The 144,179-nt window shown below is 38.9% G+C and overlaps 3 protein-coding genes across 4 annotated transcripts; 2 read left to right on the top strand and 1 right to left on the bottom strand.

The window, feature by feature from the left end:
- Positions 1-76,531: 76,531 nt before the first annotated feature.
- On the bottom strand, positions 76,532-137,432 carry brf1b (BRF1 general transcription factor IIIB subunit b). The gene is made up of 19 exons (XM_081378754.1): positions 137,028-137,432; positions 136,255-136,455; positions 131,231-131,311; positions 127,806-127,979; positions 124,300-124,331; positions 121,929-122,001; positions 112,365-112,514; positions 109,183-109,276; positions 108,710-108,836; positions 107,938-107,977; positions 107,486-107,581; positions 107,033-107,320; positions 96,589-96,653; positions 96,054-96,135; positions 95,606-95,658; positions 94,723-94,994; positions 80,175-80,229; positions 77,678-77,861; positions 76,532-77,316 (listed from the first exon to the last, which is right to left on the bottom strand). The coding sequence occupies exons 2-19, from the start codon at positions 136,433-136,435 to the stop codon at positions 77,279-77,281; spliced, it is 2,085 nt and encodes a 694-aa protein (XP_081234880.1). The 5' UTR covers positions 136,436-136,455; positions 137,028-137,432; the 3' UTR covers positions 76,532-77,278.
- btbd6b (BTB (POZ) domain containing 6b) lies at positions 115,947-121,006 on the top strand. 2 transcript variants are annotated; one of them, XM_081379218.1, is made up of 5 exons: positions 115,947-116,170; positions 117,981-118,278; positions 118,366-118,456; positions 118,555-118,673; positions 119,395-121,006. In XM_081379218.1, the coding sequence occupies exons 2-5, from the start codon at positions 118,070-118,072 to the stop codon at positions 120,425-120,427; spliced, it is 1,452 nt and encodes a 483-aa protein (XP_081235344.1). In that variant the 5' UTR covers positions 115,947-116,170; positions 117,981-118,069; the 3' UTR covers positions 120,428-121,006. The 2 variants fall into 2 exon arrangements, with proteins under 2 accessions (XP_081235344.1, XP_081235345.1); XM_081379219.1 differs by lacking the exon at positions 115,947-116,170 and having other exon boundaries at positions 117,516-118,278.
- Positions 137,431-141,156, top strand: xrcc3 (X-ray repair complementing defective repair in Chinese hamster cells 3). The gene is made up of 7 exons (XM_081378755.1): positions 137,431-137,834; positions 137,925-138,062; positions 138,137-138,349; positions 138,760-138,914; positions 138,991-139,203; positions 139,338-139,384; positions 140,377-141,156. Exons 1-7 carry the CDS (start codon positions 137,780-137,782, stop codon positions 140,606-140,608), a joined length of 1,053 nt encoding a protein of 350 aa, XP_081234881.1. The 5' UTR covers positions 137,431-137,779; the 3' UTR covers positions 140,609-141,156.
- The last annotated feature ends 3,023 nt before the right edge of the window (positions 141,157-144,179 follow it).

Here is a 144,179-nt window from a genome sequence, read left to right as displayed (position 1 = left end):
TTGAAGCAGTCTAGAACACTGTCCTGTATAGACTTTATAACTGAAATAAACCCAAATGAATAGAATCTAGTCAAACTGAATCAAAATTGGAATCAAATCAAATGTCAAACCTATTAAATGCATTAAAAACAACAACAACATCATTAACTAGATGTACCGCATGGCGGTACAAAATATGACCGCCGCTCAGGCCTGCACTGGCTTTCCACAAAAATAAATGACGTGGAGCAATTTGGCTGTATTGCGTGTTTATAAGTTGTATATTTTAAAAGACTGTCTGGAGTATTCCTGTGGATCATGGATAATTTAGAGTTTTGTAATTATTTGCATTACTATTTAAGTTTTATATCAAAAGTCATTAGTTTAGACACTTAACATCCATAATGTGAAAACGTCACATCCATAACAGTGGTTTTCCCTACATAATGTATTACAAAAATGAGTTTCAAAAACACACTTATTGTGTTCAAGCAAGTCTTTTTCATGCTACATCGGCAGTTTGTTTAATAATTCACAGACAATTTCTACAAACCTCTACCAAACGGTTGAGGTGCCTGTTGATGGTAAAAGTCAGTTATCTGACTTTGGCATGGGTTTGTTGTGTTTTACTGAAATAAAAAACATTTTTTCCCCAAAAAAAGTGGTTTTATCTTGTAGCCCTAGTCCCAGAGTTTTAAAAAAACAATGTTAACAAAATTAAACTCATTCCCACTGTACCTAGTAGACCACTTAAGTAAATGTCCCATTGAAATTAATGGGATTTTATGGATTTAGGTGAAGAAATTAATGGGATTTTATGGATTTAGGTGAAGAAAGTGTACACATAATACATTTTGGTCTGTACCATGAAGAGAAAACTGATTCAACTATATAAACTATATATTTTCTGAAAGCGTAGACTCTCAGGATGTGATCTAACATGGCATGAAACATGTCCCACCCACCTCATTAGTATACTGCCCAAGCATAACACATTGGGTATTGGTAAATCGGGTATATGGCTGATACCTAAAAAAAGTAGTAGTATGTGCATGTCTGTCTGTGTGTGTGTGTATGTGTGTGTGTTTGTGTATGTGTGTGTCTGTCTGTGTGTGTCTGTGCGTGTATGTATGCGTGCGTACATGTGTGTGCGCGTGTGTGTGTGTCTGTGCATGTGGATTTGTATGTGTGTGTATGGGTGTGTGTCTGTGCGTGTGGATGTCAGTGTGTGTGCATGCTTGCGTTTGTTTGTATTCCTGCATGTGTGTGTGTGTGTGTGTGACAGTATCATCCTAAACCAGCAACCCTTCGCTCAACAGCACCATCTACAGGCCGATGAGTGTACAGTCACTAAATGTGCACATAAATGAATTTATTTTATACCCCCCCATGGATGAAATTCTACGAAACTTAGCAGAGGATACCCCCAGAGGATGTCAAGTTAATCATACACATGAAATATGGTGCAGTTCTGAACATCTCCACTGAAGATAGGGGCGATTAAAGCAGAATAATATTGCATTTTAATTTTTTATGGGAAGGGGCGCAAATCACAAATGAGTGATTATGGGCTAGGTTGATGTGGGCCCTTAAGACCAACATACCATAAAAATGTCTTCATCCTCGGTGCCACGGTTCAGGTAGTTATTTAGGAAAAACTGCATTTTTTGGGTTTGGGGGGGCCCAGTGCGGGGGGGGAGTGGCCCCCGGGGACCAAACGAAATTTTTCCGTAAAAATCTAGTGGGGCTACATGCCCACCAAATTTCATGTTCCCCGGTGTTTCGGTGTCCCTGGTATCGTTGACGAAAAATTCAGTAGATGACGAAAAAAAAAAAAAAAAAAAACTTTGACAATCCCTATATGACCGCTTTTGCTAGCTATGCTAGCGGCGGTCATAATAATTTAATATTTAATTAACGGCATGTGTTAAGATTATTTTTGACAAGGCATATTGTATGAACTTGTATGAAAAATCATGACCAAACAGTCGTTAGACCCACAGGCTCCTGTATTCGTATGGTTCACTTTATACAATAACACATTATAACGCAGCATCCAGCTGTACTTCTTCATATATTCACATAAATTATGTAAACTGACTCAGGAAAATGTTTTTGGCATATAGATACTTGGTAAAGCACCCCGATCACATATCAGTGGATACAGGCGGCAGGAAGACAGAGCCAGTGTGAAGGAGGGAATGCTGAAGGAAACTCATAATCCCTCTCAGTGTGGTGACAGGGAAAGGTGGTTTGAAGGTTTCCGCTCGGAAAACAAATTGAGTTTGCTGCCGTCTCCCTGAGCCCGTATTTATGAGTCTGTCAAAGACGGCTGCGCTGCACTGGGCCGTCTGTCTGTCTGCGAAGATGTGTGGGCAAAACAGAGATGAGATACCCACCCAAATGCAAACATTCACTACAGCACTACAAGGGCATGCACATCACACACATGAAATACAACTTCGCTGGGTAAGCGCTCTACACACTCATAAATAGTCTGGACTGAAAAAACACCCAGACAAGAGTAAAATATTAAATGCATACATCACAGTCAGGTTGTAGCTATTTATCAGTACCTTGTGCTTTGCAATATACACAACCTATCACACAAAAATGCAGTCCGCTGCCACGGAGGTCTCTGCAGCACGTCGAACCAAGACGTTTATCTGGAACTGATTGATCCGCTCTGCTGAGCTTTCCGTTGGGTTACCCTGCAGAACAGTCACTGGTGGACAAACTCTCATGACAGAATGGCACATAAGTAGCCTGACATTTGTAAGGGAAATTTTACATTTGAACATGTATTTGTACTCGTGAAGCAGTTAAAGAAATATAATCATATAAGCTAAAAATACATTATTGAAGATATGTAACCAAGTTTTTAGAAATGCATAAGTGAAGACAAGCTTGCGGGAACAAAATGTTCTGGGTTAGAAGACTAAGTAACAAAGAGACAATGTGCACTTCAAGTGACCTATTGTACTTGAAGTGTGAAAAGCATGTGCGTAGATTTGAGCAGCTTCGATCAAAATAGCGATAGGCAGAATGTGTGAAAACCAAGTAGCTTAAAAACAGGAACTTTTGCAGACGTAGGTATTGTGCTGTCTAGATAAATTTATGTGAGACAGGGGGGGTCTTGAACCAAGATGTTTCCTTTTAAGGTAAACAAGACTGGATGCAACGGACCCAGGATGTGTTAAGGGTATATAATGATGCCAACTGGAAGTAGCTTTGCTCTTCTCATGACAGACATTCTCTGTATGTGAACTGCCAATTTCTTGCAAGAAATAAAAGATCTTGATACTTTGACTTTTCAAAGGTTTTTGTATTTGTCTCCTTCCTCCTCACTTTTCGAATAGAATTATTTCCACAACAAATGGCGACGAGGATGATGGGATAACCGTGAACCAACCGATCGCCGTGATAGAGGGACAATTGAATTGATCATCCCGAGAGACCAGCTCTGCGGCTCAAAATCCTCAAGTTTAAGGAGAGAGAATTGTTCTACTCATCACGACGAACGGAGGTGAACGTACTCCCAGAACTGAACTCACGAGGTCATCAAAAGACGGTGAGAGAAAATTATTTACGTGGTAAATAAGATATAAGAAAATTATTTGCGTATTGAATATTTTTCCTAAAAGGGTCAGGAGTTTTGGAATAAGCTTGAAAGTAACTTCCAAAAGGATTTGAGAATAAGCCTGAAAGTAATAGTCTCAAATGCCAGGTGTTAATTGTTTTCCCAGAAGGGCCAGAGTTTGAGAAAGAGGGTTTCTCAAGCGTCCAAACAAGGGGCTGTTCGAAATAAGCCTGATAGTAATTTTCGGACATTTTAAAAAAGCACTTGTTTGGGAAAAAGACCTAACATCGACGGATGTGGGCATTTTGAAAGTCCTAAATTGACGAATTTAGGCAGGCGTGGTGGCCACGCTGGGGGGAAGAATTAACACAGTAAATAAAGTAACGTGGTGACCACGTGAGAGAAAAGATTCAAATACGCAAATATAAATACTGTAGATAAACCCAATGGGTAATGAAAATTCGAAAAGCGTGGAGGAACAGGTTAATTTCTCTAAGGGCTCATATAAAGCAATGGATAAAATAATGGGAACCTGGTATCATGCTTTTGTGCCGTTTTTGATAAGTCAATATGGGTTTAACGGGGGTTTAAGTGTGTCACATTTGACTCAAACCAAAATAAATTGGGCGACTCATATTGTAAAAAAGAAGGACAAAGAGCAATATGATAAATGTGGTGAAATCATAGTAAAATGGTTGGATGAAGCAACACGCAGACAACAAAAACAAGTCTGTCGGGCTATCGCACCATTGTACTCTGATGAGGAAAGACAGGAGGCTTCAAAGAAAGCACTATTGAATCTTAAAAATGACTGTAGTGCTATTGCTGACTCTTCTTCTCCCTTTTTCGGTCACTACGCGAGAATGACGGTGGAGGACGAGGGATATCCGGCTCGACATCCACCACCTGCTCTCTTTCCTGCCCCGGGGGATGTTGCTCAAGTTGCGGGAGAGGTGCAAGCCAGCGCACCAACTGCACCGCCGCCCGAATACACTCCAACAGAGGAAGGAAGAAGTGACGCATCGACAACGCGCTCTGGTGCACTGTTCAGAGAAGCCAAGCAGCAGAAATGCAACAAAGACTTAGAAGACCTGCTAAGCACAAACATGAGAAAATTGACTTTGCACTCACGAAGGCAGCAAAAAAGAAAAGCTGATCAAGATTTGACCAGAGCCACGTTAAGGCGGCAACAGACCCTGCGAAACCAACGTTATCAGACTGATGATTCAGAGACAGAGATAAAGAGTGAAAGCGACGATGACGACGAAAGTCTCCAGAATTTTCAGGCACCGATGCTCGAAGTGGCGGGACCAAATGGATCGGTTCTGGTGATGCGACCATGGACCCAAGAGGAACTGAAGCAAGCTTCTGAACACCTGCCAAACATCGAAGCAGGTGGGGCAAAACTGGGGGCTGATTTAGCTCTTTTCTGCAGAGAATTCAGACCGACTCTCGGTGAACTGTGGAGACTACTGATTTTGAGATATGGAGCAGTGCAGATGGCTAAAATGTCTGAGCACTGGCCAGAAGATGCCCGAATGATACATGTCGACTACAACCATCAGACAAACGGTGACTATAAAATTAAAGTCGAGGGAATCATCAACGCTTTACAGAAAGTATTTCCACGCACGATGGACATTAACCAAGTTCGTCAATGCATTCAAGGGAAAGATGAAACCACTGAAGCATATTTTCTTCGGCTGAAAGAGTGCTTTGATCGCCATGGTGGTATTGAAAAAAGACCACCACCAGCAGACCAGAATGCAGAAGCTATGGGGTCTGATCCTTATGATGACTATTTGAGAACTTTGTTCATGGATGGAATGGACAGAGAAATTTCAAAAGAAATTGAAAGAAGCTGTGTTGGATGGCAACTGGCCTCCACAGTTGAAATCAGACGACATGCAAAACATCACGAAACAATCATCAAGAAGCAGAAAACAGCCAAAATCACCAAACAAGACAAAGATCTTACTCTAGCTCTGATAGCGCTGCATAACAACAATCTCAAGCAAAACCACTATCTACGCAACCAAAGTAGTAGTGGGGGAAAAGGCAGAGGACGAGGTCGTGGAAAAGATAGACATTTTACACAAAACCAGCAGCGTCCAGATCGGGACACTTGCTTTATCTGCGGACAAAAGGGACATTGGCGTGACACTTGCCCGCAAGCGGCGTTCAACACGGGGCAGGCAGACTGAGAGGAGGGGGGTGCGAGCAACGGGTTTCCTGACTCTCCATCAGATAAGTATCATTCTCCTTTCGTTTCTGACTCTGCTCTCTGCAAAGAAGAAGTGCTTGCTAATGTTTTCTATAGGGCTAAAGATTCCTTACCTTTGATAGAAGTAAATGTTTTGGACAAAACATTATTATTTTTGTTAGATACAGGCGCGAGTAACTCCATTATTCAAGAAACAGAATTAACACAACCTATTTCATATTCTGGGAAAATGACTTCTTCTAGAAGTGCTACTGGTCATGTGGTTGTTGAACCATTCTCAACGCCGTTTGAGTGTTCAATTAATGAGAGAAAATTCAAGCACCGTTTCCTGATTTCTCAGTCATGTCCAGTTAATCTGATGGGAAGAGATTTAATGTGCAAACTGGGTATTTCTGTTCACTGTACTGCTAAGGGGCTTCAGGCTGACATGAGAATGCTGCATTTAGAAGCAGAGGAAACCCATATGTTTGTTTATGAATGGCAAGTTTCTAACACGTGTCTGACCACAAAGGCTCATGACAGAGTGTTGTCATCATCTGATTTTATGAATGACTCAGATCTGCACTGTACTTCACATGTCAGCATTGAACCTGATGATGAATTTGAGCAGCGTTGGTTTAATGTTGAGGTGGAAAATATAAAGACAGATTACTTGTATTGGACAAACCACTGGTGTGTTTTGGGGTTGAAACTGACTGACAAACAGGCAATGTTTTATGACGTGGAAGATGCACAGCCTCATATCTCACTGGCTAAACCAGTGAAGGCTGAATGGCGTGACGCAGGTCCCTTCATGACCAAGTGCCATGAACTGACCGACTGGGTCATAATAGATCAACAAAGAATGATCTGCCAAAGTGAAAGTACCGGATGGTTTAAACAACCATGTCATAAAACATTGAAAGGTTTGAGATCAGTCACAGTCTTGGAGGAGGAAGTGAACTTTGACGGTCTGACTTTATTGCATCTCCCTATCATCCCTGAGGGGTTGGAGGGAGTTCCGAGTTGTCTGTGGGCTAAAGATAAGTATGATGTGGGTCTGATTGCAGGTTGTGAGCCTGTTCGAATCAAACCGAAATCTGATTACAGACCAAAGAAAATGCAGTATCCATTGAAAAAGGAAGCGATTGAAGGCATTACGCCAGTGTTTAATTCTTTGTTGGAAAAAGGGGTCATTGTTGAGTGTCCGGACTCACCTGTCCGTACTCCCATTTTTCCGGTAAAGAAAATTAGGGACGCAAATCAAGCTGTTGAATATAGATTTGTCCAGGATCTTAAAGCGGTTAATGACGCCGTGGAGGCTCGCGCTCCAAACGTACCGAACGCTTATACGATCCTCGCTCAAATTCCGGCTGACACTAAGTGTTACACACTTGTTGACATTTCAAATGCTTTTTTCAGCGTTCCAGTGCATCCTGACTCACAATTTTGGTTTGCTTTTAATTTCAATGGTAAAGCATACACCTTTACACGATTGTGTCAGGGTTTTTGTGAAAGTCCAACAATATTCAACGAAGCTTTAAAACGCAGTTTAGAAGATTTGATACTTCCACCTGGCGTGGCTCTGTTGCAGTATGTTGATGACTTGTTACTTTGCTGTCCAAACGAACAGGTCTGTAAGCAGGCTACAATCACATTGTTAACCTACTTGGCAGAACGGGGCCACAAGGTCAACCCAAGTAAAGTAGCTATAAATCAATCCAAAGTTACCTTTTTAGGTCACGTGTTGACAGCAAATGGGAAGTCATTATCTGACAAAAGGGTCACTGCAATACAAAACATTCCTAAACCGATCACGAAAAAGCAAATGATGTCGTTTTTGGGAATGACTTCGTATTGCAGAACATTCATTCCTAGCTACAGTGAAAAGGAAGGGCCTCTGTCAGCATTAATATACGGGCAGGAAATGGCAGCCTCTGACAAACTGACATGGACCGAAGAGGCAGAAAGGGCTTTTTGCGAAATGAAACAAGCTTTGCAGAGTTCTCCTACCCTCGGAATTCCGAATCCAGAGAAAAAGTTTACGCAGACAGTAGCTGAAAAAGATGGTTATATGTCTTCTGTCTTGTTACAAGAACATGCTGGGAGACAGAGACCTGTAGCGTACTTTTCCACCAGGTTAGACGCAGTTGCAAGGGGACTTCCTGCTTGTCTGAGAGCTGTGGCGGCAGCGGAGAGAGCTGTGATGGCTTCCAGAGATTTTGTGGGTTTCAGTGATTTAACACTGCTTGTACCACATGCTGTGTCTCTGATTTTGTTAGAACAAAAGACTTCTCACTTATCTGCAGCTCGCTGGCTGAGATATAATTTTGTGCTGCTAGAAATGCCTAACATTACTGTAAAACGATGTAATGTTTTGAATCCCGCAAATCTGCTCCCCACAGAGGAAGACGGAGAACCACACTGTTGTGTTTCAGCTTTGGAACAGATATGTAGTCCAAGACCAGACTTGACAGACGAGGCTTTACCCAACAGTGATATGATTCTTTTTGTGGATGGATCATCCAGCAAAGATGCTTTTGGCAAGAACAGAGCAGGTTATGCAGTTGTTTCATTAACTGAGGTTCTGGAACAACAACCACTGCCATCACATTTTTCTGCACAAGCTGCTGAATTGGTTGCTCTGACTGCAGCATGCAAATTGGCAAGTGGCCAACGTGTTACAATTTACACTGACTCAAGGTATGCTTTTGGTGTTGTACATGACTTTGGCTCGTTGTGGAGACATCGAAAGTTTTTGAAAGCGGACGGTAAGCCAATATTGAATCACCAGCTAGTGGGTCAATTATTGGATGCTTTGATGTTACCAAAAGAAGTGGCAGTGTGCAAATGTCTGGCCCATACTTCAGGCAGTGATGATGTTTCTAAAGGAAACAGACAAGCTGATTTAGCTGCAAAGGCTGCGGCTCTGCTTCCTGTTCAGATAACCACAGCAGCACGGCTGGATGAGGAACTAGGGGACATAGAAGCTATGCAGCAGCATGCATCTGCTGATGACAAGAGAAAATGGAGAGATGCAGGCTGTGTGTATAAAAATAATCAGTGGTGGGGCCCCAATGAAAAACCATGTTTACCTTCTCATTTCTTTCAGGCATATGCGAAACTGACACACGGTTTGGACCACGCTTCCAAGACAGGAATGTTTTCCATTATGAAAAATAACTGGTTTACCAAAGGTTTTTCCACAGTGGCAGCAGATTTTTGCAGCAGGTGTCTGATTTGCGGAACGAACAATGTGGCCAGGGGTCAGGCAATGAGACAGGCGGGGCATCCCAGGCCGCCAAGACCATTCTCACATGTAATGCTTGATTATATTGAGTTGACACAATCAGATAAGAAGAAATACTGCATAGTTGCTGTAGATCTTTTTTCAGGATGGGTTGAAGTTTTACCAACATCAAAAGCAGATGCACAAGGGGTGGCAAAATTACTCCTACAGGAGATAATCCCACGATGGGGAATTCCTGAGAGATTATCAAGTGATAATGGCTCGCATTTTGTGAACAGTGCAATTTCAGCAGTTGAAGCGTTTCTGGGTACACCCTGGAAACACTTTTGTTCCTATCATCCAGAATCAGCTGGAGCGGTAGAGAGACAGAACCAGGTTCTGAAAAACAAGCTGGTAAAAATTTGCGATGAGACAGGGCTCTCATGGCCTAAGGCTCTGCCCATTGCTTTGACTTATATGAGAATGAGAAAGAGGGGGCGAGCACAACTCTCACCATTCGAGATTCTGTTTGCTCGTCCACCTCACATGGGCTGGGAACCACACAAACCTAGACCACTGCCTGACACCACTCTTTGTGAACATGACATGTTGCAATATTGTGTTGAACTGGATAAGGTGTTCTGTGATATCTCAAAACAGGTACAGGCAGCGGCTCCAGAACCGGCTGAGACAGCCCTGCACAGCATCAGACCAGGTGATTTCGTGCTGATAAAGGATCTGAGGCGGAAACACTGGAGAGCAAAACGGTGGCAGGGACCATTTCAAGTTTTGCTGACAACTCACACTGCAGTGAAAGTCGAGGAGAGGGCTCCGTGGATTCACGGGACGCACTGTCGGAAAGTGCCAGCTCCTGCGGTAGCTGCAGCGGAAGAAGAATCCCAGGTATCAGCTCATGCGGTAGCTGCAACGGAGGACGAATCCCAGGCATCAGCTCATGCGGTAGCTGCAACGGAAGAAGAATTCCATATACAGCCAACGAGTACCTAACAGGTTACAAACTAAAGGGTGCGGCTTGTCATCCTGTAAGTTTCCAATTCAAACACTATCATCTCTGGAGGGAGGACGAATCTTTAATTGAAGACGATTCAGCCATTCTAGGAATCATTAGAACTGAGTCAAGAACTTTGTGGAGTTTTGATGGTGAGGGCATTGGAGTGACTTGTCTATTAATAGCCACCAGACCTGCCCTGAGACCAACAATAGATAGAGAAAAGGGACTCATATCTTTTTCACAACAACATTTTCTTGCCTGGCAAGGTTGTAAATTGTGGGAATATGCTACTAAATCTTATCCTCTTAACTAGTCTGACCATAGGTCTAGCACAGGATGGTAGTATACAGGTACAAATGACAAAGGGGAAAGAAAGTAAACTGATTATAATATGTGATCCTATTTCAGCAGCAGGACCTGGGTATAATCCCACCAGCTTGAGCAAATGGGGCAAAGCCATGTATTTTTGTAAAGAACCATGTGAATGGCTAGATGTATACGGGGGTAATAAAGATGCTATGCTTGATGGTTTAATGACGAGAGCAGACTATAAATCACCTAATAGTCAAGTCAGAAAGATGATTTCAGGTCTTATTGAATTCGAAGAAATCACTGAAAACCGTAAAATTAAATTGAAAGTCACTCTGTCAACAGGAAACGATGGTGCAACTCAGTGGGAAGGAAAATTTTTCTGTGCATGGTGGACAGCAGGTACTGACACTTATGTTCCAATAGACATTACAATGGTAGATCCACCAACGGAAACCCATAGCTTGTCTGAACTGATAACTCATTCTAGCATACCTGAAGAAGAAGATGCTGAATTAGAAAGACAGTTTAATTTGCATCATGAAGACACGACTATTGCACATAGCAGAATACAATGTGGGGGCAATAGAGCATGTATGTTAAGTTTACTTCAACGACAAGCTTTGGAAATTAATCAATCATGTTGGTGGTGTCTGAGAATGGATAGGACCTGGAGGGTTCATCCGTTAAGATCAACTAATCTAGGAGAATTAAAAGGATTAATTCCGTGTGCTATGTGGAAATTACTGAATGGAGTAAACACTGACGAAAACAAATCAATGTCTCGAAAGGGGGTTGCGTGTCAGAATCCATCAGAACACAGTACCAAAGACTTTGACAATGTATGGGCAGTAAAACCGCAATTAGGCGACGTATGTTTATGCAAATTAGAGTTCCAAAGAGGGGCAGTAATGACAGGTACATCCCATTGCAAAACTACGATAACAATGCATAATAACAAATATATAACATCAGATGGTGTGTTTATTGCGTGTCCAGGTAACGACGATGATCTAAGAGAAACTACAGCTGGAACAGTATGGGTCTGCGGTCAAACTGCTTTCCATTCCCTTCCTAAGAACTGGATGGGGTGCTGTTATCCAGGACTTTTAGATATTGGAACGGACGTTTATGTAAATAAAGAAAATGACGACTATAAGCAAACTTCTATGAGATCAAAGAGAAGCTTAGCTGATGAAAAGATACCGATAATGTTTCAAGGTACCAAACTTTGGAATCCTTGGACAAGTAGAATATCGATGACCGGATGGTCTTTCCTTGGTGGGGCAGGTACTGCTGCCAGCTTGTTAAAAATAAATGGCTTAGCCTGGCAAGTATTACGCTTAGCTAACGAAACTGAAGATGCTTTAGGACAACTGAATTATGAACTTAGAGGCGTCAGACAGGCAGTCGTACAACATCGTATCGTGCTCGACATCCTCACGTCAGAGCGAGGGGGCGTGTGCAAAATGTTAGGGACTTCCTGTTGCTTCAATCTGCCTGACGTCTATCAAAATGTAACAGACATAATAGAGCACATGAAACTGGCTGTGGCCACTCCACCAGAAATGTCATCTTCTCTGGATGCTTGGTTTTCTGGCCTCCAGGGGTGGACTAAATGGGTAATAAGTACTGTTATGCCGATAGCATGTTTGATTTTGATTTTGATTTTGATGATCCCATGTTTGATAAATTGTATCTCTACAATCACTGCTAGAACAGTGTCTACCACGATGGTTAGAATAACTACAGGAGAGTACGTCACAATGATACGTAGGGAACCTGAGGCGGATGCCACAGTGCCCGAGACTGAAGAATATGAGAATGAGAGCGAACATGCGTTTGACTAAGAAATGAAGTAGCCATGGGAAAAATTTACTTGATGTAAATTACTATGATTATGGAGAAGTAAATGTCAAATTTTGTGTGTATGTTCTTTGAAAATGAACATGGGGTGGATTGTAAGGGAAATTTTACATTTGAACATGTATTTGTACTCGTGAAGCAGTTAAAGAAATATAATCATATAAGCTAAAAATACATTATTGAAGATATGTAACCAAGTTTTTAGAAATGCATAAGTGAAGACAAGCTTGCGGGAACAAAATGTTCTGGGTTAGAAGACTAAGTAACAAAGAGACAATGTGCACTTCAAGTGACCTATTGTACTTGAAGTGTGAAAAGCATGTGCGTAGATTTGAGCAGCTTCGATCAAAATAGCGATAGGCAGAATGTGTGAAAACCAAGTAGCTTAAAAACAGGAACTTTTGCAGACGTAGGTATTGTGCTGTCTAGATAAATTTATGTGAGACAGGGGGGGTCTTGAACCAAGATGTTTCCTTTTAAGGTAAACAAGACTGGATGCAACGGACCCAGGATGTGTTAAGGGTATATAATGATGCCAACTGGAAGTAGCTTTGCTCTTCTCATGACAGACATTCTCTGTATGTGAACTGCCAATTTCTTGCAAGAAATAAAAGATCTTGATACTTTGACTTTTCAAAGGTTTTTGTATTTGTCTCCTTCCTCCTCACTTTTCGAATAGAATTATTTCCACAACACATTTAATGTGCCATTCAGGATTATTTGCCCAAGACAAGCACTGTAATTAGGTACTGTAAGAGTCGCTTGGTAGCTCTGAAAACCCCCAGCAGTCAATCTGTCCTTCAAAAGCAATGGCTTATGAAGTCAACAAGATTTTCTCTGAGGCTTAAGTAACACGATGGATAACTTCCAATACAGTTACCACACAAACGACCTTCACATGTAAGATTAGAAGTGTTGCCAACTAAGAGTCTATTAAGGATTTAATTCACCCTATAATTTATAAAATACATATTTTAATCTTGCAAGCAACACATTCAACAAAACCAACATCATGCACTTTACCAATCTGGATATGCACTAGATTTGCATTTATATTCTATAAATTCACCCTGGTGCTAGAGTTTATAGAGAAATTCAGTCCTAAATGTCCTGCCATAACCACCTCTAAAGCCTAAAAAACCCTGATACAAGCAGTGCACGTCTGAAATATGCAAAGACCCCCTGACACACACACACACACACACACACACTCACACACAAACACATAAGTCAGCTCCAGAATTCTGCTGTCAAAGCAGCCAAGTGTATCACTGATGCGCCTCTCTTCTAGCATTTGCATTGAGAGGCAATGCGTGTATGAACGCATCGTGTGATTTACCTCTCTTCCGGGCATGTCTCAGCTCTCTTGTTACATAACCTTAGCCAAACAGATTTGGGAGCGCCTGACTGAATGCACATGTTTTTCACCCCCCAAAACCCATTTAAAATTCAGACGAGCCAGAGCACAGTCGACAGAAGTGGAGAAAGGCTAAGCCACGCTTGAATACGTCACATCACGCTGGGGTAAGCGTATCTATATAAGCCTGCAATTTCAGCGTTTATTCGGAAAATTCCCTAGTGAGGGAAAACCGACTTGAGGTGTAGGAACACCTGAAGTGTGACTCCTACTCCTGAATTCATAATATTCTCATTTCAAACAACCAATGTACTGGAAAAATATATTTCTTTTCTATTCACAATTTACTCACACAATGACACGATTATTATGAATTAAGGTTATTATTATTTCATTTATATTCTATCATATAAATCAGTTAGTTCAAACATTTACATGCAGTAGACGATAGTAAAATAAAACATTATATCAACAACTGTTTTAAATTCTACAAGTAAACTTATAGGCATCGCAATAACAATATAATAGTATACTATACAGTAACAGTATGAAAAATGTATATTCATTTTGAGATCAGAGGTTAGACTGGGTAAACCCAGCCCGATCTGCCGGCGATTTGATTTCAACGTGCAGCTCAGGCTGGAAACCTGTACATTCTTCTATCCTGCTTCCGTTACAAATTTGCGGGGACCAATCACAAACTGGTGCGCTATTGGCGGGTTTAATCCAATCCTATTCCTTTTAACCTCTCAACGATGCTCAATGGCTTCTTTAGTTTAGCAAACAAATCGCTCGAGTGGGTGTAAATACCACTCACTTTTTTGCACAACATGCAAAAATCGCTCGATGCCATTTCTGCTGCTGATCACACCTCTTGTGCAGTAGAAAATACAGAGCAGACTCCCCAGACTAATGTTCAGTCTTAAAAGATTGAGCTTGGTCTAGTGATAGCCAGACTAGTCAGAGGTCACTCTTCCGCCGGAACTAGACTTGCGCACGGCCTTTACCGGAAGCCAGTGATTACAGTTTATAAAGTTATAATTAAGGATATTTTTCTTACAAAAATGCAGGCCTTTACTATCCCTCTGGAGCCGTATGGATTACTTTTATGGTGGATGGATGTGCTTTTTGGAGCTTTAAAAAGCTCTATTCATTCTCATTATAAAGCTTGGAAGAGCCAGGATATTTTTAAATATAACTCTGATTGTGTTTGGCTGAAAAAAGAAAGTCATGATATACACCTAGGATACACCTAGGATGGCTTGAGGGTGAGTAAATTATGGGATAATTTCCATTTTTGGGTGAACTAACCCTTTAAAGCATTAAAGTGTTAAAGGTATTATACTGTATTTCAAATCGTCGACTCTGTGTAAATCCTCAGACTCATTTTACCCCTCACTGATACAATGATCATATGCTGAAAATTGAGATTGATGTTATATGATGTAGATTAATTAGGAAATATATTCACGCATACCTAATTTAGGAGGAGATTCTTTTTCCAATGAAGATCTAAATTTACTTAAGCAGTTAGTTAACATGCACATTTATATTTGCTGGCTCCTGTCTACAATAATTAAATTCTGAACATGTAAGACTGACATTTCCATTTTCTTTCCCTTTCATCTTAATTCCAATCTCAATTTGCTGTCATACATTGAAAATACAGTCCACCAAGGCCTGGTTCTAAATTGTATCATATTGTATAATATTTCTCATCATCCAAACCCAACGGCTTAATTTTCAGATAAAATTGCTTTCTGGTGTTTCTGAATGATAGATGACATTTAGGAAAAATGTCATTATGGAGATATTATACCTTTCTAAATGTGTGCATACACTGTGAAAATGTGACATTGCACAAATGTGACTTTGCAGTTATATGTGAGGGCAAATCTGTGGATAACGGTCACCGCACCAAATCAAACAGCGTGCACACCTAGGTCACAGAGAGGTTCCGGAAAAGCTGTTCTCAGCAAAATAATCTTATCCATCCCATCCGTCTATTACATGACAAATCTGCAATGCAGGGTGAGACAACAAACCCCTCCTCCCCGCTTTAGCCTTTGCATCTGATTGGCTAGAAGCACTGCTGGAATTTGATGCTTTCACATGTGATTAATGCGTTATCAGACCAAAAAACCTAAGGGTCATTTGTAAAGAAAAAAAAAAACAATAATATAAATTTTCACCTCTCTATCGCCATCTCAATATCTCAGTTACTTGCGGAATGACTTTTTCACATCAGTGACTTTTTCACATCTGTCATTTTTCAGCAACATGATAATAAAAAGTATATTCTACTAGACATATATCTGAATTTTTTTTTATCTGAACAAGTAAGTAACATTTAAAAAAAATGCTGAAAATTTAATTTACATTTTCAAATAAATCACATTACTGAATTTTAGAATGATTGCTTAGTCAGTAGGCTTACTGCAAAACCACAGTTCAGCCACACACCGATTACATCACTTTCCCACCACGGCATCGTTTCCCACTGTTGTTTTTAATTTTTATAGTAATAAAAATAATTTAGTTCAGTTAGAGAACAGACACTACAATTAAAAACTGAACGCGTCAGCTCAATTCAGCGTGAGCCGGACGAGAGTCCCAGCACAGATCAGCAGCAGGAGTCAGATTTCACTTATCATGAGAGTGAGGAGCTGACTGACAAGACAATGGCGGAAGATTTGGTTTCAAAGCGAAATGTAAAAGTGCCTATTTGGCAACATTTTGGATTTAAACTCAATGCTAATAGGGAACCTGCAAACATTAATGAGGCAATCTGTAAACTTTGCCTGATGAAGGTGGCAGCATCCAGAGGTAATACTTCTAATTTACACACACACATTGCCACTAATTCAAAAGCGAAAGTAAAATGCACATGGCCGCATGGACATGTATAAGTGATTTAAAAGCGGGGTGGAAACAGGTATACCAGTATTACCAATGTTGTTACACATCGATTAACCAGTGGGAAAATTTCCTCACCGTCACATCAGTCAGATGAAATCACACATCGCAAATTAGCTAGAAAATGTGTGTCAGTCTTCAATCCCTTCATTACTCTGAGTTTTGCAATCCACTCAAAAGCCATGCGATATTTACTTGTTTTAGCACAGACTCTGTTGATTTTCCTCTCCACAGTTCGAGGATTCTTGTTTTTTGACAGCAGGTGGCTCCAATGTAAACAATGCATGGCTCCAATGTAAACAACAAGAAAGAAATCGGTTGGTATAACAACTGGCAATCATATCTGAGCTGCGGAGGGGGATAATATGGATATGGTCAAATATCATGGATGACTAGGATGAAGGGGTTGCATTGAACACCAGTGATTGATACAGAGTCAACAGCTCTGATTGATGAGGTGGTGTTGTAAGACAGAGAACCAGCTTTGTTAATCTCACACGAGTTGAGCCAAACATCATTGACAAAACTAATGATGCACCGCGTGGGCTTGCTCTGGACCTCAATCAATCAGCCATTACTGCTGAATAACAGCTCCAAGCCTGCTCGCATGCATCCCTCATTGATCTCAGTTATGGCCACTTTTCAGCTTCAATTTACAGTGTCATTAAGCTTTCCATTGCTCCACCTCAAAAGGGCTCAAAGTGAGACTCTAGCAGGAGATGCAAGACACACTGCATACAAGCCAAACTGTAACCATTTACAGGAAAGGTATGAATGAGTTTATGCACAAACATATTTGCAGGATGTAAAAGTGTTATGAAGAGATGTGCACCGTAAACTGGCTATTATACGGTTAACATATATATTAAAGGGATCCCTTGAGAAAAAGAAGTATGCATAATTGTACTGCACATGTAGTGTACTTCAAAAAATATTAATGAAATATTTAATTACATTAAAGTATAGTTTACCATAAATGCTTGTCAGTACATTCAGCAGTACATTTTAACCATATTTCAAAGACAACAGAATTATAAAATTACATATAAAGATGTACTTAAGTGGGTAAAAAAAAACTCTATAAAATATAACATAATAAAATTTAAACAATAATACATTTTCATTTAATTGCAATTACCATGCACTTAAGTATATTCTTTTAAAGTATATTATAGGTATTCTATGCTAAAGTGTACTTTTTTCACAAGGTGTAGTTCACCTAATTATTAATATTCTGTCATTTACCCTCCCTCATGTCGTTCCAATCCTGTAGGATCTGTTCTGTTTGTAGAATATAAATGGTGTAGTTCCATACAGTATGTCTCATGCACTATATTGCAAGTCCCAAATCTTCTGAATTCAACAGCTTTGAGTGAGAAACAGACCCAAATTTACATAATCATTTACCGTTAATTATTTAAATTTTCCCATTCCAGTGGACTGTTAACTGCTGTGAGCGGACAGAGTCAGTGAGTTCAGACTGGAATGAATCAAATGATTCATTAAAAAGAGCCAACACTTTTGTATTCTTTTTAAAGGATTCAGTCCCTGTTTATTGTAACTGCATGGAAAAGAACAACCAGCAGTCTTTCAAATCTCCCCTACAGCACAGAAAGAAAGTCAGAAAGAATGTGAATGACATGAGTGTGAGTAAATAATGACAGAATTCTCGTTTAGAGAACTATCACTTTAACATCCAGATTTGCACATTAGAACACACATATCGCTTTTCAAGTTGACAGAGCTGATATTCAAATAGCCTGCATGCAGAGGATTTAGTGAGTGATGGAAATGAATTTTGATTCATAATCCTTATGGCTCTCAAGGGACCCGCGTTGACACTGCACAGCTCCCTAAATGCGAGCTCCCTAATTGAGGTGGCATGCACGACCAGCTTGATTGGTTCCTAAAGCCCTTAGAGGAGCGGTGGGGGGAGGGGGAGCACAGGATATTAGCACTGTTACGGGAATCTCTGCTCGTCAAGCCACCGCTCCGGTTTGGAGGAAAAGTGAGGAAAACTCGTGATGATTAGGGGGAAGTGAGCAGAAGTATTTAATTAAAGATGCACACAGCTTATGTCCGGAGAGACGCCATTTCCCACCAGAAGAGTCTGAGTGGCAGGAGCACAAGCTATAGGGAAAGAGAATAGAGTGGAAAGAGAGTTATACTCTAATCTAGGGTTTGGAATCAGAAATTTTGTTCAGAACCGATTCCATTGTTTACTAAAATAGTGGTACCAAATGATTTTCATGGCATTATATTTCATTTAATGGTTCTTGAACATCAGCATTCTTCCGCAGATGTGAAACTAAAACAGTGCTAAAATACTCAGAGAGTGTTTCCTGCGCCACTTTAATGAACCCACAGCCCCACAGATAAATGAGATTTCAGCTCAGCTTTTAGCTTGCACTTTGAATTGAATGTAATTGTGGAGAAACACTGGGCAACACAAAATAAAATAAAAAGTATACAACTGATTATACTTGCTATACCATAATATTATATTGTATAATATAGAGTTAGCGTTCCATTAAAAGAATGGAACACTTTGTTTAGTGTTTTAGTTTTTGCTTCTTTTTTTGGAATTTTTAATAAATAAGAATATAATTATATAGTTCCTTAAGATTCACATCCCTACTTAAGATTCCTCCATATGAAAGAAAACAGCATAACCTTTAATACCTACATCTAAAGTAGACCCACTCAATAGCAACAACTAAATGAGTCTCTAATCAAAGTAACCATGAAATTGCCAATGCATGGGAGAACATATCGGCCAAATTTCACCGTTTTAGATTTCCATAACCTGAAACCTTGGCATAGAGAGAGAGAGAGAGAGAGAGAGAGAGAGAGAGAGAGAGAGAGAGAGAGAGAGAGAGAGAGAGAGAGAGAGAGAGAGAGAGAGAGAGAGAGAGAGAGAGAGAGAGAGAGAGAGAGAGAGAGAGAGAGAGAGAGAGAGAGAGAGAGAACCCCTGCAAAAATCGAAATCACCATAGAACTCCGGAAAACACTCCAGGAAATCTTCTCTTTTGAAGGCAAATGAAAAGAGAAAGTGCACTCTCAAGTGTGCTCGAGTATCACCATTAAATGTTTCTAATTGTGTTTCTCGCTCATAATGAAAGCCATTTGGTAAGGCGTATTCAGTTGATATCATGCATAACAAGGGCACTGTTTAATTGCACATCTAATGTATTGTTTATTGCTCATGACTTTGACAGCAGAAGCTGGCAGTGTGTGTTTTGGTGGCTCTGTTGTCCCTGCGAGAGAATTCTGTGCTCATTCAAAAGCTCCGCCAGGATAAGCCTCCTAAACCCCAGCAAAATGATCTCCCTCCTCCTCCCGAGGGGTAAAGCGAGACAGCTGCATCTCAGCACTGAACAAAGACAGCAGAGGAACACAGAAGCATCTCAAAAGCTCATTAGAATATTTTTTAAATTACTATCGACCGTCTATGATGAAATGGCCCTGTATGTAACATATCCCATTTGAGGAAAGGAATTTTACTCTGTAAACCACATAAAGTCAAAGTCAGGTTTACTGTTATTTACATGGCGAAATGTTGGTCCTGTAGGAAACAACAGTGCAGCGAGAGAGTTAAAATGTGCAAAAATGTATTTAATGGGAAAAGTATCTTAAAATTGCTTAATTACAGTTTACCTTATATTATATACACTGAAAAAACGATATTGCATTTAATATAATGATCCATGTAGTTTTATAATAAATATGGGTTTTAGAAGAAAAAATTATGAATGATCAATTTACAATCAAAATCCGTCCAATTCAACAAGACTTTTGGGTAACACTTTAGAATACTGTATCTTACTTACTGCATAACTAATAAGGAATTATTGAGGAACTAATAGATAATTATTTATTAACACTTAAGTCACTACTGTTAACTACTAAGGAAGATGTGTTAACTAATTAGTATGTAATAGAATTGTATGATTGTGTTAAGTTTCAGTTAGTTAATCAATAACTAATGAATTATGTCATAACTCTTGAAGAACTATTATTAATTATCTATTAATTAATGTGCAATAAAAATAACTAAGAAGTAACTACTAATGAACAGTCATACACAGTGGTTACTACAATAAACCGTTTTATTTTAGCAGTGGAGTGGTGGATGAAGTACACAAATCAAGTACTTGAGTAAAAGTACAGATAACCCAATATTACTCCAGTAAAATGATAAACTATTGGCCTATTCATTTTCAAAATTACCTTAGTAAAAGTACAAAGGTAATTACTTGAAAAGTAAAAAGCACTAATCAATGTTTTTTTATTTTATCTTCTAGCCAGTTTTAGTCATTCTTCAGCACTAATAAGAACGATAAGTGCAGACATTTACTAGGCTATATATATTTATCTGCAAATAAGCAAACTTTTTATTTAATTAGCAAAATGTATCATAATGTATGATAACTTATCTATTTTACAAAGGTTTAGATAATACCGTTAATAATGTGTTTTTTACAGTAAGTTTGATTTGAGTCAGAAGTATGTGGTAATTCTGTATTAATTACTAATGAGTTCCCTATATTCTCACTTTAGAATACTGTTCCAGGTTCCAAGTAATTCCTGAAGAATTATCTAATAATTATTTGTTAATTACCAATTAATTTCCTTATATGTTCACTTTAGAATACTGTTTCAGGTTATAAGTAGCCTAATTCCTGGATAATTATTTGATAATTATTTATTAATTACTTATGAGTTCCCTATATTCTCACTTTAGAATACTGTTCCAGGTTCCAAGTAATTCCTGAAGAATTATCTAATAATTATTTGTTAATTACTAATTAATTTCCTTATATGTTCACTTTAGAATACTGTTTCAGGTTATAAGTAGCCTAATTCCTGGATAATTATTTGATAATTATTCATTAATTACTAATGAGTTCCCTATATTCTCACTTTAGAATACTGTTCCAGGTTCTAAGTAATTCCTGCAGAATTATTTGATAATTATTTATGAATTACTAATAAGTTCCCTATATTTTCAGTTTCCCTCAGTCATTGCCTCAAACATGAATTTACTCAATGGCATTCTATGCTGAGGAAAACAGACACACACAGTACTGTATATAAAATATAAAAACTAATCTGAGGTTAGTTTTGTATGACTGTTCATTAGTAGTTACTTCTTAGTTATTTTGCTTGAACCTTAATTAGTAGATAATTAGTAGTAGTTCTTCAAGAGTTATGACAGAATTCATTATTTATTGATTAACTAACTGTTACTCAACACAATCATAAAAATATATTACATACTGATTAGTTAACACATATTCCTTAGTAGTTAACAGTAGTGAAGAAGTAGTTAATGAATAATTACCTATTAGTTCTTCAATAATTACTTATTAGTTATGCAGTAAGTAAGATACAGTATTCTAAAGTGTTACCCACTTTTGTAGTAAATACTGTTAAAATTGTGCATGTTCTGTGACTTTAGAGTTGTGTTGTGTGCTGTCCACACATGTTCATTAGCTATTGTTCATGGAAATAATGTACTTTAACATTATATCTTAAAGGTACACCATACAGTATGTATTTTACTTTTGCCACTCTAGCAGTAATAAACAAAACTGCATGTGTCTTGAGGAAGAACATTGCAGCCGGAGCTACTTCTCTCTGTTTGTGGACATGATGAGTCACGCAGGTACTGGGCACCTCCGCAGCGGTTGGCGTATATAAACACTTACAGCCTGAAATGATTTTACAGTGAATTTCTGACAGCCACAACTGCCGTTTTTACCGTACATTTAATAGGATTTTGTTTTACAGTGTGGGCCGTTTCAGCTGAAGACTAGTTGAAGGGGGATCAGAGGCAGACGGGATCGACATGTTCACAGATGGGATTACTGGTGCTATAGCAGAGACACTGTTGCCAATGCCAAGTTTTAGTCAGCAAGACCTCTCACTAATATTCTCATTTACCACCAGGCCATGATAAGAGCCAGTGACTACACCTGATTATCAAAGAGACACATCTGCGATGTGGATGTAAAATATAATAAAATAAAATATAATAATAATAATAAAATATCTGCCCAGATGCACGCAATATGATCTGGTTCAGAAACACATTTAGATTTATACCAAACAACATTTCAAATTTTAAACCAGTTATGCAGGTTGTCCAGTTGCACTCAGGTTTACCCTATAATTAAATTAGTAAGGCATGTCAATAATAAATGATACTTTAACAAACACACATACAGTAATACTTCATTAATGTATTCAACTGTAAATTAATGCACACTACCATTTAAAAGTTATCAGAAAGATTTTTTGAAAGAATGCTCACCAAGTCTGCATTTATTTGATAAAAAACAAAACAAACAAAATAAACAATAAAACAGTATTAATGTGAAATATCATCATAATTTAAAATAACTGTTTTTTTATTTTAAAATCTTTACAATTATCTTAAAATATATCTTAAAATGTATTCTAGTGATGGCAAAGCTACATTTTCAGTAGCTATTACTTCAGTGTTCAGTGTCATCTTTGATCAATTTAATGCATCCTTGCTGAATAAAAGTATTAATTTCTTTCAGGAAAAAAAGGAATTATAATAAATGTCAAAAACCAACTATATATTCCCCAACTCAAAAGACCAAAACGGTCATACTGTAATGTAATAAAAATGTCTCAGGTTACGTATGTAACCATGGTTTCCTGAAGAGGGAACGAGACGTTGCGCCGAGACGCTGTGGGAACGCCCCTGCGTAATACGTCATGAAGCACGTGTGAAATCAGTCTAATGGCGTGACGGAACATCATAGGCAGGAAACTATAAAGCATACCCAGAATCAAACCTCGCTAGCTTCTGATAGGCTGAAGCAAGTCGAGCAAAGGCACGCAGGGAGTATGGCAAGGCGACGCAGCGTCTCGTTCCCTTTCAAGGAAACTCGAGCTGCATCGAGACGCGGTGGGAACCCCATACCCACGCCGCCGTACCAGCAAGTGCCTTTATGTGTGAATCGTACTAGCACACTAGGGCTAGAGCACTCTGGAACCTGGAGTGGAACCCACATCCAGGCTATAGAACCTGACAAAGGTGAGCGGTGAGGACCAGCCTGCCGCATCACAGATGTCATTAAGGGAAGCTCCCGAGAGCAAAGCTTTAGAAGCGGCCATACTCCTGGTAGAGTGGGCCCGCACAGCCATAGGTGAAGGCTGACTGGCTGACTCATATGCAAGTGAGATAGCCTCGACTACCCACTTACTCATCCTCTACTTGCATCCTCCCCTTGCAACCCTTCCTGGGTGACCCGAAACGGACGAATAATTGATCCGACTTACGCCACAGGGCAGCTCTAGCGTCTAGGGCCCTAACCGGGTACAGCAGATTAAGTTTTTCCTGGTCTGGGGTTAAGAAAGGTGGAGGACAAAAGGCCTGCACCGTAATAGGCCCTGCCACATTGGTGGGGACCTTGGGAACATAACCTAGCCTAGGGTGAAGAAAAGCTTTAACCATGCCAGGGGCGAACTTCAGGCATGACGGAGCTACCAATAGGGCTTGTAAGTCTCCAGTTCTATTGAGAGACAAGATAGCAAGGAGGAAGATAGTCTTTAAAGTGAGGGATTTTTCTGGAACCTCTTCAATAGACGCGAAGGGAGCCGCCATAAGGCCTTCCAACAACACTAGCCAAGTCCCATGCCGGATCAGCACACTTTTCTTGGCATTTAGCCTTAACCCCAACCTCTTCATATGCTTGAGAACAACATCTCGATGTTGAACCGTCATGTGCTTCGACAGCTAGAATTAACCAATTGTCGATGTAATTCAACACGTGAATGCCTAGGAGTCGCAGTGGAGCCAAAGCTGCATCCACGCATCTCGTGAAGGTGCAGGGTGATAAACCTAGGCCGAAATGAAGTACTCGATATCGGTATGCTTCGCCCCCGAAAGCAAACCTCAGGAACCTTCTTTTGTTGTGGAAAGATGGAGACATCAAAAGTATGCGTTAGATCTATCGTGACAAACCAGTCCTCGGTTTGTGTCTGTATCAATGGCGGTTTCCGTGCTGGTGTCCATGGCATGGTGTCCATGTCGGTGCCCGTGCCAGTCTCCATGTCCGTGCCGGTGCCTTGTTTACTGACCTTATTTACTCACCCTAACGTTGTTCCAAACCTGTATTCATTTCTTTCTTGTCCTGAACACATAGGAAGATATTTTGAAGAATGCTGTAAACCAAACAGTCGCTGGTCCCCATTGACTTCCATAGTCAATGGGGACCAGCAATTGTTTGGTTAGCCACATTCTTCAAAATAACTTTTATTTTCAACAGAAGAAAGAAACTTATTTGGGTTTTAAACAACTTGAGAGAGTAAATGATGACAATTTTCATTTTTGGGGGAACTATCCCTTTAATGTTTCAAAGAGAAAATCACTCACTGCTCTAAGAACATTAATAGTTGCTTTAATAAGTATCAATGTGTATAATTTATACAGTGAAGTAGTGTTTTTTTTTTTCAGTAAATTTTTTTCTAGAATGCTTCTGTTAAATACACCTACTGTAGCTGAAAAAATAAAGCACTGTTTTTTTCATTTGTATATTATATGTTATGTGTATCTTTGTTTTATCTTTTAATAACAAAGAAAATAATTACAAAGATTTTTATCTTCGCCACTTTGGCCTAAATGTCTGCCATTCTATATTTTGTTAAAATACAGACATTAGTTTGGCTGTAATGCCCAATCACTTGCAAAAAATAGTAAAACCAACATGAAAAAGAATCGTGATAAAATCGTGAATCGAGATAATTCTGAAAAAAATTGTGATCTGATATTTTTGCCATATCGCCCACCCCAATTCATATTTTCATGCTGCATGTGTCACAGGTTTTGAGTCTGTTTTTGAACTCAACAGAGCTCCACAATGACACACTCAGATGACATCAGAGGCTCCGTCTCATTATTCAGTGTTGCCAGCATCCACTCTGAACTAACCGCCGCTGTCACCGGTCAGCAACACATGACGAGAGACTTGTGAAGCACGCACATCTCTCCCAAGGGGGGCATAAGATGGCCCAGAGTGTTGACAAACGCATGAATATTTAATGCTTTGGCTTGGATAAGCAGAAAGAAGCCGAAAACCAAAAAAAGCACATACAGCACACCTGCTATCCATCAAAAGACATGTATAATACACAAATACACACATAAACTTGGTCATCACAGTTTCAACCAATTAAAAAGAAACCCAATAGGGCTGGAACCAAAGTCAGGGGTTTGCTCACCTCAAACACGCACATTAACAGCTGTGTGAAGCTGTGCCTCTGAGCCAGGTGTCAGCTTTCACATGGATAAATCAGGGTGTAATGGAGAGAACTTGTCCTATGCAGCACGTAGAGGGAAAAAAGGATGAGGGCCATGCCCAGGGCAGAAGCCATCCGCAACAATAGATCAAAAGCCTGACTCAAACATGTGCCCTCCATCTTTCACAGGGACCATGAACACAGCCACAAGAGTCCAGAACAAAGCACTGCAGACAGGTTTTTGAACATTTTACATGACTCGAACCTAAATGATTGGAACAGAGATTTTTAATAAGCGTAGGCTACACGATGCCCCTGCAGTATACTGGGCAAATATTCAACGTCAATTATACATGAAAAAATGCTTCAAGTCACCATGAAATTCTTATTCTTATTTTTTTATGGAATATTAATGATTGATCTGTTCTGTGCGCATTATTATTATTATTATTATTTAATTCTTGTGTCCTAGTAATCTCAACATCTCTACTCTTCTCTGATTACGTTTACTGGCAGGAGGGCAGGGCAACATGTCACTCACATGACATCACAGTATCACAATTATTTTATTGCAGTTTTAACCCTTTTAAAAGTTTATTTTGTGCTTTTTGTGGTTTATCAACATTCACCTTCCTCTAAAAATCACAAGTGGTCACTGGAGATGCTATTGATACATATTATTTAGACCTGAGTACTAAGTACCTTGATTCAAATCTGATTCTGATTCATTTATAGGTACATATAATGTCCATTTTACTCACAAATCTTCTTTCACTGTTAACACTGTAAATCATAGGGCTGTGGTTCTCACATAGATAACTCACATAGATCACACAGGTTTTAATACCATGTATAAACAAGCTCAATAAAAAAAATTATTTACATAGGATGTAATGCGATTCATAAGGAGAATTTTAGCATGTCAGAGAGTATCTTCAGAATAATTCACTATCTCACAGCCAGGAGATGCCACTCTATCATTCACACACCACGAACATTTTCCCTCCTAATCGACACTGTAACAAACCATTTGAAAGCTGAATTAATTCGCCTCCTTCACAAAAGAAAAATAATAACCACTTCACTGGGCTTTAAATGTGTTTGACACTCTACGCTTAAAAACTCAAGATGTTCCTGCTGGTTTTCAATGAACTCAAAATGAGTCAGTGCAGTCAGTGCACTGGAACCATAGTGTTTCTGAATTATACTGTACTGTAATAGAACTGTCAGTTTACCAGATATCACTTGGATCAAAAAATCCAACTAGGTTTGTTCTTGTACAGCCAAATTGAAGGTCAGTCTTGCTTAGCAAAATGACCACTATTCTCCAGGTCATCCAGAGATGTAGGCTATTTGGTAAAGGAGTGCCCGCCTATTATTGAAGATTAATATCTCTTCTCAGAGATTGCGATTCTGGCTCCATCCGAAGCAGTTAGTGTAGTCTGGGAAGTACTTTCTGACAATCCTTTCATACACCATTTTACCACAATCAATAGACAATCTGTCAGGCCTTATATTTTAAGGCAAACATAAGGCAAGACATAAGGAAGCTGTTTGAATGATTTATTAAAGATGATGTCTGGAGATTAATATGTAGAGTATGTCACAGCATCCTTTGCTAAATCCATTATGGATAACAGCTAAACTTACATTACTCCCTCGTTCAATCGTTCAACATTCAATACTTTGTTACCATATCAACAATTGCAGACATCTCAACGCTGCAACCCGGAAAATGTGAAGTATTTCCATATAAAAGGTGACCTTATTGCTTGTCTCTTGCCATATTAATTGCATATCTAGTGTACAGTAAACTAAAACTAATTAGAATGTCAACAGCATGTTCAATATTGGTCCTGGTGATTAACCTTCTGGTAACCTCTAAGAGCGAAGCCGGGCTGGCTGATGTTTGTGAACATGGAGGGGACTGCAGTTTTCTCGCGTTTGCTGAGGTGGGTGAATGGTGACAGCTCTGACAAATGGGGCAATGTGGCAAGACCCACTGAGACTAGTGTACAATACTGCAAACACCAAATAGGCTAGCCACAAACACAATAACGCCTAAGTTTTCAACAACTGCAAACTTAGGAGAAGCACACAATGTCAGGTAAGCACAAACTACAACAAAAATTGGAGAATTGTACGTAGATCTGAAATAATTTACTCTCAAGTGCAGTGTCCTGTTGTGACAAACTCATTACAGTTAGTACAAGTTAACCTAGACTACTTTTATGTTTTTTTTCCTTTTTGCTGCATGACAACCTCAGTTGCTATTCGTTTTGTTCTATGGAAAAGGATCTGCGATTAGAAGACACAAATGTCATTTTGCGAACTAACCTAACAGAACATTTAGTTCCTGCTGCTGTTTGAATCCTGTTCAGCACATTTCAGATATGAGCTTGATTATATTTTAGTAATCTGTTGTTTCTTCCCAGAATGAATTTAGCATCTTGACAGATCCAAATTAAAATCATGGCAAGGTTTAGAGTTATGAAAAAATAATATAAAATAAAATAATTGTCATTGGTTTGAAACTGTTTTGTTCTATTTATTTAGTCTCAATTGGAGTATGTTTCCCATAAGTTCACTCATAAATATTCACGGATTTGCCAGCTTGAGATACAGTAGCCCTCTGAAAGTTGTTCAATTCTGTTATCATTTACTCACCCTTGTACCAAACCTGTATGGCTTTCTTTTTCCTGCAGGGCTCAAAAGAATTATTATTATGAAGAATGTTGGATCTAATGAAGGATGTTGGGAATCAAACAACATTGGAGCCTATTTGAATTCCATTGTATGGACAATAAAAAGTATGAAGACATTTCTCAAAATATCTTATTTCATGTTCCATTATGAGAAAGAAAGACAAGGTTTGGAACAACGTGATGGTCAGTAAATTACAGAATGTTCATTTTTGGGTGAACTATCCCTTTAACATCAGTTTGGCCAAGCTGGGGGAACTGTTAGACCATTAGATCAGGTTGGTTCACCTGGTTTCAACCGTTTTTTTTCAGCAGAGTAGTACTGGCAGCATCTTTTCATGCCTTTCCGAGGTCCTTCTCTTGAATTTTTTATCAGACTGTGTCACCAAAGAGTCAACGAATCAATCATTAGATGACAAAGGAAACCAAATATGCCTTCAGTAGCCTTCATCATTTTGAAATAATTCACCAATCCTCAGACTCCCTCCCTCCTTTTCGAACATCTGCAGGTGTTCTCATACTACTGCTCACAGCTGTCATCTCTCATGGCCGAAGATGAATGAGGTTTTCACCCTTCCCGCTCTCTCTATCTAAGTCTCATTCCCTCTCCCTTAAGAACACTCTGAGAGGGAGTATGTATGTGGGTGACTAGCATTGTGCTGCGGTGGGTATGATTCACAGAGCTCTCCCACGTCTCCTGATGCGGTAAAATGGTCATAAAAGAGATTTAAAGAAGAGGGCAAAAGACAAACACCTGCTCTGCTGAGGCACAACTCTACACAATATGTCTAAGAGAGGATACACAGCCTTCTGGGACATGGTTTATATCATATATGATTGTGTTTGTTCCTAATGGTGATGTAACTGCCATATTTCAGCCTAACAGTCATATCCTCTGATCTACCTTGAGGTCTCTGTCATGTCACAACATTTACTGTGATGTTTTAACCACTTCCAAAAAAGCAGACACATAGGCCTACAGTTAAATAGTAAAATTGAAATAGTGAAATAGTTCAGGACTTTCTCAAGTACTGCTGTTTACGGCTGTTTACAAAAACTTTTTAGGCATGTCCTGCGATTTGCTATAATCTAAACCTTATTGAAGGAATAGTTCACCTGGAAATTCTTTCATTATTTACTCACCATAATGTTGTTCCAAATCTTTCTTTATGAAAAAAAAAAGATATTTAGAGAAATGTCTCAGTGTTGTTTTGTCCATTTCAGGGAAAGTCAATGGTCACCAATGTTGTTTGTTTCCTAACGTTCCATAAAATATCTTCTTTTGTGTTCCACAGAAGAAAGAAATACAGGGTTGGAACGACATGGAAATGGACCCTTTTCACATTTCCAGGTTTCTCATAAGCAGAAGTCGTCATAGTTGGGTAAACTTCTATAGTGGTGAATGAGAGACTACATTAAATATATATATTTGTGTTCCCATTTACTCAAATAGCAAAAGAAAAACTGAAAGTGTTTTCACAACTTAAAAAAGAGGGATTGATAATGGCAGTCAGAAGAGAGAAAGATGCCAATGTGTCACTCCCATCTGCTGTATTAGAGACACGCTCAACTTTATGCCAGTATTTTACTGGGAATCACTTAGCGTGAAACTTTGTGCATTACGTTCATATTCTGAGTCCGCTTGCCTGTTCCTATATCTAGTATAGCCTACATCCCCAATAAGGTGCGAGTTTGTTCTTTTATATCACTGTTTTAGTCCATTAAAGGGATACTCCACTACAGGGGTTAAAGTGAAAAAAAATCCTGAGCCTGAAAATTTTTTGGGAGGTGCGGGTGGGGGTGGGGGGGGGGGGGGGTGCGGTGCCTTGGGCTTCATTGGCACCATTTATTTTCAAGCATGTTAATGGCATATTTTTATGAATAAAGACCAGTATCACTGATATAGCTACTTATGTCTCTTTGTCCAAAATTTGAAACATTTATTAGGCTTAAAAAAATATTACAACTTTTAATTTAAGTAAACTTAAAACAATCATCACTTAAACCCATAATAAATGTAATATTTGCCTGTACCTTACCTGTCTAACCAATGTGAATATAGAAATTGAATACGTTTATAAAACAGTCCGCACTGCATAAATTATAAATGAAAAATAGATTAATCCTTAAGCGTTTGGCAGTTAGTAATTTTCTCTGTTCCCATTGTTCTTTGGTTAACTTTACTAACAGAGAGAATTGCTGTCACTTACCAGCCGCTGCTGACAGGATCTCACGCATTCTCTACTCTTTACGAACTATTTAAGATTGTATTTAACTCATTTTACTGTTCTTGTGAAGATACTCGACAAAACTGACATTTTGACATAGCCTAAATGTGTGTGTTATGGTTCGTACAAGCGCGAAAGGGAACTCGATGGCGCGCTGTCGACTGCGAATGCGATACTGGCGCGCGTCTTTCTGTGTGTGTGTGTGTGTGTGTGTGTGTGTGTGTGTGTTTCAGGAGGACATTCATTCACTGACAGCGCGTCACTGACAGCGCTCTTTTGTCTTCTCGCGCATTGATAGTTTAAAACATTTGCGTGAAGGAGAGCATGATCATATAACCCAAAGGATGACAGAAAGAACAGACGCTGCGATAAATATTTTAATACGTTAAAGCTGGACAAATTAATCGCATGCGTTTACTTTGACAGCACTAACGTTAGGCTACTTCTTGTACATTGCTGACAGAAAATGCTGCGGTTTAAAGTGGACTCGTTTTCATGGTAGGCCTACACAGAATGTGTGTTTTTTTTTTTTTTTGTAAGCTACACAGAATATTTAATTAAATATTCAAATGAAATATTTAGCCAAGTCTGAAGTTACCAAGGAGCAGCATATGTTAACGTTAGCTCAGTTATCAACAGGTGTAGACAGAAAAGATGATTATCCTGACCTGAGCTAATTTACTGAACCAACTCACACCTCTCCTTTCTTTCTTTTCATCCATGATGACATTAAAGTCACGTACCGTTACCTGTTGTTTCTGGCGTTTCATCGCTGTCTGTGCTGCAACCGCTAAGTTACTCGCTCATTAGAACATTCAGTGAGCTATTTTACACAGGCTCGGTCCTGCTCCGAGTCCTCCGTGTCAATGACGGCGTGCGGTTAAACATCATAACAAACGAATTTGAGTGGGGGTGGGGAGGACAACGGGATTTTGGAAAGTGTCCCCATAGGAAATTACGCCCGTGCAGGAGGACATCATCCAAAGCTTCATGAACTAGCGCTCCTTACCCCCACAACGTTAACGTGACGTATAAATCTCAATCACACTGTGTTGCCAGGCCCCGCCCTGCTCTGCTTCTGATAGGCTTGTAACGTTAGTAGAGCTGCGTTTCTTTCATATGATTGGTAGGTGAAATCAATTGACTCGAAAATATTAAACCGCATGCAAGATTCAAATTTATTTATTTTTCTTCCTCACGGCTGCCACTATTTTTGGAAATAGTCTCATTTTACAACTCCCCCAGAGTTAAACAGTTGAGTTTTACCGTTTTTGAATCCATTCAGCCGATCTCCGGTTCTGGCGGTACCACTTTTAGCATAGCTTAGCATACATCATTGAAGTGGACAAGACCATTAGCATTTCTCTCAAAAAAAAAGATTTTCTAGGCTGATATGGCTAGGAACTATACTCTCATTCCTGCGTAATAATCAAGAAACTTTACTGCCGTACCATGAGTGCAGCAGGCGTAATGATATGACGCAGCGCCTGAAAATAGTAGTTCCCAGCTCGGTAACTTCCAACGCTCCCTGTGCAAGCAGGTTGTCACGTTGGTTATGTTGACGGAAGGTAGCCTATTTTCAGGCGCTGCGTCATATCATTACGCCTGCTGCACTCATGGTACGGCAGTAAAGTTTCTTGATTATTACGCAGGAATGAGAGTATAGTTCCTAGCAATATCAGCCTAGAAAATCGCAACTTTACATTTTCCGTCGGTCTTCGTGCACGATGAAACTACAGAAGAGTCAAGTTTTAAATAGGAAAAATATCGAAACTCTTTGGTCATTTTTTTGAGAGAAATGCTAATGGTCTTGTCCACTTCAATGATGTATGCTAAGCTATGCTAAAAGTGGTACCGCCAGAACCGGAGATCGGCTGAATGGATTCAAAAACGGTAAAACTCAACTGTTTAACTCTGGGGGAGATGTAAAATGAGCCTATTTCCAAAAAAAGTGGAGTATGCCTTTAAGCGTTATCCTGACCGCAGGGGAATCCTGGAGAATGACATATTGAGGGAATCCCCAGTTTTGCAGCACAGCCACAATATAAAGTTAAGAAAACTAAACAACTGAGAGAAATATATGTCTACTACCTCAGATTTTACGTTTTATCCGTACATCAGCATCGGGGAATAACAGTATAATCGTGTTCACGGTAGAGAAAGCTGCATACATGTGCAAAACTAACTGTGAAGACTTAAATGTTAACACAGCTTTTGTGTCAGCTTTTCCATATACAAACTGGTCCTGATAATCATCACAAATAATTACCACTTGCTCCATTTCTGTAAATCCTTTTTTTTATGAATGAATGACCCGTTGCTCTAGTCTTCGTCAACAGCCGCTTGCACCCCCTGCTGGTGAGGTCTACTACAGCTATGGAGATTATCAATCGGTAATCTACTGATATCCCTGCCGTTCCCGGATGTCAAATGTTGAATTTTCTGTTGAATTTGAACCTCTGAATTTGTGGTAGCGAATTTGTAAAGCGAAATAAAATGGACTGAAAATTCCCTGTTGAATATTATTGGTTGTATTTTTAAACAGAATTAATATTTTGGAAGTGAAATCTGAAAGGTGAGTATGTGTGAAATGATTTGAATTGAAATATTCACAGCTTAAATATACAACCATGTTGAATTTCAGCCCATAAAAATGCAAGTCCTAAAAATACAATGCATTAAAATGCAAGCAGGGTTAATGCAATGCATATTTTTTCAAGTAGTGCAATTCAACAAGCTTTTTTGTTTCAAAAACATTTGTCGTCATTTTACTTCAACAGAAGTCTCTTATGTCCACCAAGGCTGCATTTACTTGATCAAAAATACATTAAAACCAGTAACATTGTGAAATATTATTACAATTGAAAAAAAAAAAACAGTTTTCTAGTTTATATTTCATAAAGTAATTCCTGTGATGCAAAGCTGAATTCTCAGCATCATAACTACAGTCTTCAGTTCAGTGTCACATAATCCTTCAGAAATCATTCTAATATGTTGATTTGGTGCACAATTATTATTGCTGCTAAATTATTAATAATGGTTCTTATTATTATCAATGTTGATGCTTCTTATTTTTGTGAAAACCGGGATACATTGTTTTCCAGGATTCTTTGAAATAAAAATAAACTTTTGTCAACATTATAAATGACACTGAAGAATGGAGTAATGATGCTGAAAATTCAGTTTGCCATCACAGGAATAAATTACATTTTAAATATTTTCAGAAAACAGTTATTCTAAATTGTCAATTGTACTGTTTTTATTGCATTTTTGTTCAAGTAAATGCAGACTTGGTGAGCAGCATAAGAGACTTCTTTCAACAACATTAAAAATCTTACCGACCCCAAACTTGATAACGGTAGAGCATGGTGGCTCTCAACTCTGCTCTGAACATTTTGTCTTCTTTAACACACCTGATTCAGATCTTCAGCTTGCTAAGATAGAGCTCCATGAACTGAACTGTCCCAGACAAGGAAAACATACATATACACAAACACATTTACAAACACAAACATCATGAATAGGGACTATTTATAACATACGGATGGGCCGTAAGCAGTTTATCAGTGACAGTGCCCATCACTCTCATTCATCTCCCAAACAGAATGCAGCCGACATGACAGCCAGCAGAGGCTCCATTTGCTGACAGCTCTGACCTTCTTCGATTAGACATTTCTATTTTCCTCCCATCTCTCTCTCTCTCTCTCTTTTTCTCTGGGGGGTGGGGGGTCAGTCCCTGGGTATAATACACAGTGTTGACAGTGAAGTATGACAGTTAAGAGTTCGACCTTGGGTTGTCGTTTGCAGCCGGAGTCACACACATACCCAAAGTGGCCAATGTACTGATGACCTTGCTATCATATTTCAAAACTCAAGCGCTCAGCAGATGAGCATGTGAGAAGATTTCATTTCCACAAGACATACTCTATTTTTTACTGTCAGTGGACACGCATCCCATATGACATGGCGTTAACGTGAGAGAACATTTATCGGAACAGACAGTGTGTGGAACTTCTGGAACCTTTTATCCAACATCAGAACTGTCACAACATGGCTAATGATTTGGGATTTCTTGAAGGCTACAGATACTTGAGCTTTGGTCCATGTGTGTGCTATCTATATCTCCACTGAGAGAACATGTACAAGCATACATAAGGGAAAATATAAAGCATTTTATAATTTAGATCACTCTGCTTAAAAAAAAACAAGTCCATTACTACAACATATAAAACAATCAGCAAAACAAGAAAAACACAGTGCAACAATATTACAATATTGATTTATATAATATTCATCCGAAATCCAAGCAATTTTTTCTTTGGAATACTTAGTTAGCTAGCATATTTAGCTACAATGTAACATGCCTTCCTCTATTTAAAAATGTCCTTGAACTTTAAATATAATTAAACTGGAAATTTTTAAATTAAATAAATTTAAAAATAAATGATATATATTATGTATTTTTTATATTTTAAGTTATTAAAAATAAGTTTAAACATATAGGGAGCAAAACAATGTGCTGGATATATAACTCTAGACAAAGTGGAAGCAATATTGTCATTGTTATAATAATTTAATCTTGATTAAAATCATTGGAAGCTAACATTTTAATTGAAAGTCAAATTTGATTAATCATCCAACTGTAATGATGGCCAACAAACTGATGAATTACTAATATTAAAATACTATACCATCAAGTCTCTGCAAATGTGATCTAAATAAGCATGGACAATGAAATATCTATATAGACTGATACTGATCATCTTCATTAGTTGCACCAGGTGTGCTTGAGCTAGAACACATGAAATATCTGAACTGGCTAGGTTTGTAGAGTGTCACTTTTGACTAGCCTGGCAAGCCAGACCTACATCAAGATGTTGGGTCTGGCAACTCACCGTAGACACGGCTCAATCCGAGGGGCGGGATAAACGGCTGTCTTTCAAATTCACTCTGCACGCAATAGGACAGCGCTTCACCCAACCAGAGCGTTTTCCCAACAGCGGAGCTAGTTGATAGATTCAACTTTTACCATATCTGGCCGGCAAAACTACAAACACATCTTCCTTTTTTTAAGAATGACTTAAGTGCTGTTCTTTGCTCTTTCTATGCCGATTCGAAAGATGTTCGCCAGCAGCAGCAGCTCCGTCATTCTTTGTTTTCAAGTGGCAGCTGGCAGGTAACCGTCGCAACTCTGTCATCATTATGTTAAGCCCGCCCCGCCTACTCTATACACGACGTGATTGGCCTGACCCAATTTAGGTTTTTGCAGCTCGAAAGTCAATGGAGAGTTGCTAGACTGCCCTGGCTGCAAAATACATTTTGCTGCCGCTAGGGTGCATCTAGATTTCTAGGCTAACTTTTGACTGCATGTTAGAAATATGACTAAGTCAATAGAATGGTCCAAAAAGTTTAGTGAAGATATCATCGCCCCTCACAAACAAGGAACAGGATACAAAATGATAGCAAAGGCCCTAAATGTTCCTAGAGACAGTAAGGAGCGTACTAAAAGCATGCGGTTTCCATGCAAAAACTCCAAGACTCCACTACTGACCCAAAAGCATTAGAAAAGTCCATTCCAATTTGCTCAAAAAAATAAGCCACAGAGGTTTTTGGATTCTGTTCTGTGGAGCGATGAAACAAAACTGAAACTTTTTGGCCAAAAAGACTACACATCTCGTTTGCAGCAGGTCATAACAGCAAAAGGGTGTTCTACGAAGTACTAAAGATGCTTGCCATTGAATAATTGAAGTGGTTGAATAATTTTGAGACTGTAGAAGTCATTAAAAGTTGCATTTTCAGTTGAATTTGGGGAAACCTCTTGAAAATGTTTTTGTGTTGAGCTATTTCAATTACTTTTGTTTGATTTGTTCATTGCAAACAGCTGAAAGTCTGTAAATATACCTGATTGCAATGGGGGTTGAATAATTTTGATTACAACTGTATATATTTTGCATCTTCAGAATTAAGTACTTCAGAGAGCAGAGTAAAAAAAAATAAAAAATTCAGCAGGACATCAAACTCAATCTGTGAAAGTTATTTTTGTTTTTTATATGTAGCCTATGTTTTTTGATTTCACTGCTTATTTCTTTCCCAGAGAGGTGATTGCAGTGAAGGAGAGTTGGCCTGTAATTAGACAGTCTGTGAACTGTGAGCGGCCTTCCCATCGGGGGCCATCGGCGCAAAAAGAGCGGAGGGGCCGCAGGAAGACCTTCTGAGTGACAGGCAGGTCAGCCAACCCCCGAAACACACTCTTCTTACAGACCTATTAATGAGGCTTTTCGATTCATCACAAGGAAGACAGATGCCTCTCCAGGGGCTGAGGAGGGATGAGACCCTTTATTCATGAGGCCAAGAGAACAGTATTGATTAAATGAAGCAACAGAGCTGCTCACATAATGGTGGTAGAATTATTAGATCATCCAGGGGTTACATAGGTCAGTCAGAGTATTTATATAGTCACAGGCAGAGTTATTCTAGTAAATCAAAACATAAATCATCTTAATGCAGCTTGGCCAAATATCAGCTCATTATTTCCAAGAAACCTTCTGTTTTTTTACTTGAAATGTACACAAAGTAGTTCAAAAGACCACAGAAGTCAGGGATACGGCTCAAATAGGTAGACGTCCCGCTGTGAGAAAGCATCTCCACACATAATCAATTCCCGCATCCCTCCCTGCCTCTTTCCCCCTATCTCAGTCTCTCAGAGGCTGACTCACATACTCAATTAAGAAGATTAACATCAAGCAAGAGGGGAAGTGTGTGTTGAGTCTCTCTGACTGGCTGAGAAAAAAAGAGAGGAAGGAGCCAAGCCAAGCACTCCAGAGGAAATCAATGCAGCAACACACCCCGAGCCACAGACAGTGCAGGGCGATACCTATCAGCCGATGTGACGGCCACACATTACAAGTACAATAACACTAATCTTTCCCAGCAAACTGTTGCAAGTGCAGGCTTTTGGAGAAAAAGACACCCACAACTGGAAAGGAAATAAGCGTGTTTTCCAGAACATCCGGAGAAAATAAAATAAAGATGTCATCTAAGATGCATGGCCATTCCCAGTGCATTTCCAGGAGGAATTCTCTGGTACTCATTAGAGTGAGCTACAAAGCTGCTCTTCTGTGACAGACGAATACTGCATGGTAAATTTCAGTCAAGCATATGACACTCCCAATATCTTTCAAATATTTTTGCCAAGATCAAACTCTACAACAGTATTCTACTGTATAGTTAAAGTTGACATGGAAAAGAACAGTTGGTTGAACAAACACCATTGGTTGCGTCAGAGTTGGTGAGTCGAGCTGGTCAAAATACTCAAAAGAGAAGGGATGCTCCAATATTAAATCTCTGGTCAGCACAGTAAGCCAATCATAATTTTCATGTTATGGCTGTTAACTGCTAAATGGCTGATTTTAAAATTCTATTGTATTTTGTCTAAATAATAATAAAAAAAATGTTTTTGGAATTTAGGCATCAAAACATTAGAATGAATGATATGAAAATTTCTTATTTTGAGATTTGATAAAACTATATATTTAACATTGTTTTTGAATTGGTAATGTTTGAAAATTAAAGATCAACTTTAAGTGTTAGATGACGTGGGTCATGTAATTTGAGGAAATTAATATGCACAAATTAATATTGGATATTTAATTATTCATTTCCACTATTTTTACATTTAGGTTACATTTGCCAACATCTAACGCTCACTTAAAGTTAATCTTTAAAACCACTAATAATTTAATAACATGTTTAAATGTATCTTTGCAAAGCTCAATATGAACACCCATTTTCATACTCTACATTATAATTTTGTGATGCCTAAATTTCACTTAGAATTTAAAACGTTATTTTTCTTGTCTTTAATTTGATAGTTTATTATTTATTTAAAGTACTATAAAAAGTACACATTTTAAAACTGGCCATATAGTGAGAAAATAATTTTAAAGTTCATCAGTACTGGCCAAAATGTTAAAGTGCATTCCTACAAAATACCATAAAATCAACCTCTTGTACAAATGCGGTCCTCCATGGTGTAACTGCGTCTGTTTACACAACAACGAGAGAGATTACCGCTCCTGTCCACTCTGTCCTGTAAAAAAAACTGTAATTAAGTTTAAATGGATTGGTTCTGAGGCAGTGAGTGACAGAGAAGCCTTTCAGGAAGGCGGTACAACAGTCAAGTAAACTGTGATTTGTTCTTTGCTCTTATAGTGAACATACAGCTTACATCTCTTATCTCTTGTAATGTTACTGTCAATTTAATAAAGCATCCATAAACAACACGGAGAAGAAGACATCTACACGTCGATGTCCTCTGTTTAACATGAGATCTGTTGTGGGGGGTGCTAAATCTTCATGCAGTAGAATGGAAACTGACAGATTTTCTGTGATAAATGCCCATTTTAACATATTCTCAGCACATATTGTGTATAGAACGAGGGGAATCATGTGGTGTGATGGATTGTGGGTTGCAACACTCTTCGTTTCCCAATCATCCCTTTAGCTATCCATTAGTATCACATCTTATGTTTTCCATTTAAATGTATAAGTGTTACTGAGAGTCTATAGAAGTGTGCATGTGTGTGTGTGTGTGTATGTGTGGCCTCATGGCCCAGTCTGTCTTTGGGTGATAAGAATCGCTCCATGATCCAAAGCTTAATTGCTCATGACGAGCAAGGGTGGAGATGATTATGGCTCTTTCACATGCCAGCTGCCACGCGGTGAAACCGCGAAGCTTGTTTTTCAACTCTCTAATCGTAGGAAACAACTGCAGCCTATTGATTTGCAATTAGCCTCTGCTCTCAGCTCACACACGCTTCTCTGATACTCAAGGATGAGAGGGGCGAAGAGCACAGATGAAATCAAAACTACTTTATTTAGCATGTTCACTCCTGCTGTTAGGATTAGCCACTGTTTGCTGGATGCATTGTGACTGATTGCAGCGCACACTCCGCATAGACAGTGTCTATCCATCTACCTATTTTTTACTCAGATATAGGCCTACGTCACAATAGGGAAGAAAATACTTCAGTTTCATTCCACCTTTAAGAGTTGCCCATTGAAAATGTGTTAAATGCTAATCAGATGGTTCATGATGATCAAATGGTAAATGTTGGGTACATCAGACATCCATCCTTCTTATTATCAATGTCAGACCCATCAGTGCAGCCGCATCTCTAATCACAGTAAGCTGACAACAGACACAATGAAATATCAGCATTGACACGATGACACACCGTCTCAGGCATTTTACATATTTTATAGCTGGCCGGTCCCTCTCTCTGCCTCCTTTTCAAAGGTTCATCGCATGCTACACAATGAAAAGCTCATATTTGTATTTTGTATGCAATTTCATGAAAATGAAATAGTAAAACATCCCGTTAATTTTGCCTGTGTGAGCTCACTGTGCTATAAAAACCAAATTAAATATAACATAAAAATGTTTTTTTAGCTTTAACAGATTGCACATTTTGAATCCATTCTAAATTATAGCTTTTCTCTGGCAAAAACGACTAACTTCCTCTGCAGAATCTATTTAATTATGAAAGTGAACCAGTACATTACCAAGGGAATATACGGTAGTTACTGGCCAAACAATCAAATAAAGCAATAACATCAGCAAAGCCCTGCCACTGGGCTTTCAGGATGTCAGATATCTCATAATCTGATTGCTGTGGGAGCAATCTAAGATATTTGATGTTGCTGCAAGATCTGGCTAGATTCACAACACTGAAACATCTCGTGTTGTCGTAGGGTATATTGAAAAGCAATTATTTCAGCACAGCACTTTAATGTGAACTAAGCAGTAATTTGTTGCACTTATAGATTTACAGCTAAAGAGACAAAAACAGCAAAGATTGCAGGATGCATTTCACGTATTTTGAGAGGGGTCGTGCATCAGCTGACCAACTATAGCAGTTGCTGATTAACAGCTTTCTCTGAAAATTAAACACCTCCTTGGGAAACAAACAAAAAATACTTACACCTTTAAATAAATCTGTGTATTATTTTAGTATTGATATGCTATTATAGTATTTATTCATTTTGAAGTAAATTTAATTTTTAAATAGGCTTATTTTGAGTTTTCATTTTCATTTTAGTAATCTGCTTTTGTCATTTTTTTTATATTGTCTAGTTTTTTATATATCTATATAGGTTTGATTTCTTTTTATTTTAGTATCTAATATATTTGATTTTATTTAAATTTCCAAAAATGATTTTTAATAGTTTTAGTTAACAATAACAACACTGTTATGACTCTTGTAAGATGTGAGAGCACTACGTAGTCTGTCAGAAAAGAGCACTTGGCTTTTTGTTGTTGTGTTTATCTTCCTCTGTGAAAGAGAGATGTGTTTCCTGCCTGATTGCTTTGTCACAAACAGGCCATCTCCGCCTCACGTCCTCGTGATCAATCAATGAATATTTCATATGCCATGTGAAGTAACACATTAATTATTGACAGGGTCTCTTGCATAATGTCTAACCCAAAATGCAGCATTTTCACCCGTTTCTTATACTGAAAAATGTTCTTTTAACACCAGCATAGAGTCAGTGTCAACATGAAATAATCCTATAATTTACAGCAGGCTGCACTATTCTATACTACACTACTGTGGTGATTTATTTCATATTATTGCATTTATATATGATATCACATGGCTTGAGACTTCCAATTTAACCTTACTTTTTGATACAGGCTGTGCCCAAATGTGTTTTTGATGGACATACAGTATGATCAGCCACTAAGATTCATTTTTCATTGCTAGTGCATCAGCATCACACAAGTTTATCTTAGAGAGAGACTAAGTTAATGGGTTTAATAATAGACTGAGTGTTCTCATTATAAGTATGTGTTAGATGTAAAATGACACATGCTGATCCTCTGATACTGTCAGACCAGCCCCAGGGCCATGTGATTTTTCAGCTCTGGTGCACTTGTGCCCCCAATGCCCATCTTGCCTCTGGGTATTTTGCTCCTCTATTACTGCAGCCATCAGTCAACCTGCTCTGAACCATCTGAACTCACTTCTTCACCCAGCACCACTAAACCTCCAAACATATGTGTCCTCAAGAACAAAATGTTAGGTTAGTATTATATAGTCTCACTGAAAACAAAAGTGCCCCTAGGTTCAAAGGTTCCTAACTTTGTTTCGGAGGTCTCATACAACAGGTTTACAAGCGATTGTACACACTGTACAGAAAGACAGTACCAATGGTGTCTATTATTAATTTGAGTGTGTGGAAGAAATTGTATCTTTAAGATGTGTGTGACCATCACAGTAAAAGAGCACACACAAACCTTATTTTAATATGGAATTGTATTGAAATGGTAAAGTGAAGATTGAAAATACATTCTGGGAGTCAAGACTATAAGAGAGGAAGGATGCCCTCCCTTCACTGTCACACTCTGCAGCCACTCTGTGTGACTGTATGACTGCTGACCTTTTCTTGCAAGAAAATAAACCTCATCAAAGACAATTGGAAATGTTTATCTCTTATTCAGTGATCGAATTTTGTTTGCCACCACAAGTGCAAGTCAGATAATGAAACATTGGAGGAACTAGTTATTCAACTCGAACCTTCATCGCAAGGACGACTTGCGCAGGACATTTCTCAGTGATAAGTTTTTACTCAGTTTGACGCACATTATGAGATGCCTCTATCAGCATTAACAGTGTGGTCTAGCAACTCTCCGTTGACTTTCGAGCTGGAAAAACAAAACTCAGGTCAGGCCAATCACATCGTGTATAGAGTAGGCGGGGCGGGCTTAACATAATGACGACAGAGTTGCGACGGTTCCCTGCTACTTGAAAACAAAGAATGGCTGCTGCTGGCGAACAGACTCTGGGGGACTTGAAGTTAAGCTTTTCTTTGAAAAAAAAGAGCAAAGAACGGCACTTAAGTCATTTTTAAAAAAGGAAGATGTGTTCGGAGTTTTGCCGACTGGATTCGGCAAAAGTATAATATACCAACTAGCCTTCTTCGTTGCTCTGATTGGTCGTAGCGCTATCCTATCCAGAGGGATTTTGAGAGACAACCGTTTATCCCGCCCCTCGGATTGAGCCGTGCCAATGTTGAGTTGCCAGACCTAACATCTTGATGTAGGCCTGGCTTGCCAGGCTAAGATAGATGCGCTTTTGCAGCAAATAAATATCCATAATGGCAAAGAGCACTCGCTGTTTCTTGTTCATCTTTAATATTAGCATCATGTCCTGATTCCATTTATATTTAGTCTTTTACCTCCAAAAAGTTTTGTTTTTAGTGGCAAGAAAACTGATTTGTTGTCTACAACATGGAATACCATCCGTGAAAGCCATTTACAAACATTACTAGGCAACCAGAAGCGCTGGGAACGCCAAGCGAACAAACCGCCAGCCACTGGCAACATGTAGCAACAAAGTGGCTGGTATTGTGAACGCAGCTTAACACATTTTTATGATAAACGAAGCCAGTTACTATGACCCTTTCTAAGACTGTAAAGGCCGTTCACACCACTACAACGATAAAGTTAGTTTTAAAAATCATTTGAAATGTAAAAGATGCAGAGTTCACACCACAACTATAACGATAATGACAGAGGAACGATATCGCTGGAATCACTTTTAGAAAAAAATTGAATGATAAAAGCATTGCTTTAAAGAGCTTGAGAATTTAAAGTGGCAGACGACAAAACCTGCAGCGCGTGCTAATAATAAACAGAGTTTGTACGCTGATGTGTATGCTAATATAGTTGTCATTATAGTTATCTTTATAGTTATTGTTCTTAGTGAATAACCCTTTAGTCCTCACAAAAAAACAGGAAGATCAGTTTCAGTCAGAATAAAGTATGTACTTGACAAATTATTGCTTTAGTTCAACTGAAATAGTACTTTTAAAATGCTGTAAACTCGCTTACTGGAACAGGTGTTAAAGGTCACAAGTCAAGAGCAAAATTCCATTGACTATTATCAACAGTTTAGCAGTTTATGAAGCAAAGCTCACACAGAAGTCACCTACAAAACCAACAAGCTGCTTTCTGTTGGTCACATGACCAAATCAAACTTGTTTAGAAATCTGCACCGGGAAATGTTTAACTTAAATTTATACACCAACCGTGGCAACTGCCGTGATACATGAAAGCTTTAAAACCAACAGAAAGTTTGCACAAACAACAACCACAAAAATCAATGGCAGTTCTCTCATCATGGTACAGTACATTTCAAACTATTGAGTGATCAATTGATGTACTGTAGGCATTTCAAATATCACTCACCACTCAGCTGAATTCACTTTTATAAGTGACTCCAACTCCATCAGATGTGAGCTGTGATGGCGAGCACATCATGGGTAACAGGAAGTGATGTTTGGCTTAGGAAAAGGATCATGCTAAAGAGATAGCTCTATCCTTGAAAAAAAAAAAAAAAACCCACACACAAGGTTGTTTAGATATCTTCTGTGTCATTTAGAGATTTAATGAATGTTACATAACATTTTAGTTATGGAGATTTATGGAGAGCGTCTGCCTTCATGCATGAGTCATCTGTTTAAACAAGCCTTAATTTATTTATGCAAAATGAAGAGTAGTTTGACCCATGAAAACAGACAAAGCAATCAAGGTAGTTTAAAGCAGTCTAGTTTCTCCATGAATCATACTAGACAACCCAATTAATTATAGGTACTATAAAAATGATACAGTTTCTGATAGAAAACCTGAAGACAGATATATCTAAATCAGTGGCGTGGTGGTTTTCTGAAATGAAAAGGCTATCTGCCTGTTTTTTTAGACACATTTACGTTCATGTTTCTATAATGTTTAATCATAATTCCATATGAATATGATGTAAGCTTAATTCCATATGATGTTTACATAGTTTCTGTGTTAAATGCATATGAAACAACATTTAGCTTATTACACTTTCAACAAGAATACTACAATATCCTGTACAGGTATAGGCCTATGTTTAACATACTATTTATTAAAATTAAGCAAAAAGTCTTAATATGTTCATACTTTTTAAAAAGTTTACAATACTTTAAAAGTAATTACAATCATTTACACACATTCTAAAGTTTTGTTTGACGCTTTTAGTTTGGATACTCACCTTGTTGAATGCTTGATCCACCAATCAAACCATAGGTCGGCTACTGTGCACTCACAGATTAATTTCGAGTCATCCGAGTTGAATTAGTCTGTCCATTTCTACCAGTTTGAAGCATTCAGGTTTTATCGTAGTTTTTGTCCAACTCCATTGACTTGTATTGGATGTGCTGTGGGGTACGGTATTACTCCACCGCCGGAAACGGAAATGGGGTTGTTTGTATTCTTTCTGTAGTCTTATGTGGTGCATAAGGTGCATTATCGCCACGCTCTCAACGGAAGAATGTACGTTACGGGTGTGAGGCGTTTTGAAAAAAAGGTCCACAGTTTTACAACGAATGGTAAAACACCTGTTGGAAAGCATCTTTTGCAGCGATTTTTGTGTGAGCATATCAGTGAACACCCCTGAACACTCGGTGAGTTTCACGTCTTTGTAAACGAAAGTTTAATGCGTTTTAGGAAGGATTGTTCCAGTGCACGTATGGGGTGGGAAGCGAAATAAACCTAAAATTCTCGGGACAGCAGCATGTGTCCAAATTGTAATCTTAAACGTTTTGTAAACAGGGCTTTAAGTGTAAAATACCGAACTTGTCCTTTAAGAATACCACAACCATCCTATCAATTTCCCATAGACAAAATCAAGTCACATTTTTTTCTTGTTCGAGAAGCTGTTTCACTTGACTCGGATTTGTCACAATAGGGAATAAAAGACTATCAACATTTATGCCAACTTTAATATGCTATTATTATTATTTTTCTTCTTCTTTATTTTTATTTAGATCTAGTTATTGGAAGACACATACTGTAAACTGCCTAAATAATCCCTTGAACACAACAATTACAAACATAGAGATTCCAGAGACTTGGAAAGGGAAAGATCAGGGTGTATCTGTTTTGACCCGTTTATTTATCCTGAGCCGCCCTGTTTCCTGTCATCCGTATTGATGAATGTGTTTTTGTCCTTCTGTTTGTTTGATTCCCACTTCTAACTGCTTAATTGTTCCTGTGCCTTAATTCTATTACAAAGAATAGTTTTTGTATTGAAATGCACAAGGATGAGCTTAATCAAAATTGGTAGCCTGTTGCTGCTAAAGCTGATTTTGCCAGGGGTCTCATCAGGATACAGAAAGCAGGAGTTTATCACAGTAGGGCGCACATGAAGACTCATTGTGCATGAATATGAGGCAGATGTTTATCAGTATTCTCCTAAAACTGCAGAAGAGAACATCAGTTGATAGTAACTGTGCTATCATAATGCAGTGTAGTTACTCAGTCGCACAATGATCTCACAGTATGACGAATGAATATGTGTATTAATAAACAGTGTTGTTGCAATGACCTGTGAGATGTACAGGGTGGGCCATTTATATGGATACACCGTAATAACATGGGAATGGTTGGTGATATTAAAGTCCTGTTTGTGGCACATTAGTATATGTGAGGGGGCAAACTCCTCAAGATGGGTGGTGACCATGGTGGCCATTTAGAAGTCGGCCATCTTGGATACAACTTTTGTTTTTTCAATAGGAAGAGGGCCATGTGACACATCAAACTTATTGGTAATGTCACAAGAAAAACAATGGTGTGCTTGGTTTCAACGTAACTTTATTCGTTCATGAGTTATTTACAAGTTTCTGACCACTTATAAAATGTGTTCAATCAATGTGCTGCCCATTGTGTTGGATTGTCAATGCAACCCTGTTCTCCCACTCTTCACACACTGAATGGCCCCCAAGGTCTTCCGATCTGACCCCCTTACTGTGCGTTCACACCGAACGCGAACAGCGCGTCAAATTCGCGCCTGCCGCATCTAGTTATACGCTTGACCACTTTGTGTGCATTTGCGTGTCAAGAGCGAAATTGACGCGCGTAAAATCAAAAGTTTGAATCGAAATTTACGCGCATCACGCGCGTCAGTTTGAAACCTGTTGGCGGCCATCTTTTTTTAGATGTTTATCGAGCATTAGCATTAATCGAGAGAGTCACCGCTCGTATACTCTGGAGAGCAGAAACAGCAGCGTAGGGGACATCGTGGCTGTACTCGGGTCCACCAAACCCTCCGGAGGGTTTCAGGAGTTTCACAATTTGCTCCAGGAGGTAGGTTTGGTGGACCTAACGATGAGGACGCTGACGAGGACAGCGTAGGCCGTATAAGCCTCGGCCTCGAGTGGTGGTCGCTGCCTGACGAGCCCGCGCTGTACAGCCCGGCGCGAGGTTCACCCTCGCCCGCACCCACCTAATCTGTCATTTATTTTTGTTTTGATAATAAATGGAGCCAGCCTCCAAAAGTGAAACCTGTCCTGTGATTTTTTTTTTTTTAGTTTTTATACACTAAATTGTGATTGTTGTCTTTACATTAGATTAATAAAGTTTCATATAATCTAGAATAGATATGGAATAAATAGCATAAATAAAAAAATGAGTATTTCTCATATTGAAATCGAGTTTTTATGTGAAAGATTTGCTTTTTTGTGCATTTTAGTCATATTACGAAATAATGTATTGTGGCCAAACATAAAATAACATTATAAACTGTCAGTTCACCACGTGATGCAGCAAGCAGGCTCCTGATTGGTTAACGCGGCGCGAATTGACGCAGAAGTTCAGATTTTTCAACTCGGGCGTCAGACGCGAATTCGCGTCAAACGCGTGAATGCACAAAAAGCACTAATAAAATCATTCGCGCATAACGCGCTTAACGCAACAGACGCTCAATTCGCGCCATTCGCGCGAACTTGATGCGCGAATGAGGTGAATTCGCCTCTACCGCGCTAAACGCCTCATTTGCGCCGCAGGAATTTTTTACGCGCGTAACGCGTCTTTGCATTGACTTAACATTGAAATCACTCGTGCCTGACGCGCTGTTCGCGTCCGGTGTGAACGCACCATTAGACTTTTATCTTTGGGGTCATCTAAAGGCAATTGTCTATGGTGTGAAGATATGAGATGTGCAGCACCTGAAGCTACAGATACTGGATGCCTGTGCTGGCATTTCTCCTGCGGTGTTGATATCAGTGTGTGAAGAGTGGGAGAACAGGGTTGCATTGACAATCCAACACAATGGGCAGCACATTGAACACATTTTATAAGTGGTCAGAAACTTGTAAATAACTCATGAACGAATAAAGTTACGTTGAAACCAAGCACACCATTGTTTTTCTTGTGACATTACCAATAAGTTTGATGTGTCACATGGCCCTCTTCCTATTGAAAAAACAAAAGTTGTATCCAAGATGGCCGACTTCTAAATGGCCACCATGGTCACCACCCATCTTGAGGAGTTTGCCCCCTCACATATACTAATGTGCCACAAACAGGACTTTAATATCACCAACCATTCCCATGTTATTACGGTGTATCCATATAAATGGCCCACCCTGTAGTTTGGAGACCCTATGAAGATGTGTTGTAATCTTGTACTGTATATAAATAATCAAGTGTGATTCAAATACACAGAGAAAATGTATAGGCTCACCAAAGCTGCATTTAATCAAAAATACAGTAAAACAGTAATATTGTGATATATTATTACATTTTAAAATAATATTTTTTTATTTTAATACATTTAAGTGTTTTTTTTTCCTATGATGGCAAAGCTGAATTTTCAGCATCATTACTCCAGTCTTCAGTGTCACATGATCTTTCAGAATTCAGTCTAATATGCTGATTTGCTGCTCAAGAAACATTTATGATTATTATTATCAATGTTGAAAACAGTTTTTGCTGCTTAACATTTTTGTGAAAACAATGATACCATTCAAACATTTATGGTAGATAAAAAAGAGAGAGAAATCAATACTTGTATTCATCAAGGATGTATTAAATTGATCATAAGTGACAGTGAAGACATTGTTAATGTTACGAAAAAATTCTATCTAATAAATGCTTTAATAAATGTATTAAATGCAAATAAATGCTGTTCACTGAACTTTCTGTTTTCAGTATATATGAACTTACAGACAGATTTTGAATGTACAGAGAGAAAAATGAATGTAATTTTATTGGCATTAATTATTTTTATCTTACACAATTTTTCTTTTCAATTAATTCAATCTTGTTTATGGATGTTTAGATGGTTTTTACTGGAAAAATATTAAGAAAGTGAATTTTGCAGTGTAGGCAGAGGCAAATCTGTGAAACGAAACATTTTTGAGAACTGCAGCGCAAAAATTCGCATGCTTTATATCAAGATCAAAATTTCCATTTATTTATTAACTTGTTTCACATCTTGTGGAAATGAGATGCCACTTTTCATAACGTCTACACACTGTCTGTCTCGCAGTGGGAAGAATCCGTCTCACACTCTGTCATCTGTCCTATGCGGTATCCTGGCATACTCTTCTCACTTCATCCTCAGAGCCGGAGGGGAGAACAGCGGACGTCTCAGCTCAGGCGTATCATGGTTAATGCCACATGTGGTGCTGCAGCAGCCCTTGCCGATTTTGAGAAAGAAGAGGGAGAGAGAGAAAGAGACCAAGAGAGGATGAGTGCAGGTTTAGCGGAGTCTGGAGAGCTCTGGCATCCCCAGCATGGGCAAGTCACCCTGTACTTGACAGCTTGCCCACACCGCTTCAACATAACCTTAGCAGCTTTACTGAGATTTGCTCTCCACGGGTTTCAGTTCATTTCGTACGTTCAAGAATCCAACACACCTCTTATTCTGCTGCGATGTCAAGGGGTTAGGACAGAGAATAGTCTCTTGTTGAGAGACTCAGACTTGTAATGGGGTTTGCCACACATTTTTACGTTTTTCTGTTGCGAGATTCATACAGACTCCAGAGAGTATTCCTTATCCAGTCTGTAAGTACAGCCCAGGCTCAATGTGTGGACTTTCGAGATCATCAAATCTGACAAGTGAAAAGATGACTGATGATCCCTTCTGACTGGTCAATCAGTTTTGGTAAACACTGTAGATAAACATGACTTTGAAATATCGGCAAAGCAACAGCAGCCTAATGGTTACATTGTGTATGATGCGACATTTAAAAAACACGGCAAGTTAAAAGAATAACTTAACTTAAAAAAACGTACGATTTTTCCCATTCCACTGCCCTGCATCTCACTTTTTTTTTTTGTTGCATTTTTTGTCTGCACAGAGCACGTTATTGCATTCAATTGCGCTGCATTTCTATTGTTTTTCTATGTAACATGCGCTAGATGGTAATAAGTTGGACCGCTGCAGGCGTATCATTTGAAGCATTTGTGCATGACACAGCGTTTTAAAATCGTGGCACTCAACTAAAAATATAACTTGATATAAACTTTTAAAGCCCATGCCTCTAGACCTTGCATTAATTTTACATTCCAGTGCCCTACATCTTGAATTTTTAAATCCAAAAAACCTGTTCTCTGTGAATGGCCCACTACACTTTGCAGGACCCATGGCGATCAGGAAAAACTCATTTTAAATTATTTGTAGAAGTTCTATCTATATGTTTTCTGCCCAATTGTGTCTGATGGCAGACGAAACTGTAAATTGTGATCGCAGTTTTGTCCATGGGAAGTTAAACGAGACAGATTTCCTTTTTCTAAACCCATGCACTTCATCTAAATCCCACGTATAAAGAAAACAAACAAACGGCACAAGCTGAATAAACAATGCGCTGCCAGAAGTGAGGAAATCTGCTGTTTAACACCTCTAAGGGAGAGTTAGCATGAAGTGAAGTGGTGATCTTGCCCACTCAGGAGGTTCACCTTTCCTGCAGGCTGAGCACAAGGAGGAAGCCAGGAGCCCGTGTGAGGAGGAGGCACCGGAGGGCACTGCTGGCATTAGACAGGCGGGAGGATTCAAGTCTTCAGGGCTCAGTGCCCAAATGCTACCCCATATTGCTGCCTGGCAGTGGAGCAGCAGCAGAAGGCGGCATGTGAAACGTGAGCGTGTTTGTCGCCACTCTGCTCCACACAAAGCAGACAGATGTCTTCATTATTGTAAGGAATAATGATGAAGGATCTGGATTATGATCTGGCAAATAAATAGAAAAATACAGATGGATACGAGCAGGAAACTGAAACACACATGCTCTCACACACTTATATTCAATAATGCCATGCTGTTATACCATTGTCCATCTGAAGGATCTTCAAAATTTTGCACGTCCCTGCCTCGCTGCCTGCAACGGTAATCAAACTAAAATGACACCCTTGAACAACAACAGAGAAAAAATAGAGCTTTTGCTGTTTATATACCTGCAGCACTCAGGCAGTGAAACAGGAAAGCAGAGAATATTTGATGTTCAACAGATTCTCAGCTTTGTTTACATGATGTCCACATAACCTAGCCTTGGGAGTAAGCAACAGACAGCACACAAACCAGAAAGAGAGAATCGGCAAGTACAGACTATGCTGATTCACCAAAACATTCGAAATCATTTCATGTTTACTTCAGCCTCAACGCAGAAAAAATCATCTGAAAGACTGCCTAGTTCCAGGCTAAAATGTATGTTTGAGCTGTTTTAACTCCAAGCAACTTGCACATCTTAAAAAATGTTATTTTATAAAACAATAAAACTTGAATTATATATAAATAAATAAAAACTGCCATTGGTTAAGTGCCATTGGTTTGTCTCAAAGATGCACACGAGTAATGTTTTTTTTTTTCTAAGGCACGTTTATAAAAGCTACTTAAATGTCCTAATTGAACAAAGGCCTAATCCTGGCTTAATCTAAGCCCTGTCTGTGAAACCAGGCCATACTGCAAAAGCCTCAAACAGCAGAATGAGGACCACTTCCTGTGCCAGTAAACTGATGATCTCCTTCTTTTTTTGTATTTTTGTAGGCCAACCCAGCAGTTAGTATCACCCTGGTTCCCTTGACAAAACCCCAATAGAGTTTTGGCTTCTTACAGAAAATAAGCTCTATGACCAACAAAAGTTCATGATTCTTACACAAAATCTTCAAAACTGAACACCTATTATGAATTCTGAGGCCTAAATACAAACACCAGGAGACATAAAACTCTAAATGTCGGCTATAAATGAACTAACACCACGGTCACATGACCAAACAAATCATTCTTCCGACAAATCATTCAGTCTTTATTTAAAAACATTTTCCCTGAAAATTTGAGTCAGAAGTTTGCAAGAGTGAGATTATAAACACTATGTGGCTGTAAAAGCGAACTATGTGAGTTTTCTTTTTTTGGCGTGACAACGTTTAATATCACTGAAACCTTTCTAGTCCCATTTAGCTACTTATTAGCAACCGCTATTTTCAAGACAAGTAAAAGCCTTAAAAATCACAAGGGGGTATTTTTACTGATGTATTTTATATTGTAGAATAAAGGGAGAAAATCTCTTGAGCTTGTGTTCACCACAGACCTTATTTCAGGCATTTAACCAAAAAGCTATTCGAAAAATTTCAGGACAATGGAACCGGCAGTGATAAAATCCTAACTCGCTTTCGGGTTTTGGCCTACAAAAACATGTCATCCCTGCTGCACTCTATACTGAGCATGACAAATTCTCCTATTTGTTTTTCAATGAGTGGACCATCTTCTTCCACTTATACTGTCTAAATCTGTACACAGCCATTATTCTAACTGTAGAGAGCATGGCTGCATGCGAAATCGCATACTCTCGAGTAGGGACTTATTTTGAAGTAATCTGAAGTAATTACTTTATGACCGCTAAAAAAGTATATTCTATATAGTATGAATGCAATCTAGAACTACATTCGCCATGTTGTCATTATCATGTGAGTGTCGCTTCACTGTCATTCACAAATCCTCTCCCGTGGCCTCATGGGATAGTAAAGTGTCCATCAGATGCACACTTCAGAATCTCACCAGAAGAAGTAGGTCATCTGGGTACTTTTTGCCTTCTCTATTATGAGTACTGTGAATTTGGACATACTTCGTTTTGTCACATACTGTTTTTCACCTACTATATAGTAGGGAAGTATGCAATTTCGGATGCAGCCCATGAGTTTCCACAGTGAAATGTGGAAGTGTGTCAAGAGACCAACAGACCGCAATGGAGAGAGGCCACCTGCCGCCACCTGTCTCCATCGTCAGTTAAAGGGCTCATATGACGGTTCTAAAAAGAACATTATTTTGTGTATTTGGTTTAATGCAATGTGTTTACGAGGTTTAGGTTGCTCCTCTATGCCAGCGATCCAGTGCATTGTGATTGTCCCAAATACCTTAAATGTGTGGTGGAAATGTCACGCCCCTTACCATATTTGGAACATCAGCTCCCAATGTTGGTACCTTATCAATTTGAGCCTGAATCTGATCCAGAAAATGCAGATGACCAAGCTGATCGATCAACTTTGCCAGAGCGACCAGAACGTATCAGATTGGTAAGGTTTTATTTAATTGAGGACATAATTACTGACTAATACTGTCTTTTTACGCGTCGTGCCGCAATACGGGGGAGAACACTATAGCCCATTTATAATTATAATAAAAACTCACGCAGTAGCTACGTCGTAAGCTGTGTGTAGCATGCGTACCCTTCGGCATGCCCTGACCATAGACTGTAAAAAAAGATGGACGATGCCCCTTCGCTCTCTTCCATTGGTGATAACTGAAGCCGCCAGTGTCCCGATATGGCGCTGACATCTTGGGACTTGAGTCTGCGCAGTAGCGATCTCGGGACCAGACCTGCGCAGTAGTGAGCAGGAAGTAAAGCCGCTAAATCAACGCCCCGTCCATACTCTCGCAGAATGCACTCTCCCTGAACTTTTTTAAGTGGCCTATGTCTGCTCCGTTCCTCCGTTCTGCTCCAATTTTTATGTCTGTTTATTGCGGTATGACTAGAGGCTTCTTAAAATAAAGTAAATACAATCTCCTCAGTCCTCCGAAGATCCCGAAAAAAAGTCTGTTGGTGCTTCAGTGACTACTTCGCTCAGAGAACCTGTCAATCACAGCTGTCAATCATGATGTTACACCACCGTTTTTATAGCATCGCGTAACTAACTAAAAACGTATTTTAAAAACAGACACTTGAACTTACATCAGCGTGATAAAAACTACAGTAAATGACAGAAACCACCTTTGGAAAAAAGATATTTGAAGTGTAATTTAATTGTTTAGTTGGTCTCAAAGGGGAATAACACGGGGAGGCGGGGCTTATGACCTATACTAGGACCAGTCACTGGGGGGGCGATTGAGATGTTTTGGCTTCACTTTTCAGGGTTTGTGCGGCACGCTTGGCCCTGACGTGCACCTCTCCAAAAATGTAACAACGGGTAAGTTCTACGCGGACGCAAGCGCTATGATTGGTCTGCTAGAACCCCTCCCTCGGGTTTCACATGCTCCCTCTGCATGTGTAATTGCACGTCAATGCGGACATACAATGCGGACATACAACCAACATACAACCATGTCAAGGTTCCAGAAACAGTCCTCCGAAAAATGCGGAGCACACAGTCGAATATTTTGGTTGTACTGTTCTGGAACAGTGTTGTAAATAAAGCTTAATAAAATAAAGCTTTTCTAATTGTGTCCTCTTTTGGAAGGCCAAAAAAAAAACAAAAAAACACGTCTCCACGACATGGCGCCATCGGCAACAATAACACAGCTAGAATAAAAGTTACGCCTTATTTCTTTGCGTATACATTTAGGCGGTGTTATGAAACTCTGCTCCCACACACTGACGTAGATTTGTGGGGGTGTGTTTGAACAAAGCGTTTTAGGAAGGTGTGGCTGAGGCTTAACTTTTCCAAAGAATATCTCTTTGGGTTTGAGACTTTGAGCTTTGTAACTCTGCAGATCTTATACATGCACAAACAGCTACATACACACTAAAGAAAAAGGAAAACAAGAAATTGCATCATATGACCCCTTTAAACTCTCGCTAATACAGGCACATTTTCAGATTGCCAGTGAAATCTGAAACAACACTGATCTTAGTCGGGATGCCATTCAGCGCAATTAGCAATGTCAATTAGTCCGATTCCATGTGTTCCCCATGAGTCAACTCAGCTAATAATGAGCCATATCATTTGGCAGGAAAGTGACTGCTGAATACAAAAAAGACCTTTGTGACCCCGGATATTCATATTCAACACCAATTATGCCACAAGCAAAAGTGTACTGGAGCACTCGTGCCTCTCACAGACTTAAAGGGATAGATCAACCAAAAATGTAATTTCATTTACATAATTTATTCACTGTCATGTTGTTCCAAACCCACATTACTGTCTTTTTTTCTTCTTCCATGGAACACAAAAGAAGATATTTTTTACAATTATTTAGTCCATACCATGAAAGTCAGTGGAGTGCAGAGTGGTTTTGGACCCCATTGACTGTCATTGTATAAACAAAAACAGTTGAAACATTATTGAAAGCATCTTCTTTTGTGTTATCCAGACAATAGAAAGTCACACAGGTTTGGAAACAACATGAGGCGGATGACTTTGGTTAACTATTCATTTAAGTGTTGTTTACACATAAAGTGAGGTGCAGTATCCACAAATCATTAACTTTCAGTGAGAATTGGTAAAAAAAATAAAAATAAGTTATACGTACCAAATGTAATATTATATTAGCAAAGCTAAAACTAAATCAAAATTCAACATTTCCCTTTCTTTGTGTTTTCAGTTAGCCTTCAGCAGCATAGCCTGCTAGCTTAGCATAGCTAAGTGGTTAAAAAAAGCCTTTTCGATTAGCTACAACAAGACATCCTGATCATGCACCACATTTCTGATTAGGTATTGAGTAAGGGGAGATATTATGCCGTCTAGTGACAAACAGCACAGCGATCTGACCACCTCCAGCAATAAAATCACTGTCAGTGTGAACAAGGCGTTAAGTGAGTGAGCTCTTCACTCCCAAAATTTCAATCCTTCTTTATCTGCATATGTTGTAAACTAAGATCACAGCAGATGGTGGCAGAGAACAAGGCAGACAGCTGGTACATCGCATCATACTCTTAAATAACAAAATATAATCATGTCTGTAGTGAGGAAAATGGAAACCGTGAATAAAGAACAGAAAACCCTCATCCATGAGTGAAAAATGCTTAATCCTGACACTAATGCAAAGAATTTATGCACCCCGGAGAACAACACAACATGTCATTTCTGTCAGTGCTTTAGCTAGAAATTGTCATTAAACCTGCAATCTTAATTTCTTAAACAACAGGTTTTGTGGTCCTTAATTACCCTGAGACTGGGGGAACTGACTGGGGATCAAAATTCAAGCAGCCACATGCCAGGTGGAAAACACAAAAGGACCCTTCACATAATGAGCTGCCGTATATAAGGGACATAATCAGGGGTCAATTTGGGATTTGGGATGTTGGGAGATCTGGAGGATATCACATGAACTAGCAAGATTTGACATCACCCTCCCCCACCACCAAAAAAGAAAACCCTTTTGTGATAATTCTTTATACAATACATATACTTGTTAGGAAAAATAAAATGAATGGTCAGTCAAAAATTAAATGCACACATGTTTCTTGCTTTGGCAGTGTTTAAAACCCTTTTAAAGTAATAAACAAGCAAAATTGCTACAACACATCATTAGATAGAAACGGAGTGCATTTGACCTTGAAAGGTTGTTTTGAGTGAGCATACTGAACAGAGACAGAATTTGTACATATACATTTATGTTATGTATAAATATGATATACATATTCATATTTATTATATAAAAAAATATAAAAATGAATTAACAATTATATTAATTGGCACACAAAGCTTTGTACAAATGCGTTGTGCATACTTTGTAACATCTGTTCACTCATTGTAAATGAAAGTTCTCAAAGGTGATCCATGCATTTTCCTGCTAAGATAATTGGTTGGTGTTTCAATAATTAAAGAGCCATTAGGGGTGCAACAAACCTCGCTCTCCTCACTAAATGACACCGTGAAGTAATGATGTAGGTTTTGAAAACAAATCTGTATATGGTGCCTTGTGCGTCAAGGGCTGTACGTACTATTAGTTGCGTTTCGGCAACACTGAAACGTCTCCTATCATTACTGAAGTAGAATATCAACCACTGAGGCACTTTTTCTGCTTCACAGCATGTACATATTGTTTGATACATGCATTTATTCCTAAAAGGGGACTGCTGTGTGCTGAATGATATGGTTAATAATAGCACATATGCATGAGTCAGATAGTTGTGTAAAAATATGAATGGTTATATGTAGGGTGGTAATTGTAGTGAGGATTTCATATTAACAGCCTGTCAACTAACATACAAAATGAGCACCGGATTATATGGCCTAGTTATGATTATCATAAACTGTCAATATAATTATGTGTAACGTGCTTGGATAAGTAGGCCTGCCACCAGCAACATGGCCATGTTTTCCTTTTTTTTCTGGGCCTAAATTAAAAAGACATTACTGTATTTGTATGGGCATTTTGCTAATATGGGGTAGCCTAATGCATGTATATGCATAATATATAAAAAATATTTTTAATGCACAAAGCTTCACTGTAAAAAAAATACTTTTCGCAATTGTAAATAAAACAGATTTTGAGTACATTTTACAAGAAAATACTATTTCAGTATTTTACTTCAAATTTCACGTTTAATGTGTAACTTGCTTTTTCTTTGTAATTATTTGTAAAATTTAAGAGCACTTTCTGATTGAAAACTGTTTCAAAGTAAATCCTACACCAATTTTTATTTATTTTTTGCAATAATGAGTGAAATATTATAAGCCTTTCCCATGACTCAATACCATTGTCCATGTAACTATACCATTATGCGGCAAAAAAACAATACTTTCTCAATCTCCACTAAAGGCCATGTATTCTGACTGTATACATTTTTTGTAAGCATCATATCATTCAAGGATATTTCATTATAGAGGATGTTTTGGAGGGCAGCTGAGCAACTGCCACTGAGATAATGGAAATGCTAAAGAATAGCTTTCTCAATATTACAGACCTCCTTATGCGCCTGGCGTTGCTCAAGCGTTGTAACGCGACACTTGAAGTTCAAACAATTTCAACTTTGACCCCATTTGCCACTGACCTTTCAAAGCACAGCCAATAATTACTAGACAATACACATGACGTATGAGACATCCTTGCAATGACTGCTCCCACTTTGCCTCATGTTTTTAAGAACATAAACCAGGACAAAATATTTTAAAACAGCCAAACTTCATGAAGAAATTTCTTAAGAAGACTTATTTTTTCTTTGTACATTTCCCAGTTCATGAACTCATTTAAATTCAAGAGAATCCTGCAGTAGTTTCATGAACACACGTTCAACAGATCCCTTTCTTCTTTCTGTATCAAAAGCCATCAGCAGGACTTTTTCTCTGTTTTAAGCTCAAATTTTCACTGCTTACTGTGTACACTTTCTGCTTTCTTGCTATAATAACAAGCTGTCTGCTGTGTTTTCATGTGGAAGTCAATGAAATTAGCCTTGAAGCCCTGATGCAAGTCATTTTAAAGAACCTTAAAAGTGCTAAAATGTAGTGTATGCTGAAACTAAACGGCAAACTGTACACAGTAACACTTTGAGAAACTTCAGAGTGTTTAGGGCATTTTAATTTCCCCTCACTCCCCTGTAATTCACACCAGTGAGATTGGTTATGCATGATTAAGAGCTGCCCTCTGTGACTCTGAAACCAAATGTATTTGAAAAGTCATATTAGTTTATCTTTTCTTTTCTTTTCTTTTCTTTTTTTCTCATATTAGATAAATTTGTGCAGTTGCTTATGTGTCCAAGGCAACATCAGAGAGCATTTATGTACACAGTCCACAGAATTCTCCCAAATCAAAACCATATATATACACTCACCTAAAGGATTATTAGGAACACCTGTTCAATTTCTCATTTATGCAATTATCTAATCAACCAATCACATGGCAGTTGCTTCAATGCATTTAGGGGTGTGGTCCTGGTCAAGACAATCTCCTGAACTCCAAACTGAATGTCAGAATGGGAAAGAAAGGTGATTTAAGCAATTTTGAGTGTGGCATGGTTGTTGGTGCCGGACAGGCCGGTCTGAGTATTTCACAATCTGCTCAGTTACTGGGATTTTCACGCACAACCATTTCTAGGGTTTACAAAGAATGGTGTGAAAAGGGAAAAACATCCAGTATGCGGCAGTCCTGTGGGTGAAACATCCAGTCCTGTGGGCGAAAATGCCTTGTTGATGCTAGAGGTCAGAGGAGAATGGGCTGACTGATTCAAGCTGATAGAAGAGCAACTTTGACTGAAATAACCACTCGTTACAACCGAGGTATGCAGCAAAGCATTTGTGAAGCCACAACACGCACAACCTTGAGGCGGATGGGCTACAACAGCAGAAGACCCCACCGGGTACCACTCATCTCCACTACAAATAGGAAAAAGAGGCTACAATTTGCACAAGCTCACCAAAATTGGACAGTTACAGACTGGAAAAATGTTGCCTGGTCTGATGAGTCTCGATTTCTGTTGAGACATTCAGATGGTAGAGTCAGAATTTGGCGTAAACAGAATGAGAACATGGATCCATCATGCCTTGTTACCACTGTGCAGGCTGGTTGTGGTGGTGTAATGGTGAGGGGGATGTTTTCTTGGCACACTTTAGGCCCCTTAGTGCCAATTGGGCATCGTTTGTGCCACCGCCTACCTGAGCATTGTTTCTGACCATGTCCATCCCTTTATGACCACCATGTACCCATCCTCTGATGGCTACTTCCAGCAGGATAATGCACCATGCCACAAAGCTCGAATCATTTCAAATTGGTTTCTTGAACATGACACTGTACTAAAATGGCCCCCACAGTCACCAGATCTCAACCCAACAACCCAACAACCCAATAGAGCATCTTTGGGATGTGGTGGAACGGGAGGTTCGTGCCCTGGATGTGCATCCCACAAATCTCCATCAACTGCAAGATGCTATCCTATCTCTATGGGCCAACATTTCTAAAGAATGCTTTCAGCACCTTGTTGAATCAATGCCACGTAGAATTAAGGCAGTTCTGAAGGCGAAAAGGGGTCAAACACAGTATTAGTATGGTGTTCCTAATAATCCTTTAGGTGAGTGTATATATATATATACACATATATACACACACACTACCATACAAACGTTACGGGTCATTTACGTTAACTAATGGGGCCATATTGTAAAGTGTTACAGATTTTTGAAGTCTCTTCTGCTGACCAAAGCTGCATTTATTCAATCAAAAGACAAAAATATTATGTGACAATATATCATATAATGTTATTACAATTTAAATAACTGTTTTCTATTTAATATATTTTAAAATGTAATTAATTCCTGTGATGGCAAAGCTGTATTTTCAGCATCATTCCTCCAGTCTTCAGTGTCACATGATACTTAAAAAAAATTCATTCTAATATGCAGATTTGCTGCTCAAAAAACATATACTATTATTACAGTATCAATGTGACGTTCAAAAGATCAGTATTTATGTGAAACAGAAATCTTTTGTAACAATGTTAAAGTCCTTACTGTCACTTTTGATCAATTTAATGGTGTTATGGTGATGAGGAAGGAGAACCCAGGCGCAGACAAAGTACACTAAACACAATTTATTATAGGCAAAAAAGGGGAAAATAAAGCCCACAATGGGGTAAAACAAGACAAGACTGAGGATACTAACTAGACTATAAACTTGACAGAAGTCTAGACACTAACTAACAGCAAATACACAAACAGGATCTTCACAGGACTCGTAACGAAGACAGGATACTCACAGGAACTATTTTGCAATGACTCACATGAAATAATAGCACAGGCAAGATTCACAGAGTAACATCACAGCAGTATTCACAATGAACCGACCCAGGACAGAAAACACAAGGGGATTAAATAGGGAGAAACTAATGAGGGAAACAGGTGACGGCGATGATACAATAATGATAACAAGATGAGATAACAAGGGGGCGGGGTTACATGACGAGACAACGCAAGCACACAGCCAAACAAATGGCCATGTGCTTACACACAAAACATGGGCCTGTCATGATCCTGCCTCAAGACCAGGGAAAATCAGAGACAAGGCAGAATCATGACAGAACCCCTCCCTTAAGGAGCGGCTTCCAGACGCTCCCTAAGGGAACACTAAACACGTGACATGACGGACTGAGACATGGACACAAACCAACAAAACATGACAAAAACCAACAACGGCAAACATGAATAAACAATAGCAGGGTTGGGGTGAAAAATCAAAAACAACAGACAAGGCAGAGGAGGTGGAGACAACACAGAGTTCATGGGGAAATGTCCAGGGTGGGTGGATGGGACTGTGGTCTTGGGTGGACAGGATGCTGGCTGAGGACGAGGGGTCCGGGCAGACTTGGATGGGGAAACACGAGGAACAGTCTTAGGGGAAACAGACCGGGGTGAAGTGGTGACAGGGGTGTCCGGGGAAACAAACAGAGGTCGGGTGACAGCTGGTACGGGGCTGGACACATTAGCTGGGACAGGGCTGGACACATTAGCTGGGACAGGGCTGGACACATTAGCTGGGACAGGGCTGGACACATTAGCTGGGACAGGGCTGGACACATTAGCTGGGACAGGACTGGACACAGACATCCTCCAGTCAGCTGGGACAGGACTGGACACAGACATCCTCCAGTCTGCTGGGACAGGACTGGACACATCTGCTGGGACAGGACTGGACACATCTGCTGGGACAGGACTGGACACATCTGCTGGGACAGGACTGGACACATCTGCTGGGACAGGACTGGACACATCTGCTGGGACAGGACTGGACACATCTGCTGGGACAGGACTGGACACATCTGCTGGGACAGGACTGGACACATCTGCTGGGACAGGACTGGACACATCTGCTGGGACAGGACTGGACACATCTGCTGGGACAGGACTGGACACATCTGCTGGGACAGGACTGGACACATCTGCTGGGACAGGACTGGACACATTAGCAGGAACAGTGCAAGCGGTGGCTGACTTAGGAACAGCGCTCTGGGTGGCTGGCCTCAGATCAACACTGGCTGCAGCTGACTCAGGAACCGGATCTCTTGCAGCTGTGGATTCCGGACTAGAGGACTTGACAGGACAGGCAGGGACATCAAGGATCTTGACAAGAGCGCTAAGATAGTCAGATACGGCTCGAGCAGCTAAGACGACAGGCATCGTCTTAGGGGCAGAAACAGCTTGAAGAATCTCTTTAGCTGCTAAGTCGGCCGCAACTCTCTCAGCAGATCCGGGGATAGCACCTGCAGCAGCGGGCTCCGGGACAGGGCTCTGGAACAGCGCTTGCAGCAGCGGGCTCAGGAACCGGATCTCTTGCAGCTGTGGATTCCGGACTAGAGGACTTGACAGGACAGGCAGGGACATCAAGGATCTTGACAAGAGCGCTAAGATAGTCAGATACGGCTCGAGCAGCTAAGACGACAGGCATCGTCTTAGGGGCAGAAACAGCTTGAAGAATCTCTTTAGCTGCTAAGTCGGCCGCAACTCTCTCAGCAGATCCGGGGATAGCACCTGCAGCAGCGGGCTCCGGGACAGGGCTCTGGAACAGCGCTTGCAGCAGCTGACTCAGGAACCGGATCTCTTGCAGCTGTGGATTCCGGACTAGAGGACTTGACAGGACAGGCAGGGACATCAAGGATCTTGACAAGAGCGCTAAGATAGTCAGATACGGCTCGAGCAGCTAAGACGACAGGCATCGTCTTAGGGGCAGAAACAGCTTGAAGAATCTCTTTAGCTGCTAAGTCGGCCGCAACTCTCTCAGCAGATCCGGGGATAGCACCTGCAGCAGCGGGCTCCGGGACAGGGCTCTGGAACAGCGCTTGCAGCAGCTGACTCAGGAACCGGATCTCTTGCAGCTGTGGATTCCGGACTAGAGGACTTGACAGGACAGGCAGGGACATCAAGGATCTTGACAAGAGCGCTAAGATAGTCAGATACGGCTCGAGCAGCTAAGACGACAGGCATCGTCTTAGGGGCAGAAACAGCTTGAAGAATCTCTTTAGCTGCTAAGTCGGCCGCAACTCTCTCAGCAGATCCGGGGATAGCGCCTGCAGCAGCGGGCTCTGGAACAGCGCCTGCAGCAGCGGGCTCTGGAACAGCGCCTGCAGCAGCGGGCTCTGGAACAGCGCCTGCAGCAGCGGGCTCTGGAACAGCGCCTGCAGCAGCGGGCTCTGGAACAGCGCCTGCAGCAGCGGGCTCTGGAACAGCGCCTGCAGCAGCGGGCTCTGGAACAGCGCCTGCAGCAGCGGGCTCTGGAACAGCGCCTGCAGCAGCGGGCTCTGGAACAGCGCCTGCAGCAGCGGGCTCTGGAACAGCGCCTGCAGCAGCGGGCTCTGGAACAGCGCCTGCAGCAGCGGGCTCTGGAACAGCGCCTGCAGCAGCGGGCTCTGGAACAGCGCCTGCAGCAGCGGGCTCTGGAACAGCGCCTGCAGCAGCGGGCTCTGGAACAGCGCCTGCAGCAGCGGGCTCTGGAACAGCGCCTGCAGCAGCGGGCTCTGGAACAGCGCCTGCAGCAGCGGGCTCTGGAACAGCGCCTGCAGCAGCGGGCTCTGGAACAGCGCCTGCAGCAGCGGGCTCTGGAACAGCGCCTGCAGCAGCGGGCTCTGGAACAGCGCCTGCAGCAGCGGGCTCTGGAACAGCGCCTGCAGCAGCGGGCTCTGGAACAGCGCCTGCAGCAGCGGGCTCTGGAACAGCGCCTGCAGCAGCGGGCTCTGGAACAGCGCCTGCAGCAGCGGGCTCTGGAACAGCGCCTGCAGCAGCGGGCTCTGGAACAGCGCCTGCAGCAGCGGGCTCTGGAACAGCGCCTGCAGCAGCGGGCTCTGGAACAGCGCCTGCAGCAGCGGGCTCTGGAACAGCGCCTGCAGCAGCGGGCTCTGGAACAGCGCCTGCAGCAGCGGGCTCTGGAACAGCGCCTGCAGCAGCGGGCTCTGGAACAGCGCCTGCAGCAGCGGGCTCTGGAACAGCGCCTGCAGCAGCGGGCTCTGGAACAGCGCCTGCAGCAGCGGGCTCTGGAACAGCGCCTGCAGCAGCGGGCTCTGGAACAGCGGCATTCTGTTATGATGATGAGGAAGGAGAACCCAGGCGCAGACAAAGTACACTAAACACAATTTATTATAGGCAAAAAAGGGGAAAATAAAGCCCACAATGGGGTAAAACAAGACAAGACTGAGGATACTAACTAGACTATAAACTTGACAGAAGTCTAGACACTAACTAACAGCAAATACACAAACAGGATCTTCACAGGACTCGTAACGAAGACAGGATACTCACAGGAACTATTTTGCAATGACTCACATGAAATAATAGCACAGGCAAGATTCACAGAGTAACATCACAGCAGTATTCACAATGAACCGACCCAGGACAGAAAACACAAGGGGATTAAATAGGGAGAAACTAATGAGGGAAACAGGTGACGGCGATGATACAATAATGATAACAAGATGAGATAACAAGGGGGCGGGGTTACATGACGAGACAACGCAAGCACACAGCCAAACAAATGGCCATGTGCTTACACACAAAACATGGGCCTGTCATGATCCTGCCTCAAGACCAGGGAAAATCAGAGACAAGAAGGCAGAATCATGACAAATGGATCCTTGCTAATATTAATTCATTTATTAAGAATTAATTAAAAAAGAAAGAACAAAACGTACTGACTCTAAACTTTTGAACTATAGTGCATAGTTTCTGTATACTATATATTTACAGCATATATTACAATTATCAAATTATATATTGAAATAATAAAATATATTTATAAAATTATATAGAAATAATAAGCATAGCAAAATGAAAAGCATGAAACCTGTTTCTTTGAGGGGTATTCAGGCCGCATAACCTCGTATCTGTTGTCCAGCAGAACCCCTGTGGTGTGTGTCCATCTGTTGCATCCCACCCTCTCTGGCCTCTCTGGTCCATGCAATGCTTGCCTCTCCACCTGCACTTCATAAAAACACTCAATATGACCTCTATTGTTAAATGCATGTCAACACAGGGCTGAAGGTCAAAGTTCACCCTAGGTCAGTAACCCCTCTTCTCAGGAGACATCTGAGAGGCCCCACATGGAGTTGCCATGGAGCCAGACTGATCAGAAGTGATCAAAACAGACAGGGTGTGTTTATGAGGGTGTATGATTAGAGTTTGGGGTCTGGATCTGATGGTTTACACCGACCGGGATTTGATGTCAAAAAGGGGCACCGTGAAGTCAATCGCCTCAGGGGGTGATTCTGCTCCGGGCCTCTTAATCTATTAATGAATTCAATTACAACAGCCACAGCGTGTGGCACAAGGGGGCTGACTGAGGGATGTCTAACTGGCCCAGATGTTCACCAAAAAGACTGAAGCATAATCAGGATTCTCTTTCCCTAACAACCAGCAGGAAGTAGAGAGTCAGAGAATCACAGTGTTATTATTGATATTAAAAATGGATTTTGGTCAATGAAATAAAGCTGAAATAAAATAAAACAAAATGTAAATATTAGATGACAAGTTTTTATATATTTTTTTATCTTCACTTGATAAATAACTGCCACCATCAAAAGATCAATGAAAGAAAAGAAAATGGCATTCAATGTAACTTTAATCACCAAATAAAGCAACAAAAAAATGTTTGCCGTGAATTCTTTTCACTGTTGGTGTGAAAGGGCTTTTACATTCTTTTTGTTATTAAAAAACAAACAAGCAAACCCAACCTAAGTAAGAAGTAACGCAAAAGTAATGTAACAGATTACTTTCCATAAAAAGTAACAATGCAATTAGTTACTTTTTTAGGGAGTAAGGCAATGTTGTAATGCATTACTTTTAAAAAATAACTTTCCCCAACACTGGTAGTGACCACTTTACATAGAAAAGAGGGATGGTTGTAATGAAAAAATAAGATTTTTTTAATGATACATTTTTAATGATAAATAAAAAATAAAATGTGAATAAAATATTTAAAAACCTAAACTTATTGTATTTCAGCTAGTTGCCAAGAAACATTTCTAATTTTATTTAGTTTTACTTAAAATCAAAATAAATAAAAACTATACAGGCATATTTAAAAAACTAAAATGACAAAATTACTAAAACATTATTTGAAATGAAAACAGAAAATCTAATAATAAAACTACTTAAAAAAATGTATAAAAACTATAATAAGATCTTAATGAATGATACTAAAGCAGCTCTGCTATCCAGGGCATAGTGAGGTGGAGCGCTATCAGGAGTGTTTTTAGTATGTGGCTAATGACTATGATGCAAGTTTTTGCAAATAAAGTACTCCACAATAAGTAGCGCAACTGTTATTGAATCATCACCTGAATAGTAACAAGCAAAGATCACCCATTTCATCCTTTTTTCAGCTTTAGAGAAAATCTTGTTATCTTAAAAAGACAAGAAAACACATGAACCCCACAGGAAGGGCAATTTTTGCACAAAATCTGCCAGCACAGATTTCATTCTCTTGGAAATTATTCTCAGACCTTAGGGTCGCGTTGAGAGAAAGGGTAATTTAAAGAGTGACAGTGCAAATGGATGAGAGCTGATCCAGGGAAAGATGGGAGGCGCCCCCACGGCCAAGGAGAGGCGCTGATTTATGAGACCTGAGGGGGGAAACAATGCTAACCTCAGCCAAACCTCCCTATTGACACCAAAACCACCCGAGCCTTCTTGAGCCCCTACCCTGAGGCCGAAAAGTGAAAAACGTCAACCCTGAGGGCTGGAGGAGCCAGCGCCGATACGGAAGAGATGTCTCTCTCACCTGGTTCTCCTCCCACATTATTCCATCTCTATTTCCAAACACCCACACACACACACACACAAGCTTGAAAGCAGTTACAATATGCACATATGCTATTACAAACATGCTTAATATGCAGTGAATATGAAACACAGTCTGATTAGTGTCTCTTTTGCCCTATAGCATTAGTCCTCTAAGGAAAGATATATGAATCCTGGCTGTTGTTTCATTGGTCCTGAGTAGGATGGAAAACAGCAAGTTCATTTCTGAAATGCACAACAACATTGCTATTTTCTCCCCGTTGATTGAGAGGTGGTGAGAAAGTGCATGTTTTTGAATAGATTTTTGTGTTATGTAATCTTAAGTGCATCAATACATGACTAAAATCCAACATTCAAATCCAAGTTTTCAAACCACATTTACACCTCACAACATTCAATTCTATCATAATGGCAACAAGAATATGTTGCAACAAAAAGCACTTGAATTGTCCAGAAGTCAATACATTTCTCAGCTAAATCTAGCGTTCTTGTTATTTCGTGGCATGATTAATGCAGGCAGCCTGTTAAGCTTTAACTGTGTCCTTTGTTATTCATTCATTTTATTAACACAAGTCGTGCAATATCACTGACTGCTTTGATATAAAACTAATTTCTGTGGAATAAGGAGAGGCTTTTATTCACACTCAATGATGCTGACTAATTTGGACAAGAAGAGGATGATAATTATGCTTTTTGAGTATCTGGGTTGCCCTACAGGTCAAACAAGACAAGAACAACCCAAAAACAGCTATTTCATACTCCGGCACACATGTCCATTATTTGCACACATCTTCAACAAACCGTGAAAAAGGCTCCAGCAATTTCCTGGGATGGAATGAACCATAACAAGCGGGTTATTTGTGATCATCACAACGTTTTAGGAACAACAGAAGGCAAAGCTGTAAAAATGAAGCACTTTTACTGCACGTTAGAGATGACCCTGTAAACACGCTAAATGAAAAGGCCATGGGTGATTTGTTCCTGATTAGACTCTTTGGGGACAGAGGAGAGGGTAATAAATAACTATGAAAAATAGCATGTTTAACCACATCTACAGATGAAAGGTGCACACTTATGGCTATCATTCACATTCATTTATCAGCACTTGAGCCTTTTTTGCTAGTGTGTGGCAGTGTGGGAGTGTTTAATTGAGCATACTGCTAGTTTGACTGCTTTTATCTGTACATGGACACAGCAAGTCTAATTACATTATAACATTAAAATAGGCATGGGTGTAATGATAGTGTGCATTCAAATATATAGTCTACTCTTACACAAAGATTTGGTTTTCAAATCTTCATTTTTTAAGTAATATAATCAGATCAGTTTTTTCAGACAGTGTAGTCAATATCCAGTGTACTACAGTACAGTAATGATGTAAAGATCAACACAATGTCAGCAGACTTTCTCATATAACAACTGCGAGCTGTCAGCAAGGAAATTTTGCCTCTGCTCATGTTAGTAATGGCATCTGATTCTGAACTTGCTGAACTCACGAGGTGTGTTAGAATATAAGCAAAAGAGGGATTTTATGTGTTTACTGTGTCCAAAACAGCTGCTTGTTCACTCATTCACTCCATAGTGAAAGTCACTTAGTCGCCATATGAGGAAAAAGTGTGTGTATATTTGGTCACAGCTATAGACAACTTTGTATAACGTTACGCATTGTGTCTCGAATGAAAATTTAAAACTGAGAATTTTATTTAATTTTAATTGAATTTCAAGCCATACCAGATCAGGGTTTTATAATGTTGAGATAGGCCAACATCAGATGCCTGCAAGCCAGTAAACTGTGTGTATGTGTGTTTGCACCTTTATGATTGAATGGTGATGATGTGTTATATGAGTGAAGTGACAAATTGCTCTAAAACCAACCTTTTTTCTGATTATCACACAGAGCCTCATGCAGCTGAACTCTTATTAATTATATTAATTCTCTACAAAGCTGTTTAATTCTAAATGGAGTGGGTTCACCACACTTGGGCTGTTTGACATGAGATCACATGACCAGGTGTGTCATGAAATTGGCCGATTCACCACTACTAATAATAACAACAATATGTACTGTATACTTTATATAGCACTTTGCAAAGCATGAACATCTAAATAGAACAAGCAAACTAAACAATATAACAATCCACAAGAGCTTTACGTCACTGTAAAAAGTTATCAGTTGACTTAAAGGTGGTATCAGTGATTTCAGGCCCAAAAATATTTTTATCACATTCATCTAATCTTTCCTAACGATCCGCTACTCAAAACCAAAACAAATAGTGTTCCAACTAGGCATGTGCCGGTATTCGGTAATGCGATAAATCGCGGTAATGAAAATGCACGATATTGTTATCGTGGGCACTTCAAAATACCGTGAAAAACAATAGATCAGAATTTATATTTATAGAACGCGTATTAGCTTATTTTCCATCAACCGCTTAAACAAACACTGCGTATGCTGCCTGCGCGAAACACGTGCGCGCTCTGATGTAAACAATCCCCACATGTATTAGCACTGTGTGCATGCGGCGCAGTGCGCACTCTAGTCTAATGTAAACAACCCTCACATGGAGAAGAAGCATGGCGGAAGGAGGCACGCTGCCGACGATTTATCCCCCTTCTAAAAGCAGAGCTGTCAATACGCATTCAGCGTGAGACTCACGCAATTTACACTTTTCAAACGCTCTCGCGCCACATGCAGTTTCTCACGCAGAGAAAAATCGCGGAGCAAAGAGGACACGGAGACCGACAGACTAGACAGAGCAGGTTATTATGGTATGAAAACAATTCTCAGCTCTCATGTTCTGTCCATTTTATTACGAAATTCAGACAATAAATACTGTTTTGGTGCTTGTAAATGTGACTTGACAGATCACTGTAGCGCCTCAGTTCAAGCGATCATCTGTTACTTTTTATTTAAAGTTACAGTAGGCTACAACTTACCGAAAGGTATGCCTCATACATAATATCGATCATTCAGTGTTTTTCAACCACGGAAAGAGGTTAATAAAACTGCAGGTGAACAATTATGTCACAGAACGTTACATTTACCTCAGGAAAGCCATTTAATGACCAACACGTTAGTTGACTAGAAAAAAATAGCTATAGAGAGGAGTATTTTGCACAATATGTGCACTATATTACATTTGTATTATATTTTTACTTGTGTCATAATTGTTATTACAATGAAAACCAAATTATATTTAATTTAATTAGTTAATTTTTAACCTTTAATAATACCAGCTGACAGGGCTCTCTGTATGTTTAAAGCATTATGTGAGATATATTTTTTCTTGAGAAAAATTAACGTCTATCTACTGTAGCCTACCTAATATTTATCCAAAAAGTCAATACTGAATCAAGATTGAAATCAAATCCCAAGAATTGAAAGCGTGAAAATTGTGTAAAATTCTATTTAGTTACCAAATGTTTTGACAATCACTATTGTAATGTTTTTATTAAAAAACTATTAGTAGTTTTTTTTCTACATCCCCCCTACCAATCCATTCATTTCTCTTGAGCAATTAAAATATCGTGATAATACCGTATACCGTGGTAAAAACTCAATCAATTAATCGCAGCATGAAAAGTTGATACCGGCACATGCCTAGTTCCAACCAATCACCGACAGGGGGAGGGTGTTGTGAGGTTTTGAGCCAGCTTTTTCTTCAGCTCTGACTTCGCGTGCAGCCGTGCATGATCACAAAACCTCACAACACCCTCCCCCTGTCGGTGATTGGTTGGAACACTATTTGTTTTGGTTTTGAGTGTTTGGCTAAACCATTTGTTTTTGTGTGCAGATCTCAGAGCCTAGGCTGCCTACAGAGACGCGTTTTTTTGACGGCATGCTGATGGGGCGGGCAGCTAGCGGATCGTTAGGAAAGATTAGATGAATGTGATAAAAATATGTTTGGGCCTGAAATCACTGATACCACCTTTAACTTAAAAAAGTGAGGAAACCTGTTGCCTTAAAATTAAGTAAATAAACTTCATGCATAATTGAAAAAATGAAGTTATGTGGAATTGTCAAGTTCACATAACTTACATTTTTTTCAATTGCGCATGAAGTTTATTTACAGAATAATTGTAAGGCAATTGGTTTTTACTCACTTTTTTTTTTTTTTTTTTTAAAGTTAAGTCAACTGATCACTTTTTACAGTGTCCAGAGATTGATAATAAATGGTTAAGTATGAACACACTAATGAATGTCTGTCTAATTCATGGATGTGTGTCATATGAGACTGAGTAAAACAGACAAAAATGAACAAAACAATAGATCAACAAACAGGTACGGCATCCTAACCCTTCTTCATATCAAATAGTTTTACCGTTTACTACACTAATGAGTCTGAGGTCTCGCACATTTACAGAAAATATCTTACTTCCATGTTGAAAAATATTGAGAGTCTCTAATTTAAGTTCAATTATTTAACAGAGGAATACGCTTCACTGCTGTTCAAGGCTAAGCACCAGTCTGTTAATAAAGCATGTCTGTTGTCAGATGTATTTACTTTCATGTTCATTTATTTTATTGTAATGTCGTGATTCAACAATGCACTTTAGTATCTCACTGAGCACCAAGCGTGACTGTATGTGAGTGGGTGAGACAATTAAGTCTGATTGGAAGTTCAATGAGCATCTATGTCGTTTCAAAAGTCAGGTTAAATGAAGTGTGCAACAACTCTATAGATTGAAACGCATGACTTCCTACGCACTCTGAGCTAGAGAAATGTGTCTGGAACTGAGCAGTGCTGTCTGTGTAAGTTTACTTTGGATATGAGACAGTTCATTTTGTCTGACTACTCTGTGGTCCAAGACTAGTATGGTTAGGACACTCAAGCTCTCTGGTTGAAATCCAATCGTTTCAAAAGGATTCCATGTGATAAGGGTTTTTTCCCCACGCAGATTTCGCAACGGTTTTGAATTGTTCACGTGAATTTGCTAAAAAAAAAAAGCTGCTTGGTTTGAAATGTATGGTTTGGTTTGTTATAAAGCACTGCTCACACATAAGCCACTTTCAAATCAAACAGCTTTCTGTTAGTCAGCGCTGAATTCAAGTTACCAATTTGAAAATGAGCAAAATTGGGAACTTTTCCGATCTAATCGTGCACCTCCCAATCGCACTGATTCCTATTGGAACAGATCAATTCTGGCAGCGAAATCTCAGTATATAGTAGCGCTATAGGCTTTCTTTTATAAAAACAAATAACTCGATGCTTGTAAAACGTGTTCTCAGTGTAGCGTGTCAGGCATGTACTGTCTTGTCCCTTCATGGTTACCTTGTCTCGTTTATTATGTTTGAGGTTGTGATGAATACACCACTGTATAATTTACAGACTACAAGTGAAGTGTCTGATGGTGAAGAGATTGCTGTATGCTTTCATGATCTAAAGCAAAATTATGTCATGATATAATAACAAGAGGAATGGGACTTTCCGAAAATGTTTCCCACACAGATGGTGCTGCTAGACACACGACAAGGCAGAGCACTGAGAGGAAGCCGTAGCCAAACTGCATTGTTTTCATACTATAACAAAAGGATCATTCTGTTTGGGGTCTCGGGGTCATTCCGCTAGATCTAAAAATATACTTAAAGTGTTAGGTTGATAATTCATGGTTTGTCATATGAAAACATACACATAATTTCAATGCAACTGCAAGCTATATTTTTTTATTTACATTAGCCTACTTCTGTTTGGGGTCTCAGATATTCAATATATAAAATATAATTCAGTTACACTTTATTTTGATGGTCCACTTTAAACATTCTACTAACTATAAGTAACTTTGCAACTACATGTCAACTAACTCTCAATAGAACTTTAGTACTAGACTCAGCCAAGATTTGATGCAATAGGTGCAAAAATAGATGTGGAAAGCTTTGCTGACAAGTCTAGTCATTCACAGTCAGCACTAGCAATTATTTGCAGATTTTCACACTTTGCAGACATTTTTTCTAATAAATACCTTTAAAATGATGCAACCGTGCATCACTGTGCAATGACATTGCAGCTATTGTCACGTGTTGTCCTCTGTCATTAAACTGCCCCTCACCTTTTGCTTCAAAAATGACAAAGTAATTAGGCACTCTGGTTAAATAAAGGTTATATTAAAAACAACTAGAAGAGAATAAATGTCTGGGGTTAAGAAGTGAGCCAGAAGAATGCACAAGTGGCGGAGCAGCAGATGGCTCAGAGGGGGCTGGGCTCGGGCTCGTTGTGTTTAAATAGATCATTGAATGGGGCCCTGGCGAGTTTGTCTCTTCATGGCTACGGTGTGTTATACCTCTTAATGTGCATGTTACATTCTATTGTTCGCACCGTTGGGTTTTTTCGTGCATAATTAAGACATAGGGCTTTGAGTTTGAAGGTACAGAGGATTGAGGTCTTCTTCAGCTAAACTGTCTCCCAGAACAGCTGAGCAATGAGGGGACTCACTTCAGCAGATATGGCGAGCTGCCCCATCACGGCAAGCACGGTAAATTTAGCAGGCAACAGCACAAGACAACTCTGCAGGGAATGAAAGTGCAGAGGATGTTCTCTACATGGTGTACTGTTACTAGACAGTGATCATTTGGAAACGTGACAGCATCTCTGTGTGCCTGCGTGGGACAACCTCTGAACGGTTACATAATTGGTGCACTGCAGGAAAAGATAGAGTAAGGTCGCATATATCTCTGGTTCAGTCTGCAATAACTCAGAGAGATGCAGAGAGTCTTGAAGAGCAGGACAGAGGACAAATGGACAACAAATACTAGGAGACCATAATATCTTGCACAGTTTTGCTATTATAAATGGAAAACATGACAAAAATTCAGATGAACAGCAGCTATTGTTTACACATGCTTGTAACAGTTGCCCCACCCCTTCTTCTGATTGGTCCACTGTTTTGAATCTGACATGGATTAGCTACACAGTGTGTCAAAAGTTGAACGTTTGACTTTAAATGACAATATCAAACAAAAAAACTTTTTTTTACAAATTCAAGTTATGTAAACAATAACTTACTGATCGAAAAAACATTTTCCCTGAAAGTTTGAGTTATTATTGAGTTATAGCGTGATTATAATAATTGATGATGAACCAAATTATTAAAAAGTAATGCTCAGACTCTTATTTTTCAATAATTCAACAGCCTGTCATCAATGATTCCTTAAATATTATAATACATATGGCAAGTTAAGAAGTTTTGACATCTATATAAAATGCTGCAATATTTACGAATATATAAAGGCATTTATGAAGTGAATAAAATGTTATGACCATTTTAATTTGTGGAATTTATTATCAATAACTGTGTAAGATAGATTTTTTCCTTTTCCTATCCCATGATCATGGCAACATTTCAATATATCAATTCTTTACATCTATACAACTAAATTCAGCTTTCTCTTAAAATAAAAGTTAATAAATAACCATTTTGGCACATTTTTTAAAACACAGCGCAAGATGCACAATGGTCAACAGCACATGTTTAGTGCATGTTTACATAAAACAAATTAAAAGCAGCGCGTGGTTGTCCCCCCCCCCTTTTGAGGTGTATATGCTTGGTTTGGTCTGGTGAACAAGATCAATGAGATTATGTTTGCTCTCACCTGAGTCCAGTGGAGTGAGAGACAGATGAGCTATCTGCCAGCGCACAGCATACAGGAGAACAGTCACATTGTATAAATCACACAGCCATCTACACTGAACCTCCAGCACACAGCTGGCCTGTGGTACACAAGAAAATGATTATGCACAATCCACAGGCTTTGCCATAGCTCAAGGCCAAGAGCAACTCAAAACAGCCTGAGACTAGGAAGGGTGCAAACAGCATGCATTGTTGCATTAGCTCTGAAACCTAAAGGGACCGTATTAATCACTTATTCATCACAACCAACATTGTATCTTAATGAGTGTCATAAGACATTATCATCCATTATTTTCCACTTAATGTCTACGAACAGCATCTGTGGCATGACGTTGATTACGACAGAGTAATTTCAATTCATCCCAGAACAAAGCACATATTTTTGTTAAAACGTATATTAAAGGAAGTCAACATTTTTAATTCTATCATATTTACTCAACCCATGTTTTTCCAAACATGCACAACTCTTTCTTCTGTGACAAAGAAGATATTTTGAAGATGTTGGTAACCAAACAGTTTTGATTCCCATTGATCCCAAAAATTAATTAAAAAGGAACTGTTATTTTTTACGAACTGAGTGACAAATCAAACTTAAGAAATGTAACCATGTAGTTAAATTAAACAAGAAATGTAACCTTTAGTAGTAGTTGTAGTTGCTTAACATGAAAAATAAACAAGAAAGGGAAAATATATATGAAGAAATTAACCCTGAATTCACAATTTAAAGCATTCGTTTACATTTACTCACCCTCATTTCGCTCCAATCCCGTATGACTTTCCTTCTTTCTTCAGTGGAACACAAAAGGAGCGGTGGTCGTTCTTTTTCAGTCAATTACAATGAATGAGGACGGTTTATGTTCATTTTTACAAACTGAGAGACAAATCAAACTTACAAATAATTGAACCATGATATAAGAGTGTTATAGGTGATTGCAAGGGTGGTTGGTTACAGCTCAAGTTCCTCCTTTAATGCAAAAATATGGGATTTTCTTTGTTGCTTTATCATCCATCAAGCACGTTGTCTAGAAAAGTAAGCAAAAAAAGGCGATGAGCATAACTCTCTTTAATAAGCTGCATGGTAACATAACTAACTTCAATTTGGGCTGGTAATTATGAAATCCAGTCCAGCGGTTCCTTGCGGTTATCTATAGAATGTTAAAATCACAGTGTTGACCTTGCTCTGAGAAGACTGTGATTAATATACCAGATCAACTGAAACCAGAGTAGGTGTACAGCCAGACAGAGTGGGAAGCAATTGGAACACAATGCTTTGAAAGAACTGAACCTGATACAGTTGAAGTATAAGGGCAACGTGAGCCTTGCATCTGTGGACAAATCAAATCAGATGTGAGTGACAGGCAGCAGTACTGCAGAAACAGACTATTATAGTGTCTTGTTACCCTTCAGTCTGACCACCAGAGCGGGTTAAATGGGCTGCAGTTTCTTCATACTCTCAAAAGCAAACACATACTGTAGACTATGCTGGAATCTTAAACCTCCTTGTAGCCACATATACTGCTCTGCCGTGTATGAATTCGGCCATTCACACAGACAGGTTTTTTTGGAGTAAATGGTTCTCTTTGGAGGCTTTCGTTCTAATGAGCTATCTGTTGATGAGCTCTGTCAGGGTATATGAGCCACAGGCAAAGCCCAACGCATTCGTCTGACCTCAGACTCGTAAAATCTATATCATTAGCCATTACAGTGCTCGCAAATGAAAATGGGATTTGTATGTTCCAGCTTTTGTGGTTCTTGAATGCTCAGATCATAGTCGCACAAAGACTGCTCTATATTCTTATAATGAAATTCAGGAAACACTGATGAATCGCAGTTCTAAACCACCTTGACCGTGACTCCTGAACAAATCTGATTTGAGACATTTGTGATTGTATCACAGACGTGTAGCTTTTGGGAAGGAGAGTTTAGGCTGTTATTCTGTAAGATTGGTTTGGTTGCCCAAACTAGAGTGTGTGTGTGTTGATAAAAAGCTAATAATCAATCAATCAATCAATCAATAAAAGTTAAAATAAAAAATCTAAATAAAACACTTAATAAAAGTTTCAATTTTTGTTTACCTGCATGTCATGTGACCAATAACCAACATTAGATAACTGTAAACATGCAAATATGTAAATTATTGATATATTAACTTAAACTCCTGGGGGGTACTTCCAAGTAAATATTTTATGTCAAAGGGGTTTGGGTGAGAAAAGCGCTTGGGAATCTCTGCTGTAAGAGGCTGTACAGTAGTTGCTTGACATGAAAAATAAACAAGAAAGGGAAAATATATATGAAGAAATTAACCCTGAATTCACAATTTAAAGCATTAGTTTACACAAAAGTCATCATTTACTCACCCTCATGTTGTTCCAATCCCGTATGACTTTCCTTCTTTCTTCAATGGAACACAAAAGGAGAATTCTTGAGGAATGCGGTGGTCGTTCTTTTTCAGTCAATTACAACGAATGAGGACGGGGGCTTTAAAACTTCAAAAATAATGCAAAAATCATCATAAAACATCCTGAACAAACGTGAATTTATTCACATACATTATATTGTTCTAGTCTAGTTTCCAATCACAGATCTGTACTCTGAAATCTACATCTTACAATAGTATTCAATGAAAACACTGCAGTATATTACACATTAATATTTATCATAACCCAACACAGAAGAACATTTACTTTTCATGGAATTAGGAAATATAACATTTACACATTTACATATATACAGACATTTGTAGCATTAAATAGCTTAAAAATAAAAAGTTAAACACAATGACATATATTTACAGCTTCTTACTATATATGTACAATAAATGTGGTACAAGTGTAAAACAAATCGCTAGTACATTGTCCCACAATGCATCCAAAATTATTAGCAAGCTGAGCAGACATCAGTATCTTCACATGTTCAAATCCTACTGGCACCTGTGAAACATCTTCTCTGAGATCCTCAGCAAACTCCTTCAGTGCTTCCTGTTTCTTAGTGAAACATTGGCTAAAATGGTGCTAAATAAGTGCTAACATGATTTTATGCACTGATTGTTCTTCAGTCTAAAGCTGCCAGCCACCTTCTTCCGTAGTAGCTCACTCATCACACGGATGCTGCAGTTTAACCAGTCATATGTAATGCACTGAGCGAGAGTGACCTTTCATAAATGTGCAGCATATTATAGGCGTCTCAAATGTGCCTTAAATGCTCTTCTCCTCACTGTACAGGGTAATGGAAGGACAAGTTTGGTGGGCAGACAAGTTCAGTCTAAAAAACCTCCTCTTCTTCAGCTTCACATCCGTAATCTGTAAAGACAAAGGTTTGAATGAATTCTGTGGTTTCGGGATAAATGGTGAAAAAGTCAAAACGGTAAAGATTAGATTCGATGGTAGACTGCTACCAGGACACCTCTGTGATAAGCAAGTATTTGCAGATGTATGACTTGCAGAGGAGACGGGTTCGGAGCAGTTTATCAAGATGATAAACACTTTAAATGCAGTCTGCCACAAATGCTAGAGTTACAGCCCACTTAGCATTACACAATTTGTCAAGATGAAGAGCCAGACCTTGGAACTAATCTGGGAAACCCTTGATCACTGAACCCTCGAGCCATGACTTCATTATCCTTGTCAGTGACAAGGCTACAATCCGCTGTGACATACTGACCATTTCCACCTATCAGCTCCATGGCGCTAACGCAAGACTCTTCCGCCTCTTCCTCATTTTCCTCTTCCTCCTCTGCGGGTTCCTCATATGCTACAGGCCCAATTTCCAACATGGGGGGAGGGGTGGGGGCCGGAGGGGGCTCTGGGGCTGCAGAAGGCAACATCGTGGTGATGTTGGTAGTGACCTGAAATAAATAATAAAGCAATGTTTTAGAACAACAAACATCAATTGCCAGATTAACTATATTTGTTTATAAATTCACAATGGTCCCCAAACTCTGCCAGGTTTAAATCATAATATCAATACTTTTTTGTTTGGTACCATGGTACAATGGCAACTAAATATGCATCTAAAACGTTAAAATGTGGTGCTTATGTGGGTAATGCCAGTTTGAATTTGATCTGCAAAATTTCCTGATCCCATTTCTTCTCTCTTTTCTAATAATCTCCATTATTTTCAGTTCTGAAGTGCAGTGCCTAAGATATGTACATATCACATGTACATGTACATCTAACATACTAAATCATGGTGCTAAATATATCCATCTGATATGTTCAATCTTGGTGCTCATGTGGGAAATGCAGGTTTAATTCTGGCCTGCAACAGGTCCTGATCCCATTCCCCCTTTTTCTCATGAATAATTTCCATAATAATGTTTAAAACTGATTCTAAGTCAGCACCATAGTGTGGTGGCTAGCATATGTGCATGTGACACTTTCAATCACGGTGCTCATGAAGGAAATACAGATTTGAATCTGGCCTGCAATGTTTGCTGATTCCATTCTCCCTTCTTTCCCTATAATAATTTACTATCATTCTCCACTGTCTTTCCAATTAAGTAAAAAAAAAAAAAAAAACTAAAAATAGTGATTCTTCACATCACAGTCGAGCAAAGACAGAGATTAACACCCCCCCCCAAAAAAAAGATTCAGGGCTACATCTCCCAGCAGGCATCTGTATAAGGAAATACAGCTCAGGGGAAGCAGAGGCCTAAATCAATTATCATATTGTGCAAAACGGAGGAAGAGCATGAAAGTCTCAGTGGTAATTATAGCACAGACTTGCCGCTGTACCGTGAGGCCGCTCTTCAGGCGGTGCCAGTAAAGGGGAAACAGCAGCAGCGGGGATCTTGTAATAGGGACTGCCAAGCTTGGCAAACGCCTAAAAGACGCCCTGCAGCTCACCTGTGGGTTACACCCTGAGTGAGTAACCCAGGCTGGGATCACAGAGACATGCAGAGGCCTGATGGCTGGAGAATCTGGGCTGGGGCATTAATGATCTCATTAGGAACAAGACAATTTAGAAAACTTGAGATAATATTCCAGTACTTTTCTGTGTGGTACTTATATTTCACTCTACGGTTCCTTGCCGCATCTGAACTAAAACCCCTTGTGTATGAAACAGTGCTCTGCTTGTTCTTGTTTTGAGGGGGAAAAGGGGAGAACTGCTAATGTTTCTGAATAATGTTCCATAATTCTGAATCTCGCAGATAAAGGCACAATACATTATATGACACTGATCTTTTTTCAGAAGATCTCTGTAACAACCTGGACATCGGGAAGCTTCAGTGCGTGAGCAAAGTTGACCCCTGCAGTCATTTTGTGCTTGATTTTTGCCACAGAAAATTTGTCTATTTGTGCATGCACTTTCGTATGTTTGACTTCAGACCACATTGCTGCTTATTCAAGCTTGACCATTTTGAAGAGAGACAATAAGACCTAGAAAAGCCAATCCATCAAATTTTGTGGCTTGAACATTATCACAGATATTGATTTTCAATTAAATGTATATGCCATATTTACCCCATATTGTGAAATATGCTGGTTCGCTATTTTATTGCAGTGACATTTAGCTATGATGGATTTGATTATCGAGATGGATTTACCTGTGAAGTCAAGTAGGGTTAGTCAAGCAAATTTGATTTGACCTCTATCAAGCTGAAAGCTGAAATATTGCTCATTGGGTCAACAAGAAAACAGACCACAAACAGTTCTGCACTGAGATGCCATTCAGTAATCACATTAGAGCCTTGGATTAGAAGAGAAGAGCAAATTCTTGCCATATTTAGTTTTTAATGTCCAACCAAATGTGTTAAAAAATAATAACTATGGTTAGTGCTGACATTATGTTAAAACTATACTAACACTTACATTTACTAAATGTCTTTTTGCATATTTCTAGGTCTGAATATTTGAAGAACGTTTTTTTTTTTCATAATGTGGGACTACTACACTGTAAAAAAAAATGTTTTCCATGATTTAACAACTTAGATAATTAATGTGATTTTGAGTTTCTATTTTTTAAACCAGTCTCATTGATTGTATTACATTTTTCATTTCAATGAACTAAAAATTTTAAGGCAACCAAGTAACTTACTTTTTTCAAGTTAAACCAACAATTTCTTTTTACAGCGTACTCTGTCTAATGGAAAATAATCTTTGAATGGAAAATCAAACATATTATTAACATTAACAGTAAGGGCCCTAATTTAACCTACCGGTGAGGCTGTTGTCCTCTTCTTCTTGGGAGCGGATGATATTAAAGGGCGGAGCCTAAAGAAACAAGGTAGAAAGGTAAAGTAATTATTTAGTGATTTTTCAGTGGCCTCACCCTTCTTCACAGCAGCTCATGCATTGATTGAAGAGCTCAAGAGCCCGTAACAAGCCTAATTTTCCTTCTAAAAATATGAAAATATGAAGCATACTTCCTGCCCCCTCCTTCACTCCCACCCCACAGCAGATTACAGAGGCATATCTAAAGCAATAGATTCACACAGAGACCTGCACTACTGGGGCTAAAGAAGCCCTGTGGCGCTGATGAAATGCTTAGCTTACACTTCCTGGCGACTGGATTTAAACATCAAACACCAGCACTATTTAGGGCTAATATTAAAGAGACCAGTATAAAACATTAATTAGTTTGATGGGGGAAGGGAGAGGGGAAGAGGGAACGTTCTGAAATGAGAATGACCTTGATCTGGCTTCATGTTAGTCCAGTGTGCACCGTGAAGACAGACTGCTATTTATGTCATAATTATAAGCTGGTTCCGAGCTAAAGTGGAACAACGGCAGTTACATGTTTTGCCTGTGCATTTCTATATACAAGGCAGAAGAATAACATATAGGCAAGCTGTTTATGTACAAAATAAATAGGAGTACTGTGTATGCAATACTCAAAAACTTAATACATGTCTTCACCTGCTTTTTAAAAAAATGTGAATGTTTGGAGCTTGTCTCATTTCAAAGCTCCATCTGATCTCATAAGGTTTACATTAGAGTGTGTCAAAAAATCAAGGCTTGGTGTGTAAGGTGTCTTTGAATGCCCAAAGACTCCCCTAATGTGTTAGAATGGCTGAGCATAAAAAACAGCATTATAAGTAAGCAGGAATTTGCACAATGCTATTTAAAACAGCACTGATTGTGAATAGAAAGTTGCCTTCAAAAGATTTTACAGCAAATTCCACAGAAAATGCAAGCCAAATAATCCTAACATTTTGGAAAGCTTTACCAAAACAGACATGAAGGGTGTACATTGTTCACTCTGTTACACTGATGTATTAATTTAGGATATACTTGCAATAGTACTGAAAGTACTGCTTATGCAAATGCAGCTTCACATAGTCTCAATATTGTCTAAATATACAGAACAACCCACACAGGTACACTCACACAGGCATATAAACACTCAGTGAAGTGCAGAAAAGCTGGGCAGCGACTGTGCCTCCCTGGTGAGATCTCCCAGAGGACTTTGTGAGAGCACTTTCTTGGCCGATAAGGGAAAGTGCTGCTAATTAATCTGCTTAAGGAAGAGAGGAGGAGGAGGAGAAAAAGAGTGAGCGAGAGAGAAAGTGCACGCTGAGAACGGGGCTTCCTTTGTCGTAACTCATTAGGAGTGGCGGCCTACATCAGCCATCTGCAGCATGCTGGTCGAGTCGAGTCTGTTCTGGACAGATCTGCTCTATGCACCAGTGTCCTGGCCCTGGCACACATCCTCAACATAACTCCAGTATTAGGATTATCCAACACATTACTGGAAAACACAATCACCCCCAAGCGGCCTCGCAGAGTGAATAGTCTTGGGAAGAGGCGCAGATCTACAACCCAAGTGTGACTAATACACTTACAAATCTTCAGTCATGGAAGTGAAATGGCCTCCAGCTGAATCTAGAGCACATATTGTGTATCGGATGCCTCTGCTTGCGGGGACTGAGAAACGTAGATAATCTTACAATACCGAATGCACGAACTCAACTGAAGGGAGTGAGGATGCTGCTAAAAATGAACCAGAAAGAAGATCTGAGCAGAAAGTTCAAGCGATTGTGTTATCTTCTTCAAGGGCACGTCAAGGGGGAACAATGACCTTTTTAAAACAAGAAAGATTTATTTGAGAACCAAATTATGTAAAATTATTTTTCGTACCACTACTGGCAAATAGGTTTTTTTTCTTTTTCTTGTTTTAAACAAAAACTTTATAAAACTGTTAAATGTATGCTTAAAACAGGAAAAAACTGTTTACCAGAGGCTAAGGAAAATAAACTTAATTCAAAATATATTCTCTGAAAACAAGTCTTCATTTCTTTACTTTTCTAAATGTATCCTACACTGCTCATAATAAACTTGATAACCCAGTACAATAAGGTTGTTCCAAACAGTAGGCACCAATATTGACTCTATTTCAGCGGTTTTCAACCCTTTTGACTAAAAATCTCCAGTTGACTTTCCAGTGATAAACAAATTATCTTTCCACACAGTCAATTGAACAAAATGTGTAATGTACAGTTATGTGACCACTGAGATTTCACAGTGGGAGGGGATACTTTATTACAATATTGTAGAAGAAAAAAAAAAATTAGCAAAAATATATATTGTGGTCATGGCTATTTAGAACAAAAACATGTGTATCACATTTACCTTTGTACACGAAATTCTGAGAGCAAAACGCAGTCATCTCAAAAGAAATCTGTTCATCTGTAGATTTCAACACTATTCTCATTTGCAATTAGTAACTATTTTAAATTTTGGTGATTTTTGGTGGCTAATTCACATGAATTTAAACAACGTCATTTGTATGTTTTCGTGCGATCTGCTATGCCCCAGTGACGGGTATGTTGAGGGGAGCTTCATGCTTACTTTTTTCTGATAATCATATGTTTTTATATGATTCACATTGTACAAATTCATACGCCACTTCGTAACAGTTATGTTTTCCTGTGAGATCAGGTTGATAATTTTGCATGAGGGACACAGGCAAAAAGTTCCACCCCGTGGACTTTGCATTGGATTCAATTTTGTTGAACTGAACCAATATAAAGCTGCTTGGTTTGAAAGGTTTGAAAGCTGCTTGGTTTAGAAGCGGTACTTCCTGCATAACTACAACCCTGTCTGCGAAATTTCACAGAAGTTTAGCTAATGTCACGTTAAATAGATTAGAACAGAGTGTTTGAGAGTAGCAGCCTATGAAGATAACAGACAGCAAGGCTGCTCATCAGGGTTTGGATCAGAGCCATCAGCTCACAATCTGATGCACATGTCAGAGGTTTCTGCTCTAACATAGACGCACTTACACCGGCTCCTGAGTACAGTGAATACTGACCCTCCCACGGCCTTCTCTATAAATCACTGATGCAATTTATGGCAGACCGTCTGCTCATCTCTAAACACATTACAATCAGACGACTCGGCACACGGGCGGCACTAAGGCCCTTTAACCAGGCAGAATTAACCACCAAAACTCCTGTGTCAGATTGACAAAACCCTGTAAACACATCCAATTATACTTCAAGAGCTCTTTTATGCATTTAATAGCAGGCATCTGCTGCCCAGAGATGTCAGATCAGTGAGCATCAGAGAAAGAGATAGAGAGAAAAAAAATGAGAGAAATAGAACAGGAGAACAGGATCATTCAGATATGTTTATCCCGAGGACAATCTCTAAATGTGACTGTTGAACCCTGATCTTCTCCATCTCTGTTTCCACAGCACTGCCCCTTCATGCCCGGCAGGGGCCGACCACATCACAACACGATCCTCCACAACCCCCCTGGGTAGCACATTCACATACTACACACACGACTGCGAGTGACACTGAGCTGAAGGGCCCCTGGCATGTGACCTGGACCACTGAGAACCGTGAGGGTCCTGTATGTGTTTGGAGGTTAGATGTCAAGATGAGTACTGTAAACAAACATTCAGTATTGTGTGTGCATGCTCTGAAATGTGAAGGGTAAGTGAACGATGATGTCAGTAGGTGTGTGTTTGGTCTGTGAGATAAGTGTGAATTTCAGTGGAGTGTGATGCACTGGAGTGAGGTCACATTAAGGCCACATATCAAATATGTATGATGTGAGATTATGAACAAGGTTGTTTGAATTAACAGTCTTTATTTGCCCTAAATTCCTGTTTTTGTATGCTGTGTCTCACTAGTTCCATATGAGTTAGTGTATCACGCATACACATTTGGGTACAGACAAGGGACTTGATTCTCTGAACATTGGGACGCCGATGAACTAAAACTGAAACATCACTGTACAAACGTTCAAAAGTTTGAGATGCATCTGGGATCATTTGTTATCTTTATCATGCAGCTTCACTCTCCATTTCTGTTGGGTTGAGACTGGAGAAAACTTGATGACAGTTTCAGCAAGTGAGCATATGCATTTTAAGAATTTTTAATGAGCGAACATACCGACTGCTCTACATCAACTGTCTTTTGAGTCAGACTGTGAGATATACATCTTGGCAAAGACTTTTGTCACAAATGACAGCACTGACTGGCATTTTAAGTCCCCAGAGTCTGTGTTCATTCTGACATCCTCATTTACGTACAAAATGTGAAATACTAGCCTGACAAGCCAGACCCACATCAAGAAGTTGGGTCTGGGAACACACCATTGGCAGGACTCAATCCGAAAGGCGGGACAAACGGTTGTCGTTCAAATTCCCTCTGCACGCAATAGGATAGCGCTACAACCAACCAGAGCGTTTTCCCACCAGCGGAGCTAGTTGATAGATTAAACTTTTGCTGTATCCGGTCGGCAAAACTCCGAACACATCTTCCTTTTTTTAAGAATGACTTCAGTGCCGTTCTTTGCTCTTTTTTCAAAGAAAAGCTTAACTCCAAGTTTTCCAGAGTCGCGGCCAAAGCAGATTCGAAAGCCCGCTGTTCCCCAGCAGTAGCAGCCATCTTCTTTGTTTTCAAGTAGCAGGGAACCGTCGCAACTCTGCCGTCATTATGTTAAGCCCGCCCACCGACTCTATACACGATGTGATTGGCCTGTCTAGAGTTTGTTTTTCCAGCTCGCAAGCCAACGGAGAGTTGCTAGACGACACTGGCTGCAAAATAAAATTTGCTGCCGCTAGGGTGCATCTAGATTTCTAGGCTAGTGAAATACTGCAATGCTGTTAGAACTTCATCTGAGACTAAGATATTGTAAAGGCAACTGATCCAAAGCCGCCAACTTTGCCCTCCGATTTAATATATTGAGTAATGAACTTCATTAAATTGAAAATAGTCTGTCAGCCTAGCAAAGCCATAGAGGCAAAACACAGCATCTTCACATATCCTGTATACAGGAGGTCCGAGGCACATATACACACTGCAACATCAGGTAGCATCTGTGCATTGCTTCCCCCTCACAGGATTTTCACAGGTGCCTGGCACCAGGCGAAAGTGTGAAGTCAAAATGGGTACATCTGCAGAACAGAACTGTGGCATCTTTACTGAAAATAAATCACTAGAACCAGATGGCTGACCTGCATTATTGAACAGGGTGCTACATTTTGGGTGTCCCTCTTGTGACCTCTTAGGAGGAGGTAAAAACGGGCCAATCCACAGGTCAGACGGGGTGCCCTCAGGGCTGAGTGGGTGAAGCTGGTGAGGACACCCAGCCCTTATGCCAGGCTTCATACACCCCCCGGCAGTCTGCACCCGCCCTGGGCCAGATGGTGAATGAGCTGGCTAATGGAGCGAATTCATGCAAGACAAATTTGCCCACTTAACAATCAATCCCAACACTGCACTGTCATCAATAATTTCCTAGGATCTCCCAGGACTCTTTCAAAGGCAGACTGAATCACTGCTGTAAACACCATCAGGTCTATGAGAGAGATAAAGCTTTGAATAAACTGCCAATCAAACAAAGGCAAATACAATTGTTCGATAAAAGATTAAACATGTCTAAAGCATATTTTCAGAAATACATAACATAATGAACCAGGTTGGAATTGTTAGATTGATTTATTTATTAGATTATTACTGAAACATTATTTTTAATATACATTTTTTAAAATATTATAATTATATAAAAACTATTAATATATGTAATAATCTAGAATATAAATAGTTTAGATTATAACTATAATAATCATTATTATCATAAATATACAATATAAAAATGATAATCAATACAATACAATACAAAAAAGAATCTAAATTGTGATTGGGTTAGCCGCAATCAAATTTGAAGCTATAACCGTACACACGTTTTATATTAATATTTTTATTGGAAACCATAAATAAATAGCCTACAGTAAAGTTAATGATCTATTTTATTTGTGGAAGATTGTTTATTATGATTCTTAATAAAATCAATATGATTATTATTAATAAAACAAATGTAACTATTTACGGAGCATTAGTGTCTATAATCATGCCACAGAACATGCCTTACTCAAGCTAAAATTACTGCAATGCACAGCCTCTCATGGCTTACTTCTTTAGTAACATAGGATAAAAGCTTTGTTACTTGTCTAAATTTAAACAGTTGTTTCCTCATCCTCCAGCTTCAGATTAAACATATATGTAATTCTAGAAACAAAGTATGCATGAGTATTTGAGTACCAAAGCTAACAATCTATTCACATTAGGGGTTATATACAGTATAACACGCTGAAGGCTGTAGGGCGGAAATCAAACACTTCCACTATTACTGATGTGTTCTTATGGGCTTTGTAGCTAGGCAACACATTTAAACGGCTCTTAGTGTGATCTCATTTATAAAAAAAAAAATAAAAAAAATAAAAACCTGGCCTAGACTCAGCCATTTCAGAGGGAGCACTTTTGCTCCACTGGGCCCATATGCCAGTTTGTCAATAATGCATGTCGATGAAATCTGACAGGGGAGGGAAGTAATATTTCTGTTGAGCCAATATCATAAAGCAGCTGGCTTTGTGTAAATAAATCTAAGGGGGGAGAGGGGTGTAATGGGTGGAAGCTCTCCACCAGCTTTGGGTGCCACTATGCAGCTGTAGTCCCCACTCTCCAGCTGGGGGTATCAGCGGTTAAGTTGTAAGGGAAGTCGGAGAGCAGATTTTGGGGCAGGTCTAAAAACACAAAATGCTAATATTCATAAATAATAAAAAAATAATTAGCTAAAATATATAGATTTATTAATGCTCCTGAAAATGGAATGGGACTAAAATACAAATGCAGCAAAAAAAATTCTGATTCATAAAAAAAGGCTATAATGAACCAATTCTTTTTAATGAGTTGATCTAAAGCTGAAGTCACATTAACGAAATTTCAGCGTGATTAAAAGGTCCATTGTCTATTGTCAATAGCACAGTAATGTATGAAGCACAGCTCACACAAAAGTCACTTTCAAACCAAACAGCTTTCTGTTGGTCAGTGCGACAAATTTACATAACCAACTTAAAAAAAAAAAAAGAATCTGCATGGGGAACTTATTCGCCCTCACGCAAAACTCCCAAATCTGTGGTAAATGTGACAGGCTAATGCCTGAATCAGACTCACTCAGGTAGAATGAAAAAAGCTATACACTATAAAGCAAATCTCTATATGGTGATTCTGCAATTTGTCAACTAAGAATCATTTGGCTCCTAAATGTTTCATGAGAGCCAATTACCCACTCGTCATTAAACAAAACACCATATTATATATTTATTCAAAACTAAATCTTAAGCTTAAAAAAAAAGCTTCTAGCTGAAACACAAGAAACAAAACAAAACAAAAAAAACATCAGGCAATGGGTTTCAAACCAGTGCCTAAACTACTGTACAGCTCCAATGACCTATAATAGTCAAACCCAATATTACTTCAGTGACCCTCATTCCTCATGAAAGTGGTTGCACAGCTAGAAAAATATCCAATAATAACCATCAAATATCATTGGACTCAGTGGGGAGTTTACGCAGAGTCTGATGGATGAATCGAGAAAGGGGGGTAAAAGCAGCAACACATAACAAAAAAGCTTCCCTAACAAATACTCACAGAGCATCCTTTTCCTGAAGGACAAAGCTATTACACATTCAGCTCCTTCTTTCAGATCTAGCATGATAGAGGAGATACAGAAGGAAGACATGCAATCTGACCCTGGAGGAGGCAACAATTAGGGCCCAGTTGTTTCCACACCTCGTAGTGTCAAGGCATCTTATCACACTTCCTGCAGGCCACTGAGGAAGGCCCCCAGCGGTCTGACCTGGGGAAAGGCTTTGAGAGAAAGAGAGATACATAGAGGAGAAGAAAGGTGTGATTATGCTCTTTGTATCTCACCCTCCAGCGGTCCAGTACAACAGAGGGAAGGTGGGATTTGTGCCTGATTTCACAATGTGACTTTGATCAGTATTTCACCAATACAGCCACGTCATATTACAAATCTTATTGTAATTTGAATCAAATAAAAGTAGCCTTTGTGAGCATTTCTTTTAAAAACTTGTGAACGGTAGTGTGTGCATATATATGTGTGTGTGCGCTATATATTATATATATTAGTGCTGTAAATCGATTAAAAACTTAGCTAATTGCACATTTTTCTGTAATTAATCGGGATTAATCGCACCTAACAATAAAGTTTTTAATATATTTGTATATTGTAATACTTTCACATTGAATCTACCAAATAATGTAGAAACAACATAAAGACAGTATATTTTAACAATTTTTAATGGCATCTTTCTACGAAGCACTATGAATGACTAATATCAGTACTGATGCTGATGTCTCTACTACAAGGATTAGGCTAAAAAAATCTAACAACTTTTAATTTAAGTGATTTTTTTTTAAATTCACAGAAACCCATTGTAATAAATGTCACATTTAGATGTGCCTGTCACGTTTTGAGTTTGTTTGTATACGTTTTGTTTACATACTGTATGAATTTAAGCCTTCTGAGTCAGTCCCTTGTATTGGGTTGTTGTTTGAAGTCAGTGTGTTGTGTTTGTGGTTGTGTTTCCTCTGAGTTATTCTCCTGGTTATTATTTTGATTTTTAGATTAGAGATTTATTTTGAGTATCTCCATCATAGTACGGTTCATTACAGCCACCGACCATAACAGTGCCTTTGATATCAAGGCTCAACGATAAGTTTTTTTTGCATTGGCCCTGTTTGATTTCTACCCGCCTTGCTAAAATGCACAAAGTGAGTGATTTTCTCTCTTTTGTTCTTTGATTAACATTAATGACACAGACAGCAGCAGGTTTATTAGGCCGCTGTCACTTTAAGACCTGACGCACACAACGGTGGATCTGACACGCATCCTATTTTCACACATCTCTTTACGTTTATTTAACACTTTTTAATTAATTTAAGACTCTGCTTACGAGGATACTCCCCAGTTCAAGCGTGAAAGAGTACTTAATGCGACTCTGGCTTGTCTGAAGCGGCATTCTGTGCGTGTGTTTCATGTATGTTCACAGAGAGCTGCTTCAGAGACAGCACGCCAGTACAAATTTGAGTTCTTTTTTGCATCTTATCATGCTTGAATGGTTTAATAGCACTTGAATGAATGGTAGCGTCATCATATAATGTAACGCTAGCCAAAGGATGCCAGGAAAAAACAGATGCTGTGTTGATTGCGTTAAATATTTTTAATTGCATGCGTTAACGCATTAATTTTGACAGTCCTAATTTATACATACATACATACACACACACACACACACACACATTATATATATATATATATATATATATATATATATATATATATATATATATATATACAATACACTAAAACTATACTGTCTCAAACACTTATTCACAGTCACCAATCATGGCGTTCTTGATCATTCCCTACCACCAAACAAAACAGTGTGTGGGAGTGAGAACGCCTTGAACTGATCACACATGAAGAATTTGACATGCCGCAAAGCCTCCATGAGGCAAGTAGCAATTTTCTTTCATCATAGGGACTGCTGCTTAGGAACAGCTTTTGTCCAAAACCTGTAGCGCTTTGTGTACAACAAAGCGATCAAAACCTTGCAGTGGCAAGGAAAGTGCACAGGAGGATCTATCACCTGCAATCATAATAACATCTGTACATGCATTCCTGCTCCATGCCACCAGAAGAGAGAAAAAGTTTCCATTTCGGATTCAAGTCAGTCAAGGAAGATGAGTGGGAGAAGACTCCTGCTGATACAGCTTGAGAAGTGTGCTGTGACTGAGTCAACCTCCCTCTGTGACTCTAGTGCAGATGGAAAAGGGTAAGAGAGCTCGCAAAGCTTTCAAGATGGCCTCTCGGCATCACCTACAGAACCCTGGCCTTGTAACATCTGCTGAGGTGAGACTCGGTGGATAGGCCTATAGAGCACAACAGCCAAGTTTTGGAAGTAAAAATCTCATTAATTTTCTCCATATTTTAACAGAAAGCCTTCAAAACATGAGATCCGAGATTAGTAAGTGATGATACGCTATCATTCAACAGTTTGGGGTAAGTAAGATCTTTTTCTAAAGAAATTAATACTTTTATTTAACAAGGATGAATTAAATTGATCAAAAGTGACAGTAAAGGCATTTAGAATGTCACAAAACTTTTTAATTTCAAATAAATGCTGTTCGTTGTAACTTTCTATTCGTCAAAGAATCTTGAAAAAATGTGTCCACAACTGTTTTTAACTGCACTAAATCAGCATATTAGAATGATTTCTGAAGGATCATGTGACACTGATGACTGGGGTAATGATGCTGAAAATTCAGCTTTGCCATCACAGGAATAAATTACATTTTTAAAATATATTAAAATAGAGAACAGTTATTTTAAATTGTTATAACATTTCACAATACTGCTTTAACTGTATTTTGATCAAATAAATGAAGCTTTGGTGAGTGTAATAGACTTCTTTCAAAAACATTTAAAAACTCTTATCAACCCCAAACGTTTAAACGGTAGTGCTCCTGTAGGCGTCAAGAGTCTGTGAGAATTCAAAACATATTTTTGAAATACTTTGGACAATATTTTAAATTCTCTATGAAGAAATACACTATCCACAATCCTGAAATGGAAGCGCCTTGATTTCACCAATCAGAGAAGTTGGTGTTGCCAAAGAAATGAGAGCCAGACCCAGTTGCAAATGACAACCAAATCAGTCCAACAAACAACTTAAATATTTATATATACCTGACTGTACTATTTATTTCTACTTTAAATATATTTAATTTAATATTTTCTTATAAAAAATACCAAATCAATAGTATTGCATCATTCACAATGCTTCATGGGCAGTAGTTCTTTTACACATTAAAGATATTAATTAAACAGTCTTGTGCATTTGAGCTTTCTCTGATTTTCAAAAAAAAATTGCTTCAGAGCTGGGCAGTTTTGTTGATAGCTTTTTTTTTTTTTTAAATCCCTATTAAGTAAAATACTTATAGACCCAAGAATGCTAAAAAACGTGTGGTGTCACTGGTGTCTGTGGATTTCCTTCCATCATTATTGTGATTTCATTATAGCCACGCTAAAATCCAGAGTTATTTCTAATGACCTCACAAGATTAAATGAAACAATCCAGCTGCTTTGTCTCGACCAAACATGATTCCCATCAGCAGGATGTGGCTCCCTTACTCCCACCACCAGACATCCTCTGGACTAACAGATCTCAATAGAGCCCATCATGCTGAGAGACCCAGCCTAAAACCTTTTCCCTGAGATTAGAGGTCAAGAACCAGGCACAAGATGACCCTAAGAGGTCCTTCCTACCGTCTTATCTCATTTAGGCCTAAAGTACAACCATTTACTACAAGAGATTTTCTGTGACAAAAGTCTTTAGAGAACAACTTTGCTATACCGCTAGACGGTTCCATGCTGTCCTGGGTCAACCTTACCACATTATAAACAAACAAAATGACTCATTCGGCTGATCTAGTTGCTAGGAGGTGGTGAAAGGTTTTTGGCGACAAGGAGCTCCATTGAGACGGACCGAATGACACACTCCACAGTCGGTTGCCTTGGTTTCCTGCCCTGTAGAATGCAAGATGACGGGTTCAAACAGTATGGACATTGAGAGCCCACTGTAATAATGAGCGAAAAGCCATACTGCTGGAAGTGGACTAACGTTAGGGTGGAAACAATGACATTTTAGTGTGGGAAACTGAGCCGGGTCAAACAGAAAGGGGGGATCTGCAAAACACATCAGGGCACACAGGCTCACTGGCTATTTCCGGATGCGCCTGGCAAAATAAATGAGAGGTGCTGTGAACTTTACTCAGTGTAGGCCTGGTGAAAAGCACATCTCAGGAACAACTCTAACTCATTCTGACCTTAACCTAACATTTACAAATCAATCTCCACTCACACTGTCATGGAGCTGAAAAAACAGACTGGATATGGTACAGAGCAGAAATACATATACTTCTTCACTCCTAAGTCCCAAGGGTCGATGCTGCTCCTCAAATCGTCAGTCTGATTTCAAAGCGGTAGCTGTTACTGTAAAACGAGGATCAGAAACAGGATCAGGCAGCACGCTGGAGCTGGGAGGCGAAGCGTTCTGTCGTGCTGTCACTTTTTCTGAGGTATGCCGAGAAAAGAGGCATAGACAGGTCATCACCGCGCATTGAGATCAGATTTACACTTCAAAAAGCAAATCCCGGCAGTTTTAAGAACGGTAAGCCTTTACTAAAAGACAAGGGGTAGAAAAGGAAGGGGGTTTGAAGAGGTGAAAAAAGGAGGAAAGACATTAAAGAAAAGGAACTGGATGCCAATTATCTTCTTATCTTTCAGGAGGAGAGCTTCTCCGTTGCTGTTAGTTTGGAGGTCGTGCGGAGGTTTAATCTGGCAGCTGGTGTTTGAGGCTGGTAAAGGGGGATGGAAGTCTGATTCTAACTGGTTAGCGGAGCGTTTAGAAGGAGTCTGGGAGCTACTAAAGGCAGTGAAGAAGAGTAACAACAGCATCTTTATGCAGGCAAATAGATCTGTGTTAGTCTATTCAGCCCCCAAAAATACCTTGTATACCAGTTCATATACCAAAATATCTTTGAAGAAATGTGCTTTGATCAGCTGGCGTGAGAGTTCCATGACGAGTAATGCATGCATTGTGAATGCTGAGCAATTTTAGACATTTATTTCTGCACACTTCAGTCAACCCAGAAAAGAAAAGGGGCTACTCGCTCTTTTGAACCATTTGTTTCTAAAAGTACTGCGTGAAATATCTTAGACAGTTGCTACTTGCAAGTTGTGGCAACAGAACTAAAAAGTATTTGCCCTCCCATAGCAGCTCATTACAAATGTTCCCATGATTCAACAGGAGGGGGAACAAGCTCTCTCAACTGGAGCTGGAACTAAATTCAAGTTTATCGTCCAATTTGTTCCACAGTGTCATCAGACTATGAAGATTTTATATTTTTACACAGGCCTCTGCTGGTTCAGCCCAGCTGATGGGGTGAACAAGAGTTCAAGCAAGGTAAGTTAACATACATCATGCCTTGCAACAATTGGGGGTTTTCATGAACACATCTTTGTATTCAGTTAACAAATAAAGTAAATAAAAAAGCTTTATATGACTAAAAAAGTGATAAAAATAGCTAAGTTTAGGGTCAGTGTGATTTTTTTTACTTTGTTAAAAAAATCTGTTTAAAAAATGCTGCCTTGTTGAACGTTCTAATTATCAAAGAATCCTGAAAAACCATCAACAGTTGTTTAAAAAATATTAAGCACACCTGTTTTCAGCATTGATAATAATAAGAAATGTTTCATGAGCACCAAATCAACACATTGGGCGTGTGATACTGAAGACTGGAGTAATGATGCTGAAAATTCAGCTTTGTCATCACAGGAATAAATTACATTTTAAAATATAGAATTAAATTCTATTAAAATAGAAAACAGTTTTTTTTATTGTAATAATATTTCACAATATTGTTATTTTTACTGTATGTATCATCAAATAAATGTAGCCTTGGTAAGCATAAGAGACTTCTTTAAAAAAAAAAAAATCTTACCGACCCCAAACCTTTGAAAGATAGTTTAACAAAAATAATAATAATTTAAAAATATATATTGCATTTCCACCAGACAAAGCAAATGATAACACTAGCACACTAGCCAGCTATGTTTTTATATATTCAGGATATCCATTATATTTATATTCAAAAAATCTGAAATGTAATAAAACTAATGTGAGAGTTGTATAGTTTGTTTCAAACACATTTGTGAATATAAGATTCAAAAGAAAGGGGACAGTAAATTGCCTTTTCGAAGCTTCAGAATATGAGGTCTCCGACAGTGTTCGTATGTCTGATTCATCATCATCTCACCATTCAGTATGAAATTAGTAATTATCATTAACGAAATGGACTGGAGGAAAGGCATCACACAATGAGAAATTATCTTTCAACGCCAAAGTGTAGAAGTCATGATCTTGCGCTCCGTCTGTCGTATATTCATTACTTCTCTCACAGGGACGTTTGGAGCCCTGGAGGACTATTAATTGGAGAAGGGGCAGGCTCCCAGCATGCACTACAGGGTGCCAGGTGATGGCAGACAGACAGTCCTGGCACTGAATTGATGACAAGCTTTCTCCTGGTGGAAATGACTGTGAAGGTCAGCCAAAGGAGCAAAGCAAAGACAAAATGTTGGAGGCCGACAAGAAGAAAAATGTAGTCCTCCAAGGGCAAGAGAACAGCCTTTTTTATCAAGTCCTTTGTCTGAGGAACAAAAGAGGCTCTTTACCACTTGGAGTGGGTCCCTGTTACTACATAAAGACAGACTTAGTGGTTTCTGGGAGTGAAAAAGTAGAAAAAGTCGCAAAGCACAGTGTGAGCCAACAGTAACCAAGTAAAAAACAACAACAACAGATTCCCTATTCATTAAATTCTCACCTCTTGCCCATGAGGCTTGCGGGTTTAGCGAGCCCGAGATTGCTCTTGTTTGGCTGCTTCTTGCGGCGGGTCAACTTCTTGCGTCCAGAGCCGCCGGCGGGCTCCTCCTCGGCTTGCTGGGTGGTGTTGCTCCCACTGCCCTTGCTGTTGAGGTCCCACAAAACATCATAATTGATCTTACTGGAGATCTTTTTCTGCTCCAGCATCTTCTCTATGGCCTCTCCCGCAGTGCTGGCCAGGATCGGTTCTCGCTTCTTGGACGGCTTCTTTGGCTACACAAATAGAGAAAAAAGTAGTTTACTGTGAAAAACAAACATTGGGGTCAGTGCTTAGATGGCTCTGCTTCAAAGCAAAGAGTTCTAGGTATCATTTAAATCTGAGTATCATTTAAACAGTGCATTTTCTCTATTGGGGCTTGATAAAATGATGTCAGACTAACAGCTGTCAACAAGAAGGTGACATAATCCCATTAGTAGCCTGGAAAAACAATCAAGCTCATCTGATCTGGTCACCGTTGACCATGTTCCTCGTCTACCAAAGTGTAACAAGTCTCTTCACAGTCAGCAAGAGGACGACTGTATCTGAAATTGCTATCAGGCTCAAGGCACCTCATTAGAGGTGCAGAGCGGGGCTGACTAATCCAAGCTCAACTGGGAGTCACAGTGCAGATGTCAGAGCAGACAGGTTAAGGAGAGGCGGCACTGAAAGCCTGGGGTGAAACCAGAGGAGCAATCGAAGTTCAAATGGAAAGTATGCGGTCTCCTAGGATCCCTAGCTGCTGAATGTATAAAGGCCTCGGAATGGGAGAGAAGCCCATGTCGACATAAGTAAGAGCCAGATACACACACACACACACACACACACACACTCATGACTTACTCACCTTCTCCTTATAGGTCCCTTGCTCCTTCTCTTTAGCTATTCTTTCTTCTTTTTCTGAAAAAATAAAACCAAATGGGAGCACAATGGCTTTATCAAATGGAGCGTTTTAGAGTAGACACAAAAAGCAATACAAAATAAAGGGCTTTAAAAACTCAACAATCTTTTGAGCAGATTAACTTCAGAAGGTCAATCGTTTAGTTATCAGAGGTGTTTTTCATTTACGCATTTTTTAAATATCGAGCCTAATCTCACAAGGTTCAGTCGTGGGATGAAATTGAAGTAGTTCACTTTGCCAATTGAGTATTTAAAAAACAAAATCCTTCCTTTCACTGATTTTTTTTTATCTCTGTGGCTGAGCAGTTCCCTAGTTAGACACAAGCCTCTGACGTCAAATCGGGTTGTGTTAATAAATGCACAGGTACTAAGCTCTTCTTCTCCTTTTTGCTTACCTTTCTGTTCCCTCAAATACTCCTCATTTTGCTTCATCCACAGCTCTGTCTTCGCCTCCACCTCTATCTCGTTCAGAATGTACTGGAGAAGAGATAACAGAAGTAACGCTAAGAGGTGATAATTTGTGAATCTGGGATGCAAGACATCAGACAGTTTTTGAACTTCACATGACCCTGCTAAAGTTCAGAAGAAGTTTAAAGCTACATCCTCAGAGAACAACACAGTAATGTGTTATACTGGAAATACTTTTTTCTCTTAATTAGTATTTTTGTCTTGTTTTTCAGTAAGAACATTATATATATATATATATATATTATTTTCTTTTTTAACATATAAATCTAACTAAATTTAGTGAGATGTATGTCTTATTATCGTACACAGTTTTGCTTCTCAGGTAAATTTAGCTTCTTCTAAAGATGTTTTTAATATTTGTTACCAGAAAACAAGACAAAAATACTAATTAGGAAAATAATTTTTGCAGGGTAAGATAAAGCGAATACATAAATCAAATCCATAAACCCATTAATAACATACCTTTTCAATTTCATCTTCATCAATCCCATCTAGATCTAGTTCCCCATTGCCTGATTTATCTTCCACTATAGAAAGACAAAGATACATGCATTAATAAAATGAGAAAAACATGATGAAAAGGAGTCTGATGCACGTGACAGTGTTTACCACCAGACAGCATGCACGATATTCAGGTGAGTTTCTATTTCAAAATAAAACTGAAGAAAATCATCCTGCTTGACTGCAGTCCACAGCTGTCAGAGATGCTATGCTATACAGGAAGTACTTTGGTGGCATCCTCTGAATAATGCACGCACTGCCAGCTCATTGTTGTGTAATTGCCATTAATAGGCTTAGCAGTGATTTGAAAGGATTTTGTGTGTTCCTTAAATACTTTCCAAATTGTCTTGAAATCCACAGTGTCAAATTTATTAATCCCTAAATTGAAATCTCATACTGAGGCAAATATGAAAAGAAATGTTATGTATGCTAAAACAATGCCCTCAGGTACACATAAATGTGTGTTATAAACACCACCTGAATACTACTAGCATGTGTCTGTAGGCAAAAATAAATATGTATGAGATCAGGGCAAGAAGAGTGAGCTGTAAATATACATGATGAAAGAAAACAATCACAATATAAAGCAACATCTTTGCCTGTAAATGGAAATCTAATGGGTAGTAAACACACGTGAACTTTGCGAATGCAATAATCAATAGCGTTTACTCACGATGAATCAAGTATAAACATCTAAATAACACAAAAGAAAAACTCTGATTCTGATTATCATTTGTATTCAGTTTTGTGTGATCTATCCTTGTTAACCTATACTTAGATTTAAAAACCTAAGCAAAGATTAAACTAAAGCAAACAGTGAAACGTGCTAAACTTTCTCTGTGACTTATTATTTAACACAAATGCTTTTTCTAAGTGTGAAGAGCTGCAAAAGTTGGCCTGGGAAAAGTGTGATTGGATTGGTGGAGCCTCAGTGGATCAGGACCAGATGTTCATTAATTGAACATAGAGAGATCTGAACGTCATCTTTACTGTGGCCATCCAACTCACATTCACACGCTCTGACGTTCTCACAGCAAGACTGGCTAGGGAGAACAGATTTAAATATCTGAACTGAGACAAACGAAAATGGGTCACAATCTGCCCTCATCTAAGATTCGTACACTTGCATGTGTGAGGTATAAGATACATCCCACAACTTCAAAGGCTGTAGTCTCCAGTATTAGAGATACAAAAAAAGGAGATTCTAATTCCAGTTTGACTCCAACAGTCATATATAAAAACTATTTTTTATTCTATACATTATTATACATTAAACATTAACAGTAAAATGTTATTAAAATAAAATATTATTATAAAATGAAAACAAATACTAAATGTACATAGAATAAATATATTAAAATATACCAAATTTTCCAGATAATGTTTTAATAATATTCTTTAGTGTAATGGCAATATAAATGCATGTTGTCTTTATAATATTTATAATTATATTCTCAAATTGGTCTTTATACATAACAAATATGCAGCAGCCTTTATATATTAATTTAAAGACCCCTGGTTTAATTTAGTTAAATGGTTGACATGCTTCACGAATAACAAGATATCCAGTTTAATAGCACATCTGAAGGTAAATCCATCCTCCCCTTGGCTTGAACATTGACGTTTGTTACCAACAGTAATGCAAAGATGCATGTCAAAGTATGTGCAACAAAGCTGAGTGCTTCAAATGTGTTGATCAAGAAAATGTGTATGTATATAGTTGCGCAAGGTGTGATTTTTTCCGAACTCACATTGTATGTCACATGGTGTCAGTCAAAAGCCAGTGTCTCATTTGGATTGTTTGTAGTTGTTCTTACTGCCTTCTCCGTCTATTACATCTTCTAACTATCTCCTACTGCCTGCTCCTCTAACACCTGCTTTTCAAGGGGGAGGTGAATTCTAAATCTTTAGCAGGACTGTAATTGAATCCAGGTAGCTCGTCCATAAGACGGAGATAGGATACTTGCTCAGGCATGGGCCAACATGGGCACACTGGTCTATGAGGGAATTGAGCTTGTTTGCAGGCAGCTTGCTAGGGCTGTCACATATCAAACCCAGTGGAGCAAATCACAGCGTTTCACCAGAGCGATTGCACAGCCGGCTTGGATAGAAGGGAGAAAGAAAAACATCATGGCACGATCAGGTTTCTGCTCTTTAGAAGGTTGGTGTGTGGCTGATTGGGGTTGGTTAGATGATGGTAGCCTCTCATAAGGTGCTCCGGTTTCGTAGGGGGTTGAAAAACGTGAAAGAAGTCACCCAAAGGTCACATACGGTAAGCTATGCAACCAGCAGGAAACGGTATACAACCAAGTCACTTACTTCTCTAGGCTTAATGTGCGGCCAGTCGGCCACATTAGCGAAATTTCTGTGAAAAAAGGTCCATTGTCAATAGCGAAGAGATGTATGAAGTACTGTTCAGCGAATTCACATAACCATTTTGAACATGGATAAAATCTGCATGGGGAACTTTTTTGCTTAAAACTAGAAAGAAAAGCTGAAACCTGAAGCTGAAGAGCGTTAAAAGAATAGATCAAAACAGCAAAAACAAAATCTGTTGTTATTTACTCACCCTTATGTCTTTCCAAATTAGTTTCATTTTTTCTAATTAACTCAAAATTAGAAAATTGTAATAATTTAAACTCCCTGTTTTCTATTAAATAGAAATGAACTGGCACAACAGTATGACTTGTAGATAAAAAAAAAAAAAACATTATTCACTCTCAAAACAAATATTACACCATGGTGTTTGTTCATAAGACAGATTCTTCATTCACCATATGAAGAATGCAAAACAAGATTAAATGGGCATAATGCAATATGCTCCAACATATTTCAATGAGAAATGAGCCTCTAATCCGAACATGCACTTGACTTGACTGAACCTAATCCAGATTACATAATGAATCATGTGAATCATTATGCAAATAAACAGATCCGCTTGATGCTCCGCTTTGAAATGCCACAGAGAAATGCCCATTTTGAGACTGAAAAAATGAATGTTTATAGATATTTATTTTACAAGCCCTCATATTTTAAACTACAACTTCATTTAATCAAATCAATTTCTCCATCAACTGGTGTTATACTTTGATTTATTAGATTTCTCATAATGTCAACAAGAGAAGTCCCTGTGTTGAGGATCCACTGAGATTTACTCTAGCTTATTTTGTTGAATGCTTGAAAAAGAATCGAAAGAGCTTGCGGTTTGAGAGTGTTTCACGCTCATACAAACAAAAAGGAGGACAAGGTAGAAAAAAAAACCTCTTGCAATATGGCACGATAACCTCTAAGGGCCTTTTCCAACCTCACCACCTGCTCCCACTGTCTGTGCTGTGGGCAAACAGGCCAAGGAGTGAAGAATTTATATATGTGTGTGTGTGTGTGTGTGTGTGTGTGTGTGTGTGTGTATTCTTGTCTTCGGGTCTGCTACAGTAGGCAGCTACACTATCTTTCAGATCAGACTAGCTATCTGCCTTAACACATTGACATTCGGCACATGCAGTTAACTATAAATGTGGATAGACTACAAAAGAGCCTTTTGCTCTCCGCTATCCCTCAACATGTTTTGATCATGTCAAACACATCGGCTTGAAAGGTTAAACGCTGTATTTGCCTGCAGAAGCTGTGCTTTCCCATGCGTCATTCAGTGAATGTCCTCCTAGACACGCAGTCTCCCGTTTCTCTCTCGTTCCCTGAGCCACTGGCCAATCACTCTGAATCAAGCACAGCTGTCTGACTGCACGCAGGCCATTAGATCGATACTTTACACATGTGAGCAGCAATGGCATTAACAGCAGAGAGAGGGAGGGACAGCGCTCAGAGCGCTCTGGACCATGAGGCAGCATCACCATAGGCGAAGCTCAGTGCAAAACAGTAATTGCAATGCAGCAATGCAGTATGGGAGGAGTTGCAAGCAGGTGTAATCAATCAGTGTCCCTGCTGCAGGAAACTCATGACATGCCCCCCTCAGTACATACAGGAGGACAATTTCACTTTTTTACCCCTGGAATAGGAGCTTAAACCTGAAAGATTTAGGGTCCGTTCGTCACACAGGATGTTTTCTTGCATCCGTCTGTGGCGTTTTTAATTGTTTTTCAATGTAACACACTATATGGATATTTTTGGAGTGTATTTTAGATTTTCGGGCAATGCATGTCAGTTTTGCCAGGGACTCAGCATGAGTGCTGCATTTTTAAGATGCTTTGTTGAGTTAAATGAAGATCAAATTCATCATTGTCATTGTCACTGTCATCTTCATTTATATAGCGCTTTTAACAATGTAGATTGTTTCAAAGCAGCTTTACAGAGATAAACGTATAATTTAAGGTAACAAAGATTGTTTTGGCTTTATAGCGGTTCTTTAGTGAAGTTATTTTCCAGCTAAAGTTAGTTTTGATTGATTTTGCTTCCGTCGCAACGATCATTTGTTTTTAAATTTGGGGCCGCTAAGACGACACCATTCTCTCTACACAGACTTTAAACGTGAACCTGTGAGAAACGCTGATGGCTTTCACATGCGCATTAAGAATTGGTTCTATAGTTATGTGCATTTGAATATATGTGCGCAGGTTTGGAATTCCCTACAAACCAAGCCTAAGCAAAGTACTGGCGTTTCCTTATAATTTTTGATACAGAATTTTATTTTATTTTATCAATTCGGGGTAGATACGCGAATTGAGTTTCCCGACAACGCTTTATCTGTAGAGTGGTAAAGGGATCCTCCATAGGGAGAGACTAATCACAACATTAAAGTATAATGCACAGTGTGAAAAAGTATATTCATTTTGAGATTTGCTAAATATTACATTTAACAGTTATTCAATTATTAGGGCCCTATTTTAACAATCTAAATGCATGGTCTAAAGCGCAGGGTGCAAGTGCACTTAGGGTGTGTCCGAATCCACTTTTGCTAGTTTAATGAAGGGGAAAATGGTTGGCGCGCTCAGCGCATGGTCTAAAAGGGTTGTCCCTATTCTCTTAATGAGTAATGGGTGTTTTGGGCGAGTCTCATCTCCTATTCCCTTTAAAAGCCACTCGCGCCATAGCGGATTGTCTATTTACATGACGGAATTTGCAAGCGGAAAGACTGAATGCTTCTCCAGAGAGGAAACTGCTTGTGCGCGAGGTTAAAGCACGCAAGCAGACCATCTACTACGGGACAAGCCGGATTCCACACAATATTAATCTTTTACTTTGTAATCCTTTTATTTTTAATATTTGGAATGTTTGTGTGCTGCTGTGTGTCCCTGTGTGTGTAATAAGCAGAGTGTATGCACGTTGTGGACACGCCTATAGGCACACATTACTAACGCGCTCTTTAAATGACAAAAAAAAAAACTGCGCCATTGACTTTAGACCAGGTTTCAGTTGGTCAATGGCGCAGTCTATTTCAGTTGCCTCAAAATAGCAACGCGTCAACAATGCGCCTGAACACACCTCACACACAGATGGGTGCAAATGCATTCGCTATTTAAACAACATAGCGCAGGACGTGAAAATGATAACTGCGTCGGGCTGAAAAGCAAAAAACACTTGCGCCGCGCTTGGCGCTGCATTGCGCCGGGTGTATGATAGGGCCCTTTATAAGTCCACAAGAGGCTGAGATTTTTTTTTTAATTACATCGAGAAGAAAAGAAATGGGGGATGGGATTAGAAAATGTCAAAAACTGGATACAAACTGTTTCGCCCACATGCGAAACACAGGTCAATGTATGAGAGCATTTGTGCTACTGTAACTGCTTGGCTCCACTGCTCCAAAATAATAACAGTACTCACAGATGATTCAGAGTCATTTAGAAAAATTGATAAAAAACACATGCTGTCTACGCAGAGGAAACTGAGATTCTTTTGAAGCCTGAGCGTTCAACTTTCTCAGTAAAGCTGTGACTCTGGTACTGAGATTCTCAATGCTGTAAGCTGCTCATCACACTAGAGCATCAAAATATCCTAGTTTCAAAGAGATCCAAGAAAGGGAGCGTCCCAGGAAGCTTTGTAAGAACAGGCAGGTCTCTTCTTTGAGGAAAGTTCCTCTCTCCTCATGTTGGCTAACACATGGCATTTAAAATGGCAAAGTTCAAACAAGGTTTATAAAAACCACAGCAAGCCCAAGGGAAAAACCTTCCCATTTATTCATCTTTTCATTCTCACACACACACACACACACACACACACACACACACACACACACACACACACACACACACACACACACACACACACACACACACACACACACACACACACACACACACACACACACACACACACACACACACACACATTCAATCAGAAATGCATTACCCAAGATCTGTATGGGGTTGGAATATATTCAATAGTGAAAAATAAAAATTGATAATGGACTCCCAAACCCCTTTATCATCATCAGATAAAATTATTATTTCACTGCACTTTCTGCTCTGGAAAATATATATTGATTAAATAAGCAGGACTCCTTGGATGCTTTTTGAGGGAGATTTCTGGGCTAAAACTGGTGAGCCGGTGGGAAGTGAACCTGCGTGAAACAGATGCTATTGATGAAAAGGAGGCTGTGGAATTGGCCAGTCACTTTCTTCACTGCAGTGAAAATGAGATAGTGAAAAAGAGAGAGAGTAAATCTCATGTGTCCCTAGAGAACTGAAGAGACAGTCAGTCTGAAAGAGTCAGACACTCCAGTACCGACAGCCTGTCAGAGTGAGAGAGGCATCTGCCAGACCTCACACATACACAGACACACACACACACATACACACATTCTTGGTCACTCGCTTTCTATCTCTCTCTGTCTGCCTCATGCATTCCCTATTTAAAGAACAGAATTTATGCAGACCTGCACACTGCAGCAGTTTAAAAAAAATGCATCTTTTTGCACTTTTTTTTTAATTTTGGTCCCTGCTACACTGGAATATGAACTAAAATATACAACTAAAATAAAATAAAAATAATTTTAAGGACCAATTCTAATGTACATAGCTAGGTAAAATATGCATTTTTATATGCATATTTTATTTTATGTTTCTGTTCTGATGAAGACTAAATTCTGTTCGTAGTCATTTATTTATTGTGCTTTGTTAAGGGTCAGTTTTAGTTCAACATTCTGGTTTTTCATTGGAATGGAAAAAAACAAATAAATGCAATGCTTTAAAAAACTCAATTTCTTGCTCATTGTACCGTTTTCTTCAGCTTTCAGCACAAACAAATATACACAAGCCAGCATTCAGAGTGACCAACATTGCATCTTTGGCCTTCATAGTCTGCTGTGTGTATTGTTGTGAGCAGTGATTCATCCATGCTGAGTGGAACCCCATAAAGCCATCTTTATGAGCGACTCTAAGAGGCTTTCACTCTTGCAGAATCATCACCTTCTCCCGCAAAAGGACAATGATGACGAGGAAAATGTATCAGCAAGCGGCCATAGCAGAAATAGTCCACGGAAAGTTGCCCAGACAGCAGATCACAGTCTGGACTGCTTTAAAATAAAGCGGCTCTGCTCCGATCTCCTACACTGGCCTGAGGAGACATATGCTGTTTTCAGATAAACCACTGCTGCTAGTCACTTAAAGCTACAGGGAACACCTAGGTCGAGGAGTCGGCAGGGGTCAGGGTCAAAGGTTAAAAGGGAATGGCCCGAGTTCAGCAAGCGAGCAGGTGCTGAGGTCAGAGATGTGTTGCTGGGACGGTCTTGTGATATTCTGTTGAATCCTGTGACATTGTATTTTCAGAGTCGCCTTTCAGTAATCTAAAGCTCTTGGTAAATAAAGTAATCTGTTGCAGACATTCACATCAATCAATGAGTCCTGACCAGATGATTTCACAATGGGTCTAACTCAATGTTATCAAATGGATCAATACTGCCTAACCGCATATGTGCAGGTTATTAGTAATATGATAATTATAACTACAAAGTTACACTAATGTTCAAACAAATTCTTTAAACATGAATACTTTTATTCAGCAAGGACACATTAAACTGAAGAAACAGTAAAGACTTTTAAAATGTTACAAATATTTCTATTTCAAATAAATGCTGTTCTTTTCTACTCAGAAAAAATGTGTCAGGGTTTCAAAAATTTAAAGCAGGAAAACTGTTTTAATGTTAATCATAAGAAATGTTTCTTGAGCACCAAATCAGCAAATTGAAATGATCTCTGAAGGATCATGTGACACTGAAGACTGGAGTAATGACTGCTGAATATTTGCCAGCACAGGAAAAAAAATAATTTAAAAAATATTAAAATAGAAAACAGATATTTAAATTGTAATAACATTTCACAAAATGATGCCATGATGAGCATAAGAGACTTACCGACCCCAAACTTTTAAACAGTAGTGTTTGTATAGTTTATGTTTAACTGTATCCTCTCATTTTTAACTGCTGAACGACGGTTGAACAACAAATACAGTTATCTGTGTAAATAAAACAAGACAGCATCTAATAACTTCGGAGTAAAGCCCCATACGTTTCCCATCTCTGAAATCATATGCTCTCTATAAACTGAAATAAGATCAGCATAAAAACACAATAATGAGAAAGTACATCTGTGGCGTTTCCTCTGCAGTACAGCATGAAGCAGACAGATTGGAGCAGCTCTTATTAAATGTCTTAAAAGGATTTCAAAAAGCTCAAAGTGATTATGTCTGGCAGACCCTCCATCGCAGAGCTGACTTTCACAATAGCAAAGGGTTAAAGCTTTCCTAAAGATTAAACATTCACCACACTTCCTACGGTCATCCATCATATAACAAAGAAAACCAGTGGCTTTGAAGAACAAAATTCAGTTTGATATACTATAAAAATAACTATAAAAATATTTAGTTTTAATAAATAAATAAATGGACCATGAGAGTTTGGGCCCACATAAAATGGGACAAAATATTGTTAATAATACTATATTATTATAAAATTGTATCTCAAACAATTCAAATGGAAGAGACTTCTAAGACTAGAATTTTTTTCTTCCCTTTTGTGATGTATATACACTGTAAAAAAATTGCCAGGAATTTACATGATTATTTTACAATAAACTACTCTAGTCAGAAATTTACAGTAAAATGAATGCATGCTGGGTCATGTTCTAACAGCAAAATGATGCTGACATCACAGTAATTTACTGCTCTTGTTTTACTGTGAATTCACATGACAAAGTTGTCTTTACCATGCCACTGTAAGAAATTATATTGTTTTAGTACTGTAGTGTTCCTTTTGCTTGGGATCTTGGTCATTTTATATTCATATTCAAAATTCTGATCTAGCCAAGTCAGAAGTACGACAAATGAAAACATCTGTTAAAACAATGACAAGCTAGAATATAAAATAAGCTAAATGGCCTATTTTAAGTTAGTCAAACTACAGTATACTATTATTAGCATTATTTCAGAATAAAGATTTACCAAGATGTGAAAAATGAGACATCATCTTGCAACACAAGATTTCTTTCTTCCATCACCTAATGATGCACAGACATCAATACTCTACATACAAAACACAACAATGGTGACACTAAACAAATAATAATAATAAAAAAAGATACATTATGAACTAAATTATTACAAAATAAACAAAAAAAACACAAACCGCTAAAATTGAACCAAAAATAAGTTCAGCAACACAGATAAAACCAACAAGGATAAAAAAACTCCACAGCATAATCTATTCATGCCAAACTGCATGTTGGGTACCTTCATAGTACATATGCACTGTCGAAATACAGTATGATATTGTATATTTCACAAGAAATTTCCAAGAGTGCAGTTAGATACAATAGAAGTCCTACTGTGGAATTACTTGTAAAGTAATGCAATTATTAACCTGAAATATACTGTAATTTCACACTAAGATTTTTAACAGTGTACGAGTGATACAGCTTCTCAAATGAGACAAAAAAAGTAACAAAAAACAAAAAATTCCATTGGGTATCAACTGGATCATAGATGGAATCTATGCAATCGTTTCATGTGAGTGATAAGTTGCTGGAAGGGAGGGATTGAATCTTGTCTGGCTATTGGACTACCTTATTGTCCAGTTTAATTTTAGTTGTTTGTGGCAGGTATTCATTTGGAATATTTCCCCGATTTTTTCATTACCTTTTAAGAAATTAATAATTTCAGCGACTTTTCCAGGCCTAGACATACGTTTTATGGTACCTGGGGATTCCTTGTAGTACTTATACTGTATATAAAGTACTACAAGGCTTCAACTGTTACTTTTAACTGAACATTGAACACACTCTATCACAAATAAAGGCAGTATCTCCAGAAAAGTAGGAACTTTCTTTTCTTTTTTGAGGGATTGAGTGTCTGCAGTACAAGGCCACATTTTATCATATAAAACACCAAGGACAAACACAGTATGCTGTAATGAGCACCCTGTTTGGCCAAATAACTTGTGCTGAGGAAGTGGGACACTCACCGTTTCTAGTCTCCTCTGCGATGCATTCCCGAATGGAGTCTGTTAGACCCAGGCTGGCTGCACTGGGCAAAGGGCCGAAAAGGGCTGTCAGGGGCATACGTGTGGACTGACTAGAGATCGGTACCATATCCTTACTCGCCTCCTGATCCTCCATCCCTTCCTGATCCCCCCGCTCTAGCACCTGACTGATGAAATCCTGGTTGAGATGTTGGGCTGCTGCCTCCATTTCCTCATCCTCTGGATCTTCTTCCCCAGTCACCCCAGAGGCCAAAGACACACAGTCATCATCTGAAAGGGTGTTAGAGAATAATATAAAATGAACAGTGGTGTATCTGCACGTGCATCAGCATAAAACCACACAATAATCTCTATTAAGAACAAATCATCAGCGAATTGTACTCAGATGAGCCGAGGTGTACTAAATAAACATGCAGAGCACTTGATTTGATCTACCTTCTCTTGTGTAGGAGGCATAAATCCCTCTCAGTTTGGTTCTGCTGCTCCCTGCCAGCTGTGTCTCAATCTCATCACGGTATGAGTTGATCTCGCCTGCAGACAACGTACACACATGTACACATGAGCCTGACGTCTCTGATTGACAGTTCAATTTTTCTGTCTCACAGATATTAAGTATGCAACATAGATTCCTTGGTAGAGTATGTTCAATGTTCAGAATACATAATGGCACGTATTATGTATAGTCCAAACATATTTAGACCGTTCATTAAAACAGCTGCTCTCGGTAAGGTGGGCGCTCCAAACCACAGAGGCATTTTCTATTCATAATCATTGAAAAAAACTTAGTGTACTTAGTGTAGCCGAGATAATGCACCACAGATAGCATTCAGATGCCTTGTTGAGTCAATAGAGAGAATCAATATCTTATTCCAGGAGGACAGACTAACCTTGATATTCCTCAAGTTTCTTGGACAACTCGTGCTCCAGCTGAAATAATGACATTTTAATTAAGAGAACCATTTATCAAGAGTCTCTTATGGTTGAATATTATATTCATAGCATCATATCAGGTCACACACATATACATAGACTATTATTTAAAAGTTTGAAGTCAGTAAGATTTTTTTTATATATATTTTTTTAAAGATTTATAAAAGTCTCTCTTATGCTCACCAACGCTGCATTTATTATGTCAAAAATACAGTAAAATAGTCATATTATTAAACATTATTATGAATTAAAATAGCTGTTTTCAATGTGAATAAATGTAATTTATTGTTGTGACGGCAAAGATAAATTTTCAGCACCATTACTCCAGCCTTCAGTGTCACATGATCCTTTAGAAATCATTCTAATAGGCTGATTTGGTGCTCAAGAAACATTTCTTCTTATTATCAATGTTGAAAACAGTTGTGCTGATTAATATTTGTAGGGAAACCATGATACATTTTTTACTTTTAGGATTCTATTAGAAAGAACAGCATTTATTTGAAATGGAAATCTTTGTAACATTATAAAAGTCTTTACTGTCACTTCAGTTGAATGTGTTTTTGCTGAATAAAAGTATTAATTAAAAAAATTCTAACTTAACCCAAACTTTTGAATGTTAGTGCAATTTTGTAGTTATCATATTATTGATCACTGATCAACTTAATGCATTTTTTCTAAATAAAAGTATTAATTTACTTTTCAACAGTAGTGTATGTCCCATATAAGTACCTGCTGCATCTTGAGTTTTTTCTTTCCAGCAACAAAAGATGGAGGATCACATTCTTGCTCAAGGTCCACTCGCATGAACTCATCAATGGTCAGGGCACTGGTGGGAGTCTCCTCAAACTCTGTCAGCCTGGGCATCAGTGCAGAAGAAACGTTTGGGGAAATGTTACAGTACAGGCATCAGGGGTACACAACCTATCAAATGAGTTTTAACTTGGGATGCACCAGTATTAAAATTTTCTAGGCGATACCAATAAGTCGTTAACTACTGTATATTATATTATACCACAGGGTAGCTATCTCCTTGTATTCTGATTGATTTTTCTGATTACTTTTCTTGTGACAAAGAATATGTGGGTTTTAAAATTAAATAAAAAATTAAATTATGTATCGAACAGTCGGGTAACTACTTGTTTTTGTATGACAACAACATACAATTTCCCTAAGAATCTACTCAGATCAGCCATGACATTAACCTTTTTCTCAGCGTGGCCTCGCACACCTTGACGACAGATATCACCTCCTTCACTGTACGACGGAATTCATGCATACGAGCTGCCACGAGTAGAGCTGGGGGAACAAGGGAGGAAAAAATGAGAATAAATGTTTTGTCCCCCAAACAGTATTGTTCCCAATTTGTATGACATTTCACCACCATGCAAATATACAATGAATGTGCCAGACAAAAGAGTTGAGAGTGCATTTTCTATAGTAATGGAGCACATGTAAAAAGAATCTCTGCAGATGCTGAGGTGTGTTGTGCGATACAGTAACCTGTTTAGTAGACATTATGTAAATAGAGCTGGGGAGATGTGTTTAAGAGAACAATAAAACAAGCCTCTTCAATCCACTGTCAACATAAAAGCTTACTTCTCAAAGATGCGTGCAATTTATAGAGACAATATTTCTATGATTGTATAATATGTTTATTTACTAACACTTGTGTATGAATTTATGTTGTCTTAAAAAGCACAAAAATAATTAATATTAAATAAAATTAAATATTAGTAAAATATTATAATTATGTCTGAATACAATATTATATTATATATATTTATTTTTTATTGTTCTGGCATACCTTTATTATAGACTCAGTTATTCAGTTTGTAATAAAAATATTTTGTACATAAATATAAACATTTTATGTTAAAAACAGCAATATTGTGAAATATTATAGCAATTTAAAATAGTATTAAAGTGGAATATATTCCAGTGATGGCAAAGCTGAATTTTCAGCATCATTACTCCAGTCTTCAGTGTCACACGATCCTTCAGAAATCATTCTAATATGCTGATTTGCTGCTCAAGAAACATTTCTTATTACTATCAGTGTTGAAAAAATGTGTAGTTTTGTGGAAACCACAATACTTTTTTTCATTGATGGATAGAAAGTTCAAAATAACAGCATTTTTATTTTAAATAGGTTTTTTTTTGTAGAAAATAAAAATTATTTACTGTCAATTTATCAACGTAATGCATCCTTACTAAATAAAAGTACATATTTTTTAAAAATATATGTAAACTCTAAATATATCCTAAATACTGCAAAAGTATTGATGAATTATTATTTCTGTGTGAAAACGTTCGCACAAACACACACATGCACAGTAGGTGACACCCATTATTTATCTTTGTTGATTTTCTCTTGATCCTTGTTTTTAGTGTTCACACTCTGAGCCAGAAGGTGAAGTGTAGTTGTATGTTTACTCCCCTCACTCTAAAACAATCAACCTCAATACAGAAAACTGACATTTACACTTACCATATTCCCCTGAACACTGTGAATGATTAATGATGAATTATTAATTATTCAGATATTGCAGCAGCGGATGTTAGATGGGAAAAGTGAGACAGTGAGAGAGGGCTGAACTAGAGATGCAGGCAGGAAGTCTGCCTTCTATTCCTGTGCAGTCAGGGCAACTAGCTGACGGCAAGGTACAGGGACCAACAGTTCTGCTTCAGATCGAGGGCACCAAGATCTGTGCGGTGGTAAAGCACTTGCTGATCTTGTTTTTATCCTTGTTATGAAACTCACTGCTCCAGTTCCTATGTCAAACTTTTAGCACATTCAGGGATTTGCTTTATGATCTGACAGATGAGCAGAAATGAAGATAGAAAAAACAAGTTTCGAGCTGACAGAGGAGGAATAGTGAATCTTTTAACAACTAGGAAATTAATCCAAATCAAACAAATGACTGAGGTTTAAAGGGATAATTTGCAGAAAAAATAAAAATAAAATTCTGTCATCATTTATACTCACCCTCATGTTGTTCAAAACTTATGATTTAGAAGAAAGAAGATATTTTGAAGATTGCTTCAGCTGTTTTTTTCTATACAATAATAACCAATGGGATCCAAAAGTTTTACACTCCAAAATAGACAAAAAGGAAGCATAAAAATAATTCACTTAACTTCAGTAGTTTAAAGGGCTTTTCACACTGCGCTTAACCCTGGGTTTTCGTCGTTCTAAACACCGCTTTTAAAGGGATAGTTCACTTTAAAATGAAATTACCCCATGTTTTACTCACCCTCAAGCCATCGTAAGTGTACAGTATATGACTTTCTTCTTTCAGACGAATACAATCGGAGTTATATTAAAAAATGTCCTGGCTCCTCCAAGCTTTATAATGGTAGTGAATGGCCGTTTCTGTTTTGAAGGCCATAAAAGTGCATCCATCCATGATTGGCATGAAGTAATCCATGAAGTAATCCACACGGCTCGATGCGTACGGCCGTCTGCCGAAAGCTAGTTATTTTAGTCGATAAAGTTGTAAATATGGATATTTTTCTCACACAAACGCATTGCTTCGCTTCAGAAGGCCTTTATTAACCCCTGGAGCCGTGTGGAGCACTTTTATCATGGATGGATGCACTTTTATGAACGGGGTTATGAAACCCTGCTCCGGAGGGTTCTGCGCTTATGTTGCACGGTGTTAACTCCGCATTGCAGTGCCAAACTTGTACAGTGTGAAACGATGCTGTTACAACTAAATGCTTAGCAACCGACAACCAATCGCGTGACTTGTATTCACGTGCTTTGGGAAGTCATGGAAACACCACGTGATGTATATAAACAGTCGTTTCTGCGTATAATAGGACAAATGTCATGTTTCATTCTTACCTTTATACAGTAGTCAACATTTGAAGTGGATCAAAACCTTTCATCAAAGTTATACATGAATCTTGAACAATACCCATTCTTGTCTTAGGACAACTCTGATGAACTTTTTGATCCACTTCAAATGTTGACTACTGCAGTTTTGAGAAGAAAAATCAAGAAAAAACTTGATATTACAGTCTGCAGTGTGAAACGTGAATAAAGATAACAGAGGATTCCGTTTACCCGGGAATTAGAATGACCCAGGGTTAACCATTTCAAGTGTGAAAAGCCCTTTTAAGTGTTCTCAATGTAATTTGGACTTTGAATACATGAGTTGAACAATGATTTTATTTGGACCTCATTGACTTTTGTTGTATGGACAAAAACAGTTCTTTAAATATCTTCTTTTGAGTTCCACAGATGAAAAAGGAAATCCTACAGGTTTGCAGCATGAGAGTGAGTAAATGATGACAGATTTCTCATTTTTGAGTGGACTATCCCTTTAAGAGACCTCCAAATACAACAAAGGATTTATCATTTGAACATTAGACAATCTACCTGCGCCACACAAGCCTGATGGTCGCCTCCCAGTGTGCATCCAGTCTCTTTTCATCCTCTGCAACAGTCTCAGAGCAGTCATCGAAACCTCATGAGTCTTTTCACCGAACTCCAACATATGGGCGAATCGTGGAATGTACAGACACGGATCTATTGATAGAAATCAACAGATCTGTAATCAACGTCTGGACACAAACCTGAGAATATAACCTACAATTAGGTTTATTACAAATCAAGGCTCCACATCTCTGTGAACCTCATTTAGCTGATTCCTTTTCAAAGGATAAAAAAAAAAATCTTAATTTTTGTGGTTCTCCTTGACTCCATGTTGAATCTAGAACACAGTCCCCCTATGGGAACCTTTAAAAGTGGTTTGGCTAAGAGTCACTCTGTGGGAGCAAATATCCCTCACTTCCACCTACTTCTAAGTCCTTGGGTAAACTAATTCTGCTGGCCCAATAAAGCCCAAACATCACAGCTGTCCTATTAAGAAGGAAATGAGCTCAGCTAAGAAAGGCGGCCATCTACAATTCTATCTAAGGCTACACTATAGGGACTGCACCTGCACTTACGAAACATAGTATGTTCACTGAAATCTCCCTAGCCTGTCTGTCACTGGCCTTTTTATACATCTAGGTAATTTTATATTAAATTATCATATTAATGCAGTAGAGCAGAGCAGTTGACATAGCAAATATTCAGTGCCATTTGTGAAACAGGAAATAGTATAAGTCATTTAAGGAAATTTAAATTTTCTCATGTAACATTCTTTGGAATGATCCATACCGCACTGAAAAATAAATTGATTTTCAGACTTCTATTTCAGTCATGGCTGTAAAATTATCTGATTTGTGAGACTGTGGCTGTCAGAGTTTGATTAAGGGAAAAATGATAAATGAATAGAGAGAAATAATCAAATAGATCTGTAAGACTTGTTGGAGGGGATGTGAAACTTGGCATTGCAGTAAAAGAGGCCTTTGAAATAATTCTTGGTGAGGGTTGTGGACAGCAGTACAGGATAGGATTTGAAATTTCCTTTATAATAAAGTCAGAGGCTGCATTTCCTATAACAGACCCAGCTATTACTTTGGTGCTAAAATGTATTCTTATCTAGGCTGAATAAAGACATTCCATAAAAGATGCACCCAGGGACCATCAGACATCTCAACTGACCTTGTCTGATGTGTCTGTAATTGTTAAAATCATCATTTGCTTAGGGGAAAGCTTGATTCTGATGCAGTGAGAGTGCTAAATTAAAAAGTGCTAATCAAGGCCTTTGGCAATTACAGTAGTACATGGCAGAACTTTATTTTCAATATACAGTTCATTCTACAACCTCACAAAGTGGCGAAAAAATCCACATAGAACTATAGAAATTCATAACTGAGAGACCAAAACAGCTGAATTAAAAAAATTTTAATTGTTGTAACACCTATTGTAACAGCTTTAAGAATTCAGGGGGTGTACAAGTATTTAATACTATATTTTAGTTTCCGTTTATAGTTAAAAGTACATAATTTTATGCCCTTCCCTCGTTAACTTCCCTCCGTCTTGTGGACTCAGATGTATGTCATTGCTAACATTGCATGAGTTCCCACTATTAGTTGAAGTAATGAGTTTAAACGGAATTGTGTTGCATTGTGGTATACATAGTTCCTACATGACGTCACAACATACGGCATTTGCCGACCCAGCACCATTTCTGTGGGCATGTTGTAGGCAGAACATTAGAAGAAAAAGCTGAAACGAGTTAATTTTGAGATAAAATGTGAAAATGGTCATCTCCTGCTGGGTTAATGGATGTTCAAATCGTGCCGGAGGTTCAGTTAAATTTGGATTTTACAGTATACCCGTCATTAGACTTCATGAATGTGAGAAAACTAAGCTTTTGTCAGAACAACGACGGAGGTTATGGCTGGCAAGGATAAACAGGAAAGAAACTCCCTCAAAACACGCAAGAATTTGCTCAGAGCACTTTGTGTCAGGTGCACAATGTTGTGTTTTATTGCGAGTGTACACAAATATAAGTTAACACTTTGCAGTTTGAATGATGTCCTGTATGAACAAAATGACAAGGTATTAAAAACATACAAAAACAACATTGTTTTCACTGTTCGATCGCGCCCGCGCCTCTCTCTCACAGACAGACAGACAGTGTTAGCGCATACGGATCCACACCATTTATGACTGAAATTTTCGCATTGTACCTCTTTCTGTCTTGTGTTAATAGTCTCCTTATAATCTCTTTATAGTCTGTCACTTTGTCTCTTCATGATTTTCGTAACATTATAAACAGAAAGAAATATTCAAAATTTGCTTGTAAAACTTTGTAAACACAGCAGCTTATGCCATCAAAGATGGCGTCTCCGGGGAGGTCACATGACATTAATTGGCCTGTGGAAGAGCCATATAGAGATATATGATATGATATATGATAGCCATCTCTCTCTATGGCTCTGACCTGTGGGAACTATGTATACGAAGCTGCCTGACGTGTACATACTGTATGAGTAAAGTCACTCCCTTAGTCAGATTGAGGGATCAAGGGTCTGTTTATATAAACTTCCCTCGTCCACTTGACGAAGTGGAACGTACTTCAAAATGGCGGTAAAGATAGCCTGAAGAGAAGTTGTAAGGAAAGTTTGCAAGTGTTGGTCTGAAAGCAAAGTCGAATGCACCCCTTGTATGTTTTTGTGTTAGAATTTAGTTGTTTTTATTCATTCCAATATTAGCAGTGCTTTTGAACTTCATACTGACCCCTATTGGTCGGGATGCATGGATTTTGTTTACGAACTATTGCCATTTCACACCAAAGCTTTTTGTTTGTATCCGCTTGTTATGTTGTGATGTAAGGAAAACAGTTTCCAGGTTCAAACCTCTAATCGTTTCAATTGAGAATCTCAAATTGAGAATCTTAACAGCTGTTTATGAGCACTATTTATTCATATCACCAATTATTAAAAAGTCATGGTGTACACAACAGTCTCAGGGCTCAAGGTGTCCAGGACATCAATATTTTAATGTTTCATAAAACACTGTCTGGCCATGTGAGATTTTGATATGGAAATAGAGGTTAGGATGATTTTTCGGTTTTATTACAGTACACTGTGAGTGTACATTAGCAACATTTGTTGTATGCTTTTGACATTGGAAAGAGCGTTTGGACTCGGAAATAGTGATGCGTTATATTGTGAAAGCACCTTGAACACTTAAAAGCACTTTATAAAGTGTTAGTAGTAGCAGTAGTCTGAACTGAACTGCATTATTGGCTGGTCATAAAATGCCAACATGGCACCATCCATGAGTGGGCGACTGCTTCATGTAGAATAAACACAGCTTTTTCTAAAAGCCTGATATGACTGGAGTCTGCATCTCATGCACGTTTACATCTTTTTAATTTCTCAAAAGGTGTTACTAAATTCATGTAGCTATAAAACTTTTTAATTAACAAAACATCAGTGCACCTTTAAGACGTTAACCAGATTCTCTTACCCAAAGTGACTCACTGTATAAGTGCTTTATATTCAGAACATTTCACTCACTGTGTGCATGTTTCACAGACTCTGGCTGGCAAAAAATATCATTGTCTAAATTGTGTGAGATAGATAAGCCGCTTATCGTAGGCGAAGGATCCAGTTTCCAGCACCGGAGCCCTCTGTTGGAGATCCGGGAAAGCTGTGCAAGCCCAACCCCCTCTCTCTCATTGCACACTGTAGATTTAACATGGCTCCTGGCTGCCAGCGAGCCTTCAAACATCAAACCTGAATGTATTTTCCTGGCAGCTATGCTTCGGTCGGCACAATAAGGTAAATAACGACTAATGAGCTACTATTTAAGTTCCTCTGCGGTTATTGCTTTATTGAATCGCGAATACTGATTCATATTACTTCGACTACAGAGTCCGTTTTGGTGGACAAGTCTATGCGGACGGTAGCCCTGTTCTGATGCTACTTGATCTCTTTAAACCCGGTTCGTAAAGAACGCTCGCGCTCGAATCATTGATCGTGCATGTTAATGGTGAGCACGAGCGATATTTCTACCGAGGACATCAAAGATTTGCTTAGTAGGTTGAGCGCTTCGTTGCAGATGTTTATCCCCTTATGAGACATTTAAGGCTGCATCAGCAAATTGTACGGATCCTATGAAGTTGAAAGACTGCGACTGAAGCTCGCCGATGATTGTGGGAAAGCGTTACAATGTCGAGTTTTGTTTTGCGTGTTGGTGGAAAAAGTTACTTAATGAAATAAAAAATGCCTTAAAAGCTTCGCGCGGGATTTCATATAACGCAGATTAAATCTGTTTGGCCCCTGGTAATGATGACATGGATCAAACTAGTGTAAGATATGATACATCTTGAATTTTGTATACCCGTGTTGGTGGAAGTGGTGACGTGAACATATATGTCAACAGTACAGATGGGAATCGCGAATTAAACGATTCCCGTTAACGATTCCGGTTGCTTAACGGTCCGTTAAGTTAGTATTATTTTAGTAGTAGCCTACTTTTTATGACTCAATTGCATTTATTGTTATGACATTGAGTCAGATTCAACAGAACATAAATAAATGCAATGCATTAATTCCAAAAGGTGTGCATGCACAGACATTTCGGTGATATTTTTAGATGCAGCACAAATTAAAACCGACATAAATGCATTTCAAATAATAAAATAAAATGTTGTAACATATTTAGTTCAGAATTTGCCCAGCATAATTTGTCGTACCTACAAGTTGTCATGCAACTAGTCAGTAAATACATACAAGTCTCACATGCCTTACAACACATGATCAGTTCGTGCTTATTACATGATAACTTGCAAGTCAAGCTAATTCAGTAACTCTACGACTGATTCATAAATAGAGCCGACTCAAAAGAATCATTCTTTGGTTGCGTTGTATGTTTTTGATTCACTAAAAACTGACGCTGACAAGTAGTGCAGGACTAGGAAACACGGTCAGAGTATTTTAGTAATGTGTTCCACGAAATCTGTCGGTTCATTTTTTTTTTTTAACGGAACGGTTCTCTGTTCCCAACCGTAGTAAACAATGCGCAAGGGGTTAATTCGTGCTCTTGTGAGCAGAGAGATGGAGAGGGGGCTCGCGGTCTGGCGGTGTGTGTGGGAGGCGCCTCTGGGATACTGACGTCCGATTCACTCGTAGTTTGATTTGTCAACAGAAAGCTGGGCGTCCTCTCCCGCTACACAAAACGGGCTTTACAATACAGAGTGAAGACGATGAGAGAGGGGATACACACAGATATGTAGGCAGACAAGGATCTCTGACTTATTTAACCGAACAACTTTGATTTACTTGCAACGTCTTACTTTCACTGTATTGGCGCGAGATCAAGAAATCGTGAGGATGCGATGAGAAAGAGGAAAAAGTCTTCGAGCTGGAATATTTCCGCTGGACGGGCTTGTAAATGTGCCAGAGAGGGAAATATTCTATGGAAGCGCGTGAATTGAGTGACCGAGGCTTTTAGTTTCTAATTTCCCCCCGATACACCTGTCTTATAGATACTCTGCAGACTGGTGGATAGACTTGCTGATGCCAACAACGCCAGATTGCCTATATGGCAGGATCATGAAGTTTTTGACGTTTTTTCTTTTGCTTCCAGAAACCTTAAAAAGGACAAGAAAGAGTGGGAAACAGCTCAGCAAGCTGCCAGTATGCTATGAAATCGTGACTTTGTCCTTGAGGAAGAAGATGGCTGCAGAACTCTATCCTGCCAGCATAAACACCAACCTTCCCAACAGTAACAGCACCACAGCGGTAACAGCTGCCGGCAAAAAGACCATCGTCCAAGTCACTCAAACGGTGACCACGCCGACTACGACTGCCACTCAGCAGAACATCAACAATAATAACGTCGAGACTGCCAGCTGGCAGTCCACCCATCCGACATTGCGAGAGAGGTAAGGGCGCGTTCGGCTTGCTTTTCAAATAATTTAGGGTGTTATCGGTCCAAAACATGATATTCTATTGCATTTTGTTCCCTTCAGGAATGCTTTGATGTTCAATAACGAACTCATGGCAGATGTTCATTTTGTTGTTGGTCCTCCTGGCGCATCCCAAAAAGTTCCAGCACACAAGGTGAGAGCATCCTCCCGTGTCAAAATGCATCTCGAGTGGCTCTTTCATCAACCGTATGCTTAACCGCTTTTGTGTGGCATTTGTTTTTGTTTTTTCAGTATGTGCTGGCAGTGGGGAGTTCTGTTTTTGGTGCCATGTTTTACGGAGATCTAGCGGAAGGAGAATCTGAGATTCATATTCCTGACGTGGAGCCTGCTGCTTTTTTAATCCTTTTGAAGTACGTCTTGCACTTAATTCTAATGCATATGGGTGAATGATGTGAAGCTTCTTTACTTTTTCTTGATAGATTAATTTATTCACAAATTCATACAGTGACTTAACACCCTTTTTTCTGAATTAAAAAAAATCTTAGAAGAAATCTTAACACAACTGGTTAACTCTTTAGTAATATTTGAAAACCTTTTTTTCCACCGAAGTAATTTGGTGCAACCAACATGGAGAAGAAAACCATAAAATAGTCCCTCATGACTGTGTCGATGTCAATAATCTCTTAAAATATCAGACAATTTGACTTTTTCTGAAAAAGTTAGTTCAGGATATGAAATGTCATTTGGTGCAACTCATACCCAAATGTCATATTTATGAATTCATGTTTTTATGTACATTGAAAAATATATTTAAAAAACATTTTTGACAATAACAACAAATATGTGTGTTGAAGCTAAATGTTACTGCTTTTTACTTGGTTACTTTGAGTCATCACATTGGGAATTTTCTTAAATGTGTTTTTCAAAACAATATGAATCCAACATGAATACAAAGAGTACACGTTCAAGATGCATTGTAACCTAGATTTTTACTACTTTTTTTTTCTAAATCATCTATTATTTGTCATTGACTCATGCATATAACTCTAAACTCAATCACTACAAAGCCTAATGCTTGCAAAGCTATTGGAAAGATATGATTTCTTAGCCCCTTTTTTTTTTCACTTTCAGGTACATGTACAGCGATGAGATTGAACTTGAAGCGGACACAGTGCTGGCCACTCTGTACGCTGCCAAAAAGTATATAGTGCCTGCACTGGCCAAGGCCTGTGTCACCTTTCTGGAGACGAGCCTAGAGGCCAAAAATGCCTGTGTGTTGTTGTCCCAGAGTCGACTGTTTGAGGAGCCTGAGCTGACCCAGCGGTGTTGGGAGGTCATTGATGCTCAGGCTGAGCTGGCGCTTCGCTCTGAGGGTTTCTGTGAGATTGATCTTCAAACGCTGGAGATCATACTAAAGCGAGAGACCCTCAACACCCGGGAGGCGGTGGTCTTCCAGGCGGCTCTCGAATGGTCTGTGGCTGAATGCAAAAGGCAGGGACTTGGACCGACCGCTCGTAATAAAAGGGCAGTGCTGGGTAAAGCTCTCTACTTGGTTCGCATCCCAACCATGACCCTGGAGGAGTTTGCCAACGGAGCTGCGCAGTCAGACATTTTAACGCTGGAAGAGACTCATGATGTCTTTCTGTGGTACACAGCAGCTAATCAGCCCAAGCTGGAATTCCCACTGCAAAAAAGAAAAGGTCTGACACCACAGCGCTGCCATCGTTTCCAGTCCTCGGCTTACCGTAGTAACCAGTGGCGCTACCGCGGACGCTGCGATAGCATCCAATTCGCGGTGGACAAGAGGATCTTCATCGCAGGTCTTGGCTTGTATGGTTCCAGTGGTGGAAAGGCAGAGTACAGCGTCAAGATCGAACTCAAGCGCCAAGGCGTGACCCTGGCCCAGAACCTAACGAAATTTGTTTCAGACGGGTCCAGCGGCACCTTCTCTGTATGGTTTGAACACCCGGTCCAAGTGGAGCAGGACACCTTCTACACAGTCAGTGCCGTATTAGATGGGAATGAACTTAGCTACTTTGGACAGGAGGGTATGACGGAAGTGCAATTTGGAAAGGTGACCTTCCAGTTCCAGTGTTCCTCGGACAGTACCAACGGGACTGGCGTGCAGGGGGGTCAGATCCCAGAACTGGTTTTCTATGCCTGAAATGTTGTCAGGACGTCCCATTGCAGTGCATTCCGCTCACTGGAATTAGGATGGATTGAATACAGGGTCTCGTGAGGCTCTTGCCTTCATTATGTAGCAGTGGTGGTGAACTCAATGGTAACGGCTCTTCAGTACCACAACGGGCTCAGATGGAAGGAATGTTCTTCAGCTTTATTTATTGCAAAAAAATATATATTTGATTTAATTATTGAAGCTGCAGCAAGCAGATCTATATATATAATATAGTTGTACTGCTCTGATAGTGGACAGAAGCCACTAGTGTGTCATGTTTTGTACATAACTTATTTGTTTTCAGCTTGATGCTGATTGACAAATAAAATGTCTTGTATTAGTGATCAGCTTCCTGAACTGCAGATTATAAATGTTTTTTGTGACTCAAGTTCAAAGTTGTTTTTACTTCTTATACATGCACTCATGAAATGCATCAATGAATGATCTACAGATTCTATTCTGCACAGTCCTGGCTTCAGAAAGCGAGGGAGGTTGAACTCAATCTATATTTTAACTGTCCTTTAAGTGTAAGTATATACACTTTAAAATAAAAAGTATTTTCTATCTAATGGTGTGCATTATATAATAACTGAAATCTGAAAAATGAAGCCACACTCCACAAATGCATTGGGCTTGTGTTAATGGGACAGTGATTGTTAAGTGTGGATGAAATATTCATCTTGAAAGGCCACATAAAGAACCTATTATCCCCAGTGGACTGCACGAGGAACTGAATAGGGAGTCTGTTTGAATTGAGCCCATAGAATCTGCTGCTCCACCGTTTGCATTCTAATTAAGGCTTTAGTAAAAATGGAGCAGATGCAGCTTGGTAAAACAGCAGATTTTTTTACCAAAAAAACCCCCTACAAAAACAGATGAATATGGAATTATGACACATGGAGAGCTGTTAATGAGACTGCATTCTGGGATTATGCCCAGTACTTTAACATTGGGATGCTCGCTGGTGTATACTTGAATCATTTTGTCTCTGCTTCCTATAATCTGATGAGTCTGTTTTAAAAACTGCAGACATGTTTTGTTCTCATAGTGTGCACAGAAGGTGGAAAAAGGTTTGCAACGAGTATGATGGACCATAATGGATTTTTTGATGACGCAGTGCCCCCTAGTTACATCTGGCTAGACTGCAACTCACTATGAATATAATTTCCAGACAAGTAAAACATTTTCAACCTGGGTCTGAATTACAGAATACTGCAGAAAATGGAGCTCAACATGCCTGGATGAAAGTACAACAACAGCAAATCTTCTCCCTTTTGATGCAACTAGGAATCCATAGGCCAGATCAGATGAACAGATTGAGAGTACTTGTATTGATCCAGCCATGGTGTATTATTGATAACCAATTTAGCAAATGAATTGTTTTGAGAGATGCTGCCTGCTTTATTAATGAGGTTCATTCAAAAGCACTGTTCCGGTCAGCTGAATTACATTAGATACCTCACAGAGAGGTCATTACAGGGAGACTTACCGACGGCTGGAGCGTTGATACAGAGTTCTCTAGCCAACAGGAGGAAGGTCTTTCCCAGAATGTAAACATTAACCTACAACAATAAGAAATATCACTGAAAACTGTGAAGTATTCAATGAGTTCAACTTTACATGTTACCAATCACTGATTCTTGACACAGGGAATTAAATGTTACATAATTACTTCTCATTAGTCTTTATAAATAGCAACATTTCCACTTTAAAATTGATCAGAGAAGAACATTCTTTATTTTTTCAAATCCACTATATGATCATAAAACCAGATTACAACCCAGCACTTTATAGATATTTTAGTGGAAATGAAGAAAAAGATTTTTCAGGATTCTTCGATGAATAGAAAGTTCGAAAGAACAGCATTTATTTGAAATAGGAATCATTAGTAATATAAAAAACAATTTACTGTCACTTTAGATCAATTTCAGCCTCCTTGCTGAATAAAAGTACTTCTTTAAAAAAAAATCTTACTGAGCTCAAACTTTTGATCGGTATAGCAGAGGTCTTCAACTGCCCCTGGTGAACCACTGACCTGCAAAGTTCATCCCAACCTGCTTCAGCACAACTGAATTTCACACCAATATGATTTTCAAGCAAAGCCATGTGAAAACAAGCCTGCAACCTTAGCCAAAAAAAAGCGCAATGTCTGCTTACGCTGCAGTATACAGAGGAGACGAGACCTTTTTTTGAATGGATGTCAATGGAGGACAGGCTTCACTTCGCTGAATAAACCACTTTTGTGAGGCAATAGCTTATCTTTAAATGAATCGACAGCCCATTGGCTAACCTTCAACATGTTTGCTCGTTTTGGATTGAATTGTGAGACAGGTATGCTTCAGTTTACGGCACTTCTCATTAATTTCTATGGTATCCGCAAACAGTGATTGACTGTCACACAACTATGAACAAAATTCAATGAAGTCAATAATTCAATAACCTTTAAATGCATCATTATGCAAACACATGAGGAGAGTCTCCACATGAAAGACCCACGACCTGAAGTGCAGATCAACGTGCTGCTATATTTCTCTCCGAAACGGTAGGAAATTAAATTAAATTGAATGTGGAGGATATAAACTGTGACAAGATGATTGGCAGGGCAGTTTAAACGGTGATGCACGCAACTAAGCGACATAGCGGTCCATTAAAGACGCAATTATGACAAAGTAGTATGTCCCAAAGCTGTATAGTCAAAAGTATGTACTTTTTCTTCACAAAAACTGTACATACATTTAGGGCATAGTATAAGTAGGCGAATTGGGGCACAGCACATCTCTGTTTCAAGTGATCCATGAGAGCTTGATTAGCTGGTTCAGGTGTGTTGGATTAGGGTTGGAGCTAAACTCTCCAGGACAGGAGCAGGGTTGAAGACCTCTGCGGTAGAGTATATATATATATATAACACTGTAACATGTTAATATATGCATTTTTAACAGCACTTCAGAGACCCCATTGTAATGATGAGGGGGTTATGACCTCAGCACCAGGTCCCTAGTTTGCCTGGCATCCAGGCAGGATATATTGGGGGTCTTGTTAGATTTGGGTGTGGCTGCACTTGCTAAAGATTCATGACATATTTGAGCCTCCGCCCCAACCATCTAGTGTCTGTTCAATAGCAGATACAGTTCAGTGGACAGCTGAGGGTGTAAAAATAACATCACACCAGTGCTTAAGCACCAAAATATCTGGCCCTAAAATAACTGCTAATAAAACCTAAACGGTATATATTGTCATAAAGACAGTACTGTCTATTGTTTCAAAAACAACATGTTGTTGTTTAATTAAGCAATAAGGCATTAAAAAAGCAGTATTATGCTCTTATTGTAAAATCACTGGACCATGGCCTTGATTGTCTTCATCAAGTGGTCAACATCAATAAGATAAAAGATGCAATTATTGTGCCAAGTAATAGTTGGGTATGTGGGTACCAAAAACAATAATAAAGAATTCTTCTTATGTGCAGTCACAGGTGTGAGTATAACAGCTTCTTTCCTGAAATATCCAATCAGATTTCAGAAATACAAAATTTTGGCATCTGCATTAATATCTATTGAAATGTCAAACTTGTTGAAAAAGTAAAAAAAAAAAAAAAAAAACCCGGCCTTTTAAATGAACTTAAACTATGCAAGTATATGAGGTGGACGGAAGATGGACATCATCATTTCTGACATGGTGTCTTCTTGCCTGTTATGACATATGCAATATATCATTCAGCATTTCTTTCATATGATCATATGGAGGGTATAAAATATTATTTAATGGTTGAACATCATGCAACTTAGCCGCTTATATTCCATTATGTTATTCAGAGTATTGTGGAAAATATATGAAAGAAATTGAAATGAAAGGGAGCAAACCTGTAAAAGATCACTCAGGTCCAGGAGCATGTCTGCACATCAGTTAAGGAAGGGAAGGAGAATACAAAACCAAATGGATTATATCTTAAAAATGTTTAAAAGTGTGATAAAGATCTAAACATCTTTGTCCGACTACATAGCCAAAAATAAGAAGTCAATTACGCTTTTAAATGAATCCTGGTCACAGTGATTAATTGGGCATCGGACGGCTCTGTAATTGTCACTGGAGGAGTTTCGACTTTCACTGATCATCTCTTTACATCAATGGGCTTCAGACAGGATCTCCTTATCTCTGCAAGAGATTCACCCTGACCATCTGTTACTGCTCACCTGATTGGCACACACACCTGAGGCACGTGCCTCCATGGTGACTAATGTCCCCTTTAGCACAGAGATTAGCATCACTACAAGACAAGCTAATCCCACTTTATCAGAAGTCTGACGGCCTTAATCACGGCCTGGTGAAAGAGAGTATTTATACTATTATGACTGAAATCAGTGATATTGATAACTGTCTTTATCTCTTAAATACTACAAGACTCATGTCTCTATATGTTTTTTAAATCAAAATGTGACTTTTTGTTCACCCTCGTTCACCAAGCAGACACCAATGTCTTCATAGTTCTGGCAATCTTGTAATTATTAACAAACCACTTTATTAATGCTTATGTCTAGGACAGTGGTTTCTTAATCTCTTTCTTAATTTCTTAATCATTTTTACACGGTCTGAATCATTCCCTATCCCCTATATAGTGCACTATGTGTCATTCACCAGATAGAAAATAGTTAATGTGTGAACAAGTGACCAATTTCAGCCACAGCTTCATCATCTATTTATAAGGCAGGACGCTTTGGATTCAAGAGAGCATTTGATTGGACAGAAAATCTGATGAGAAGCTGAAGTGCAGAGTGATGTCATCAAAATCATTGATTGATATTGGTGGAAGTGAAAGACTAAGTTTTGAATGCTTATATATTGTAAATGCAAATTTTGTCATTGTCTTGGAGCACACTAGCTTATAGATAACAGTAAAGCTAAAATATTCATACTAGTAAAAGATCACACTATTTCATGTGATTTCTGATTTCAGATACTGATCTGACTCTATTTGATTGTGATTTGACTTCATTGTTCTTGTTTAATGCTGTGACTCCTCCCAGAATGGTCAAAAACTTATTTTTTAGAGAAATGATACATTATCATACAATACTTGACTTGTAGTGTCCACTATATTTGTAAGATGCATGCATTTGAAGGGCTCCTTGTCTTTAGAACTGGCACTTATGTATAAAATGTACCAGTAAGCAACAAACCAAGAATCTCAGCATGATATGCCTCTGAAATCATGACCTGTCAGCCCAACAATCGACAGATCAGGTCAGTGAAGCTCATTGAATCAATGTTTCCAGAACAAAAGTCAATCTTCACCTTAAAGAACCTGGTCTAAAAAGATGTTAAAACACTGCTAATTGGCTAAAATGAACAAAGAAATGCTGAGATATTTGAAAGAAGCTGAAGTTTAATAATCTCACACTTAAAAGTGAAAGTCAAGATAATTCTCACATACACTTGTCCAAAATAATTCTGTGTATCACATCACAAAGATGCATGAGATAATTGTAAGGATGTTTGATGAGGCAAAGCAGAACACATTTAACATTAGTCCACTATTTGGAATGGGTTTGGCGGTCTGTAAAGAACTGAACGACTTCTTTGTGTATCTGCTGTTTAGCGTGAAGTACCGAATCTTTGCATGCAACTGAAAGAGCCCCACCCAGGGACAGGTAACAATTCTCCTTTGACAACTTTAAACGCTACACCAGGTACCCAGACAGGCCTGACGCTACACAAAAGCAGAGCGGAAAACTGGGTGTGACCCAAGAAGACAGACAGGAGGGTGCTTGTAGGAGTCTGTCTGTTTGTGAGACAGAGAGAGAAAGCAGTGGTGTAACACTAGCCAGGCATGCTGCGTTGTAACAGGTGTGGCAAGTCTCAAACCCACAAAATTTGAGAACATCATTTTGACAGGTTGGGGAAAAACAACCGTAAAATTTGGAACAGGGAAAGTATATTTTCCTTAAAAATCACTAGTCACTATGAATGAGTTCCATATTTTCACTACAGTAAAGGGGACATGAATTTTTAGGCTAAAAGAGTGTCACTTCAATAGCTTTTGTACACAACCAGGACGAACACTGAACATCTTTTTTTTTTTTTTATGAGGGAGTAGTGGCTCAAAGAGCGACTTGCTGGGCTTCTTTTCATGATTTACTCCAGGGAACATCCTCTGAGATTCCAAAAGGTGCAGTAAACTCTCTTCCTCTTTCTCTGTTGTGCCTCTGAGGGTGTATTTTAGCACCATTGTTTTCACATCCTGACACATCCTTTCAGACCCTGAACCGGGTTTTCCATAGGGAAAGCATGGACTGGTAAAACAGACTATTTTAGACCAGAATGAATTTCTGTACTAGTCCAGGTTGGTTTATGCTGGTTTGGTTCTGTTCCAACTTCTGATGAAGCACAGACAGGAAACACTTTATTTCAATTGTCCACTTTAGACATTCTAAGTAACTTTGCAACTACATGTCATCTAACTCTCATTAAAAGTATTAGTAAACTATCTGCTTAAAATCTGCTAACTCTTTATTTTGATGCTCCCCAACAGACATTCTGCTGGCTATAAGTACTTTTGCAACTACGTCAACTTATTCTACTTACCCGAATCATAACACCTAAGCCCAACCTAACAGTCTAGTACTAATATTCTAATGAGAGTTAAATTAGTTTGACACAGAGAATAGACTGGTCACGTGACTGTGACCTGCTTGATGTTAAAAAGAGTAAAGCGCAATAAGCTGCGAAAAAACAACTCATTGTGGTGCTCGCACTGTCTGACACACACACACACATGTAAACACAGTCAGTTATTGTCTTAAGTAAACTTAAACAGTTGGGAAAGAAGTCGGATGCGAGTCAATAGGATCCGTGCATTAGGTCTTAAATTGACAGCAGCCTAATACAGTACACCTGCTGCTGTCTGTCAAACAAACAAAAGAAAAAGAGAAAATCACTCACTGCTCTTGACTGAATAACTTTTGTAGCTTTAATATGAATCAATGTATATTTAATTCATCTGAAGACTGCAGTTTTAATTTTTTTATACTTGATTATTAAGTTTCTGTATTGTTTTTTACTTAATTGCTAGTTAGAGAGTGTGTGTATATATATATATATATATATATATTATTTTTATTTTTTTAACAAGTTATTACATTGCACATCACGTTGCATTTTTCTTCAATATTCTGGAGCCCTAGTTTGAGCTACAGGAATTTTGCCAATTAAAGACCTAAAAGGTCAAAACATTTACTCTTTCTTTCTAAGTTGGCTTAATCCTACCAAATTTGGGTTGAATGTGCACACTTTTCTCGATGGATTACTATTCACAAAGAGTTTCACTAGGCCCTAGGGTTTCACACCCTAGGGATCATTGTGGGAAGGATACGTGGCGTTCCCTCTGTCCTGCAGACCAGGTAGAGGCAGGCGGCTATGACGTGTGTCATCTTTCGCCCTCGTGTCAAGTGCTTGCTCACAACCATCTTGAAGAAATTAAAGGCCGTATCCAGGCAGTGCTGGTTCAGCTGCAGCTGGCTGCCGAGGTTGTGTATCTGCCGTTTCCCTAGAGACAGGACACACATATGCATCAGATTGAGCAAACATACACACATGCATACGCTTACGCTTGCGCACCGAGGCATGACTTCACACGCAGGTGTTTGGTTTTCCAGTAGCACTGATGTCATGAGAACGGTGCACAGCCAGACAGGCTTTTAGTGGAGCCTGGAAGTGAAAACGGCAGAAAGACAGCTGTTTTACGTCCCGTGTGAGGCTACGTCCCTCTTTCCCCTTCTTTCACAGTCGTACATTTACTCCTTCACAGATGATCTCAAAACAGGCCATGTCATTGGACACATAAATCAGTCTGCCCTGAAATCCCATGGCGGCCCTCGATGCGTTTAGCATATTAAAATCCACATTAAAATACACAGTCCAATAGTCTATCTGGCAGAGTTCTGTTTATTTAATACATCATTTAGCAAAAGACCTTGTTCACACAGACAGTGAAAGTCTCCCACATTCTAAACAATGAGAATGATTTAGGTTGCTTCAGATGGAGTTGATGAGTTTCACAAGTCCAGGTCATTAATTATGCTTGAAATTGCACACATAGACATGTTTATAAGAAACAAATGCTTTCATCGATCTGTCCTCTAAATGTACAATATGTGTTAATGAATTCAGCAATTGCTTAGAGTAGACACATCAAACTTTTTCTTTAGCCTAGGGATTCACAGACCGGAGTCAATGGACCCCTAGGGGGCTGCAAGTGGGTCCAAGGAAACTTTCAGGGAAAAAACAGTTTTATAAATACCGGTTGTAAATAATGTTTAATCATACATATATATGTATATAGCTTTCTTTATACTTCAGGAAGGTGGTCCTTCCCATCATATTTGGGGGTCCTTGGTATCAAAAAGTATGAAATCCCTTGCTTTAGCCTACGGTATAGAGTTAACATAATCACAGAGCCACAGATATTAAGGTCGATGTTGGACTTTTTGTGTGGAGCCCAAAAGCTGCAGTGTCAAGTGTCGTGTTGGCATGCCAAGGCCAAATATAACTCTGAAAGCTTTTAAGAGCGTAATCCCTCTATTCTGGAGCCACTGTGTGCCAACCCTTCGTCACACACTCCAGACCTGTCTAATCCCAGAGTATTTTTCACGCTGCACATGCCATTGGATTAGCAGCCAGGTCTGCAGTGACCTCCCTAAATGACAGCAGAATTACATAACTGCTGCAACATTGCAGGGACATGAGACACCTTCATTTAATGAATGAAATCTTGTGTTTGTGACCACAGGGACACTTTTGCCAGTCGGAAACGAGTTTACCAGAATCTTTTATATTAACTACAACTAGCAGCCAGACATATTCATATCCACTTTTATGTGTCAATCATTTAAAAAGTGTTTAAAATATGATCAGATGTTTCTGTGATTAATAGTTGAAGAGTCATGAAGAATCGTGTGTTTATACAGTTGGTGACCTTGATTCTCAAAGTATTTTGAGACTTTGTTATCGCTTTCAGCTCTGAAAACGCACCAGTACAGCCAGCTGTAATGGAGCAAAATGTGAATTTAATGCCACAAAACACATCGTTCTCACAGTTCCTCTGATTCACACACGAGTACATATTTACACAATGCCGGCCTTATATTTGTTAAATCAACACACACCTGGAATCCACACACATTTATCAGGGAGCTCTATGAAATGGATCAACAGTTAATTATGTCTTGTGTGATTTTCAGAAAAGCGCAGATGCAAATTATGTAAATTTAATTAGTGGTTGGGATGTAACTGGGTCAGAAATGAATGTAGATGCGATAAGTAAGGAATAATGTACATCCAGCCGGTGGTTCTCTCAAAATAACCCGATCAGCTAGCCTGGCAAGCCAGACCTACATCAAGATGTTAGAAATAAATGTTAAAATAAATTTTGCTGCCACTAGGATGCATCTAGATTTCTAGGCTACCGTTCAGCCGGAAGGGGGTTATTTTGGACATTATAATTAGACACAAAATATATATTTGAGTTGAAATATTTTATTAGGTCTTTAAACGCAAAGCTTCCGCGGTGAGAGCGGTTGCAGCGGCAAGTTCAAACTAAACGGACATTTAAGAGATACGGTATACAGTCATTCATACCACTTATTACACAGCATTTCGCCACATAAATAATTATGGGGATAAGATATATTGATTTCAGATTAAACTGTTTTAAAATCGTAACGTTACCTGTTTGTATCTCATAATCCAACAGTGTACAAAACAATAGTCACAAAATGGCAGCAGCTGCGTTTGTATGAAACAAGAGAGAGCGAGTCCACGATTCTGGATGGCATAATTAAATAACTGTACACAAAATATTGATTCGACTGAGTTTTAATATTTTATTAGCTCACCAAACTCAAACTTCCATGAAGAAAAATGTTCCTAGCAGGCGTATAGCCCTTATGCGCCAGAGAAACAAAGGCGCTGCCATCTTTAGAATATTGTCTTTTAACTTCCGTTTTTGCGGTCGGTCTGTATATTTCTATGGCGCTGCTGTCCAGGAGTAATTAGCTTTTGAAGTGGATTTACTTAATGTAAAGTTAACGAAAGTTATCATGAGGATTGTAATGTTTAAAGCAGATGACTTAACAAATGTCAGTCGACCGGGAAGATTTTAAAATGAGCCGTTAATTAATATACACGCAGAATCGCTGTGAAAATACAGACCGGAAGTCAAAAGACAACGAGCGCTGAAAAGGGGCGGGCGTCTATAGCACTGCCGACTTCAGTAACCCGGATGAGCCTGCGTTATCTGTTTTCAGCGGTTGTTATCTGGGAATAATTTACCACTGGATGGCGCTATTGACCAATCAGAATCAAGTATTCCACAGAGCCGTGTAATAATGACACATAATGTTGAAGGAATATTTATCTACAAACGAGAATGCTTCTAATGCCATATTTGATTTTAATTTTAATTACAGTCAATTATTTGGCTTTGTTCCAAAAGATGTGGAATATAATGCAAGATATCTATGGGCGATTTTCATTTCATTCCTTTTTTCACTCCTTTCCCATTCACTTTCATGATGTGGAAAAGAGTGTCCAGGACATTCTTCAAAAATTCACCTTTTGTGCTGTACAGAAGAAAGAAAGTCATACGGGTTTAGAACGACATGTGTGCGTGTAACAAATGACTGATCTTTTCATTTAGGGTGAAATATCACTTTAAGCCTGCACATGTTTTAAAAACATGATTATTTACTGACTGCACCAACACATTGCTGCTGCTGACTAATATAAAGGTGCGCCTACCGTTCTGAAGCGTCTGAGCTCGCGATTCTTTTCCCAGACTTGTGTGGAACCCACTACCCAGGACAGGAGCTTTGGAAGTACCTAAAAACAAAAACAAAAAAACAATGTATTATGTTTAAAGTATCAGACAAAAACAGTAAATAAGAATAGTTTTGACTTACAGTATATAAACAGGTGTATAAATACAAGCCTTTTACAGATGACAAAAGTAAGCTTTTAAATAAAGCTCTATAGCACACTCCAGTGGCTGTTTGTGTGAATAACAGTTTTATCGTTGTATTGTTACTACAGTGACACCTACCGGTTGCCAATGTCTACTGCACTTCACAAGTGTTCCTATTAGCAACCAAAAGAGATTGATTGACACCCCTGAGACTGATAACCAAGTATACTGATAAACAATGAAGCTCAGGAGAGTGACAGGATTATACAAATGAACCACAACAGTATTTCGCTTTGCCTCTATGTAAAATATTGCACAATTATATATTTCTCTGGCTAGTGCTTTGGTCAAATCATGGCACTTAATGTTAGCTTCTGCTTTGGGTATGTTACAGTGAATATACAAAACTTACATATCAAAACACAAAACTGACATGCAGAACTAATGATATTCCACACGCTTCTCTTCCTTTGCTTTTAACTGTGCTTCCACAAGGTCTGTTTATAATGATGAACACCTAAAGTTCAGCATAATAATGCATTTTGTTAAATCCAAATTTGTAATGAATTTGTATTTCTCCAGGTGCCATTGTAGGTACGCTGCCACAAATGAACACACAATGGCTTGGTTTCACAGACAGGGCTTAGATTAAACCAGGATTAGGCCTTAGTTCAATTAGGATATTTAAACAGCTTTTATAAACATGCCTTAGAAAAAAAACATTACTGGTGTGCATCTTGAGACAAAACAATGGCACGGACATATTTTAAGATATGCCAGTGCAAGTTGCTTTCAGTTAAAACAGCTCAAACATGCATTTTAGTGTGGGACTAGGCTTAATACTTGTCTGTGAAACCAGGGGAATATGTTTTAATCCTGATATCACTGCATATTTTTAAGTTGAAAATGTAGTGCACATCATTAGTGAGGATCATACATCCATGTGTGGCTACAACTTGAACGGCCGGGCGTCTCTGAGGGCTTCCTGTTTCTCCTGCCACACCCAAAACCAGGCAAGACTTCCATTAAAAAAAGGAAATATTTATTGGTTAGTTCTAGAACTATCATATCTATGAGTCTTGCATATGGCTATATTTCTTATAATATAACTTTTGTACGATGTCTTGTAGAATGACAACAACTTCCTTTTTAAGCTGAATGTTGTTTTGACTGACCATACAAGGAAAGAGAATAAATTCTCTCTCTCAGAGACCTGCACGCTGCTGGAGGACTGGTCTGCGAAAGAGATACTACATAGAGCTACATAGGATTTTGTGAGGCAGGCAATGTAAACCATTTCTGATATGCAGCGGTTTTATTGTTAACTAAAATTATTAAATATTGTTCACGTTCATTTAAATAAATATAAATGTTGAATGAAAAAAACTTGGCAACTACAGTAGAAAAAAGTTGCAGCCTAAAATTAAGTACAATCAACTTGGATATTAAAGTCATTTCAACTTAAATCAACACTAGGAACTTTTCCTCTTTGGTCGCCCTACAGGTTGGAAGCGGAATTGTCGTAAATAATTTTGCCGCCCGCAGCCTACTGTCGCACGCACGCTCGCTGTTTATCCAGCACCGGCTTTGGAGTGAACGATGTCCACAGACAAAGTAGAGTATGTTGCATGATTTCATGATGTATTGCGACATCAGAAACGAAGAAAAACTAAATAATGACTATTGTAACGCTTGACGTAAAGCAAGTCAAATTTGTAGTTTTCTTATGTCTCATTCGAACTACAGAAACGGTTTGGCAAACTTGCATAGTGGGGTTATAGCAGATATAGGGCTGCAAAGCGAATCCAGAAGTGCCTTTCACCGTTACGACTTGATGAACCACTGATACAATTTTGGAAACATTATTTTAAGGTAAAAAAATTTCCTTAGTGTTGTTTTAAATTGCATTAAACTGACTAAAATAAATTAGTTGAGTCTTGTTTAACTTATCAAAAAAGTAAAACAATTGCTTAACTTAAGTTAAATCAATGTAAAAACGTATGTTCTCATAACTTACTGATCATATAATTTAATGTCATAAAACTGAAATATAAAAACCTAAATATAAAAACAAAATAAAAATGACTCAATTTGAAAATTACTCAAAAAATTACTCAAATTGAAACTAAAATGAAAATAATTTTTAAATATAAATGCTATCATTATCAAAATATTAATAAATGCCACAAATAATACTAAAATAACACTGGTATGCAGCTGTATGCAACATTATCTGGTGTTCTCTGACCTAGGTAATGGTAATGAGAGATACACCCTGCACATCCGATAACCGCACTACTAAAGAAGCCTGGCTGGCTCCTCTTTCTTTAGTGAGAAATCCTGATGCTTTGATGGCATGTGTGTTTGAATTTCTCATTGTTAGCTCTGTATCTCCACTTGTAGGCCCAGCGATCTGCCATCTCTGAGAGGCAGATAATGTTCCTGAATCAGGCACGCTTGTATGCGATGTCTATCTCTGACGCCAGGCGAATGGGATACACGGTTGATTCCACTCCAAAAAGGGTGGTCTTTCGCTCTGCCTACAATCAGCCACATTCAACAGTCACAGACGCAGGTGAAATAAAAAATTATAAGGATAGTTCACCGGGCCCAATATGAAAATTCTGTCATTATTTACACATCCTCTTGTTGTTCCAAACCTGTATGACTTACTTTCTTTAATGGAACACAAAAGAAGATATTTTGGAAAATGTCTCAGTTTTGTACTACACTACCTTTCAAAGTTGGTTGGTAAGATTTTTTTTTTTTTGTCTTTGTTCACCAGAGCTACATTTATTTTACCAAAAATACAGTAAAACGGTAATATTGTGAAATATTATTACAATTTACATTTTTTTAAATAGTTTTCTATTTGAATATGTTTCGAAAATGTAATTTATTCCTGTGATGAAATTTTAATTTTCAGCATCATTACTTTTTCAGGAAATATTTTTTAAGGATACTTTGATTAATAGAAAGTAAAAAAAAAAAAAAATTATTTGAAATATGACTTTTTTATGACATTGCAATTTTTTTACATTCACTTTTGTCCCCAGAGTTTTGAATAGTATGAAATGAACATCAAAGGGTCCAAATTTGCATTGACCGCAATGTTCTTCTATCTATAGTATCCACCTTATTTTTTACGTAAGAGTGGGTGCGGTCATTTGTAAATTGAATGTGTTTGGCTTCTAGAGTTATTCACTTCCGGTTATTTTTAGCTGTACAAAACGGCTCGTTACACTGCTTGATATTGCAAACTGGTACTTACTTACGTAATCATCAACACACTGTTTGGTAGCGCAAATAGTTTTACCGTTTCCAGCACTTTGTTATTCTTTCAGTTATTTACCTATAGCGGAAAATGAATTGCGTGTGTTTGTGTTTTTGTGAACTATCCCTTTTAATGTTAATTGTGCAGGTTCTACCATGATAATATCTCAGGATTTTTTTAACCTTGTTTCCTCAGATTGACAGCATTGCTGTAAAGAAGTGATTAATGCACTAGGCGTAAATTGGCGGTAGTGATGCTTGACACATCTGCGGCATGTATGATAGGTAACTCATTGGGCATGTTTAATTTCTGATACATTATAGAACCTATTGTTGATGAACTATAAAATGTACATCATATACAATTTCTTTAATGTAAATAACAGTCGTATAGACGTTCAGGCTTTCATGGGCCATACTTTTCTCTCAGTCTTGCATCTTTATTAGCCCCTAGCTCATCTGATGGAGTGATTTTGCACAGGAAAACTCCTAAAGTCATGACCACGCAGGCGCAGGACCCCTCTGGGTTTGTAAGCAAGAGCATTAAGCTGGGTGTGGATGCTCAGCTCTTGGACGAAGCCACCAGGAAAGACAGACATGGGTTACATCATATGACAAATTGAGAGGTACTGTTCTTCCCTGGTAAAATAAGCCGTTACAGTTCCAGCATTCATAAAGGAATAATAAGAGGTAACTTTCCACTTCTGAATTATGCATAGTAGATTTAAGCAACATGCATTATCATACAACAGTAAATTTAAGCAATTTATGTTAACAATTTGTAGTTAATCTAATGCTGAAACCACACATCATTTACTAGGACGACCATGGAAGCTGTAAAAAACCTGATTTCATTGTTAAATAAATAGTGAATCAAAATTGTGAACTTTGCTTCTTGTCATGTTGAGCCACTGGGCAAGTGCAATGAGATTTATTTTTTAATAAGGCAAATGAAAAGTCAAGCCCATTTAAATGAGGGGGTAACATAGGTGTCCAGTCCTGCCATCATTTCTGATGATCATTATTTGCTATAAGAATGTCAGAACTGCTTTTGCAAATTAAATGCACTGTGATCGCTATTAAATTTATAATGAATGTGCATTGTGTTGAAAGGATGTGGTTCTAAGCTTTGTTGATTATAATCAATCTAAAAAAAGGATTATTTTAAGTAAAAAGAAAAATGGGTCCTGTTGATTACCAATTTCCACATTCACAGATCCAAATACTGAAATTTTAGACCTCTCTTTCTTGTTTGTATGAAATAAATCGAGCAATAACACATTATTTAAATTGTCTAAAAACTAAATATTTGCCTTTAAGAATATTACCCGTTTACAATTCTTCTATTTTTAGTGACATATAATTCTCAAAACTTGTCATTGCATTATTCATTGCTTTTAAATCCCCCCTTCTTCTCCTCTTTATTAAAAAAAATTACACTCTGTATGTTGCTTTTAGCATTAATAAAATAAATACATAAAAAAAAAAAAACAGGCTTGGCACTGGTGCCCCTCAGTCAAAACACAGGTGGATATTGCCCTCATCCCAAACCTGTGTTCAGGCTCAATTGAAGTTGAAAAACTCTTACCATCTGCAGATACAAACTGGCCAACTGCTGAAGACACCCCTCCGCTGTTTTCCACAAACTGAATCTCAGAAACGATGATATTATCCTCCAGAACCGAACCACAGGCTGTGCACACCGCACTCCCCCGGGCTGGGTCTGTGTCGATGTCTGCTCCACCACAGTTCTTACACTGACGACTCATACTGACAGGAATATGCTGACCTGAAGATGACAACAAGTACATCATTACAAACACAACAAACGTTTGGCAAACACACACATCATCTGCATCGTCAGTTTATTGTCATTCGGGCAGCATAATAATAAGATACATCATAAAATTGTTTCCTAACATGTCGTAAACGATATAGTTGCCAAACTGCGTTCAGAACGGGATTTGAACTCGGGTCTCCGGCTTGCTAACATAGCTGATATTCCGCTCTGCTACTCAACAGACTGCGCGCGAAAGACACACAATGCTCACTTTAGCTCACTCACTTTATTTCTTATACATTAGGATTAATTTCAAATTAGTATTATTTCTAATGTATATTTCTAGTATATATAACCCTTGCTGAGCTAATGTTTTGATATGATTTATATGTGAACATATCGTTATGCTACAAAATGAAAAGCTAGCTTTGCACAAGACCTGTATGATACGACCGTAAACATAATAACTTACACACAGCTCAATGTATCGCTTTATTTTTTATTTCATAATATACAGACACGCATATATATATAAGTAATGGTATGTTATTAACGTTAGCCTTCAATAGCAAACCACTCACCAGTCAAAGGAAGTAAAGACTTAAGATCAAACAGTTTAAACCGGTATCCTCTAGTCGTATTTATTGTTAGCTTTTCACATCAACTATTTAATCGGCAATTTCATAGAGCAACATGTCTAGAAGTTATGTATAAATATTTCATTTTATCTAATAACACCATTACAGTTGAGACTTTCAACCGAGGCTTTAACTGGATACGACATTATGGGCTGCTTTAAAACTGAATATAGAGGGGTGGCCACTATACAACAGTTCTTTGTTTAGATATTTTAATGAGTTAATTTCACTAATATGAGCCTTTTATGACATAATACATCTTTTATGGAAATATTAATCATAAATTACAATCCCAGTTAATCAACTCAGTTAAACGTTTACACTCAAAACACCCCCATTTTGATGTGCACTGGGCCGGTGGCGGACCCCGGTCTTAAAGCGCGATAATATGAAGGGTGTGAGTTGTTGTTTAGCCAATACTTTATTGCACTTGCTAAAATTTAGTATTATTCGTTATATTTGTAGTCGTTCGTCTGTCCTTGAACTATAAACACCGACAGATTTAAATAATAAAATCGGCCATCGATTGGGTTTAAGACTTTGATTTTGACAGAATTTATGACATGTTGACCAGGAAGTAAATGGTGCGCTGTTCAAAATGTGAGCTGAGACAGAAGGCTTTAGTGGGTTAAAATAATATTTAAAACGAAATTTGATTAACGTTACACCGTTTAAATGGAGATTCGCGGGATGTGATGGAGTGGGAACAATTTGAGCTAAATCCAAGGATTATTGCTGCTGTTAAAAAAGGTTGGCGAGAAATCCCGCTCGAGTAACGTTACATTCAGTCTAAAGTTGAATTCGCTTCTTGTTTAACGTTAATGTTGTTTTATTGTTTAGCCCATTTCAGATCAGCGAAGGAGATCCTCTGTGTGTCTGGTCCAGATCTGCAGAGACTGACACGCTTGTCCAAGACTGATGTTCTGCGGCTTCACTGTGCAGTAGCAGCCGCTGTGCGCAAGACCAGCCCGGTCACAGGTGACCCTCCACTGTTACTGCAACTGAGAATCAGCTATTTTTGGAGCAAAACTCTTATTTTAATGTATTCTCAGCTCTGCAGCTGATCCGGGGAGAATGTCCTGTTTTGGAGCCCGGACACAGGCTGTCTTTTGCCTGCCCCGTTCTGGACGGTCTGATGCGCGGTGGTCTCCCGTTACGAGGAATAACAGAGCTGGCAGGAGAGAGTGCTGCTGGGAAAACTCAGTTTTGTTTGCAGCTTTGCTTGTCTGTCCAGTATCCAGAAGAAAACGGAGGGCTGAACTCAGGTAAAGACATGAAGCCTCTTTTTTTACTCCATTTCTACCCAATAGAATAAATAAATTCCAATGTCCAATACTATAGTTAAAATGCCCTCATATATCCAGGTTTTCCCAGACTGGTTCTTCCATGATAGAAAAAAAAAATCAATAAAATAAAGAATATCTTGATTTTTCTCCTAGTGAGCCCCAGCCCTATGATTGAGAACCACTGCTTAAGACTATTTCCATTAGAACTATCATAAATGCCTCAAATAGACACTTATTTCAGTATCTTGTCAAATCTGAGCACGAGATATATCGTCTGAAACTCTAGTGGCAACATGTGAGATTACTGGGGTAGAAGAAGAAAGTAATAGTTTTGACATATCTCTGGTGAAATGCTGTTTTAAATCACATTTGATATGGTCATTTAACAGGAGCTGTTTATATTTGCACTGAGGACTCTTTCCCCATCAAACGACTGCTGCAGCTCATTACCCAGCAGCCCCGGCTCAGACCAGATCTGCCTCCAGCTCTGATCCACAGCCGGCGTTTAACTGACAGCGTCTACATCGAGCATGCAGCTGACCTGGTGAGACTGGCAAAAACTCCTCTTAACAAGTTAATAACCATTCGAAAGGTATGAATGCTTGTACATGTGTGAGCAGGAGGCTCTGCAAGCGTGCGTGTCTCAGCGTGTGCCTGTGCTGCTGAAGCGAGGTCTGGTCAGACTGGTGGTGGTGGACTCCGTGGCTGCCCTGTTTCGCAGTGAGTTCCAGGCTGATGAAGCTGTACAGAGGTCACGTCACCTGCTGGCTTTTTCCAGTACACTCCACCGCCTGAGTCATGCATACGGTGCACCTGTAGTCTGTGTCAACCAGGTCAGACCGCCATCTGATTTATAACACTTAATCAGAGATATTATACAATATGTGCGGTAAACGCTATAGACCTTATCATTTGAATTTAAATAACATAGAAAAAGTTCTCACTGTATGATATTTATCCGTTCCAGGTTACAGATGTTATGGGCGGCCCAAATCCTGGAAGGTGTGACTATGGGTGAGTGTGTTTGTGTCAGTTTTGGCAGCAGCAAAAGGGCCAAAATATAACAGCTCCAGCTCATTTCAGGAGACTAATGTAATTACTAGGAATGTGTTCCACGGCTAATTTCATTAACGTTTATACTCAGAGAGGACAATCAAAAATTTGTATATGAGATTTATTTGAATTAGCCTACTTAATCTATGAGTCATATCCCATATCCCAAAAGTCATATCCCATACTAAATGCCACTAAAAAAATATATGCGATGTGCTTGTTCATTAAACATAAGCAAGCCTTCACTTAATCAACATTAACCAATATAGACATATTTATTCAAATCACCTGAATCATTAGGCAGTGTAGCCTATTAAAATCAGAATCCCTCAAATAAAATTTAGCCAACACAATTCAGCATACATCAAGCAAGGTATTGTTGTTCATTACCACCGCATGTACACACATGCCAGGAGGCAAAATCACAAGAAAAGCCTAAAGTGTACCAACAACTGCATTATTTAAAGGTATCCTATGCATTAGGATATTGACGTAGGATCTGTTGTTGTAAAGTTATTTTCATTCATAATGGTTCCCCTTTAAACCGGCATAAAATTTCTTATCAGTAGGCTATTTTCCCCTAATAACTGGTACCATAGCATAACAAGCCTAATTGTTATATGGCAATTTGACATAGCCTATACAAAGCGTTTCCATTTTCTTCCAAGTCAAAATCCATGTGTGGACATTTATCTAAGCCTGTTGCGATCGTGTGATCAAGAAAGATAAAATTAAATGATTTTGTTTTCCGCTCCAGATATACAATAAAATAATGTACAATTTAAAATGTAACATTAACAGCACTAGTAGCAACTAGTATTTCCAATGTCGACTAGCAGCATTAGCTTTTATTTAACTAGTCCCTCACATCCCTAGTAATTACAAAACTGGACATATCACACTTTGAGCTTTTGAAGCTCTCTAATAAGTCTTCTATATCTTAACGTACACAGGCTGGTGGGCAATAAGGTGCTTCCTGCATTGGGCATCACTTGGGCCAACCAAGTGATGGTGAGACTCATGCTCACAAGATTGGCAGGACAAGTCAAATCAGACAGCCGAACTTGTGCTCCGCGTAAATTAGAAGTGGTCTTCGCCCCACACCTCCCTCGAGCGAGCTGCCTGTGTGGGGTTTGGGAGGAAGGAGTGAGAGGGATCCCCGATGACGCTCTTCATGATGAATAATCGCATCAATATGGCAGTTAACAGCTGCTAATGGACACAAATGTTTTTAAAGCACATTTTGTTAGGAATGGCAAATTTTTTACCATTTGAAATGAATACACATTATTATTAATAATATAAAATTCTCACAGGTATTATGTGCAAATCATTTTGTAAAATAACCCTATTTTATAATACTTTTACATTTTTTATTATTATGCCCTTGACACACTGAATATATGTTTTCCTTATGTATACCTGTATGTTGTTACAGTTTTCATACAAAAAGAGTTGCAATGCAGCAATAAGCAAGTTGAATAAAGACTATTCACAGCCACCCTTGAAGAGAACAAGCTGTTTTATTTCTACTATTTCAGAAAACAAAGCAAACTCAATTTGCTATAGAACTGTCTTGATCAATATTCTGATCTACCATGTTTATATTACCAGTCTTGAGGCTATACCATTTCAAACAGAAGGGCAACAACATTAAATATACAACAATTCTGATAGTAAAAGTACAGATTTGTCAAAAAAAATAAAGTTAAAAACAGTAGTGCCCATTTTCCAATCCCCTGTTTTGTTTTATCATTCTACCAGCATTTCTTCTATGTTTGGAACCTGTTCTAATACACCTGTGACTCAATGAGTTCTGACCAGCAGAGGGGGCTAAGATCCAACAAAACATGCCATGCCACAATTTGCAAATGGGATTGCCATAATAGATTATCTAAAGGCGTGAGACATGCAATAAACATGCATTATTTTATTTATCTGATTGCTGTAATATGTATAATATTTCACTATATCAGTGAGGACATTTGGTTCTCTCAAGTATAGACAAACCTGTACACATTTAAAAAAATCTGATTGCTGTACTTGTTTTAATGTCTGAGGTTGACTCAAGACAAGGGGTCGATGTTTAGCTGGTTAGCAGAGTCTTGAGTTGCACATTTCTAGATGTCTCTGCAAACAAAAGTGCAAAAATGCCTGGCAGTGATTAAAGTCCAGCTACACAGAGTTTTTGGATAGGCCTATAATCCTTCCAAGCTACTTAACACATACTCATACTCATACTCACACACACGCAATGAGCGAGTCCCTTTATCAACATAGGAAACCCGAATGTTAGTGCACACAAACAAACGCTGTGAGCAACCACACTTGCGTTTTGAGCCCGTCCTGTCACCATGGCGACAATCACATGGGCTGTCTGTCCCAGATTGTTTGACCACCCCCACCCTCAGGAAGACAAGAACCTCTCCATCCATCGCACTGCAACGTCAAATCAACCCCCTCCATCCCCTGCTACAAAACACAGACACATTTTCCTCCTTCCACTCAGCTGTTTACTGCTGCGCTGATGAAAACCTCGTTATGTAACTCCGCCAGTCCTACTGGGCTACACACACACACTGACGGGCTTTCAGAACACACGCACAGCCGCCCACATCTGCCACCGTCTGCAAAATGACCGAGGGCTGCTCACACTTCAGCTTGCGCACTTCAAGCAGCCGGATTCTGGTGTGTCATCAGGCAGGTTGTTAGTATGCATCCCACGTCTACTCGTCTCAGCCAGGGCAAAAGAGAGACGATGCAATGACTGCAGGTTGCAAGGCTCTCTCTCGCTCTCTCTCTCTCTCTCTCTCTCTCTCTCTCTCTCTCTCATATAAACATGCATATACGGCCATCTTGGGAAAGAGAAGTAGAGGAAGAGAAAAATGGATTCTTGTGTTGAGACGTGAGGAGGAATGTTGAGCATGTGTAATAAATGTGGAAATATTTGCTGAATATTATATTAGGCTAAGGAAGATAGAAACACAGCTGCAAAAACACAAAGCATACATACCTATGAGGTTACACACTGTGACATATTCACACACACACACACACACACACACACACACGTTGCACTAAATTAGTGAGGACATTGCATAGACTTTATTGAATTTGATACAAGGTTAAAGGAGAACTCCGGTCAATTTTAACATTTAACATTGATACATTTGGAGTGCTGTCAAAACAGAGAACAACGACAAAAATCGGTGTTGCCTACACCGTGTTATTCTATTTTTAAAATTTGCACCCTGTTGACTTCAATGGGGCAAGTACTAAACCTGCTTTTAGCCTCTTAACATCATTGATGTGTCATTACAAGTGCACAGAAAATGTGAGTGATTCCTTCAGAGTGAACACGAGTGGATCTGACTGCAGGAGATATAACAAAATTTATAAAAAATGATGTTATTTAAGCCAGCGCAAATACCTGTTTACATCCTGTTTTTCGGTTGAAGTCCACAGTAGTCGATTGCCGAGTTCACGCGCATAGGTTTAGTTACCTATGATCACGCGCGTGAACTCGGCAATCGACTACTGTGGACTTCAACCGAAAAACAGGATGTAAACAGGTATTTGCGCTGGCTTAAATAACATCATTTTTATACATATCTTTCACATCTACTGCAGTCAGATTCACTCGTGTTCACTCTGAAGGAATCACTCACATTTTCTGTGCACTTGTAATGACACATCAAGGATGTTAAGAGGCTAAAAGCTGGTTTAAATATTGCCCTATTGAAGTCAACAGGGTGCAAATTTTAAAAATAGAATAACTCAGTGTAGGCAACACCGATTTTTGTAGTTGTTCTCTGTATTGACAGCACTCCAAATGTACAAAAAAATGAGCTCAATGTTAAAATTGACCGGAGTTCTCCTTTAATGATATTTTCTATGGCCTAACCCAACCCCTACCATAGACCTATACTATACCCAACATGGAAAAACACTAGATTAAAAATAAAAACATGTTTTGGTCAAATTATAAGTCTTTTTAAATGCCCTCACTGTATCATACTATTTCACTATATAAGTTAGGACATTTGTTTCTCACAAGTATAGACATCTATCTATCTATCTATCTATCTATCTATCTATCTATCTATCTATCTATCTATCTATCTATCTATCTATCTATCTATCTATCTATCAATCAAAAAATTGCCCCCTGGAATTAATAAAAAAAAATAAAAAAAATAGTTATGCACATCCAAAACCCAAATTGGGCTCATGTGCAAGACGACAAACGTAGTGACAAAAATAATTGTTGAAAGAGGTTTGGTCACATTTCAGTGTTTTCAAAGCTGTTTTTTATTTTATTTGTATTTTTATGAAAAAACACTTTATATTAGATTCACATTCAACATCAGAGACAGTACATATATACGACAGCTCATTGCAGTGTCTGCAGCTCAGTCCAAAACGAGTATGCCTATAGAATGACAAATATTAGACAACAGGTAAAACAACTTGAGGAATACATAACACTCATTACAATTAATTTTTGCCCTCATTTGTTAAATCAGATGCATACTCGCTTTACTCAGAAACAGCTTTTCTGGCAGGTTTGGGATCATTTGACTAAGGCCTTTTCCTATTGCAGAATCTAATCACGTCCCAACTCCCATCAAATGATTCACATCTGCACTCCAAAACCACATATGTGCAAGAATGAGGGCACAAAGTATATATCTGGTGAATATGAAAAGACATCGATTAGTACAAAAGTCAAAAAGAAAAACGAGTCTGATGGCTT

This window comes from Scardinius erythrophthalmus (assembly GCF_964197995.2).
Source record: "Scardinius erythrophthalmus genome assembly, chromosome: 11".
In the NCBI taxonomy this organism is placed as follows: domain Eukaryota; kingdom Metazoa; phylum Chordata; class Actinopteri; order Cypriniformes; family Leuciscidae; genus Scardinius; species Scardinius erythrophthalmus.
This window is presented reverse-complemented; position numbering and strand designations above follow the sequence as displayed.

What these genes read in the sequence shown, in the direction of transcription:
- xrcc3 (XM_081378755.1), top strand. Translation starts at nt 137,780, where the DNA reads ATGGAGTGGGAACAATTTGAGCTAAATCCAAGGATTATTGCTGCTGTT. An exon ending in TATTGCTGCTGTTAAAAAAG is followed by an intron (nt 137,835 to 137,924) that starts GTTGGCGAGAAA and finishes TTTATTGTTTAG; the next exon opens with CCCATTTCAGATCAGCGAAG. An exon ending in CCTGGAAGGTGTGACTATGG is followed by an intron (nt 139,385 to 140,376) that starts GTGAGTGTGTTT and finishes TAACGTACACAG; the next exon opens with GCTGGTGGGCAATAAGGTGC.
- btbd6b (XM_081379219.1), top strand. Translation starts at nt 117,911, where the DNA reads ATGCCAACAACGCCAGATTGCCTATATGGCAGGATCATGAAGTTTTTG. An exon ending in AAAAAGTTCCAGCACACAAG is followed by an intron (nt 118,457 to 118,554) that starts GTGAGAGCATCC and finishes TTGTTTTTTCAG; the next exon opens with TATGTGCTGGCAGTGGGGAG. An exon ending in GCTTTTTTAATCCTTTTGAA is followed by an intron (nt 118,674 to 119,394) that starts GTACGTCTTGCA and finishes TTTCACTTTCAG; the next exon opens with GTACATGTACAGCGATGAGA.
- brf1b (XM_081378754.1), bottom strand. Translation starts at nt 136,435, where the DNA reads ATGAGTCGTCAGTGTAAGAACTGTGGTGGAGCAGACATCGACACAGAC. An exon ending in TGCCTCCTACACAAGAGAAG is followed by an intron (nt 107,321 to 107,485) that starts GTAGATCAAATC and finishes ACACCCTTTCAG; the next exon opens with ATGATGACTGTGTGTCTTTG. An exon ending in GGAGCTGATAGGTGGAAATG is followed by an intron (nt 77,317 to 77,677) that starts GTCAGTATGTCA and finishes TTGTCTTTACAG; the next exon opens with ATTACGGATGTGAAGCTGAA.